The sequence below is a fragment of the Grampus griseus genome, assembly GCF_964374135.1.
Source record: "Grampus griseus genome assembly, chromosome: 14".
Lineage (NCBI taxonomy): Eukaryota > Metazoa > Chordata > Mammalia > Artiodactyla > Delphinidae > Grampus > Grampus griseus.
The window spans coordinates 5,592,278-5,712,878 of record NC_139008.1 but is presented as its reverse complement, the minus strand read 5'-3'; the positions used below and the strand labels follow the sequence as shown (position 1 = coordinate 5,712,878).

The window sequence follows — 120,601 nt, the reverse complement described above, 5'->3', positions numbered from 1 at the left end:
GCTCACAGTGGCTCATAATCCAGTGTTCGTTACCCGTGGTTCTGACCTTCTCCTCTCCCCTCCATCCCAGTTAGCTGGTTCATTAGCCAGAGGTGGCCCAGGTGCCCATCGAAATACTCCCTGGTCCCTCCTGAAGTATCCACCACCTGTGCAGACTGTCTCCTGGTTCGCTCCTGTCTTTTTCCATGTTTCTCAAGTCCCACCTTTTCCTCAAGACCCAACTTACATCTTTTATTCTGTCCCCCCCCCCCCCGTCATGATCCTCTTTTTAAGTGAAGCATTTCAGGGAGCTCTTACTTGGTTCTTATCATTCCTTCAAGAAACTAGACCGGGGCTTCCCTGGTGGCGCAGGGTTGAGAGTCTGCCTGCCGATGCAGGGGTTCGTGCCCCGGTCCGGGAAGATCCCACATGCCACGGAGCGGCTAGGCCCGTGAGCCATGGCCGCTGAGCCTGCGCGTGCGGAGCCTGTGCTCCGCAACGGGCGAGGCCACAACAGTGAGAGGCCCGCGTACCGCAAAAAAAAAAAAAAAAAAAAAAGAAACTAGACTGAAGCTTATCTTTTCATACTTTTTACCACGTTCATCCAACAACTAAAATGGTTTTTTTCCAAAGAAAATTTTTGCCAACACTATTTTAAAATAAATGGTTTTCTTCCTGATTAAAAACAAACCAAAAAACTGCTAACACTAAAAAATGAATTTAGCAAAGTTGCAAGATAGAAAATCAACAAACAAAAACCAACTGTTTCTGTAATGCTAACAATGAACAATCTGAAAAAGAAATTAAGAAAACAATTCCATTGATAGTAGCATCAAAAAGAATAAAATAGGAATAAACTTAACCAAGGAAATAAAAGACTTGTACACTGAAACTATAAAACTATAGGGGCTTCCGTGGTGGCGCAGTGGTTGAGAATCTGCCTGCTAATGCAGGGGACACGGGTTCGAGCCCTGGTGTGGGAGAATCCCACATGCTGCGAAGCAACTAGGCCCGTGAGCCACAACTACTGAGCCTGTGCGTCTGCAGCCTGTGCTCTGCAATAGGAGAGGCCGTGATAGTGAGAGGCCTGCGCACCATGATGAAGAGTGGACCCCGCTTGCCACAACTAGAGAAAACCCTCGCACAGAAACAAAGACCCAACACAGCAAAAATTAAATAAATAAATAATAATAAAATTTTTTTTTAAAAAAAAAACCTATAAAGTGAAAGAAAGGAGACACAAATAAATGGAAAGACACTCTGGGATCATGAGTAAGAAGACTTACTAATGTTAAGACATCATTACCACCCAAAATGATCTACAGATTCAAACACAAACCTATATAAAAATCCCAACAACGCTTTTGCAGAAAGAGAAAAATCCACCCTAAAACTCACATGGAATGACAGCGGTCCCCAACTGGCCAAGACAATCTTAAAAAGAACAATTTGGTGGGTGGTCTCACACTTCCTGATTTCAAAATTTACTGCAAAGCTACAGTAATAAACACGGTATGATGCTGCCAAAAAGGCAGACATACAGACCAATGGAATAGAATAGATAACCCAGAAATAAACCCTCATATGTGGCCAAATGACTTTTGACAAGGGTGCCGAGATTACTCAATGGGAAAGGACAGTCTTTCAACAAATGTTGCTTGGAAAACCAGACATCCACATGCGAAAGAATGAAGCTTACCTCACACCATGTATAAAAATTAACTCAAAATGGATCAAAGACATAAATGTAAGAACTAAAACTATAAAACTCTTAGCAGAAACACTTTGTAAAGCTTCATGACATTGGATTTGGCAATGATTCCTTGGATATGAAAAGAGAAAGCACAGGCAACAAAAGAAAAACTAGATAAATTGAACTTAAGAAACATTTAAAACTTGGGCAAGAAAGGACCCTACCAACAGAATGAAAGGGCAACCCAAAGAGTGGGAGAAAATATCTGTTAAGTCATGTATCTGATAAGAGCTTAATATCCAGAATATATAAAGAACTCCTACAACTTAAAAAAAACAATGAACAATGGATATGAATTTCTCCAAATAAGATACAAATGGTCAACAAGCTCATGAAAATATGCTCAACACCACTAATAATGAGGGAAATGCAAACCAGTCCCACAATGAGACAGATACTGCTTCACACCCATTAGGATGGTTCTTATAAAAAAAAAAAAAAAAGGGTTTTTTTTTTTTAAATCAGAAAACAAGTGTTGGCAAGGATGTGGAGAAATTGGAACGCTTGTGCACTGCTGGTGGGGATGTAAAATGGTGCAGTCACTCTGGAAATCTATATGGAGGTTCTTCAAAAAATTAAAAATACAACTACCTTATGAAATCCAGAAATTCCACTTCTGTATATATTCCCCAAAGAATTGAAAGTTGGGAGCTGAACAGGTATTTCGACTCCCCCCAAAACAGCCACGTTCATTCCAGCATTATTCACAATAGCCGAACGATGAAAGCAATCCAAGTGCCCATCAATGGATGAATGGGTAAAGAAAATGTGATATATATACACAATGCAACATTATTCAGCCTTAAAGAGGAAGGAAATTCTGTCACATGCTACAACATTATGCCAAGTGAAATAAGCCTGTCACCAAAGAACAAATATCCTGTGATTCTTATGTAAGATTACCAGAGTAGTCAAATTCATAGAGACAGAAAGGAGAGGGGTGTTTGCCTGCGGCTGCGGGGAGGAGGGGGAGACAGTGTTTAGTGGGAACAGAGTTTTTGTTTGGGATGATAAAAAAAAGTTCTGGAGAGAGATGGAAGGTGGTGATGGTTGCACGATGATGTGAATGTACTCAATGCCACTGCACCGTACACATAAAAATGGTTAAAATGGTAAATTCTGTTATGTAATATTTTACAGTTAAAAAGAAGTCTAATAATTGTACTAACTTCGAAAGAGTGATTGGAGAATCAGAGGCACCCATGTGTGGTTCCCCACACCACCTCTTTCTCTGACCTTCCTTGGCTCCTGAGGACCCAGGTCCCAGCAGTGCCACATTTGGGGAAGAATGCAGAGGCTCCTGGTCACTGAAGCACTGGCTCAGGACTCCCAACTCCGACTCACAGGCAGCACTCAGGAGATGCTGGGTCTCCAGTGGGGAACTCTCTCCTGCCCTGGCTCTTCAGAGGCTGGTTTTCCTAGGAACCAGGGTCAGTGCCTGGGACAGTGTGGGCGAGCCTGGCATGGGACCCAGGCCCTTCTCACCAGGATACCGACTCCAGACTCCCAACTATCGAGGCTAAGAAACAAATGTTCCCTTCACCCAACTGCCATCCACACATCTACACAACCACCAGGCTCCACGCCAACTCTCCAAGCGCACAAGGGCAACTCAGTGGCTTGTTTCAAATGAGTCCTGACCCCAGCTTGCGAGACCCTGTTACACAGTGAGGACTGTCAGACAGATGGGCGTCTTCCCCGTCCAGCCTGACGGCACGATGACACCTGTCATTTTAGATACAGGCTCCTGTCATTCTGCAATCCAAGATGCTTTCTCACAAAAACAGCCAAGTATTTGTAAAATAACTCATAATTAGCTCCAAAGAAAGAATGGGAGAGGGACTTCCCTGGTGGCGCAGCACTTAAGAATCCGCCTGCCAATGCAGGGGACACGGGTTCGAGCCCTGGTCTGGGAGGATCCCACATGCTGCGGAGCAACTAAGCCCGTGCGCCACAACTACTGAGCCCGCGCTCTAGAGCCTGCGAGCCACAACTACTGAGCCTGCGCTCTAGAGTCCGCGAGCCACAACTACTGAGCCTGTGTGCTGCAACTACTGAAGCCCATGCACCTAGAGCCCGTGCTCCACAAGAGAAGCCACCGCAGTGAGAAGCCCGCGCACCACAACGAAGAGTAGCCCCCACTCGCTGCAACTAGAGAAAGCCCGCGCGTGGCAACGAAGACCCGACACAGACAAAAAAATAAATTTATGAATTAAAAAAAAAAGAAAGAATGGGAGAGTCCAGTCAATTGGGCAAAACCCGGCCCCTCAGCCTCCATCCATGCTCTAGGGTGTAGCCTCGGGGGCCAGAGTCAAGCTGGATGAGGTTTAGGCCGTTCCTCCACGACTGGCTCTGGGACTCTGGACCGTGGAGGAGCTGCTCACCCTGAGCTGCACCTCTCTGTGCAGTGGAGGGGCTGTGGGCCCACCTGTTTCCCAGGACTGGAGACCAGCACGGTGACCTCAAGTTGTAGCCATCGGTCCCACCCACCCCAAATGCGCTGGCACCCCAGTCCTAACCCAGCGCCACCACAGTCTCAAGCTTTCGCTGCTTCTAGCACGTTTGTTTACGCCCCCTGGACTGGACTTGTGGTGAGGTTTGGGTGAACTCAGCTGCAGGCTTCACCCTGTGCTAGCCTGGGACACTGGGGTACAGGGCAGGCCTCGGGGTCGAGGGCCCCGACCCCGAGGGGGCCTTGCTGTCTGGGCCCTGAGCTGTTCAGAGGCTGTCCTCCTCACTGCACATGTGGTACACTTCCCAAAGGGGCGAGTCCTTCTAAATTCAGAATCGTAATTTTAAAGTCACACCCCCTTCCTCCGTTCTGCCTCAGTTTCTCGTCCTGCTGACAGCACGGCCTGTGCTGGGGAACCGTCCCTCCAGTGTTTTCCAGGGCAGGGCTCTGCTGCTTGGTTCACTCCGTACCTGTGGTGCCGGTGGAGGGGCTGAAGGCCAACGAGCTGGTGGAGCTGAGGCGAGGCGTGGGGCTCCAGGCACCGGGAACAGCCCCGCCGGGGACGCAGGTCCAGGATGAGGCCTCTGGGCGTCTCCCCTTCGCACACAGGTTACACAGCAGCAGCCCTGAAACACGTGAACACAGCTGAAGGAACCAGATCCCTGGGCATCCCTGACGCCATCAGTCGGGACCAGCACTTCTGGTCAGCATCACAGCACACGCCGAGTGGTTCAGACCCAAGTCCCAGCCGAGACCCTGCCTGGACGCACGTGACCGTCACCGTGGAGCCACACTGGGGCACAGGCCGCGCTGGCCTGGGGCCCTGAGGGGCAGAGGGAACACCTCACGGAAACAACTCATCCTTTTATAAAATATTTATTCTAAAAAAAATCACACTGTACAAATTCATATAGAACATTCTCAAGGCTCATATTTATAAAAATGTGAACATAACAGACTGGAGTTAACGAACAAAACTTCGTTGTTTCTTTCTAAATTAAGAAGGAAAAAGTGTTCCTTTCTTCCAAGTACAGTGACAGCAAATGTCTAGAAGACATCCAGAGAGCCAGCCTGTAGAGCAAGGTTCTCCGCCAGCTCTGCAGTTCTGCTTCCCCAGAGGAATCCGACTCTGAACGCAGGGGAAGTGGGCGGCCCTTGGGGCCCCGGGCCTCGTCCATCCAGTCGGCTGCTCAGTGAGGCTCCCGAGGCTGGTTACGTACAGCGTAAAAGTTTGTGCTCAGAGAAAATCCAACACAGTTCGTTCGTAATTTCCTGTTCTCCAACTAAGTGGGTTTTCTGTACACTTGTTACGAAGTTCTGTACAAAAGCACGAAGCTCCTGGGAAGTGTAACTTCTGAAAGTTAAAAATGACGACACAGAAGCGTTTTCTACAGTTCAATCTGTACATTCACACGGAGGGAGGAACTCAGTAAAAAAGAATTCATAAATTCTGCACGAGGGAACCCTGGCGTCTTTACTTGAAAAGCTGGGGGTAAGTCTCAGCTCCCCCCTCGAACGGCCTCACCTTCCTGATGCTCGTCCCCCTCCAACTGTCAGGCGAGCAACCGCCCTCCCGGCCAGCCGCAGCCGCGCTCACAGCCAGGGGTGCCAGGCGGGGTCCATGCGGCACAGGTTGTCCAGGCTGTTGGCGGCGGCCACCAGGGTGTTCACTTTGCTCTCCCCGCCCTCGAACTGGGCAAGGTTGTGCAGGCGGGTCATGATGGCCGTGACGGCCTTCTGGACGAGGGAAACCAGCTGCTGGCTGTCCATGTTCTCGGGCTGCCCGGCAGCTGACAGAGGAGATGACGTGTCCTCCTGCGTCTTTTTGTGCCAAGCGATGATCTCGTCCCGAAGCACGGTTTTCAGGATGCCGTCCACCTGGGTGGGGAGAGAACAGAACGGTCCGCGCTTAACCAACAACAGCCCCGAGGGCGGCTCCCCAAGTGAGGGGCTCAGCCATGGCGGCCGACGGGCCATCAGCCTCAGCACCCGGGGCCAGGTGCCACAGGCACGCTGGTGGGGCCACCACAGCCAGACACGCGTGATGTCACCCCGTGGATTCTAAGCTGAAGAAAGAGGGAGGGAGGGGAGGGAGGGAGGGGCCAGCGGCTGCCGCTCCCCCTGGGGTCAGGGTGTGGGAACTGGGTCCACAGGGTGGGGAGGTGGTGGCTGCAGCAGGAAGGTGAGAAGCACCCGGGGGAGGGGACTGGAGAAGGGCCGGGGACCCAGAGGCCAGCGGTGGCACTGACATCACCGACAAGATGGCGTTCCCACGACGGGCACACCGTGCACAGGTCCTCCTGAACCACAACATGGGACCTCAGCCCATCGTCACCATCAAAGGACGCGGGAGCTTCGTGAGGCACCAGGGCTGCTTTAAAGTAACTTCGACTGACATGCTGAGGGTTTTATTCTGTGTTACTTGGCCCCAACAGAAGGTGTTATTAAAGGAGATTCCCACACAGCATGGTCTCTGTATTAGCCGAACGTAAAGGCAGTCACTACATTTGGGCCCAGAGTTTGGAGAAGGCCCAGTTCCCTCCCGTCTACACCAGCTCAGACTGTGCAGAGTAACTCCCAGTGTTTTTCCAAGTCGTAACAGGTCTTTAATATATGGAGGGCCTTCTTCACTCTTTCTAAAGTTTTCAATTAAATGCCACTCTAAGAATTACCCTGATTGCATAGAAACAATTGTTCTGGAAACAAACGAGAAGTTCATATTTGAAGCCGTAAGCCAAAGTGGATAGAAGTGCACTGCTGTTCCCTGCATCAGAGCAGACTCCTTTCTCAAGAAGGAATCGTGGGCTCTTTGTTCTCACTCATGTTCATAACAGCTCATCACTATATCCCACAGCAGCACCCCACACTGATGGGCATGTGCAACCGAAGATTAAAAAGAGCAAAGTTCTGGTTCACAGTTAAGAGATTATTCCATAATGTAAAACCTGTTCTATGTAAGTGTTTTGCAAAAGCAACTGGTGTCTGCAGCCTTCTCTAGACACAAACTGCTTATCTGGGAAAACAATAAACAAACCAATAGTAATACAGCTGGTCTCAGAAATTAAAAGAAAAAATAAATTGTGTTCCGTCCCCAACTGTGGAGAGACAGGATCAGGGTGAGAATGAACTGGATTTGAATCCCTGTCTGTCCTCCCCGAGCACAGTGCCGGGCACAGAGTGTCACAGCCCTGGCATGGCCAAGGGCATCTGCCACGTGGCATCTCATGGGGGTTCACTATTTGCCTCACGTGTCATGTCTGTTTAGGGCCCGTCACCGTAGCCCCAGTAAGACAGGAGCCATCCAACACGGACACACCTGCCCCCTTAAGCAGAAAGGTTTGCAAAATGAGAAACTGAAGGTAGCTATAAAATGGAGTAAACAAAACTGACACACAGAGGTAGTAGCTGGGGAAATTATCCAATAGAGGCTTCTAGATTGCTCTTTGTAAACTGGGTTCAGCATCCTAAACACTCATGGACAGAGAACATTTTAAACCCCTTTTCCCCAGTGAATGTGCTGTGAATGCTCTTCCCTCCTCCTGCCTTGTCTGCAGATCAGGGGCTCCTGTGAGCCCACCACGTGCAGAGTTACCCAGTCTGTGCTCCTCACAAGACGACCCCTTACCTACCTTGAAGTTGGGCTGGGCAAAGCACCGGGCGACGGCGATCATGGATGCGGTCAACGGGCCAGAGACACCGATGGTGGTCAGAAACTCAGATATGTTGGGTGTGAGGCGAAAAGGGACAGGACGGTTGGCATCTAAGTCTCCAGTTGCATCGTTTATATCAAATCGAAAGTAGGCCACGTTCAGTTTGCCGGTGTCCTAAAGTTCAGAAGGAGACGCTTCAGAAACTTAAAACAGTAGGACGCAGATTCTACAGGAGGGCTGGCCGCTCACATCAGGTTACCTGAGCGATCTGCAGCATCTCGGGGTTGAGTCTATTGAGATGCAAGACGAACTCCGCAAAGCCGATGAGTGCAAGCTGGATGGTGAACATCTTCCGGAAGGTCCAGTAGTCGGTGGCGTTGGGGAAGGTGTGCAGAGCCCACTCCTTAAGCATGCTGCGTGGCACCATGTTGCTCTGAACTTCCTTGAGGATGTCTCGAAGGACCTGAAATGACACATCACTCCATGACTCTTCCATCAAATTCACTTACTTTTTTCCTTCAAAAAGAAAACTCTCATACTGTAATTTCTTTCTTGCTTAGCACCACTTGAGTGAACTCTGCTGACAAATGCATACGCAGTGTCATTTGACCAATCATGAGGATGCACAAAATTGGTCAATTTCCCTCCGAGGTTCCATGTCTTATGCCCGAAGCAACAATGGAGCTCCGTGAATAAAAGTCTCAGCTGCATGATGTGTAATGATGTTTCACCAAGAATTTAGGTAATTAGCTGAATACTGTAACTCACCAACCACAGAATATACCAGGCCGATGAACAGAAGATCAAAAGAATAGCTGGATACTTCGTAACCAAGAATATTAAAGACAAAAGTTTTATAAACTGAAGGAGCTAGTCTTAAAACGAGATTAGATGTTACACAACACTTTAAACTGAATTCTACACTGGAAGACTCACGATACTGTTTCAAACATCACATACTTAAGAGATGGTCTCAAAAAAGAGTTTGTTGAGTTAAGCTGGCTCCCGTTAGACCAACTGGTAAAGGTATACAGGTCTCTTCTGGGCTAAGCCACACCCACGTGCTCTGGAAAACCACTAGTATGCAGGCCGTGAGCAACCAAGAACCACGCAGACTTCCAATCACGCGTTGTTTCTGTTCGCTTCATCAGCAAAATGGAAAGAAGCCCTTCTGAGATAGCAGAGTGAGGACTTCCAAAATCTACTGCTCCGTAAATGCAATGAGAACACTGCCAAAACCCATCAAAACAAACTTTTCCACAACTCTGGAAATTAAAGGCTTGCGACAATCTGAGCAACTTTTATTCAAGAAAAAGAAGGCTGAATCTTGGTGAGAACAGTGAGCTTCGTGGCAGTTTAATTGTCCTATTCCCATCCCTTCCTCCCCAGCTCCACAGTGGCCCTGAAAACCAACAGCCTTGTATCCTCGGTAGCTGTAAAAACAAGTAGGCTAACAGCCACTGGAGTGGGCAGAATCGGTGTGGTGACCCCAGAAAGGCCTGATCCCCAGAGGATGGTCACTGGTGACCTGTCGGCAGCCTCTGGAAAAAAAACCCCCATTTACTGGGCTTGTCTGTTTGAACTCAGAGCACACAAGAGGGCGGCCAGACCAGGGACAAGCTGGGGAGTGAGACGACGTGGGGGCTTTGAAAAGCTCCACCACATTCCTGGGAACCCTGAAGGCCAGCCTCATGCTCATGAGAAACCTCAGAAGGCCCACGCTCTCACTTCTGGTTGACGGCGAGATTCTGCACAAGCAGGCGGTGAAGGCTACAGCAGGGTTGTGAGCTACCCCCCATACACACACACAGACACACACACAGGGGCCCTCAAAAAAGGCCGAAAACTTATTGATTCAAGGCATTTAAGAAAATCTCTGTATGTGATTGGTTCAAGATGGCAGAGTAGAAGGACATGCTCTCACTCCCTCTTGTGAGAGCACCAGAATCACAACTAACTGCTGAACGATCACCGACAGGAAGACACTGGAACTCACCAGAAAAGATACCCCACGTCCAAAGACAAAGGAGAAGCCACAATGAGACGGTAGGAGGGGCGCAATCACAGTAAAATCAAATCTCATAACTGCTGGGTGGGTGACTCACAGACTGGAGAACACTTATACCACAGAAGTCCACCCACTGGAGTGAAGGTTCTGAGCCCCACGGCAGGCTTCCCAACCTGGGGGTCTGACAACGGGAGGAAGAATTCCTAGAGAATCAGACTTTGAAGGCTAGCGGGATTTGATTGCAGGACTTCGACACGTCTGGGGGAAACAGAGACTCCACTCTTGGAGGGCACACACAAAGCAATGTGTGCACTGGGACCCAGGGGAAGGAGCAGTGACCCCATAGGAGACTGAACCAGACCTACCTGCTAGTGTTGGAGGGTCTCCTGCAGAGGTGGGGGGTGACTGTGTCTCACCTTGAGGACAAGGACACTGGCAGCAGAAGTTTTGGGAAGTACTCCTTGGCGTGAGCCCTCCCAGAGTCCGCCATTAGCCCCACGAGAAAGAGTCCAGGTAGGCTCCAGTACTGGGTCGCCTCAGGCCAAACAACCAACAGGGAGGGAACACAGCCCCACCCATCAGCAGACAAGGGGATTAAAGTTTTATTGAGCTCAGACCACCAGAGCAACAGCCAGCTCTACCCACCACCAGTCCCTCCCATCAGGAAACTTGCACAAGCCTCTTAGATAGCCTCATCCACCAGAGGGCAGACAGCAGAAGCAAGAAGAACTACAGTCCTGCAGCCTGTGGAACAAAAACCACATTCACAGAAAGATAAACAAGATGAAAAGGCAGAGGGCTATGTACCAGATGAAGGAACAAGATAAAACCCCAGAAAAACAACTAAATGAAGTGGAGATAGGCAACCTTCCAGAAAAAGAATTCAGAATAATGATAGTGAAGATGATCCAGGACCTCGGAAAAAGAATGGAGGCAAAGATCGAGAAGATGCAAGAAATGTATAACAAAGACCTAGAAGAATTTAGAACAAACAAACAGAGAGGAACAATACAATAACTGAAATGAAAACTACACTAGAAGGAATCAATAATAGAATAACTGAGGCAGAAGAACAGATAAGTGACTTGGGAGACAGAATGGTGAAATTCACTGCTGTGGAACAGAATAAAGAAAAAAGAATGAAAAGAAATGAAGACAGCCTAAGACATCTCTGGGACATTAAACCCAACAATATTCGCATTACAGGGGTCCCAGAAGGAGAAGAGAAAGATAAAGGACCCGAGAAAATATTTGAAGAGACTATAGTCGAAAACTTCCCTAGGATGGGAAAGGAAATAGCCACCCAAGTCCAGGAAGGTCAGAGAGTCCCATACAGGATAAACCCAAGGAGAAACACGCCAAGACACCTAGTAATCAAATTGGCAAAAATTAAAGACAATGAAAAATTACTGAAAGCAGCAAGGGAAAAACGACAAATAACATACAGGGGAACTCCCATAAGGTTAACAGCTGATTTCTCAGCAGAAACTCTACAAGCCAGAAGGGAGTGGCATGACATATTTAAAGTGATGAAAGGGAAGAACCTACAACCAAGATTACTCTACCCAGCAAGGATCTCATTCAGATTCGATGGAGACATCAAAAGCTTTACAGACAAGCAAAAGCTAAGAGAATTCAGCACCACCAAACCAGCTCTACAACAAATGCTAAAGGAACTTCTCTAAGTGGGAAACACAAGAGAAGAAAAGGACCTACAAAAGTAACCCAAAACAATTAAGAAAATGGTCATAGGAACATACATATCGATAATTACCTTAAACGTGAATGGATTAAATGCTCCAACCAAAAGACACAGGCTTGCTGAAAGGATACAAAAACAAGACCCATATATGCTGTCTACAAGAGACCCACTTCAGACCTAGGGACACATTCAGACTGAAAGTGAGGGGATGGAAAAAGATATTCCATGCAAATGGAAATCAAAAGAAAGCTGGAGTAGCAATACTCATATCAGATAAAATAGACTTTAAAATAAAGAATGTTACAAGAGACAAGGAAGGACACTACATAATGATCAAGGGATCAATCCAAGAAGAAGATATAACAATTATAAATATATATGCACCCAACATAGGAACACCTCAATACATAAGGCAACTGCTAACAGCTATAAAAGCGGAAATCGACAGTAACACAATAATAGTGGGGGACTTTAACACCTCACTTACACCAAGGGACAGATCATCCAAACAGAAAATAAATAAGGAAACACAAGCTTCAAATGACACAATAAACCAGACAGATTTAATTGATATTTATAGGACATTCCATCCAAAAACAGATTACACTTTCTTCTCAAGTGAACATGGAACATTCTCCAGGATAGATCACATCTTGGGTCACAAATCAAGACTCAGTAAATTTAAGAAAACTGAAATCATATCAAGCATCTTTTCTGACCACAACACTATGAGATTAGAAATGAATCACAAGGAAAAAAACGTAAAAAACACAAACACATGGAGGCTAAACAATACGTTACTAAATAACCAAGAGATCACTGAAGAAATCAAAAAATACCTACAGACAAATGACAATGAAAACACGATGATCCAACACCTATGGGATGCAGCAAAAGCAGCTCTAAGAGCGAAGTTTATAGCTATACAAGTCTACCTCAAGTAACAAGAAAAATCCCAAATAAACAATCTAACCTTACACCTGAAGAACTAGAGAAAGAACAAACAAAACCCAAAGTTAGCAGAAGGCAAGAAATCATAAAGATAAGAGCAGAAATAAATGAAATAGAAACAAAGAAAACATTAGCAAAGATCAATAAAACTAAAAGCTGGTTCTTTGAGAAGATAAACAAAATTGATAAACCATTAGCCAGACTCATCAAGAAAAAGAGGGAGAGGACTCAAATCAATAAAATTAGAAATGAAAAGGAGAAGTTACAACAGACACCACAGAAATACAAAGCATCCTAAGAGACTACTACAAGCAACTCTATGCCAATAAAATGGACAACCTGGAAGAAATGGACAAATTCTTAGAAAGGTACAACCTTCCAAGACTGAACCAGCAAGAAACAGAAAATAGGAACAGACCAATCACAAGTAATGAAATTGAAACTGTGATTAAAAATCTTCCAACAAACAAAAGTCCAGGACCAGATGGCTTCACAGGTGAATTCTATCAAACATTTAGAGAAGAGCTAACACCCATCCTTCTCAAACTCTTCCAAAAAATTGCAGAGGAAGGAACACTCCCAAACTCAGTCTACGAGGCCACCATCCCCCTGATACCAAAACCAGACAAAGATACTACAAAAAAAGAAAATTGCAGACCAGTATCACTGATGAATATAGATGCAAAAATCCTCAACAAAATACTAGCAAACAGAATCCAACAACACATTAAAAGGATCACACACCATGATCAAGTGGGATTTATCCCAGGGATGCAAGGATTCTTCAATTTACGCAAATCAATCAATGTGATACAAACCATATGATCATCTCAATAGATGCAGAAAAAGCTTCTGACAAAATTCAATACCTATTTATGATAAAAACTCTCTAGAAATTGGGCATAGAGGGAACCTACCTCAACATAATAAAGGCCATATATGACAAACCCACAGCAAACATCATTCTCAATGGTGAAAAACAGAAAGCATTTCCTCTAAGATCAGGAACAAGACAAAGATGTCCACTCTCACCACTATTATTCAACATAGTTTTGGAGGTCCTAGCCACAGCAATCAGAGAAGAAAAAGAAATACAAATTGGAAAAGAAGTAAAACTGTCACCGTTTGCAGATGACATGATACTATACGTAGAGAATCCTAAAGATGCCACCAAAAAACTACTAGAGCTAATCAATGAAGTCGGTTAAGTTGCAGGATACAAAATTAATGCACAGAAATCTCTTGCATTCCTGTATACTAATGATGAAAAATCTGAAAGAGAAATTAAGGAAACACTCCCATTTACCACTGCAACAAAAAGAATAAAATACCCAGGAATAAACCTACCCAGGGAGACAAAAGACCTATATGCAGAAAACTGTAAGACACTGATGAAAGAAATTAAAGATGATTCCAACAGATGGAGAGATATACCATGTTCTTGGATTGGAAGAATCAATATTACAAAAATGACTATACTACCCAAAGCAATCTACAGGTTCAAAGCACTCCCTATCAAATTACCAATGGCAGTTTTTACAGAACTAGGACAAAAAATCTTAAAATTTGTATGGAGACACAAAAGACCCTGAATAGCCAAAGCAGTCTTGAAGGAAAAAAGCCGAGCTGGAGGAATTAAGACTCCCTGACTTCAGACTATACTACAAAGCTACAGTAATCAAGACAATATGGAACTGGCACAAAAACAGAAATATAGATCAATGGAACAAGATAGAAAGCCCACGCACCTACGGTCAACTAATCTATGAGAAAGAAGGCAACGATATACAATGGAGAAAAGACATCCTCTTCAATAAGTGGTGCTGGGAAAATTGGACAGCTACATGTAAAAGAATGAAATTAGAACACTCCCTAACGTCACACACAAAAATAAACTCAGAATGGATTACAGACCTAAATGTAATACCGGACACTATAAAACTCTTAGAGGAAAACATAGGACGAACACTCTTTGACATAAATCACAGCAAGATCTTTTTTGATCCACCTCCTAGAGTAATGGAAATAAAACCAAAAATAAACAAGTGGGACCTAATGAAACTTAAAAGCTTTTGCACAGCAAAGGAAACCACAAACAAGACGAAAAGACAACCCTCAGAATGAGAATAGTTGCAAACAAATCAATGGACAAAGGATTAATCTCCAGAATATATAAACAGCTCATGCAACTCAATATTAGAAAAAACAAACAACCCAATCCAAAAATGGGCAGAAGACCTAAATAGACATTTCTCCAAAGAAGACATACAGATGGCCAAGAAGCACATGAAAAGCTGCTCAACATCACTAATTATTAGAGAAATGCAAATCAAAACTACAATAAGTTATCACTTCACACCAGTTAGAATGGGCATCATCAGAAAATCTACAAACAACAAATGTTGGAGAGGGTGTGGAGAAAAGGGAACCCTCTTGCACTGCTGGTGGGAATGTAAATTGATACAGCCACTACGGAGAACAGTATGGATGTTCCTTAAAAAACTAAACATAGAATTACCATATGACCCAGCAATCCCACTACTGGGCATATACCCAGAGAAAACCATAATTCAAAAAGACACATGCACCCCAATGTTCACTGCAGCACTATTTACAATAGCCAGGCCATGGAAGCAACCTAAATGCCCATCGACAGATGAATGGATAAAGAAGATGTGGTACACACATACAATGGAATATTACTCAGCCATAAAAAGGAATGAAATTGGGTCATTTGTAGAGATGTGGATGAATCTAGAGACTGTCATCCAGAGTGAAGAAAGTCAGAAAGAGAAAAACAAATATCGTATATTAACGCATTTATGTGGAACCTAGAAAAATGGTACAGATGAACCGGTTTGCAGGGCAGAAACAGAGACACAGATGCAGAGAACAAATGTATGGACACCGAGGGTGGAAAATGGTGGGGGTGGGGGTGTGATGAATTGGGAGATTGGGATTGACATATATACACTAATATATATATATAATGGATAACTCATAAGAACCTGCTGTATAAAAAAATAAATAAAATTCAAAAATTCAAAAAAAAAAAGAATATCTCTGTAAATCACTGGCTGGCCACTGGGCTAACTGAGGAGACACCTCAGTGGCTGCACTTGTGTGAGGAGTGGTTACGTCCTCTAGGGAGAGTTGATGAGTTTGGTTTTGGATATTCCTCAATGGCATCCTGGAGAGAATCAGCCCAGGAAAGTCACTAAAACAAACAGCAACAACAACGAACCTTGGGGGGAAGGATGTGATTTCTAGAGTTGCCACATTATATTACCCAAAACATCAGTTTTCAATAGAAAGTTATGAGGCATGAAAAGAAGCAGGACAACATGGCCGATACACAGCCAAGAAGGTGATGTCACCTGTACCAAGTCACTTACACCCAGAACATATGAAGAATTCTTAGAATCAACAATAAAAAGACAAATCACCCAATTTAAAAACAAGCAAAGGACCTGAACAGACTTTTCTCCAAAGAAAATACGCAAACAGCCAATTAGCAAATGAAAAAATACTCAGCATCACTGGTTATCAAACCAAAATGAGCTAGTACTTCACACCCACTAGGATGGCTATAATCAAAAAGACAAAAAGACAGACTAAGCACTGTTAAGAATGTGGAGAAATTAGAACCCTCATATATTGCGGTCACTTTGGAAAACAGTTTGGCAGTTCATCAGAATGTTAAACATAAGAGTCACCATATAACCCAGCAATTCTACTCCTAGGTATATCTCCAAGAGAAATGAAAACACAGGCCTGCACAAAAACAGGTACACAAATGTTCACAGCAGCATTAATCATAACAGTATAAACAAGCTAAAGTCTATCAACTCATGAACAGATAAATTAAATGTGTTATATTTATACAAGGGAATAATCAGCAATAAAGAAAACAAACTACTGACACATGCTACAACACAGATAACCTTGAGAACACGCTCAATGAAAGAAGCCACACATTGAAGACCACATGTTGTATTCCGATCCCATGATGCACCCAGAATAAGCAAATTCACAGAGACAGAAAGATCTGTGGTCACCAGGGGTGGGGACAGAGAAGAATAGGGAGTGACTAGGAACAGGTATGAAGTTTTTTTCGGGTGATGCAATGTTTTAAAGATAGATAGTGGTGATGACTAACTCTGTGAATACTGAAAACATTAAATTGTACACTTTTTTTTTTTTTTTTTTTTTTGCGGTACGCCGGCCTGTCACTGTTGTGGCCTCTCCCGTTGCGGAGCACAGGCTCCGGACACGCAGGCCCAGCGGCCATGGCTCACGGGCCCAGCCGCTCCGCGGCATGTGGGATCTTCCTGGACCAGGGCACAAACCCGTGTCCCCTGCATCAGCAGGCAGACTCTCAACCACTGTGCCACCAGGGAAGCCCCTAAATCGTACATCTTAAAGGGGAAATTTTATGGCATGTGAATAATATCCCAATTATAATACCCAAAGGTGTTACAAAAAACTACAAAGGATGAAGCAGCAGAGTTAATAACAAAACAAACTAGGGGACAAAGACTAAGAAGAGGGAACCAAGCTGGGATTATTTGTATTGTCAGCATCTCCAGCTGGCCCAGCAGGACCCTAGCACTGTTTCTACGCTGGACCAGTCATCAGCTCCATCTTTACAAAGCGATAGGGCATTCTGAGGTAGCCATGTATTTGCAGACAGGAGTTGATGGTTTCCACACTGTGAAAGGTACATGCAGCCTGAAGAATCCAATCCATTCATCTCCCACAAACACCCCAAAACTGCCCATGCTCCACAGAGGCCAACCAGAACAGAGGAATCCCACCTGCTTTACCGGCAAGAAGGTGGAGGCTTACACAAGACCCTGTGCCCTGAGCACTGCCGCGGTGGGTGAAACGAGCACCTGTGGGCTCCATCCTCCTAAACCAAGTCCTCTGGGACCCAGATTAATGTAGACCAGTCCCCGGGAGAACAGAGGCAAGTCACAGCTTCCAGCTCTAGGGTGTCTCTCCTAGAAACCGTGAGGCCCTCTCGGGAAACACAGGAAGGACGCCAGAGGCATCCAGAGAATGGCCCAAAGAGATGCCTTTTGGTGACGCAGACAATTCTGGATAAAACTTTCTCATCCAGGGGCCACCCCTGCCCTGCTATCCATCAAGGGCAGGAACCTGCAGGTGGAGAGGGACCTTCGTCCACCTGACAGGTGCAGCCGAGAACCGTCCAGGACTCGGCGGGGGGCACTGTGCTGCCACCCTAGGCGAAAGAAACAGCCAGCCCGACGTGTTTCAGGGTTCCCCACTTTCTGTATTTTAGAATGTACATGTGGTACAGAGACTGTGTGGCACCTTAAGGCCCTGCAGCAAACCAGACAAACGTGAACACTACGTGGGGAGACAGCCTCCCATCACCTAGACCTGGTTTGTTGGCCAAATGAACCTGCCATGAAGTTACTCTTAAAATTCTGATATCTGGGCCTCTCTGCAAGTGCAGGTAAAGGACTATGAGGCTCTGCAAGGTCGAAACGTACCTCTCTGTCCTGTTACAACAAATGGTCTGCAGCAAATGCCCCTTCACCAAGGCCCACGGCCACTTCACCAGTCCAACTGGACCCCCTGCCCGGCCCCGGCCCCCCCGCACCTGGTGGCTGGCCTGTGTCCCGCGCGCCTGCACGGTGGCCAGGCGGTCATAGTAGCGGGAGATGGGGTTGTCGTGCTCGATGCCCTTCTTGGCACAGCGCTGCTTGTAGATCTCCACCAGGGAGAGTGAGGATGGGTTGTCCTCCACCAGGCGCATCTGCGGGGACACGGCCACCACGCGCGGGACTGAGGAGAGAGGGGAGAGACGGGCAGATGAGAGCGGGGCTCACAGGCCAGCGCTGGGGCAGAGGCGCGGGCGAAGCCGGGAGAGCGCGGTCACACGGCGCGGTGGCCTCAGCCCACGGCCTGAGGCTCCGTCTAGCAGGGCCGGAGCCCAAGCCGCCCGTGACCTGCGTTTAAGGCACAGGTGACCAGGAAGGCCTCACTAGGCAACCTCACGAGAAGAACAAGGAGGCTGTGCCGCCAAGTGCTCTGGAGCTGAGCAGCACAGCTCTGAGCCAAGTCTGCCAGGCTGCGGGGCGGGGGGGGGGGGGGGGGGCGGTGGGCACACGACGCCTCTGACTTCTAATCGAGAGTTGATTCAGTCTAACGCCAGTTAAAGCTTGGCTACTGGCCCGTTGCCATGGCTTCAACCCATGAAGAAATTCCTACAGGACTCCAGGGGACATACACGGACCACCACCTGGAGCTAACCAGGAGCTTGTTTCTTTGGAAGCAGCAAAGAACACCAACTAGCACAGCTGGGACCAACACGGTAGATCACGTTACATTCGTGTGAAAATGCACACAGCTTTCTACAGACCTGTTTTTTTTTTTTTTTAAATGTACTTCTTATTTGGGGATGTTGAACTTAAGAGCAAGAGATTTTAGGTCAGAATAGGCTGGATCACAACTTAGCTAGCAGAAGAAAGTTCCGTACAGGACCAGATAATATGCGTTGCAATGGGCTCCTAAACTGGGGATTAACGCTGAAGTTAACAATAGCTCCCTCCTCTGGGTGGGATTACGGGCAGCTCATCTACACCCCTTACTACAGACTCACAATTCACCCACGACAACTCGGTTCTGGGAAGACCTCACTCAACGTTGCTGGTTGCTGCCTGCCTGAGATTTCTGTGGCCTGCCCGGGGCTCCTTGACTCCCAGGCAGCACCTCAGGCGGTGCCCACACACTGCAGGCTGTGTCCCGGAGCAGATCTGAGACTGCACTTAAAAACTGCCACGTGCCGTGAGCACACGCCCAACAAGCCCTCACCTCGGCTGGGCATCACCAGAGCCTGGGACGATTCCTGGGGAAGTGAGGAGGGCCGTGTGCACGGGCCCAGGGCCTCCTTCTCCAGACAAGTCCTCATTGGGCGCCCGTCCTGCGGGGAGGAGCCTCAGGCCCCAGGGGTGGAGGTGTCCCCTCCCTCCAGGAGCAGGGCCCCTGCAGGCACCAGCCCTCAGCCTACCGCCTGCCCCCACCTGGCGGGGCTCAGAGACTCGCAGCTGCTGACACAGACGGCACAGGCTGCCGGTGCCGGGTGTCGCTGTGCAGCCCCTGGGCCGTGCTGGTACCTGTGAAGAATAAGTGCCTCTTGGTGGTTTCCTTCCTCTTTTCCAAGCAGGGGTTGAGCAGGCGGAGCAGCTGCAGCACGCGCTCCTCCCGCCGCGACTCCGTCAGGCAGGCGTCGTTCATGACCAGGTATGGGTAGATCTTTCCGTTGTGCCCGCGGATGTACAGCCTCCTGGCTGCCGTGTTGTGCTTCTGCACAATCTCCACCCGGGGCATAAACCTGCCGGGAGGAGTGGACAATCAGACACCAACGCCCCAAGCCGCAACTTCCAAGCCTTTCCTTTGAGAAGAAAATGGAGCTGTACAGAAGCGGCTGTCAGAACCGCCCTGGAAACAGACTGTACGACAGAGGCGGTTTGTCATTTACACCCCACCTCACTGCGACAAGGTAGTCGTGCCACAGTATCGGAGGGAAAACGAGAGGAGGAAGAGAAGGCGAAGCTGGAAGTTTCAAACAGGCACGCCGAGGGTCCAGCCTCAGCAGCCAGAGACGGGCGCTAACCGGCCCAGAGGAGTCCAGCAGCCACGACGGCACGGGCCCCACTGGCTGGCGCTGGGGCAGAGGACCAGGTGCCCGAGGAGCGAGCGTGGGCCGTGGGCCTGAGCACGCTGACGGCAGGAGGGGGAGGGGGCGGCCAGGACGGGTCAGGTTTGGAGGAAACACCTGACCATTAAGGGTCGCCCCTTCACAGCTCACTTTACATTTTAAATGAGATGCAACTTGCTTCGCTCTGGTAAATTTGACCATTGTCTGATTCTTTTGAATCCTGTGCTTTGAGTTTACAGAAGACTGCGAAACTATACTTTGTCAAGTTCCATGGGGATTCAGAAAGGGTTCTTTTGAGAGCAAACAAAAGCTTGACTCAAACAAGACACTGAACCCAGTGGTTAGACCAGACCCTTTAAAGGTACTCATATCCTAGAGCAACACTGTGTCCTCTCCCGTTTTGGGGGAAGGAGTGCAGAGGGGAGGGAATTACAATGTGACCCGCTGGCCAGGTCTGCCTGGGGGGTCTGTGGGGAAGGTTTTGGTGATCCCGGGCCAGGTCGGGCTCACTCACCGAGCGATCTTGATGTAGTAATGTGTCGGCTTTGGCATCAGAAATTCCCCAGGAATTTCTACCTCAGCTGTCTGTGCTGAGAAATTGCTCAAAAACCGGCACTTTTCTTCTATGAGGAAGAATTTTGGAAGTTGCTTGGTTTTAGCCTCCAGAATTTTGATCCACTTTTTCAGTTTAGAAATAAGATTATGAAGCTTCATGGAACCTGGAACACTGAAGTCAAAATCTGTAAAATAAAATATGATTAGAAACATTTTTAGTCATTTGGGCTATTTCTAATTCACTACAAAAACCACAGCTCAAGCACCTCCCAGGTAGGAAACAGACACATCTCACGTCTAGTCTGCAGCAAAGCACTGTAAGTCACAGGACGGATATAAATAGCATGGACCCTCAAGGATTAAGTTAAACAAGGTAGCACGCATTAAGGCCCTCAGCACAGCACCCGGCTACTCCAGCAGTTCTAATCATCACGCCCACGCGTGACCTCAATTGTGTACAGGGTCATCAGTTTTATGAAAGTCAATGTACTTTAAAAAAAAATTACATTATTTATTTATTTTTGGCTGCGTTGGGTCTTCGTTGCTGCATACAGGCTTTCTCTAGTTGCGGCAAGCGGGGGCTACTCTTCGTCGCAGTGCACGGGTTTCTCATAGTGGTGGCTTCTCTTGTGGTGGAGCATAGGCTCCAGACGCACGGGCTTCAGTACTTGTGGCACACAGGCTCAGTAGTTGTGGCACACGGGCTTAGTTGCTCCGCAGCATGTGGGATCTTCTTGGACCAGGGCTCAAACCCGTGTCCCCTGCATTGGCAGGTGGATTCTTAACCACTGTGCCACCAGGGAAGCCCCTGAAAGTCAATGCACTTTTATTGTGTGGGGTTTTTTTTCACAGCATTTCTCTGGTTTCCCTTTAACTCTAGCATGACTTCACACAAGCGGGTGGCTGGAGAGGTCCCCATGCACCAACACGAGGAGGCAGGTTTCCACCCAGGCTCCCCGGCAGAGCTACGGCAGAGGCCACCCAGCCAGGACGCAGGCAGCTGCACACAGGGGCTGCTCCTTCTCAGCTCTGGATCAGGAAGGTGTTACCAAGCTGACATTCATGTAATGGATTTTTGTTTGTTACTTTTCGTTAACTTTTATTTTGAAATGAATATAGATTCACAGGAGTGAAAAGAAATGTACAGAGAGGGCCACACACCCCTTTCCGAAACCAAGGCATTGGCATAACCCCCAGGGCTGATTCAGATATGTGTCCTGTGTGTGCGCGCGTGCATGTGTGTCTCCGTGAGATGCCATGTAGGGAGCGCCAAACCAGCACCGTGACCAAGATGCTCACCGTCCATCACCAAGGACGCCCAAAGCCTCTCAGAGCCACAGCCACCTCCCCGCCCACATCCCTGACGCCTGGCTCCCACTACTCTGGCCTCCATCTTGATTATTACGCTATCTCACAAGTGTCTCATACTTAAGCAGCGTGCAGCAGGAATCCTTTTGAGGCTGGCTTTCTGCATCCAGCGTAATTTCTTCGAGGTCCACCTAAGCTGCTGTTAACTCCTCTTTATTTGCTTTACATGAGTATGGAAATACCACACGTTGTGTATCCATTCTCCTTAGAGGGGCATTTGGGTGGACTTCAGTTTAGAGCTATTACAAATAAAGCGGCTATCAACACTTGGGTATAAGTTTTTGCTTGTAAATAAGTCTTCTCTGAGATAAATTTAATGTACTGTTTTGAACTCCCTTCTACCTCCTTAAAGACTTGGAGCTAGTACCCAATGCATTCAATGTTGCTGGAGATGGAGGAACAACTCTCCTCCACTTTCTAGACCAGAACACAGTGCTAAAACCCAGAGACGGTCCTCCCTGGGGGCACATGACAAGAGGCGTTGGACAGCTCTTGATTTAAGTATCTGAAACTCGCTACACGTTGTGGCTGGTCAGAGCCTCATAGCTGTCCTCCTTTCAAGTTTCAGTGTTTGTCATTTTTTTCACATCAGAATCTGGATGATTTGTTCCACTTCTAATTCTCTATTTCAGACCACATTTGATTTAATGATCTGGATATTTTAAAATAAAGATACATTAAATATCACTTCTTTCAAGTAATATATGATGGTTTCCATGAAACTTTCATCTCAGACTCTTTCTTTTTCAGAGGATGACAGACCACACAAGCACGAGCTCCAGGGGATGCAGCTGTGCCTGTGTGTACACTGGGGGGACGAGGGTCCCTACGACAGATGAGGGTTTGGGCTGAGGGAGACTGGACCGTTCACCTCAGATCATGCAGAAAGAGGTGGGGCTCCTGTGGGTCTAGGGAAATGCATGAACCTGAACTGGGGACAGGATTAGAAACACAACCTCCTTATCATCTTGCCACCAGAATCCACTACAGGTCTGAACCTTACCTGTCACCTCGGGCCCTGCACTGTTGGGTCTTACTGCCTCACCTTACCCTGTTGCGTTTTCCCATGAAAACCAAGCAGAAGGAGAGACGGGGGAGCAGAAGCAGGTCTGTCCTAAAACCCTGTGTCTAACCTGACAGGGAGCCCGGTGCTCTGGCCCTGAAACCTTGACCTTTCACAGGAGGGAAGGACGTGCAGTCCCAGGCAGGGAATGTCAGTTTCCTTGTGATCCAGTCTGTATTTTAAACACAGTCTAACCAGCTCGCCCGGTACTGTGCTCATGAAAACGAACAGATGTGGTTAACTTAGATGCTAAGATGGAGGAAAAACGTTGAGTGGGAGCTCCCTTGGATCAGGACTCACCGGTTGTGAACTGGCCCTTCAGCTTCTGGAAGACAGGGTCCTGTGCAGTGGCCTGTGCGCGCCGGGCCAAGGACTCGGAGGCCGCGCTGGAGAACATGGTCGAGACGTTGGACACGTTCTCCAGACCCACCCCGAACGTGCTCACCAGCTTCTTGACGAAGTTGAGAGTATGGGGCGTAATCTTGGCATCTGACACTGCTCCGCTTTTCTCAAATGCGACAGAGTAGCACTTCGCCAGGCCCTGCTGGAGCTGCCTGAGAACCTGGGGGAAAGAGACCCGAGGCAGCTTGCACACAGAGCTCTCCATTCAAGCAACCCACCCACCGACCAAAAAGGACCTGCCCCGCCCACCCGGCCCCACCACTGACAAAGCTCTTCTCGGCACCTGGCGCACAGCAGGCGTCAGCACCAGACTGTGCGGAACCAGGGGGCCGCCCGGACACTCATGCCATGAGCTGTGTTCTTAACAATGAGAAGCAACTGTCCTGAACATTTAAAGAAAAAAAAAAAAAAAAAAGACCCAAGACCCCACTTTTTGCATCATACACATACCTTTCTGTTGAGCAACCAAGGAAAAAAACCTATTTTCAGATCACTTCAGTGTACTCTGCACACACACAAAATAACACAGTACTAACGAGGGGGCTTGTGGCCAACCAGACAAATATCTGGGCAACAAAGCCTGATTATTCTATCACCGCCACTAAGGTTGTGGCCTGAGAACCAGCTCCCAGCTCCTGGAGACGAGCGGCCAGTGAGTGAGCCCTGCCCACACCACCGCTGCTCCCTGGTCACTGGTGGCATTTCAGTGATTAAGCTCATACACGCGAACAAAATAAGCATTTTAAGGCCAGAAATGGCTTTCTCAATCTCATCTTCTTTTGAAGTCTTCTGCTTCCAATATTAAGGCAGCGCTAGCGTGCAGACCTGAAGTATTTGCTGTTCCACCGTTCAATCCAACAACAAACATATACACAACCAGGCAGGTAGTCTCAAGAGAACATGGCCATGAAAGCATTCCAAACGATCCATCCCCTCCGCAGGATGCCAGCACCCCCGAGACCACATCACATACCTCCTCGTGCCAGTTTTCCCGGAACCAGACCATCTGATCGACGATGCCTTCCAGGGAAGACAGCAGGGTCGGGTGCAGCTCCCGCTGCATGTGCATGATTCGGCTGCAGCGCCACATGGGGGCCGTGGCTCTTATGGGCCCTGGATCTGATGCAGAATGGGACTGGTTACCCACTGAACTTGGCTGCTGCTGTCCAGAATCTGAGAGCAACACACACAACGCCAATGTCAGCGCCAAACTGACCGATGGGAGAGTCGGTGCTCTAAGGACCCACCGGCCAAAGGAACGCTGGTTCCTGCCGGCGTGGGACACATCCCGGGGCGCTTCCCAGGGGCTGTGCGGGAAGCGCCCTGGCTCTAAGGAGAGGGCGCTGCGGAGAGCGCAGCCCCTACAACTGGGCTTCCAGTGGTTCCAGGAGGCGTATGTGTTGAGAGAGAAAGCAGGTATGGCAGCACGTAACTGGTGGGTCTGGGTGAGGGTGTGCAGGCTTCACTGGACTCTCTAACTTCAGTGGAAGTTTGAACATTTTTTTAAATGTCTGGCAGAACATTTCAAAATTCATTCCTTGTATTAGAGCTCAGAGAATCTAGTAGTTAACAAGTCAGCCTACATGTTTTCATCTAGGTAAACCAAACCACATGTATAAAATGCCATCTTTGAAAAATACAGTCACTCGGGCTTCCCTGGTGGCGCAGTGGTTGAAAGTCCGCCTGCGGATGCAGGGGACACAGGTTCGTGCCCCGGTCCGGGAAGATCCCACATGCCGCGGAGCGGCTGGGCCCGTAAGCCATGGCCGCTGAGCCTGCGCGTCCGGAGCCTGTGCTCCGCAACGGGAGAGGCCACAACAGTGAGAGGCCCGCATACCGCAAAAAAAAAAAAAAAAAAAAAATACAGTCACTCACTATATAAGAAATATGTTGTAGGGACTTCCCTGGTGGTGCAGTGGTTAAGAATCCACCTGCCAATGCAGAGGACACGCGTTTGAGCCCTGGTCCGGGAAGATCCCACATGCCGCGGGAAGATCCCACATGCCACGGAGCCCGTGCGCCACAACTACTGAGCCTGTGCTCTAGAGACCGCGAGCCACAACTACTGAGCCTGTGTGTGCCACAACTACTGAAGCCCACATGCCTAGAGCCCGTGTTCCTCAACAAGAGAAGCACTGCAATGAGAAGACTGCATACTGCAAAGAAGAGTAGCCCCCACTCGCCGCAACTAGAAAAGGCCCGCACGTAGCAATGAAGACCCAAGGCAGCCAAAAATAAATAAATAAATAAATTTTTTGAAAAAGGAAAAAAGAAATATGTTGTAGAACCTCCTTTGCTCATTCTTTTAGCTTCAGCTCTCTTAGCATAAAAAAATCTTAACTTTCAAATGACCAAAACACGAATCTACCCAGGTACCCAGGAGGTTGGAGCTAGCACGCTGTGCAGTCCTCACCCACCCGGCGCAGGACCAGAAGATGCTGCCACTGTCCAGTGGATGGAGTCACCTTCCTAGCCAGACTCTGGCCTCGCAGCATAAATGTCTACATATTAAAAACGTGGTAAAGCAAGTAAACGTGGTGTTTACAAAGCACCATGCTTAGTGGGTAACTGAAACCATTAAATTATTTCTTTATGCACCAGAACTATTCAATATAGATTATAAACCTCTATTTCGAGGACGTTTTTACATTTGGGGAGATTGATTTCTATGCTGATCCCCTGACAGCTGAAGATATTCCTTATAACACCGTAACTGACATTTATAATGTTTACCAGGATGCATTTATAACTAATGAGGCAAGTTCAACTTTATAATTATCTATACCTAAAAATTTCATATATTTTTTTCTACTTAGGGATCGAATCACTCAGGCAGATGAACACCCTCTTACGCTGTGGCGAAGGAGAACCAGAAACTTCACTGGGAGATCAGGTTTTATCTTCCAGACCCACTGTCCTCTCAGGGACTAAACACAAGACCAGCCCACATGCTGGAAAGGAGCTGCAAGCGAGCATGTGTCTGCGGCAGTGGGGACCTGGCCACTGCACCCCCCAGAGACGTACCGCTCTTGTAGCGCTCCCGCTGCTCTATCTTCAGGGTCAGGTACAGGGTCCGGATGGGAAAGTAGACGGCTTGGGGATACACTCGTCCAACCTGCTCTGAGACAGTCAATCATGAGTGGGATGCTGGCCTGCACTTGGCCACACCACCGACCTAATACACACGAGGCCGGATTAAACAGCAAGTCAAACATCTAGTTTAGCTTTAAAATATCCAACAAAGAGCAACATGGTGTACTTCATCAGTTCTGCCCCAGGACTACTGATGACAGAGGGAAACCACACTTTCATTTGATTCAGTTAATATGAGGATGACAAACACTCAAGTCCCTGGATCTCACTCGGGCAAATGACAGGAAAACACAAAATGACACCAGTCTTGATTCACCAGGAACTGTGAGCTGATTCTAACTGACAACAAGGCTCACTAGCGAGTAACTTTACTCTGCGTAACTGCAGGACGGAGGAGACTGAACGTTTTCTCTTTAAGGTAAGACATGCCGGTTTTACCAAATTGGGGTTGTATGGCTCCTTCAAAAGGGCTGAGCAGACATTACCCAGCTCTGCCACAGGGAGGCTGGCTAACGTACAGTAAGAGATATTCAATGAGTGACAACACCAAGTAAAGGGAGTCTGCACCTTGACAGATCAGCTCCAAGCGAAACAACAGTCAGTACCCAGGAACACAGTTGCAAGCGCTCAAGGGAAAAAGAAAACCACTTCTGGGTACCGTGTGGATGATGCACCCCATGTGAAGAACAGACAGAACGATGAACAAGCAGCATGTCCCCAAATGCTCGGTTATGACGCTGTTCACATGTGAAAATTACATATATGACTGTAATTTTATAAGCAGCAGCACAGTCAAAGGCACTCGATCCCAGACCGACTGTATCCAAATCTCTATTGTTCAGGCCCTTCCCCTCTCGGTCTTTTTGCAGGAGAGGGACAATCTGGAGCCACTCTCAAAATAAGGGTAATGAGAGCCCTTCTACAGGACCCCGGGCCCCAGTCTGTCCGACTCCCCAAGCCCACCCAGCGCACACAACTTGCAGCCTCGACAGCTGCGGCTGAACAACTAACTGTACAAAGGGCAATAAATACCACAGCTGGGCTGAGTTTTCTTCCGGAGGGAAGCTCTGAAGAGCAACTAGCACACGATGGGATTTCAGCCATAAAGTATCAACCAGATACACACTCACTGTGAGTAACTGAGTACTCACTAGTGACCTTACATTTTAAGAGAATGTTTATTTTACGTGTATCTTATGTGGCAACACGTTCAAGGAAAGAAATGACCATTTTAACACTGTAACTCTAGCAGATTATTCCACGCCAACCCTGATATATTCTTCAGTCACTTTCAATTGTGCTTTATATCAAGTGATATCTAATTGTGTACGTCTTCCCATCTCTCTTTGAGCATGCGCATTTCCTTTCTGGAAAAAAAAAGGATGTGAAATGAAGACAATTTTTTTGTGATCAAAGATGCCTTGCTATTCCCACCTGGCTAATCAGGTTCAAAAGCAGCTTTCCCTCGGAGCCAACCAGACAGGTGAGCAGCTGTGGGATCCAGGCCAACCACTGGATGGGTGGCACACCGATGCAGTACTTGTCGACAGCATCTGCCAAAGTATTTTTGTCATCATCAAAACTCAAGAGCCACAGCACCTAAGACAGAAGGGAAAATTCTAGAGTTGAATGAAAATTCTAAGGCTCTGATCAAGTGACCTTTCCTCCCACATTAAAATACCATATAGAGTAACTTCACTGGCATTGTGGGAAAATATCTATAAAAGGCCCAACAATATTGCTAAACCTAAACGTAAATCTTATGAATAAAACTGAAAATTTCAATATAGCTTTCATCCAGATTTAGCTTTAATGCCCACTAGTAACTGACCCAGTCGGCTGGCTAGTGGTGGCCAGTGTGACCCCAAGGGGTTTCAGCCTGCTACTCCACACTTGCAATCTCCCCAGAACAAAATGGGCTTCTGCTAAAGATCTCAGGTGACAACCACCCTAGTATCAGGTAGGCCCTGTGTTGGCAGCCTGGTGTCCAGGGACATCTGAAACAATTACATCTAAAAACAAGCAAACCTGGAGTCAAGACAGTGAGGTGGTTTCCTGGTGTGACTACAGTCAGTCTGTTTCTATAGTCGGCTTTAACTACTAGGTGCTGATGTTCAATCCAAATTCTGATGTTAAACCAAGGAATTCTAAAAACTCCTAACCTTTAATGGATAAAACATGAAAGCAGAAAGTATTCTTAAGTTTCTGCAAGAATGGAGTCTGAGTTGTATTGATGTCTTTCCCGGGAGGGCTGAGAAGGCTCAATACTGGGGAGGACACTTGGGCTCAAGCGGCCCCCCACTGGGCCCAGGTCAATACCGGCCTTGTGCCCGGCACTGTACTGGGGGCCCCGCGGATGACAATGCAGGTGACTGAGACCTCACCCTGCAGTGTGTGCAGAAACCAGGGGATTCAACGTCACCTGTGACTAGAGCTGACCGGCTCTGTGACTGTGTGCGTGGTCCCTGCAGGTGAGAGATCAGAATCTAACAGGTGTCTAGCAGGTAAGCTCTCTGGGCAGACCCCTCAGCAGTCTGCAGGAATCTTTGTCCAATGTGAGGTCCCACAGCAAACACTGGACTTGAGTCCTAAGACCCAGACTCTAGGTTCAGTTTTGCTGCTTAGAAGACCTTTGATTCCAAGTATGTCCAGGCCTCCATTTTTCAGCTTGAAGTAGAACTGTGGACTATACTTCAAAAGGTGAAGGGAAATGAGAGGTAAGGCATGAAGAAATGCCTCATGCCCAGCACAGATCAGTAAGTTGCTGAATTTTCATCTAAACTTAAAGGCTACCGGGTGGTCTTCGGTCAAAGCTAATTCTTTCAGTCTCACCTTGGCTAAGTATTTTCTTGATTTGCTCTCATTCTGATGCCGGCACGCATGCAGGTAACAGGTAATGGCAGACACTCCAAGATGCAGCTGCCGCTCCTTCACAAAGATGTTTTCCAGGTAATCGCCCCACATGGCCCAAGCTTTCACCAGCACATCGTGCATCTGCACAGCTGCAGAAAAGGCTTTGTTTGCTTCCTCAGACCTGTGAAGACACAAAATCAAAACAAATTTTTTTAGGTGAACATCATTTAGCATAAAATCAACCATTTTAAAGTAAATAGTTCCATGGCATTTGGTACCTTTAAAATGTTGTGCAACTGCCACCTCTATGTAGGCCACAAACATTTTCATCACCCCAGAAAACCCCGACCCATGAAGCAGTCACTCTCCATTCCCCCAACCTCCAGCCCTGGTGACCACTGACCTGCTTTCTGTCTCTATGGATTTATCTACTCTGCACATTTTTTATTAATGGAATCACACTGTGATTTTTTTGTCTGGATTCTTTCAATCGGCATTGTGTTTCTGAGGTTCATCCACGCTATAGCACATGTTAACACTTCCTTCCTCCTTATGCTGAATAATATTCCAGTGTTTGTATACACCACATCTTGTTTATCCATTCACTTGAGTTGTTTCGATATTCTGACTATAGTAAACAGTGCTGCTGTGAACCTTCACGAACAACTACCCACTTGAGTTCCTGTTTTCAACACTTTTGGGTAAATACCTAGGAGTGGAATTGCTGGGCCATATAATAATTTTTTGTTTAGTTTTCTGAGGACCTGCCATACTGTTTTCCAGTTGACTGACCCCTGCTCTAAAGCAAGAATCATCTCCATAAAAGCAATCAACTCTGGGGGCTTCCCTCGTGGCACAGTGGTTAGGAATCCGCCTGCCCATGCAGGGGACACGGGTTCGAGCCCTGGTCTAGGAGGATCCCACACGCCTGTGCACCTAGAGCCTGTGCTGCGCAACAAGAGGCCACCACAATGAGAAGCCCACGCACCACAATGAAGAGTAGCCCCTGCTTGTCGCAAATAGAGAAAAACCCACACACAGCAACCCAATGCAGACCAAAATAAATGAAATAAAATAAATTTATTTAAAAAAAAAAAAAAAGGAATCAACTCTGTTCCAAAATGGCATGCTGAGAAACTGGGGCAACGAATCCATGTAATCAGCAGTTCTCTGTTCAAGCAATTCATGTTTAAAAAGTTTTTTAAGTACTACACTCAAGCTGGCCCGTCAATTTGCTGCAAATTATTACCTTCCTAGAGGTATAATATTTGAAATATCATCCCTGACAACTGTCACTAAGTCATATCAATTTCTAGCTTGATCTTCACATTGGCTTCAAGTTATAAATAACTATTTAAATAATCTGATGAGTCTTTCTCTTATCCTCCATCTATATAACATACATACTTGTTGATCTGAGCCAAGAACATTCCCTTCAGTGCATAAAATTCAGCCGTCATCTCTTTTGTGAAGTATTTTAAGTTTGTAGATTCAATAACTTCAAGGCCCTGTTTATTAAAAACAGAAAAAAAGTTCTTGAATTTTCTAGACAATAATATAAAAACTTCATTAAAATATTGATCTATGTAGCAACTCCGAAAGGTCATTGACAAATATACTTTAAATTGACAACAGGCTTGCCCACCGTGAATATTTGCTGACTAACAAGTAGTATTTAAACTCAATCACTAAATGCAAATTCAGTTCTAGACACCGTAATGGTATTATTTTCTCCAAAGCTTTACCGTATCTAGTCAGTTTCATTGTTTTTATTAATATTCCTCTGAACATAGCCCAAATCTACCATATACCCTCCTAGTTCTGCAGTTTTTAATTTTCTTTCCTTAACTACATTAACCAAGTAGAATAGAGACCATCACGTATAATTCATTCAAATACTCGAGCGGCTTCCTGTCCCTTTCTTGTTTTGGCAGGACTGTTCCCCAAGACCAGAGCTGTGTTTGTAAAGTTCTAGCCTCTTTCCCTGTTGTCTGAACCAGGCGTTTCCACATGGACCCTTCATTCCTCCCCAGACCTCCTGGGCGTGGGCGGGCAGGCACAGGGTCCGGCTGGCACTCTACCTGCATACACTCGTTCTTCCCCATGACGCCTGCCAGTTGCAGGTAGCATTTGACTTGCTGCCGAATCTTCTGGAAGCAATCCACGATAGGGACGGTTGGAATAGTATGAATACGACTTAATATATCCAGAGCCACATTGACCAGTCCCTGTTTTCGGGCAATTTTTCCATACTGGATGATTGCTGAAGCCGACGCGTGAACCCCAAGCATAGCATTGTTTGAACTTGGATCATGCTGAGAACTATTCTCATAGGCAGTTACAATAGCTAGAGAGCAAAGAAATGAGTTTTCAGTCCATGTCAAACATTTTTCAAAGTGTTCCACAATAAGGCTTAAATAAAAAATGAAAAACAAACACACATGGCTTATGCAATGGGAAGCTCTGTGATAAACCCTCATTACTTTTCCTCGTATTCTGTATCAAAAGGAAGATCTAAGAAGCACTAACTCTTGAGTTGGGTGTTACCGTCTTGGCTAACTAAACCATGAAGGTCGCTCTGAACAAACAGATGCCTGGCAGGTTGAGGGGAAGAGCAGAGGGGACCAGGGCAGGTGAAAGAGGCTACACGCTGCCACCTGAGCGCAGCTCTTCCTCAGGGGGCTTCAAAAAACAGAGGGCCACAACCCAGGCTGTGATCCCACTGGCCTGTGCCCCTGCTGCAACAGTGTCCAGCAGCACGTCTGTTTTAGCTGGAAAAAGGGAACAGGTAGGGGGAAATTCTTCCCATCTTTCACCACCTTCATCTTTACCCTGTCATAACAACCACCATCTACCATGCCAAAAAAAGGAAAATCCGGTAAAAGAAAAAAAAAACAAAACAACAAAACATAACCAAGACATGAAACCAGAACAGTGGGGTGTCTGGAAAATTACATGATGAATGCATGCCGGACCAGGTAGGTTTACCCTGGTAATGATGCTGCCGCCACATGAAGACGCTGCTCCAGTGGGACAAATCGTCAGACACGATGGGCAGCCGGTTCCTCCAGGTCTTCACCACTGTCTTCATGTCATGCAGGCTGTTGTTCCTTCCCAGGTTGGTGGGCTGTAAGCCTGCGTTAATTTGAGCGGCTTCCTGAAGTTCAATGATTTGTTGGGCTGCCTAAAAGGGACCAGCGTAAGAGATTCCACAGTGAGCATTAAGATTGCAGGAGGATAACAAACCAGAGTCAGTCAGGAATCCTCACTGTGAAGAGCTCACGATTCAATTACCAAAGGAAGCGCTGTGCCTCAGATGCCACGTTTAACTTACTCCATACCTCAAACGCTACTCTCGTGGTCCCTGTCCCCATCCCCCATTTTAACGCCTCTGCTCTGTGGCTGCTGTGACACTGGGGCCTGGAGAACACCGACTCCCCCCGCCCCCCCATAACTATCCTTTTTCTGTTCCCTTTGCCACCAGCTAAGTGTGGCTCTTTGTCTACCGACGCCTAAGACCAGAACAGCCTGGTCCCCCTGCCCTCAAGCTTTACTTCCATGAACATTTGAAGCCCGGAGCCACGTCAAGGCATCTCAGAACACGGTTCTAATGATCTCTTTGGGCTGATACATGCATTTGCATCACATCCCTATAAATCTGTCCAGGTCACTACCCTTTAAACCCCAGATGTGTTGCTGGCTCCAAATTTATGGTGCCCTCTCCTTACGGGGAGGCCTTGGCCACAATTCCGAGCCTATTCAAACTCTACCTGTCAAGCTTCACCTGCTCTCCCACAGGGACTTTTCCCTTCTCTAAATCCTTGTATTTATTTTCTGTCCTACCACATGGCACTAAATCATAGACTCCCTCTTAAAATTTTGTTTCTTATGGATATGTCACCTCCCTCCAGCCTAATTCTCTTTTGAGGCAGAAAGTTTTAAATTGTTTGAATCCCCAAACACAGCACCAAGTTCAGTACTCAGTATCCTTCTGTTTCATCTTAATTTTAAAAATTTAGGAATTTATGTTTTCCATCTATACTTCATTACATTTAAGTTTAATTCATTACATTCCAGTTTCTGAAACCTTTATCTCATCCTTCCACCAAAAGCTTACCGAAAATAGAACAATGGGATATTTGTTTTATAAGAGCTTTACTGAGGTATAATTGAAACATCATCGAAATCACCTTTTAAAGTGTACAGTTCAGTAGTTTTTAGGACAGATCTTCCTCAACTTACCATGGGGTTATGTTCCAATAAACTCATCCTAAGTGGAAAATACCTGAAGTTGAGAATGCATTTAACACACCCAACCTACCAGACATCCTAGCTTAGCCCAGCCAACTTGAATGTGCTTTAAAACATTCACACTATCTAACCCAAAGTCTATTTAATAATAAAGTGTTGACCTTCTCTTATAATTTAGTAACAACTGTACTGAAAGTGAAAAACAGAATGGTTGTATGGGTTCAGAATAGCTGTAAGCATGTGCTTGTTGACCCTCGTGACTGCATGGCCGACCAGGAGCTGAAGCTTGGTACCACTACCCAGCACCACGTGAGTATCATACCACATACGCTGGTCTGGTCAAAATTCAGTGTTCAAAGTATGGTTTCTACTGAATATAGATTGTATATATATATTTTTTCACACCATCATAAAGTCAAAAAATTGTTTCACACCATCATAAAGTCAAAAAATTGTAACTCAGCGACCATGTATATTTTTCCTAGAGCTATATGACCATCAACCCTATCTAGTTATAGAAAGAAGCCCACAGGGTAGCCTCTCTCCACTCTTCCTCCCCTAGAAGGTGACAACCACTAATCTACTGTTTATCTCTATGGATTTGTCTATTCTAGACATTTCATGTAAATGGAATCATACAATATGTGGCCTTCTGTGTCTTGCTTCTTCACTTAGCATACTTTCAAGGTTTACCCATGCTGTAACACATACTGGTACTTCATTCCTTTCTACTGCTGAGTAATACTGCATTGCATGAATATACCATTTTAATTTATTCATTCATCAGCTGATGGTCATTTGGAGTATTTCCACATTTTGACTATTATGACTATTAACACTATAGACATTTGTGTGCAGGTTTTTGTGGAAAGTTTTAATTTCTCTTAGATTTACACCTATGGGTGAAATTGTTGAGCCTATGGTAATTCCATGTTTAATATTTTGAGAAACTGTCAGACTGTTTCCAAAGAGCAAGCACTATTTTACCATCCTACAAGCAACATACAAGGATTCCATTTTTCTCCACATCCTCACCAATACTTGCTATTACCTTTTTCATTCTAGCTATGCTAATGTGTATAAAGTGGTATCTCATTGTGGTTATGATTTGCATTTGCCTAATGATGTTGAGCATTTTTTTCATGTGCTTATAGGTCAGATAAAACTTTTTCAAATATTCCTGAACTGGGCTTCCCTGGTGGTGCAGTGGTTGAGAGTCCGCCTGCCGATGCAGGGGACGCAGGTTCGTGCCCCGGTCCGGGAAGATCCCACATGCCGTGGAGCAGCCGGGCCCGTGAGCCATGGCCGCTGAGCCTGCGCGTCCGGAGCCTGTGCTCCGCAACGGGAGAGGCCACAACGGTGAGAGGCCCGCGTACCACACACACAAAAAAATTTTGAACTACTTCTATAAAGTCTGTGGTCTTTGTAGAATGTAACCACTAGAGTCTCTGCTCAGTTAGCTTACTGGTCAGCAAATGATTAGACAGAGATTTCCGTAAAGACCTGAAATGATAAGGCTCTGTGTGCCTTTTGCGGCATGCCCTCATCCCTCAGCCAGGCAATCTTCAATTCTGCCTCAGCCTTTACTTCCCACTTATACAGAGCCCCAAGGTCAGCCAGAGGTGAAAGCTTAGGATCTTCTCAAGTCTCTCCTGAGCATGTGTGCACAGGATGTATGTGTATGTGGTCTTCTACATTCCCAGGAATACGTTAAAGCTTTTCACAATGATATAGACAACTCATTTTCTAATCTTCGCTTTCCTGGGACTGGTGTTGCTACCTCAGGCAGCTGTGATATTAAACAACTGCCAGGGACTATTTCTGACAAACGCTCTCACATACGACTTTCTACTGAGCGAGCTCTGAGTCAGGTCAAATAGAGACAAACCCTGTGAATAGGGTTTTTCTAAGAGCTGTAGTGCTGGTTAAACAGTGCCAGCATTCTGGGGCTGGGTTCTTTTTCGGGGGTCTCTAAATCTGTACTGTCTTCCACTGGTGGCTGCTAGGCTGGTTTTCACAGCTACTATGGTTGGAAGCCGTTGGCTTTCAAGGCAGAGCTGGGGAGAGGGGTAATGGAAATAGGACAATTAAATGCCACAAACCTTGCTATTCTTACTGAAATACAGCCGTTTTTCCTTAAATGCTCCCTGGATTACTGCAAATCTTTAAATTTCAGAGTTGTGAAAGGTTGGTTTTAACAATTTCCCCCGTTGTGCCCATTGCTGCTATGAAGAAGTAAAACTTCAGAGGCCCTTATGCTGCTCTTCTGGACAACATGACAGCAGAGTCACTCCCTCTGCAACAGCGCTCAGACTGTGTTTCTTCCTGACTAGTGGCTGATCCAGGAGCCCAGTACTGATGTTTTCAGTAGGCCAAAGGGGTAGACACGCCATCTAAAATCCCTATCATAAGTCTGGGGTCCTAGAGTCAGTTAGACAGGAATGTTGCTGTGCAAAAGCACCAAAACTTTTCCCCTCAGTGATTTTTTTTGAGGGGTGGTAGTTGAGGAGGAGGGGGGACAGACACAAGCTGTAGTTCGAAATACATTATAACTTATTAAAACATGATAAATATTTCAAAAAATTAGGCATTGTTTTAACGTTTATAGGTTTTGAAAAAAGGTACTTATATTTAATTTTTTTAAAATAAACACTTCTCTGAGCTCATCCTTTCTACCTCCTCAAACTCCTCAGACCCTAAAATTAATAGTTACTGAATGATCAAACTGAATCGTTTCCATAAAATCATTCTTATGTCTTTGTTTTCTATAAGATTTCTCAGCTATGCTGGTTGATAGTGCTACTTGGGGGAGGAAGTCATCTCTCTAAATGCAGTCAGCTTTGTAACCAAACTAATCAACAAATAACTGAGTATCAACTGTGACCACAGCAGTGGAAGAGAAACTGCCTTTAATTTCACTTCCAAAATTCCTGAATCAGGATTGTCTGAAATACTGCATTTTATACTCTGTACTTTGAATATATAACCACACAATAATTTCTATTTATTCACAACTGTGTTATTCATAGCAATACTTAGTCATTCATCCATAATAATACTCAGTCATTCTCAATATTTCTTGCATTGACAACTTTTTCCTATGTTCATGCAATAACTTTTTTCCTAACAGCTACGACATGCAACCCATCTTTGCCCTTTTAGAGGATGTGGAAGAAAAAGTCCACTTTAAATAAAGGCTTTAGAATATCTTAATAAACTAGATTAGAGATGTTATATACCTGCAAAATAACACTACCTTAGTGCACACCTTGAGAAAAAACCAAAAATAATAGATACAAAAAGGAAAAATATCAAAACAAAGCGATTAATTGCTTCAATGAACTTCTGGTTCACTATGACAATGACAAAATAATCTAAGTATATTAATAAATAACTATATCATTTAAAAAATCTATTAAAAACTACACTATAAAAATCAATATAGCAGTTTAAGTCTCAAAACTACTCTTTCAAGAGGAAAAAAGTATGACCATTCTGCCTATAGTTTTACTCATTCAATAACACTGGGAGCTGCTCCATGCCAGGTGCCAGATAAAAGAGGACAAGAGCTGACACAGCCCTTCGTGTGTGTGTGTGTGTGTGTGTGTGTGTGTGTGTGCGTGCGCGCGCGCGCGCGCACGCATTGGGGCTGGGAGGATGGGAAGAGGCATGTTCCATGGAGAAGGGCAGTGTGCACAAGGCGCTGTGGGGAGAGACCCTTTAGATCTGAGCCACTGAATGGTGGCTAGTGTGGCTGAACAAATTGTCAGAAATACTGAAGACGATACACAAAGGAAGAAGCCAAGGCACAGCCTATTTAACTGCAGTCTTAAGAGTCTCAAGAGGAGGAGAGACCTTTTCAGACTGAACAGTGGCATCACACTGATGGTGGTAAAGTGGGCATTAAAGAATATTCCTAAAGCAAAAATGAAAATCATCAAGATCACTCCTGTGGGACGGCTTCTGTCACCTAAATCCCTTGGAAGCACCAAAAATGAGATGCAACATTTTAGTCCTCTCTGTTTTGACTCTGGCCTTCCTTTCACCGAGGGTGAGTTTAAATGGGAAACAACAAGTGGAAGGAGTTTCCTCTCCCGTCCAGCTCAGCTTATGGACCTAAGTCTGGACAGGAGGAGCTCTGCTATGAGGGACCCACCTGAAGAAGAGGTGTGTGCACGTGGGACACCACATGGGGCAGCCGCCGCCACTCGCGGATGGCCAAGCTGCTGGCCATTTCCACCAGGCGCTCGATGAAGCTGAGCTGCTGCTCCTCAGGGTGGCAGATAGCCAGGTATCCACGGTACATGTTGACCTTCCACGCCATCTCCTTTGGACAACTTACTTCTACCTGGTTATGGAAGAATATCACATAGGAAACAATGGGTATACTTCCTCTCAGTGGAAAGAGTCAAAAAGTAAAGTCAATTTTTTGGTAGCCAGTTTGCAAAGCAATAAACAGAAATTAAGCTATAAATAGATACTCATTTTCTTTAGAGATGTCATCATGCTTTAGATTTTTTCTGGACACTCTCCTCTGCCGAATACCAATGAGTGGCCAATCTCTCTAACTATGGAGGTGCCACAGGCTCCTTGCTTTAAGGTCACTAGTAGTTCCAGAAAGGGGAAACTGATCAACACCATTATGACGGACCAGATGAAAAACGTACGAAGTCAGCCAGTGAATTTTCAAAGGATTAAATATGTGCTCATCTCCTCTCTGATAAATATCAGTAAAATTTTGAATTGTTTCCAATTCACACTGTTATCCTGGGAAATTCATCTAACTTGTTCCACATTATGTAAGGAAGCTGAAGGCAGCGATTCAGGTTTATAAGAATATGAGTGAACATTCATAAATTTTACTGTCATTTAAAAGCCGCACTTTATTATCTACTATAAAGTTTCCCCCAGATTTCTCATATCTTGGTTATCAGTTCTGATGAAGTGGACAGAGCCCAGAGCCATCACATTTCCTCCCACTGGCCCTAAGCCCAGGTAGAGGCTCCAGGTGTGCCCGGGAAAGCACCTGTGTTTGCCCACCACTTTCTAAAGAAGGCATTAGAACTCACTGCATTTTATCAGCCTTTTACAGAGCATTTTTAAAAATGTAAATTAAAAAATTAAACTCTTTTCAAAAATAATCTCTGTGTATAAAAAAATGAAAGAACATAGAGATATTCTTAAAAGAATTTTATAGGACTTGCTGTAACAAGATCAATGAGACATTCATTGTGAAGCACCTTTGGGAAATAACAATAGAAATTACACACATCTTAGTCCCATGCTGCTCTCTGCACAAATGATGTAAGAGCAGCGATGGTAATAATAATGCGCTGACATAACACCTGGCCTTGCTTTCTGACATCTGACTTTTTCACAGCAGAGTCACATCGATGGCCCCTCTTAGTTCTCAGTAATCCAGTGATGAAGAAATTCAGGGAGACAGCCTTGTGAACACATCTGCTTCCTACATGATCCTCTAAAATTACACCTAAAATCTTACATTTTCTGGACTTAAACACTATTTAAGACAGACTTTTGTCAATCACACCTGCCCTCTGTAACATTAAGAACAAAGGCCTGTCTTCTAATTTCTCCTCCACTGAAAAAAATTACCCCATTTATTAAGAACTACTACAAGCAGCCCCATCATCGCAAGACCCAGGAGGAAAAAGAAAGGTAATTTGATTTTTTTTCTTTTAAATACTGGTAAATGAGTAAATAAGTTAGTACTATCAAGACCATTTGAAATTAATTTACTGCAGATTACCCAGAGTGCTTATTAATATACTTTGAGCTTTTTCTAACCAGTAAGTGCTTTAAAATTTTGGGAAAGTAATCAAGAATTTGTGAAAGAAGAAGATCATTTGTCAGACCTATGGACAGTATGATACTGCACATATCCTGCTAAGTGAAATCTTGGAAAGGAGAAAAAGAAACCATTAGAGTGAGCTATAAATACTTATTTATAGTATAAATATTTTTACACTGAGATAAAATAAAGGAGAATGTTTATCAGAATAAAGAACAATCAACTGTAAATGCAACCTGTCAGCAAGCTATTCATTTCTGTTTACCTACATAAGTGATTGGTTATTTCTCAGAGTAACACCAGCTCCCTGCATCAGGTGAGCCATCTCCCGGGTCCCACCCTGAAAGCCCAGACCCTGGGCTCTGTGATCACTCTGTAGTTAACAGCTTGTGACTACTTCAGTTCTTCGATCTTTTGCATTTTGTTTAAAAGCAGCAGAAGTAACAAAATAAGCATGGTATCCACAATACAAGTTAAAATTTTAGGTTAATCCTTTCAAACAAAGTGGCCTACAATCTCAATGTGCTTCTGAATCTCCATATTAAGGAAGGAGAATCATTGGTGTGACTGTAAATAAACCCTTACTAGGTAAAGGGGGAAGGTGAGAACAGGACAGTAGTGTAAACCCCTAAACCCCATAACACTGACACCACATAGAAAAGGTCAAAAACTGAGCAGCAGCAGCAAAGAAAAGGGGTCAAGGGAGAAAATCACAGAAGGGTACAGATGCAGGAAAAAATAAAGAGCAACAAGAATAGCTGCTTTCACAGACCACCCAAGGCTTTGATGATGGTGATGATGGTGGTGACAGTGATGATGAGGATGATGATGATGATGATGACGACAACGATGACGACGACGATGACGACGACGACGTGGGGTTCAGACAACACAGCTGCACTGTCTGACACCATAACTTCTGATGCCCTGACACAGGCTTCCCAGTGTGAGAAAGAAAACTGCACCTCTGTGCCTGCTCTCCCATCATGCACTGAATTCCTCTGGATGGAGTTTAATTTTTGAAAATGTAGCGCTCAACCACGTTAATGGCTCAAGTTCACTTACACTGCACAATTACCACTTCTGTAATGCAAGACATGCTTTGAATGTGATACTGTTTTCATGTAACAAACTTACTAACAGCAGCTACTGTGCCAGGCCCTGGGCTTGTACAATTCACCTTTGCTATACTCACTGCTGCAGAGCTTCTGCCAACCAAGTCCACCAGTACAATTGCCTCTGTTTTTCCAAATTTCTCCAGACATTACTGTTTTCTCAGAGAATCCAAGGTCTCCACCTGATACTTTTTACTGTAACTCAATAATGAACTAATACTTAAGTTATAATTTAAGTCAAGCTCAGGAAAGATGTTAGTGATAACCCAAAATAACTCTTGCTTTCCAAGCGCTCTCTTTCATCTGTCAAAATGCCCAGCTTGCTGTGAGTGAAGGGAAATCTCCAGAGACTCACAGCTTTGGCAACAGGGCCCCACTCAGCTGTGGAGACTGTGACCTGAGCATGGATGAGTCACGGGATGGGCAGGGAGGGGTGGGGTCTCACCTGCACCAGCGCCTCCTTCATGGCGGTCCAGTTGGACACCCGCCAAGCACACTCCAGGACCAGGTAAGGGTTAATGTGACCTTTGGACTGGCCGTACTCCGTCAAGGCTTCCCACTGGTTCAGCTCCTTGGAGCACCTAGAGACCAGGGATCCAGGGCCAAAGCTCAGTGACCACACCCACAGATGGGATTTTAAGTCATTTCCATTCCACCGAAAGGAAAAAGTATTTCCCCCCCACAGAGAAGGGTGGGCTTCTGCGGGATGCTGAGGTGCCCCAGGGCAGTAAACTATGCGCGCCCCTGGAGCAGCAAGAACCGCAGCCCCTGCAGCAGAGAGCTCAGAGCTCCGGAGCCTGTGGAGAGCAGGAGTCATTCACTGTTTCTCCAACACACTCTCAATTACTCAAGACTTTAAAAGCTGTTTATAGGTTTTTGTTTGTTCTTTTCTTCACGGGGCCATGAAGAAAGCAGCAAAGTTCCCTCTTAAAAACACTCATTATGAGAAAATTTCAGAGATTCTCACTGGTTTCCTTAACTGATTCTTGAACACGTCACTGTTCAGCTTACCGAATCCAGTGGTCCTCCCAAAGCTGGTATTCTGGGAAAATAGCAGGGGATGCATTACTCCTCTCATGTTCTTTCTTGGCTTTATCCATTGCCTTTTCATATGATTCTTGTGCCTAAAAAAGTTAAACTGCTTTCAAACTGCGGTTTAACTAGAAACTTTTACATGACCATTGCTCAATTATTTAGGGCAAGTTGCATCACAGACCCAGGGGTGTCTCGTTGCTCTTCTCTAAGGTCACCCAACACCCAGAATTCTCCATTCAGAGAATAGAAGAGAGTGGAGGAGAAGGTGCATAATTCCCCACATGCAACGGAAGGAGCGGGAGGGAGACTGCCCAGACCCCGGGTTCATTTTTCCATCCGTCAGAGATGAGAGCAGGGGCCACAGCCCGTGCCTCTGCCTCTGGAGTTTCTGTGGCTCAGTGTCCTACACGCGGCTGCGACCATACCTGCGACCCTGACCCACACTACGGTGAAAGGACGGGCACGAGGATTAAAATCTCACACTGATCACAATCTACCTACTACTTCCAACAGGATCAATGACTGTAGATAAGAAGCATCCACATTAGCAACTAACAGTAAATGAGGCAGGACTGAGCTTTAAAAGTGTTCACGTCCCATACGTATGTTTCTCTGAAATTGAGACTTTAATCTAAGAGTCTTTATGTGGATAAATAAATGCTTCAAAGAAAAACAGTAAATTTCTTATTTAGACACGAACTGACTGGAGGACACACTAAAGAACCACTATAAACGCCTTTCACCACCCATGTGACCTGGACGTCCCGCCCGACGGCACTACCTGCTCGAAGAACCCGTGCTGCTCATAGGCGATGGCCGTCGCTGTCTCCGAGTACTTGCAACGCTTCTGCCACAAGCCCGCCCACATGTCTTCCTCTTGTAACAGAGAGTAAAGCTCAGCGAGGGAATCCAGAATCTCCTGAAACACAGGTCGCAGTTTCTGAGTGCTCATGACAACTGCCTTCCCCCTGCCCCAACAAAGCAACTTCACGGTACCTAATTTAAAATCACTGGGGAGATGTTTGCTGGGACCACGAAGCCACCAGCAAAGCAAGGCGGGGCCTCACCTGCTGAGGCGGAGTGATGCTCTCCTGCTCGTAAAACTCGGCTGTTTGCTTGGGCTTAATCTGCAGGCTCAGCCCTTTCTCAAAGGCCTGGTGCTCGAGCATCAAGGTGGAGCGGAACCAGAGGTTGTGGGTCTTCCCCAGGTACTTGAGCACGCAGGGCCGGATGGGGATGGGAGGGACACACTGGGACATGGCCTCCACAAAGCAGTTGAGAGCGCTGGGCTGGCAGTCCCGCTGCACCTGGTGGCTGCCGCTGCACAGGAATGGGCTGATCTCGCCAGCCAGAGCCTGAAACCCAAGAGCAGGTTGACCTGGGTCTCGTGCAAAAATCAGCCCGTCTTTACCCTCTCACTCAGCATCTGGGATATTTTTGATAATTCACTCTTGGATAATACTAGTTTCCTCAGCCATTGAAACTTAATCAAATACTTATCAAAAGCTAAAACTATATTTTTCAAAAGAGGACTTAAAAAACAGACTCACATGCTGCTGTCTGTCAGACAGGATTTTCCACAACCTGGGGAAAAGCTGGACCCACGTCTTTTCGGCCAGCGTGGTGGAGATGTGGCACAGCTGGACGAAAGCGCTGAGCAGGGCTCCAGTCTGCAGAGAGGAAAGACCGGTGTAGCGGGCAAGGGCTGGTGCTGAAACCCCTGCCACGCGGCTGCCCCACGCGTCCCTCCCTGGTCAGGAAACGTTACTGCCCCACCTTACCACACGCTCCTCCACTTCCAAACTTTCAAAGACCTGAACAAACGTCATGCCACAGTGAAACACAGATTCTGAGCACCACAGACCCCCGGTGTGCTTAGCAGCTGAGCCAGGACCTGGGTAAGGGGCTCACCAGTGACACACCTACATTTTTAACTTTCAAGGGCATTTCGTATTACTGATTCCACCAGGCCCGAGAAGTACGAACTCAATGCTGATGCTGAAAGTGCAAACGAGAGGCACACAGGCACCATCAAAGCAGAGGCTACTGAAGACATGAAGAGGAAACAGGAGAAGCATACACATACTAGCTAAGCTATTTGCCAACAGGTGTAATTCTGAAGAACAAATCAAGAACCATGAAAGTTCAGAGTCTCTGCAATTGACAGCGGGCAAGAGTTGGAGAGGTGCCTGGAATGCACAGGGCTGAACCAGAACACCCCACAAATGGGGTCCGAGTTGGAAACCAGGGGCCCGGAGTGTATATCAAATCCACAGATGCGTTTGATTTTGTCCACAGCTCCGTGGTTTTTGAAGTATGAATTTCTTATAAACAGCCACGTTTCTGGCTGCTTGAAGCCCAGCTCCCCACGTGGCATCAAGAAGCCGGCGCTGAGGGGCTCAGGCACACACTTGCCGTCCCTCCATGGGCCCTGCTGCCCAAGACGGAGACACACACGTCACATCATGTTGTCCTTTTTACCCAACAACAGGGAATTCACTCTCATACCCACATCTCTATTAAAAATGCAAAACCCAAGGATACAAATATTCCAAGGAAAATGGAAGAAAACATTTAAGTGGAAAATACTCCTACTTGCTACTCAGGCTGCCCAGTGAGGAAGGCCATGAGGAAACGAGCCTGGCTGACCTCATGTGGCTGCTCCCCTCACCCCGGTCAGGGCGTCAGGGGCCTCCTTGCTCCAAGTCAGTGGCAGAGGCCAAAGTACTCAATGGCCACGAGTATCCACAGACCTGGCTACAGAAACGCTCACCTCGAGCAGTGAATGGGGGAGTCCATGGGTTCATGGACTGTTCAAAATGTTCAGGGGCAGGGGGAGAACCACAACTATCCCCCCAAATTTGCACAGACCTTCACTTCCCGGAGCGTATCAAGAAATTTGTCGTGTCTGTTGGTTAACATATGCAGCTGGTTTCCAATGTCCTTTTCCGAAAGTTCTTTGGTTTTGGGCGTGCTGGTCTGATCTCCAGGAGCTAGTTCAATATCTATCTCCACATCCTAAAAAACAGAAACAAACATGTAAAACCAAAAGGTCAATTGAAGAAAATCAACAATCACAACTCCTGTAAACTTCTTGTTACACTTTTCGTAAATAAAATTTTAGTTTCTTGGAAGTTTATGATTAAATAATCTTGAATTCTAAAATAAAAAACAAGCAGATTAAACTAGACCTGACCTAGCTCTCTTTCTTACATGACACTATAAAAATGTCACCATTTTGCTTTCATATGTGGATTATGGAAAGCAAAGTTAAAAAGAAATTACAACTTTAGGGATTTCCCTGGTGGCGCAGTGGTTAAGAATCCATCTGCCAATTCAGGGGACATGGGTTCGAGCCCTGGTCCGGGAAGATCCCACATGCCGCGGAGCAACTAAGCCCGTGCGCCACAACTACTGAGCCTGCGCTCTAGAGCCCACGAGCCACAACTACTGAAGCCCACACACCTAGAGCCTGTGCTCCACAGCAAGAGAAGCCACCGCAGTGAGAAGCCTGCGCCCCGCAACAAAGAGTAGCCCCCACTCGCTGCAACTAGAGAAAGCCTGCGCGCAGCAACGAAGACCCAATGCAGCCAAAAATAAATAAATAAAATAAATAAAATGCAACATAGCTGCCTGGCTGTCTTGCTCATTCAGATTAACAATACTGTCAGGCCAATGCACAGAACCTTGCTGGCATGGTGTTTTACACAACTCATCCCCCAAAAAGAAGGAACCTTATTTCTCTCTGAATTTTCTGGGAAGTCACAGTCAAAATCCAATCATCGGACTAGGCTCTAAGTCACGCTAGTGGCCATTTGGTGTGCGCCCTGAAAATGCAGAAGAATCACTTCAAAGCTGGTAATTTATTTCACACGGGAGGACGACAGAAAGAGAAAAAGATTCTATCACCAAATGACCTAGTGCTTAGCAACTAAGTGAAGAAAATTCTTATTTGTAAATAAAATAAGTGGATGTCTCACATACAGAAGAGGGTACCAACTACCCCTTTTAAAGCAAAGAGGGTACCCTCCTCCTTCAACACTGATTGGCTGTCTTCTAACACCCAACACTCCAGGCAGACTGAGCTTCCAAGGGCCAACACCCTAAAGGAAACAGCTTACAGACCAACACCCTGCGTGGTGTCAGCCACTCCACACGGGGTACTGACAGTCAGCAGCACCAAGGCTCTGCCCTGCCGGTCGGGTCTGGGCGCCACAGCCGCCCCTGCCAGGACTGGGTAGAGACACAGGAGGTTCACAGTAGGTGGACCGCGGAGCCAGCTAGAGCCACAGTTCCTTCATGATAGCGTCACTTCCTGGAGCAGTGCTTTGTAATACAACACGGGCTACCCCTGACTTGGGGAGAACAATCACCAAAGAGTAAAATACCCTTTGCTCAGCAGCACAGCCCATGGCAAAGTCATCTCTCTCAAAATTTAACGATGAGACAAGGTGCTTATCGATTCTGCCTTTAAAAACATCTAACTGAATGGAAATAACCCAGTGTCCATCAACAGATGAATGGATATTATTCAGTCATAAAAATGAATGAAACCTTGCCATTTGCGACAACATGGATAGGCCTTGAGGGCATTATGCTAACTGAAATCAATCGTATGATTTCAATTTTATGTGTAGAATCTAAATGCACACACACAAGCTCCTAAATACAGAGAACAGACTGGAGGCTGCCAAAGGCAGAGGGTGGCAGGCAGGTGGAATGGGTCAAGGAGCCAAAAGGTACGAACTTCCAGTTATAAGATAAAGAAGTCCTGGGGATGTAACGTACAGCATGGGGACTGCAGTTAACAATGCTGTACTGCGTATTTGAAAGTTGCCCAGAGAGTAGGTCTTAAAATTCTCCTCACAAGGAAACACTTCTGTAACTACGTGTGGCGATGGATGTTGACCAGACTCACTGTGATGATCGTTTCGCAGTATATACAAATACCAAATCACTACACTGTACACCTGAGACTAACAGGATGTACGTCAATTATACCTCCACATTAAAGAAAGGAAAATATAAGTATTGAACACAGTACCACGTTCAGAGCTTTCAGGCAGAGACAGGTCTTAACACATTGCTCTTGCCCTAAAAATATTCTAAGGCTGATACAAAATTCTCCAACAGAGATGGGAGCCCTGCGGTGGAACGGTGGCACTGTGCGCTGGGTGTTACCTCCTCCTTGGACTCGCTGTTCTCCCGCTCCCGGGGCTCCTGCTTGACGTGTGTGACCATGGCGAAGGCCGCGCGGTCGTGGCTATCGGCCAGGTTGATGACGTTGGTGATGGATGGGAGCATGGCGCCCTGGCAGCTGGTCCCGATGGGCGTGCTCTTCTCACACACGGCCAAGAGGAGCTGGAGGGGGTTTGCGGGAGAGAAGACAAACCTGGGATGCACGCCTGGTGCTCCGGTGTGTGGACCCCATTAACCCCGAGTTGCCTCGACCAGCACATGCTGATGACCCCAGTCCCCAGCTCGCTCTACACCCTCCAGCTTCGAAAGGAGTCTGGCCCTCTCTCCCAGCGGCCCCACTCAGGTACCCCTGACTCCGTGTCGAGGCGTAAACTGGGCATCTCTCTCCCTACCAGACAGGACTCCTCCCCTGTCCTCTCAGAGGCGTCTCCCAGGCAGGAGTGCAGCTGCTGTTGCTCCATCCGCCCATTTTCCCGTCTCTCTCGTCTCCCACTCACCTCACCGGGTCCTGCCGGTATCACCTCCTGAACAGCCAGGCAGCCGTCACCTCCTGCCCAGACACAGCTTCCTAACTCATCTCGACTTACTCTTCTCAAACTCATCTTATTCCACAAGCTGACATCGGCACCCCCTCCCGACACCCCCAGGGGCTTCGCACAGTCCGCAGGGGATGGTGTGAGCTCCCTAGCGGGGCACCCATGAGGTAACAGTCCCCACGTGCACGCGACACCCCCGAGACTATTCCCCGAAGCCCCGACCCGGCTCACACCACCCCCGACCCAGCCACTCTTGCATTCTTACTGAACACCCACTATGTACTGTGTGAGGCCCTGGAGATTCGTTTGTCAACTTCACAGAGACAGTGCCCCCGCCCGGTGAGGCTGGAGTGTCAGAGGGAAGGACAAGACCAACATCAACACATAACACACACACGCTCATCGTGATGATGCAGCCCAGGGAATGGGCAGGCGACAGAGGATACAAGGGTGCCTGCTTCAGTTCAGCGTGGGTGTCAGGAACGTGGCATGTGTGAGAACCCGGGAGGCCAGTGAGGCTGGAGACTAACGAGCGGGGGCAGAGGGGCAGCACAGGGCTGGAGAGGGGCCAGCGAGTCGGTATCCTGGAGGTGGGGTCTTGTGCTGGGTACAAAGGCAAGGAGCGACACAGTCTGCTTTACTCTATCAGAACAAGTTTGCAACAGTAAGAACTGTGGCGGGCAGGAGAGAAGGTGGGTGAACACTAAGGACACCATTCCTGTCATCTTCGTGAGCCAGAGAGGGGAGGGAGAAAAGCGAGTGGCCTTGAACTGGTAACACCTGGCGATGGACCAGACACACAGGACGAAGGAGGCAGGACAGCAGGTTCCTAGCTGCGCCCTTCAGCCTGCCCTGTCCTCTACATGGTCCAATGTCTTTTTCGTCTTTGTCACTTCCTACCCCAGGGCTTGGCACCTAATGGCAATCGGTAAGTCTCATGAAAGAATGAAGAATAAATCAGGGAACTCTGCCCACTGTGTTGCCATTTGTGAAGTTCCAGATACTGCTATTTACAACACTAAGAAAACGTATACTCAGCACCAAAGGAAACATGCCAACAAGCTCTCACTGAAACCCAGTGCCACAATTCCCTTCTTTTCCCTCAAAGAGAATTTCACAACCTTGTCTCACTAGACAAAGTGGTCTGGTAACCTATTTGCACAGCATCGGTAACCTGCTTTGGAAAACCTAGGTGGCCTGATGCAGTATGTTTGTTGGTGATTAATCCAGAGAATGAAGCCAGAAGTTTGACTACAATCCCGTGAACAACATCAGAGACCATCTGAACTGCTGTCCCCTGAAACAGCCTGACCGTTCACACAGGGCCTCATCTCCAGCACCCTGGCCTCTTGCACTAAGGGGTCAGAGCCCATAGCGTTGTCAGGCTGGTCTGGCCTGGCTGCTCTACCCTTCCTGCTTTAAGTCTTTTCCCTTCCTACTAGAGATTAAAGCGGTCTTGTGGTAGAGATGTCTGATCTGTCTTTGCGTGTGTAGACACCCGGCCCCAGGCTCCCCACACGGACCATGAGCTGGGTCCGTCCTACCTCAATGCACTGCTTGATCCAGAAGTGGCTCCCCATGGCCTCCCAGTTCTGGGAGCAGGTCACGTAGAGCAGGCGCTCGTACACGCGACGCTTCATAGAGTTGTCGAAAACCTCGAAAAACTTGGCCCTGATGAGCGGCTGGGCGCAGCGCAGCCCAGAGAGAAAGGCAGGCTCAAGTTTCGCAGTCAGCTCGCTGCCAGAAAGCGTCTCATCCCTGCAATCCAAGGAATGACACCGAGATAGCAGAGCTACGCAGGACGGGGGACCCTCAGGCCGTAAGCAAACGAGCAGTGAACAAGTGGACACCAGCTTTCCGAAAAGCCTCCATGAAGGCCAAGAGTGTGTTCCAAATCGTCCTGGGCTGATGCAGCATTTGAGCAAAAAGGCTCATTAATGATGCCAAAGTATGTTATGTGATTTAAATGAACATTTAAAATTTAGATATAATGAGAAGACTAAAAAGTCACATTACTGGCTAGTCAGAGAGCACGCCAGGGACTGACACGAGCAACATTTGATAAATTGCTGTGATTACCTGTAGACGTAGTTAACAAGGTCTAAAAACTGTGCATTTAGTTCAAGGTCTTCTGGAAAACGCTTTTCGATGTAGGTCATCATTTTCACAAGCAAAATGGACTTCTCCCGGAGTGTAGGTGTCTGTACAAATTTGTTTTTTAAAAGAAAAGGTCAATTATTTCTGTTTGAAAAAAGACATGCTCCCAAGTATTTCAGCCATATGCTCTATCAATTTTTAAGCTCTTACGATCTTGTCAGGTAAAATAAGACAAGGCTGTTTCTAAATGGTTCTTCGGATGCTCAAGATCAAGACAGGTGCCAACATAAAAGCAACTAAACTAAAAAACAAATCAGAAGTTTGAAAGCATCTTACTAAATCAAATAATAACCCCTCATCATTATTATTTTTGGCTTAACTTCACCACCATAGAAGACTAACAAGTAAGGTTCATTTAACGTTTTAACAGAAGTAAAACCTTATAAGATAAGTGACCAGTTATTCCAAATTTCTGTTTAAAATCTGTTAAGCACAGTGAGAAAAATCCACCGTAAGGGAAGATTCGGTGAACGCAAACACTGGAGAAAAAAATGTTTTGTTTGAGAACTTGCAGAAGAGCTTAGAATGCGACGCCTGAATCTCCCTTTACACACACAGGAAGACCACCTGGCCAGAGCACAGCCCCTCTTCGCAGCTCACCTGATTGGCTGCCATCGGGGAATTATTTTTAACCCATTCTTCCACAATTTTAACCACGGCCCGGAGCATTTTGGCATCGGGGGATTTCTCAATGAGGGAGGTCAGGATGGCCTGGATGAAGTTCTTCCTCATCTCCATGCTCATCACAGCTAGGCGCGTCTTCACCAGCTCCAGACTCAGCATCACCAGCTCACTGGTTCCTGCTCAAGCGGAGAAAGAGCCCAACGATCTCTACCAACTTGCCTGAGCAGGCAACCAACCACCCGCACTGCATGGCACTCTGGATTCTGCCCATTGCCTCCCCAAAATATCTTCTCCTGCAACTAGAGCTCTGGGATTTGAAGTGCCTCACGGCTTTCTGACTACTCCGCCTTGCCAGGGGGGCCCTATAAGAGCCTCCTCACAGGGGAAGGGATGATGGAGCTGGTGGGACCACTGCAGGAAACCCCGCATACAGCCAAGCCCTGAAGTCACATGCATGGCACTGGTGCTCCGAGGGGCAACTGGAAGAGTGACAACCGCAGCTCCCTGCCACACACCAACATATCGCCGATTCCTGAAGCTCACAGCTCAGGTCTGGAACCAGTGACTTAATTCTTCTTCAGAAATAATAGTTCTGATAATAGCAACCTCTGTTTTATAGCAAAATTGTTAGATAACTCTCATCTAGTGATGAATGTTGCTCAAATTTCTTCATTCTTACATTCACAATCTTTAAATCAGTTCATTTTAAAAGTGAGTCTTTTTATGGTTGTAAATGAAATGCTCAGAACCTCTTTGTGAAGAGCAAATGATACTGAACTGCATAAAAACAACAGACATTCGTGCTGGCTTTAGAATCTAATCACAGCCGGCACGTTTAGGTGTTGAAGCCTCAGGGAAGAACACGGGGCCGAGCCTGTCACCTGAGGTTGCTTCCGTGCTGCCCGAGGTGGCCTGCGGGCTCAGGTGCTCTCGGACCATCTTCTGCAGGGAGCGCATGAAGACCGAGATCAGCCTGTCGATGTAGCTTGGGTTGTTGCTGCAGGCAGACTTGAGGATCATCAGGGTCCCTGAAAGGTAGAGAGTGACAGGTGTTTTTTGAGAAAGGTCTTAAAAAATTGAGTAATTCACAAAAACGTACTACTTAAAACATTAAAAAATGTGCTAGACAAAAATGTGCCATTTCTGACAGAAGTACAGGTTAATCCCAAATGTCAACATTACAGGTGACCCTTAAACAACACAGGTTTGAACTGCATGAGTCCACTTACGCATAGCTTTTTTTCACTAGTAAATACTACAGTGCTACACGATCCGGGGTCAGCTGAATCTGTGTACAAGGGGCTGCGGACATGAAGGAACCATGTAAAATATACAGAGAGCCGACTGTAACTCATAAGAAGATTTTCGCCTGCAAGGGGCCAGCGCCCCTCGACCCCAGAAGGAAAAGCTTATCCAGTGCACAGCTGGACCACGCTGGGAAAACCACGATGGACACACGCTCACCAAAGAGCTGGGAGGGGTTGGCGCTGGTGGCCTTCTCGTAGTTGGTGAGTCCCTCATAGATGACTTTGCCCACCGCCGCGTAGAGGCACTCCAGCTCCTCGTACTTGGAGGCCACGCTCGAAGTGCCTGAAACAGTAGTGGGAACCTGGGCTCTGGGGTCCGGCTCGCGGGCCCGGCCAGGCTCTGGGACGCTAACTCTCCTCAGGCTAGCATTGAGCTTGGCTGTCTGGGACCTGCTGTGACTGACACAGGCACCTCTCACCGCAGGACGCGTGGTTCCCAGTTTACAGAGCTCAGTAACCACCTTTCATGCCACCAAGCCTCGCCTGAATACCCTAAATACACTTACATATGAGACGCCAAAATTCTACCTTGTAAGCTGTTCAGCAACTGACAACATATTTTAACCTAGCTTCCTTTAAATACCATATGGAAATGGTATGTTCAGCTGATGGAGCAAACTATTTCCAAAGCAGACACAAAACTGCTAATGCAGACTGCTACCATGAAGTTTTTACGTCAACTTCTTCTTCTTTTTTTTTTTTTTTGTGGTATGTGGGCCTCTCACTGTTGCGGCCTCTCCCGCCGCAGAGCACAGGCTCCGGACGCACAGGCTCAGCGGCCATGGCTCACGGGCCCATCCGCTCCGCGGCATGTGGGATCCTCCCGGACCGGGGCACGAACCCGCGTCCCCTGCATCAGCAGGCAGACTCCCAACCACTGCGCCACCAGGGAAGCCCTCAACTTCTTTTAAAGAAAGTTTAAAGGTACAAAGAAAAGCAGAATAATAAAATGCTCACTATAGTAACAGGAGGATGAGCATTCTCAGCTAACAAGCTCTGTGCCCACCCATCCACTCGGAAAGAAAGAAAGGCGCCAACAGCAAAGGTCACATACTTGGCTCCGTTGGGAAAATACTCATGAGGCGTGAAAGAAGGCTGTGGACGGCTCGTAACACTTTGGTGTTTCCGCACGTCATACAGGCTGCGATTCCACGCTGCAGGGGTTTGAAGCTGCTCAGGATGGCTGGGGACTGCAGCACTGTCAGCAAGAAGCTCAGCACTTCCAATCCTGTGCATATGTTTCCATAGTTCACTTGATTGGGCTGCTCCTGGAACGGAGAACACAGGCCACACACAGATGAGATAAACAGTACAGCGAATTACAAACAGAAACCAAGCGAAATTAAAACTACACGTGTCAATAAGTACTTGGAAATGAAATAAACAACCACTGAAGAATAAACACATTAGATACATAAACGACCACCATATTTTAATAACACAGTAGGATTTCGTAATCTTCCTTTTAATAAATTTGCTTTAAATATTTAGTCAAACTTCCCTTAAGCTCATGAAAGATATTAATATTCAATATTTAGTACTAAAATTTTGAAAATCACTAAAATCTGGTTTAAAAAGGCAACTGTTGCAATGAATTTTGCTTTTTTCTCACGTTTTTAGTTAAAATACACATATCCTTCCAAAAGGAAGTATCTTTGAACCTGTGTATCATGAAATCAATCGAAGAGATTGTCAGCATTAAAAAAGAAAGAAAGAAAAAAAAACCAAGAGAATAAAATACAAAATAGAGTACAAGTTTTACAGTAAGGACTTAAGTTTGGCCTCACAACACGTGTCTGTGGCTGACGCACACACATGCCCTGCAGGTGCACCGTGTGTGTGCACTGCTGTGAGGCAGATCATGGGGAAAGGCAGGAAGTCAGTGTGAACAGACCCATCGCCCTCAGAAAACGTCAGCCTGTGAAGGGGCTGAACTTGATTCAATGGTGACTACATTTGATAGGAAAATAATTTGACCTTTCAAAGAGAAAAAGAGGAAAGAAATCTGCAAATAAGTTAAGCAGCAAGCATGTGCCGCAGACTCAGGGGGCCTATTACTCTGTTTCCATAACACAGGTTAACCTGTGTAGCCTTTCAAAAAACTTGAGCAATGATACTAATCTTTGCAGCACAAAATAACAAATGCTTACAGTAGGTATGATCATCCTGAGACCAAAAGCTTTCAAATTTCACCACAGAACTAGATAAACTGAACTGTATCCTGGTAATGAAATGGATAAGGCAAGAGAACAGCTTCTGCAACCTCCAGAAAATTACAGAATCGTGGTTTTTACAGAAACAAAAACCACCAAAAAATCCAACAAATAATCAGCCATCTGGGGCTATCTCTAGTTACCTGACTATACAGTGCTATGTCCATCATTCAATCTATTTTAAAAATTCAACTTTACTTTAAAGGTGGTTGCATAAGTCAACTAAAAATGTTTATTCCATGCCAGCGGGTAGGTGGGTTTAAGAAATTAATCTGTGAAAGGCAAGAGAACTATTCTGTTTTCAAAACTCCCAACTCTCCCTGGGGTGGAGGTGAGAGCTGAAGATTTAGAGCCATTTTCAGCGAATGACACTCCCTCCTCATTAGCCAGCGGCCACAGGAAGAGGCGAAAGGGGCCATGACCAGCCGCGGGCAAGGAGATTGGGGTTGGTGGCCCGCCCGTGCCTGGGCCCTCGCACCTACCACGCTCATTAGCAGCTTGTCGAACCACTGGAGTTTGAGCTCCGACTTGGACCACATGTCTGGTCGCAAGGCTGTCTTCAGGAGAGTGACACACCGGCGGGACAGCACCTCCCCAGGAGACCCCGCAGTGCTGGTGTTGTCGTTAACCTGGAAGTTCACTCACGTTCAAGCCCGAGTTTCCCAGCACACGTGTTCACAGGCCTCTCACCAGCTGCTGCCCCGCGCCCTCCCACCCCAGCGCTCCGCCTCCTCTCCTGTCTGACTCAACCTTGCCTCAACCCAGCTGTCTCTGCTCCCCCTGGGGACACTCCCTCCTCCCTCACAGTGGGTCAGTGGTGATCTGCACTCATTTGTGTGATTAATCCATCAGCTGGGCCTCCCAGGCCGTGCCCAGCACGCTGCAGCACACAGGAAAGGATCGGTTGAAGAGTTTAGAAGACTGTTTTCAGTACTTGGAGATCCTCCATAGTGTTGCAAGATATACTATTTTTTAATAATTATAAAAACTACTTTGTAAGGAAAATTTCAGTTACAAGCTTTTTTGAAATATAAAAATGAAGTTTCAGGAATTGATTCCCAACAACTCCATGAAAATATATTACTGATTTGAATGATAAATGCAAGTTATAAAGCAGCTGAACTACTAATGTTGTCCATAACTTATGTAGGTTGGGTCATCCCAACACCTTTATGACACAGATAACTCGGAAGTCAAGTGATCTGCCCAAGATCACTGAACTGCCATGTTTCCCCAACACCAAGATGCTACTATAAGCTATACCATTACTTCATCACCACTGAAAAAAAAATGTTTTTTTAAATCGTATTATAAAACACAGGCAGATTTCAGATATTAGCAAGTCACAAAATAAACGGAATTTGGTATGAAAGGGACAAAACTAGCTCTCAGACCCTGGTTTGTCTATTTCTTTTTTGACCAAATGATCACAGACAATCAAACTCACTGGAGCCTATCAAGCAGCCTTTGTTCAGAAGGATCCCTAACCTGAGACACACAGATACCACACCTGACAGGCCACGCGGATGAGGAAGTTCACCACGGTGTCCGTGTGCTGCTTGTCAATGGGCTTGGCAAGGAGGGAGTCCGCACCTGGCAGAGACTGGCTCCGCCCAAACACCTGGAGACAGAGGGAAGAGAGTTCTCAACAGCGCAGCCCACTAACTGCACGCGGCCCTCCTCCCCGGGGCAGACCCCATCCTGGACGTCAGGGACACCACTGGCGGGCATGGTCTCCGCAGAAGGACAAGCAAAGTAGCCGTGGAGAAAGTATGGGGTAGCCATGGAGAAAGTATGGGGAGAAAGTATGGTGACCAAGGTCCAGGAAGCCAGCAATGTGGGACATCGTGGGGTTTCTAGCTGTGGGCGCAGCCTTTCCCAGCTGTCCTGCTGGCATGGCGCCAGGCACTCGGCCCACATTCAAAGTTTGTTGGATAAATGAACCATAAAAGGCGGCACTCGCAGCCTGTGCACGTGCTCTTACTGCGCTGATGGCTCCCGTCGCCGTCCTGAAGCGCTTCACTTCCTGTGCAGAGTCCACCGACAGGCCTCTTTTAATGGAAGATGAGACAGAGTTGACTCCTTCTCCACTTGTATTTGGGTCCATGTCTGCATCCGGCTTAAAGAAACACATACACACTTGACCTTCCTGACTGTTGTCCAGGGAGAGGCATAAAGAACAGTCAGGGAAGACTCGAGGGGCTGACGTCCTACCTGCTGGTCCTTGATCCTCTGCAGCTCCCACTTGATGACGACTTCGGACAGGTCCACGGCCAGCCGCCTCTGCTCGATGGTGACGCTGGGTGTGAAGCCCAGCCTTTGCATGGCGCTGACCATGTGCTGCACCAGGTGGTGCCGCACCGGGTAGTACACCTGCGGGCGCGGGCCAGGTCACGCCAGGGACACTGCGTGCCGCCCCGCACGCACGCCCACGTAACCCCCCTCGGCCCCAACACACACAGCCCAACCTCCTGCCCAAGAATTCTGAACCATAACTTTAGCAAAGAAATTCTCATCACCTTTTGTATGTGTGTTTACCACTCCCCCTCCCCCCTACTGAGTCCCAACATAAGAGCGTGTTTCAGCCTTTTAGGACCATCTTTAAAAAATGCTGAACACCGAATTATCTTTAGGTAGGCAAGTCTAGTCACGTGTGTTAAACTTCAGACTTGATGTCATACAAATTAGCCATGCCAAGAGGCAAATTCCCAACTCTAAAAGAGCTGGCTGTAAAAGAATTAGCTTTTAACTCAATCCTTTCTCCTTTACCCAAACATCTACAAGGAATATCTACATATAAATAAATCCAACAAAGGGGGTGATCTGGTTATAGAGAAGGAGGTGCCAGCGACACCTTCAAGCCAAGTTACCAAAATCTAGAGTTAATGACAACTACCTCCCACCTTAGAGCAACAACTCATCTGTATTCGTGGACAACTGAGTACAGCTGACCCTTGAACAACACAGGGGTCAGTGGTGCCCACCCCTGACAGAGTCACAAACGCAAGCATAAACTTTACAGTCGGCCCTCTCCATCCGTAGTCCCACATCTACAGATTCAACCAAGCACAGAACATGTAATACCGTAGTACGTTTATTGAAAAATATCTGCATGTAAGTAGACCCACACAGTTCAAACCCTTGTTGTTCAAAGGTCAACTGTACTTACGAGAAAAATGCCATCTTAGCAAAAAGCTTGTACCAAGGACACATTCTCTAAACTACAGCAATTTCCATGTTGATAAGGCCATACACATACCCATACTAACCAATGGATCAGAATTACCTTTACTGAAAGATGTATGACCACCTTATTATTGCAGAAAACGAAGACAGGTGAAACTTCAAAGCAAATGCCTGACAGGGTATTTGCTCTGAAGCAATCGACATCAATCTACAGTATTTCCTACACACCTTGAAGTGCTGCACTATCAAATGCAAAATATGAACCAGCTGGGGGACAGTGTGCCCCTCCTCCACGATGATCTTCCTCGTCCAGTGGGTCAGCATCTGGTGCCCGTCCTCCATTCGGGCAGGCACCGCTGGAGTCAAAATAGCCATCGCCTGCCTGACAATTGCTCGGGCTTCCATTGCATGGGCCTTGAGAAGACTGTGAAAAACCTAAGACAGGACAGAAATACTGATAGAATGAAGGTTTTAAAAAACAAGATAAAAACAATCACTTAGAACTAAGGCATGATATTTCTGCAAAACACTTTAAAGAAATTCCTTAGGGCTCTCTTATTAGGAAAGACCGCAGTAGTTACGTTCTCTTTTCATTCGGTTTTGATGAACATGCTTGCTCTAACATTTTCTGAGCACCTACTATGTGCCCGTGCTGAACTAGGGTGGAGCATACAAAGACGAGCAGGACCCAGCTCCTCTGGCGTAACCAGTGGGAAGTCGGTTGAGGGATACAGATCATTTTACTCCAGCCCCAGGGTAGAAAATGGAGTGAAAGGGGCCACTCTCAGACAGTGCTGAATGAGTTCACGTGAAGGTCTGATGGAAGTGAGGTCATGGGAACACAGACCAGCCGACTGGCACTGTGGGTGGAGGGGACAGGATGGGGGCTGGAAACAACAGAACTTGCTGAGCCTGCATGCCTGGGAGAATGACAGGGTGTCACAGATGCCCCTGGGGTCTCTGGTCCAGAGAAGTTCCCAAGAGGGAGTGGTCAGAGGAAACAATCAAGAGTGACTCACAGGACAGGACGAGAGCCAGCACTTACCAGGTGCTTAATGGGACAGACAGGCTGAGTGCTCAAGTGCATGATTACATTTAACTCTTACACAGGGACAGTGACGAACTCAGTCAGAGTCACGGAACTCAGGAGTGGAAGAAACAAAACTCAAACTCAGCCTGCCTGACATCAAAGCCTAACCCACTGAGCAATGCAAGGAACAAGTGCTTCAGGTCGTCAACCCGAAGAGGGGTTAGGAGACAAGGGTTCAAGAGTGCCTACTGTCTGTCTTTAGCTAAGGCATGGGCCGGGGCCCTTGACTGACACATTTTCACGGAACAGGTAGAGAAGCATGAGGCGGACAAGGCAGACACTGTCTTATTTCAAAAGCAAGGCTGCAGAGGAAGGAGCGGGCAGAGCAAGAACAGGGAGGAAGGGTGAGAATGAATCGTCGTGGACGTTTCACAGTCACAAAAAGACGGCAGAGAGGAGCTTTCTTTTTTTTTTTTTTTTTTTTTTTTTGCGGTACGCGGGCCTCTCACTGCTGTGGCCTCTCCCGTTGCGGAGCACAGGCTCCGGACGTGCAGGCTCAGCGGCCATGGCTCACGGGCCCAGCCGCTCCGCGGCATGTGGGATCTTCCCGGACCGGGGCACGAACCCGCGTCCCCTGCATCGGCAGGCGGACTCTCAACCACTGTGCCACCAGGGAAGCCCAGAGAGGAGCATTTTTAAATGTACTGGGAAGGACAATAAATAGGGAAGCAGGCTGCGCTTGCGCTCGTCCGCGGAAGCAGCATGTGCGCGTGGTGTCGGGTGGACGGCAGGGAGCCCGCTGAGTACCTGCAGGACTATCTTCTTGTGTATCGCAAATTTGGCGATAATGTGGGCCAGCAGCAAGTGGCCGCTGTACTTGCAGGCGGGGTCCACGCAGGCCTTGGAGAGCAGGCAGGGCCACGCGAAGGTCATGAGGCGGCGCAGCTTGCTGTTGCGGTTCTTGTTGTTGTCGTGGACGTGGTGGGGTGCGTGCTCCACCAGCAGCGTGGCAAACTGCAGCAGGTAGATGCGCAGCGAGTCCAGCATGTCCGCCTGCTTCTCCGGGTCCAGGACCTGCGAGAGCACGAGCACAGGATGCACTTCTGGTCTGCTACCTCTGAAAGGTCACTCGACAAGTCTAAGCCTTGAAACACACAAACTCTCTCTCTCTCTCTCTCTCTCTCTCTCTCTCTGTCTCTCCCCCCGCACAAAATATTAAGCTCCACCGTGATGGACTCAACGACGTCACATCAATTTTCCCTTATTACATACAGATGACAAACTCGATACATTTATTTTAATGCTGAAAAAAGGGGCAGGCTTAGAAGTCAGAATGCAGTGGGCAAAGGGGCTTGAGGTAGAAAAGGAATACTAGCTCTTCAATGTAAGGTGATTCAGGACTGAGTTTCTTAATTTCCAAGTAATTGAGAATCTTTTTCGAGTCAACCATTAATTACCTTGTCCTTACTTTTTAGTATTATCAGAAAATGTTACCTACCAAAAAATCTGTTTTTTAAAAAACTGTTATGCTTTCCTATGCAATCAAGTATGTGACAGATTTTTCCATGTGTTTCATGAATATAAGAAGAAAATGCGCACTCTGAGGAACATGTTACACGTCCCTAGTGAGTCAAGCATACTGACTGCACCATCCAGTAAGTACCCTAACCACCTTCCGCCTCTCAGAGGACCTGCCAGAATAAAGTCTTCCACAATAACTGTGTTTTCACCAGGGCCCCCTCTCCCCTGGATGTGCTGCCTCACGGCGGCCCCTCCCAGGGCGCCAGCCTGCCCCGCACCATTTATCCCCATCGACGCTTGAGATCCCAGCTCCTCACTTGTGCCGAGTCGGTAGCGTCTGGCCCCAAGGACACAGCCTAGAGAAGGCAGTAAACAGGAGGGGCCGAGTCCAGGTCACCATCTCCCCACAGCTGCCCAGAACAAGGCAAATATCAGTATGTGGACCAAAGATAATTCCTTGGGCTCAGCTCTCACTTCCACAGGAGGGTGGGCGTGGGGTCAAAACTGCAGGAAGGAGGGCCGTCCTAAGGGCCAAAGACTACAGGAGGCCCAGCGACCTGTCCATGTGAACAGCACTCCCTCTGCCTGGACCCCAGGACGGAGCAGTGAGGAAACCACTGTGTCCTCTCCGAGGGCAGTGACTCACCGGTGGCACACTACAGGCGGGAATGCCCACGGCTCACAGCACTCCACCACCAACCGTGCACAAACACTCAGTGCAACAACCTCAAGGCACACTCGGCATCTGCCGGTGAAGTTCAATAGCCTAATGGCAGAGGACAGCCGAGGCACCATGGGAAACACAGCACAGGCATTCCTCAAGCAGACACTTGATTCCAAAAGCCTCACTAGTGCAAACTGGAAACACTATTGTAAAAGTGCTGAGACCCAAGCTAACTTCAGACACCCTAGTGCCACAACGACGTTCATGAACTTGGCAGCAAAGGGGTACAGCGGCAACTGGATCCAGTCTAATATTCTCACTGGCTTCTAGGGGATTCTTTTGCAAAGCTAAAGATGTAAACAGATCTTGAAAACTCTACTGACCAGCAATAGAGGTTTCTACAAAACAAATGTGACATCTGAATTTTTCACTGAGATATATGCCGTTTCTCACTGCAATCTATTAATGTGGAAAAGATAATTCATTCCAAATGGAGGCTGCCTTAATAAATTCACTAGTAAGAATTATAATGTTCTGCTATAAATTAACGCAATCATGAAAAATAAAAGCCTTAGGGAAATAAGCTTATTTCCTTGAACCTGTCACATCTCCCAAGTTACTTTTCAGGCCAATGCATGGTTAGTGATGTCACCTTGGTTATAAACACACTGGTGATGCTCTCCGGGTTATCGCCTTCTGGATTGGGAGGTCCTAAGAGCTGCTCTCCTTCCCCCTTCTCAAAGCTGTATAAGAAAGCAGGATTCAAGATATGCTGCAGAACCTACAAAAAAATTTTACAATGAAGGAGAAGGAAAACAAAGCCATGCTCTCTATCTCTTTCACTAGGTGGCAGGACCACCAGCTTGGTTATGCTGCACCATCAAGTTAGACTTCAATCAAGGGTGCAGCTAATAATCCTGTCTTTTATTACAATGGCAACTGTAAAGGTAGGTTAAAAACTTGAGGGAAAGAGACATTGGCCTGGTTCACTCTTCTCACCTCAAACAAGTTGTTTTATAAAAACAAGGGAACTAACAAACTACTCGTCAACACTGGTTCACGGGTGGACCTGCCTTATGTTTCCCAACAATGAAATTTTCCTCATAAACGGCCCAGACGAGGAAAGGCACAGCAGAACACAAGTAGTGCCCTTGGCTCCCTAGAAAACGAGCTCAAACGCCGTGGCTTCTCCCGCAGTAACAGTGGGACCCACCTTGGCTTTCAGTTCATCTCCGAAGTTGGGGTCGTTGAAGTCCACAAAGCGAAAAAACAGGGCACGTTTTTGAGCAATGCTGTAATTTTTGGGAATCTCCTCCTCCGTATACTCTTTTAAGAACGTCATGTTGCAGAGGAAACGACCAGTGAAGGCCCGGAGCAGCTGGAACAGCAATTCTATGTCTCCGTAATTCCTTCTGAAGGGTCAAAATAAGAAGGCAGGTTAAATTATGGCAAATTTCATAACTATGTTTGATGCCCGACTTGCTTTTGAGCAGCTCAAAGTTACAGCCCGTCCTCTACAACAAATGCGATGACACACATGCAGTGAGCCAGCTATGCAGAGCTCAGGGAGGAGCAGCTCAGGGAGGAGGCTTATCGGGGAGAGCAGGCCACTTGGTGCAGAGCGCCCAGGTGCACCCACTTGCAGTAATTCAGTAGACAGTAGGCCAGCAGCTTGGGCTCCTTCCAGTTGGTGGCAGCCATGTTCTCCTTCCGGTGTCTTTCTTGGAAGGTTTCGCTGACCCACACACGTCTCAGCTGGCTCACCAGAGAGTGCTGATTGGCCAGCCAGGAGTCATCGTTTTTAACTATAATACTAATGATCTGTCAAAGAAAAGACAATGAGGATGCTGACAGGGTTCTCCCTGAGTCTTGACTAAACGTCTAAGACGTCGGGTGCCTGAGAGAGAGCCGTGCTACCTTGATGGCCTGGAACTGCAGGTCCAGGCGCAGGGTGCTGGTACTGGGTGAGCCAGGGCGCACGGCAGTCTGGGTGCCGCCGGGCAGCAGCAGCGTGATGAACCGGTTGGGGTTAGCTGCCAGCACGTCTCGAAGAGGTCTGGCATCTTTGTGCTTTAAAAAACTCTGAAAACAAAGCAAAATAAACAGCTGTTTTAAGTTAATCAAAACCCACAAAATGTTGAAATGATATAAACTCTAAGGTTCTTCCTAAATCTCTCAAGGCAGGCACAAAAAAAATAAAATCACTGTAAGCACCCTCTTTAAAAAGTGCTTTTTAGACAATAATCACACCCTGAGTTTCATAATCCTAGCAGCTCATTCGTTCATTACCACCACCAAAATCCTACAGAGAGGGATTCCTGGACTTGAGCTTTTCACATACACAACAATGTTTCTAATACTCAAATACATTAGGGAAAAATAAAGCCAGGACACTGAACAGCGATGTATAAATTCCAGACTGTCGAGCATGGTGGCAGGGACCCCGACCCCAGCCCCGGGCTCCCACCATGAACATCCTGCTCCACTGGGGGTCGTTCAGCGTGGCTTCCATCATGAACAGCTCCACCGTCTGCGAGGGATGGCGGGTCAGGAACTTGATCAGAGGCTCTCTGAACGGACTGCCGGCCTAGAAAACATGTGGTGAAAACTGGACCTTCTGGGGGTTTGAGGCTCTTCTGTTCTAGCAACCTCACACGGTTCCAATGTGCATTTCTCCCCCTTGTAACTGGAGTGCACCCACCGTAAGCAAATATTAACACCCAGTATCTTTATACTGTTAGATTAACCCATCTAAAATATGACAGTGAAAACATTACAAGCAACAGATGGAGGAAGAATTAGAATTAGCCCGCGTTTGACCATTACCTCGATCAACATAGCACGTTCTGTTTTCATTACGACCTCTAACAAAGGCTTGACCAGAGTTTGAGGTGCAGCTGGGATCAGATGAAAAAGGTTTATGATTGCCGAACAAATTTTCATTTCCTAATGAAGAAGACCAGAAATTATAAAATAGGCCAATTAATTTTGCCAGCGAGAGATACCAACATCACTACAGACCCTGCTAGGCTCTAGCTACATTTGCAAGGTTAGCCAACAGAAGCAGAGTTAACATGTATCAACAGAAAGCCACAACTCACCAATCTCAGATTACAGCTGTGGCCTAAGGAAACTACCTGCCCTTGGCCTTCAGATTTCATCTGTCAGTGGAGGGGAGAGGGAGCTGACTGTGCACCTCGGTGATGGTGCTGTCTTTGCTTTCACGCACACTGACGAGTGCTGAAGTGACCTTTCGGGCTGCCGAGGTGAGCCCAGCAGGGGCGGGGGGTCATGCCCATGGCCATGAGCATTAGGATTCCCTCACGTTGCCATGACATCACGGGGTCTTCCCAATGCACTAAGTTCTGAGGGCACAGACTTCTTTTACCCTCAAAACTTAGCACAAAGTCCTCAAAAAAAATACTTGAAGTATTTACCCTGGAAATGAATTATCAGCGTAAATAAATGACTGACTGTGGTTCTAAAAATTTATCAACCAGGCCTGAAAATAAAGCTGACAAACTGCTTTACGGAATCATATGCAAAACGTGGAATGCCAAGAATTTTGCATTTTTTAACGTGCTAACAGCTCAGCGGCCAATTACTGAGTGTCATTCCGACTTTCCATTCACAGTGTCAGTTCCCACGGTTTTGTGTCCGCCATTCAGGCCACGGGGAAGGGAAGACTCCCTGATGTCCCATCCTGGGTGGCGGGTAATAGGATACCCGTGACTCTAAACCAGTAAAATGGGGATGATAAACGCCAGTCAGGAGGGACCACGTCCCGGCAGCACTGGAGATACTTCTCAAAATGTCTCTTTAAGCCAAAAGGCAAAACAGTGCGACGGGTAAGAAATGAGAAAAATCAGCTCAGCGTTGCTCCCATGCCTCCTCTAGAGTTCCCTTCTACAGTGTTTCCAAGTTTTCAGGCAGATTAAGTTCTACACTGAAATTAGAATAACCTTCTAACAATGGTACTTTCATCTTAAGGGTTTTCGTTTTCAAAGCACTGTCGTGAAATCACTTCTGGCCTTCACGTCACCACCGGAAGGCAGGAATGACAGGTATTACCATCCCCATTTTACAGAAGAGGGAACGCTCAGGGCTAGGCTGTTCAAAGTCAGTGTCGTGACCACCACAGTGTGGTATGCGTGAGAGACATACACAGGGGCCTGGGTGCAGGGGGAGCAAGGAGGTTTCAGTTTGAGGCAGCTGGCCAGTCAGAGGAAATAGAACTCCTCCCTATTTCTAGCAGGTCTAATGTATTCTTTGTGGCATTTCCTCTCAAGAGGTTGTTAGATGCATGAGTTCATACAAACATTATGAGAGCAAAACCCGGCTGGATCAGAAATATTGAGATATTGCAATTCTAGCACGCAGAAAACCAGAGAACTTAGAATCTTGCTTAAAGACGTCCTAATAGAAAACATGCGTGGCACCCGGACAGTTCACGGCAATGGTACTAATACAACTCTGCCACAGACAGACAGTACAGCTCACTGCACTCAAAGGCACGACACACTCTGTCCACCACAGAACCACAAGTCACAGCAAAACCAAGTACAACAACGACCCCTCCTGCACTTCCACTGAGATTCTCACCTCTACCCCTTCCACGGCAGGCTGAACCAAAACAAAAATTACAGCATGAAAAAAGGCAACGGAAAGGTAAAAAGAAAAGAAAAGAAAAGAAAAGAAAATATAAACTGTTCTTCACATTGCAAGTCATAAACTGACTTTTAATAGGTTGTTCTCACCTCAAACTGACAGAATGGAGACAAGGAACATCTCCCGCACTCTGAAATGCTTTCCTGAGGATGGGGAGGAAAATCATCTTTTTTTCTATTTATGTTATTTACACAGAACTTCCCATATACTCAATACACAGTAAGGATTATTGGGGTAAACAAGACAGTAAAGACACAATTATCAGAAAGCACATAATAATTAACAAATGCTCAACAGCAAAAAATACACCTTCCACCCTTCAGATGTCAAAACAGCCCTTCTGATGGTGTCACATGGAGTGTATTCTTCCCTAAATCAAATTTTTAAACAAGGAGTTTTGGAATTCTTGTCTAGGGGGAGAAACTGTAAGACCCTGTTGTATGCAAATACATTAAAAAAAACTGTTTTGTTTAGAGTGAGTAATTCAAGATTATACGTGAAGTGCTGATATTTAAAAAAACCTCTTTCCCAGCTGGAGTTGGAAGAGGACCGGGGGTTTAATCCCCATCAATTAGGCATGTTTGAGGCCAGAAGAACCCAGAGGCCGTGATGCCACTCACTGGATACTTAGGCTATCCTGAGAAGGGTGTGTGTGTGTGTGTCTGTACACATAGTGTAACAGGTGGTCATGAGTTTTCCCCTGTAAGTTCAATGCCAAACAGGTAAACCTTCCTAAACGTGATGACAATGCAAAACCCTGATCATCAGGGGTACCCGATGTTATGGGGAGCTTTTATTTATTTTTATTCAACTTTTAACATGTCATTGGTTATAGTTTCTCAACTGGGCAATGTTATTTGGGGATCTGACCAAATAAACTACTTTCCAAGACCCATTCCTAATCTGTGGAGCATTCATAAAAACTATCAGAGCTCAAGGGCAGAAAGGAGGCTTGGCCCTGAGCTGAGGTCATGAAGCTGTGGCCACACTGCCTTGGACCCCAAACACCATAGCCCCTGAGCTGAGAGCCGCGGCCTTCCTCAGCAGTGGGACGTTCCCAGGCTCTCGGGGTCATGCTCATATGTTGATCGACAGGCTTCAGCAGGAAGGGGCTCAGGGACCTCCCAGTGCCCACGGCCCCACCCCCTATGCAACTGACCCCCCATCCCACATGAGCTGCAGTAAAAGTTTATCTTTTTGATCGAATGGAAGTCATTCATCTACCCACTAGGGTTTAAATGTTTATTCTAGAACTGGCTATATGTTTCAGAGAATTAACAACTAACTGTAAAAACAAATAATAAATTTAGAGCAAAAATACCTAACAGATGAGAGATGGGGAGGGAAAGTACAGAGGCACTTGCACCTACGCCCAGGAGCTCAGGCTTTTAAAATACACTCTGCTGTCCCCCATGAAGATTTCCTGATTTTTTTCCCTATATATATAAAAATAACAAACCTTCAGAGAGGTCATGGATGGTTTAACACGCCTAAAAAAAGTTCAAGATCCTGTTTTAGTTTTGCTTGTTGGCTGTTTAGAAGCAGCAGGAAACAAGACTCACATAAACAAAACACCTTGACATAGAATGGTCAAAACAAAGCATAATAAAGCCAAAATAAATAAATAAAATACAAGACGGGATGAAACACAGCATCCAACAAATAGGCACAGGAGGACAAAAAGCCACATTAATTATGCCTCTGAAGAGCTCAAGGAATCCCCTCATTAGGTACTGCTGTACAATTCACTGGGCGTAACAGGAGCTTGTGGAAAACACAATCCCACTGAGAGGACAGTCATCAAGTTTAAAAACATCTTAAAAGAATATTAACATATACAAATAAGATTAAAAACAGCAAGAACCATTCATTTTTAAGAGACAAAGTCTTTAGTGACCAACGTCGGATACTTAAAAAGATTTAACTAAAGCGGTTTTCCCTCAAAACCGTAAAAAAAATGTGTTTTGAAGTACTGGCCATTTGGACTTTCAGCAAACAACTGGGGTGGGGGATTTGGACCCAGAAAACATACATGCCAATATTTATGCGATGCTTTATTACATCCTCCTTAATGCTTTTATGAAGTCCTAAAACCTCTACTTGGTTTATGAGGCAATGATGACGGAAAGCAATGTAAAACAGCAGCTGAGGACTGTAGCCTGTGCAAACAAGAGCTGCCAGAACAGTCTAGAAAGTACACTTTACTCACTTTCAAGAAAAACTAATAAAACTGAAATACATTTCAAGCTTCCCAGAATTCTCATCAACAAAAACATCATGTTAAAGTGAACAAAAGGGCGATTTTAAAGAAACATAAAAAGGAATGTTCAACAATTAAGAGAAATAAAAGCAAAATGTAAGCTAACAAAATAGTCACATAAAACTAGATTTCTGACCGGAATTTTAATTAAAAGCACCGCTCCGACATTAGCATTGGTAACGGCAGTGCACAGTGGGGCTGCCCTCCCAGAAACACACAAGTCACTCACGTTTCCGTCGCTCCTCTGGCCCCCTTTGTGGGTGAGGACCACCACCTCCATCCACTTTCGCAGATGTTGCTGTGAAAAAATACATCCTTAGCCATTTTTTCTTGACAACAGGAGCATCTCAACTTCAAAATGCAGCTCTTAGGTGAAAACTCATATGTAATCATTACTTTCCATGCTATTTAACGTGAGAATGGCAGTGATTCTATTACTGAAATAGCGCAGCCACCGAACCAGTGATGCGAGTAACTGGCATTTGTTTATGTTCTATAAATAGAAATTTACCCTGAATTTACCCTGATACAACAACAGAAAATGTCCTGCAACCCGGCCATTCCAATACCAGGACTTTTACTCCTGTTACTCTGTGCTGCAGCTGTTCCGGGAGTGCTGCCCTGAGCCAGCATCAAGCTAGCTGTCGGGGCAGAGACGTGAACAAGCAGACATCATCCCTGTCCCTGTGGTGCTCCAGTGACAGCGGGGGAACAAGGTAAAACACAGGTGCCTGCTGTGTAACAGAAGAGCAGGAACCAGCTACAGATGAGGGCCGAGGAGTCCGGGAGGGCCCTGCAGAGGCAGACAGGCCAGAAGCACAAGGAAGGGCACTCCAGGCAGAGAAAAGGAGGGAGGCCAGAAATGGAAAGGGTGGCCACTGTGGCCGAGGGTGAGTGGGCACAGGGGGAACCCTGGGGGAGGGACTGGTGAAATGAGCACGGACCCCACAGTGCATGCGGGTAGCAATTCCCTTCCACGCGAATGAGGGCGCTCGTTCTGTGAAAAGACTGTGCTGCTGCAGGAGCAGAAGAGCGACCCCCAGGCCACAGCAACTCAGGCTGACCCAGCCTGTGGCAGCCAGGCTCCCGCCCTCAACGGGGTCCAGCAAAACCCAGCAACAAGTGCTCAGAGCCCAAGCTAAACCACACAGGGGCATCCAAACAACAGCTTCATGATTCTACACTGTCCAAACCTGTTCTTCAAAATACTGCCCTGCAGGAAGTTAACAAGCTACTTTAAATCGGACTCCTCAGTCACAAACAGGCTCAGGGACAGATGGTTCAAATACATCCACTTTTCTCTGAGCCTTTAATGTCCACAGACCTTGTAAAACTTCAAGAGGGGAACACAGTTAAGTGGTGCTTCCCAAACTTACTTAGTTACTTACTGTTTTTCACAGAAACCCTATATCTTCTAAAGCCAGTGTTCCAAGGAACGCACATTGAGAAACATTAAAATAATATACATTTCTTCAAAGAAACTAAATACACTCACAAGATTTTACCAGTAAAATTCCTTGAAGGATACCATCAGAATATATATTCATAAAACCTCTATTTTACTAGAATAGCTATTTATGCCAAAGATATGAGAGTAACAAAATTAAAGGTACAGAAAACGGCCAGCTGCTTTCGGATTTCCCAAAGGAAAAAAATAACACTGATTGGTATATAAAGCTCACTTTTAGTTCAATAAGGAGATTTCCAAAACAACTAACCATATAAGAAACTTCAAGATCAAATGTCAAGCAGTTGAAATTATAAGAAAGGAAAATGTTCAGGGGTGTCTTTACGAATGCCCACCCTAGACAGTAAGGTGTCCTATCTCTTAAACTTATGCTGAAGGCTTGAGCTGTTCACCCCAAAAGTGTATCAAATGAGGGAAAACAGAGGTTGATGACTGAGCCCAGTTCTGAAGAACACGGCTCAGTAAGGACGAACGTGGCAGACCACAGGGTCCATGCGCAAGGCCAGCACCACAAACGCAGAAGCACCATAGCACAGGACCTGGCTGGACTTGGGCGAGATGGCTGGACAAACAGAAGCCTCAGTTATTCTGTATCCAAGTACATCAGCACTCTCTGCTTTCAGAGGCATTCAACCACTCAGAACGTGGCTAGAATGTCAGAGAAGGAAAAAAAAAATCCCCTCAACAAACCAGAAACAAAAAACCCATGTACTTTAAGGAAGAAGACTCTTGGCCTTAGTCAGAAACTACAGATGTGATACAGTTCTGTTCTTTTTTTTTTTTTTTGGCCGTGCTGCACGTCTTGCAGGATCTTAGTTCCCCGACCAGGGATTGAATCCGCACCCCCGGCAGTGAAAGTTCAGAGTCCTAACCACTGGACCACCAGGGAATTCCCTGTTTACTCCGTTCTAAAAAAATCTGGAGAACAATGTTTACTGAATGAATTCCCAGCTCACAGATCTAACGGGTTAGACTGGAGTGGAAAAAAAAAAAAAAAAAAACACACAAAAAGAAAGTTGTTTCAGGCAGGCATGCAAAGGCAGCAAGAAATGACAGCCAACAGAGGGTAGAGAGAGACCAGTTTTAAAGGGAGACAAACATAAAAACACTAGGAGATTAGAACACATGCACAGATCTCATACATGAAAGAACCAAAGGTCATAAGATGAGGTAAGATGTGTGTATTTGATGTGCTCTGACTGGGAAGTGATATAATTTCATTTATAACCATGATTATGAATGTTTGTATGCATGTAAATTGATAGGTATGTATGTGTATTACACATGGAAGCTTAAAGGGAAAGAGCCTTTCAATTTGGAAAATTACACTCTACTACTAGGGCATCACTTAAAAGTTTTAGGACCAATCATAATACTGTCAATTCCCACTTAGGTATTTGGGCCATTGTTCATTTCTTAGGCGTCTGTAGATACGAAGAAACCAGCATGTGAGGTTAAAAAGCTGCATAAAAAACACATGCATGTTTGTAGTAACGTACCATGAAATTAAGTTAATAAATTACTTACAAATGTTTATTTACAGAATGCAAAATAAAGTTAATACTTGAAACCCTCTTTCATCTGTTTACACCTCTCGTTTAAACAGTCAGATCTTTTTTTGCGTAATTATTTCCTTGATAACTGTAAAAACTCAAAGGACTTCTAATGCTCTTACAAGTTTTTCACTGCATCACTGTCTATAAAGGCCAAAGACTGGGAAAAAGCTAGATGTTCACCAAGTGGGGAATGATTCAGTACATTCTGGCATGTTCCCATCATGAAATATCATGTAGTCATAAGACAGAATGAAGAAACGCTTTATGTACTGATATGAAATGATGGGATGGTAAATGGAAAAAGTAAGATGTATGTATATATTATACTTCCCTTTGTGGGAACTAAGAGGCATATGTCCCAGTACAAATGGGAAACATCTCTAGAAGGACACACAGGAAACTTAACACTGGTGGTCCCCCAGAAGAGGAACTGGGTGGCTGGAGGATGGGGGTGGGAGGGAGGCTTTTCACAGACACCCTTTTACACCTTCTGAGTTTTAAATCATGTAAATGCATTACTCATTTTAAAAAAATAATTTAATTTTTCAGGTTTATCATAGAATTTGTATGCATTTGGCTTACCATCATCTGATCACAAAATTTATCATTGAAAGAGTTTGGGAAGAGCCTGGTCACCGAGGTCAGACGATTCACGACGTTCAGTGTCAAGCTCCGATAATCTCCCAGCATCATCAACAAAGGTCTCATATGAGTATGGATTTGATCTACTTCTATGGTAGCACCTTCTAAAAACTATTTTAAAAAAAGGTTACAAAGGAAAACAGATATCAGAGTATACTTCATAACAGAATGGAACTCATATTCAACTCTAGCAGCAAGTTTTTGCTTTGCTTGGGAAAATGGAGTATTAAACCGTATATATTCCAGAAGTTTATGATGAAATGAGGAAGACCAGTCATTACTGTTTACTTTTTAAAGGGCTCAGGATGACTATGAAACAGATAGAGACACTACTACAATCTGGTATGTTATTAACCACAGGCCGACTCCCAGGATACAGACAAGGTCAACAGGAAGAACTCAATGCAGAACTCACACCCGCCCAGCCCTCGCTCACCTTTCTCATGCAGGCTTCCCCAGCCTCCTGGAGCTCACTGTTGGTTGAATTAAGGGCTTTGAAGAGGGCAGCAATGATCTTCTCTCTGGACTGAGGAAGGTAATTGCAGGCAGCAAGCGCATCTTTAGGGAGAGAAATCAATATAATTTTCATCGTTAGCCTGAAAAACATACAATTTCCTAGTCTAAAGGCTCTTACCAACCAACAAATACATGAGTCACTAAACGTCTTTCCTAGTATCTGGCCTCTTGAAAGACAAAAGAATGCACGGCCTTCTACTCACACGCTCACTATTATCTAAGAGTGAACATTATTACCTAAGAAGGCAACAGCCTGCCAGAAAGTCCATGATAAATCTTACTGCCCAGATAAGATGAAGAAGGGCTGAAGGAGAGAAACAATGGGAAAACAAGGGTGGAAGGCGGTCCCCAATGCACCCATGCCCCCAAGACATCCTCACAGGTGAGAGCACGGCTGAGCTGTGGGTGGACGCATGCTGAATTAGCCGAGGGTAGAGCCTCAGACTCTGGTGATGAAGGAAATAGACACACACAGCCCAGCGTCTCTCCACTATCCAAGTCTAATCAGGTGGTCTCCTCCCAACTTGGGGGGTTAAAGGCTTTGAAAATGCAAATATCCTTAGGCAACACGACATGCCTCCAGCCTCTATGTTAAAGGTTAGTTAAGGGGTAACACTGTAGCAAGAGCAATGCCCATCCCGGCTGACAGGAACGCCTGAGAGGCACCCACCAGGAAACGTGCGAAGCTCCCAACGCCACACCCACCCCAACTCTGGCTAGCTTGTCTTGAGCCCCATCCTCAAGCCCAAGTACTATGGTCTGCCTCTCAGCTCCTCTACCTCTAATTCAAGCAGGATTCTGGTAATATTTTATTAAGTGTATAAAAGTCAACAAGAGACAAAGTCAACTAAGCAACTCGTATTGGGTATTTATCAAAAAAGGGGGAAATGACTGTTTCTAAGCATGAGGGTGAGTACTGATCTAGTATACGTTCCTAAACTATGTACAATTCCTGTGCTAAACAACGATAACACATTCTTAATGAAAGCCTAGAGACAGCAGGAGTCTCAAATGCTTCTGAATCATTAAAAAGTTTAAAAAGGTCTAAATACTCCGATTCAGATGAAAATGGCAAGATAGGAATGGTATGACAACTCTCTTAAACCAGAATATTAGAGAGATACATACTTTAGAGATATATATAGTTCCCATAAGACAGCTATAAAGAGCTTACTATAGAGTAAAATCCAGTTTATTAGAGTAAAAACAATTATTTAAATTCTAGCAATCTATATAATCCATTGACATCTCACTATGTAGTTTGATAAATATACAAACATAATTTTTTTTTCCACCTTAAAAAGACCACAAAAAGTCAGAAAAATTAGACAACAAAAAAACGCCACTGTCTCCCTTCACTTTTTTTTTTTTTTTTTTTTTTTTTTGCAGTACGCGGCCTCTCACTGTCGTGGCCTCTCCCGTTGCGGAGCACAGGCTCCGGACGCGCAGGCTCAGTGGCCATGGCTCACGGGCCCAGCCACTCCGCGGCATGTGGGATCCTCCCGGACCAGGGCACGAACCCACGTCCCCTGCATCGGCAGGGGGACTCTCAACCACTGCCCCACCAGGGAAGCCCTCCCTTCACTTCTGTATCCCGTAACTTGTCTCATATTTACATGAACTTACTTAAGGCTGCAATTCGTAGAGGTACGAGTGACGGAAGGCTTTTATAACAGGGCAGTTTTGTTAAAGCTGAATCTTCAGCCTCGCACAAATTCAAGAGCTGCAAAAGATAGAACTTAATTTAGCCTGCTCTCACTGTGAAGACACAATAACCTTGCAAGTAACAGAACACAGCGATCTGCCACACACAACATGATTAACAAACTAAACCCAAATCCCAAACCATTTAAGTATAGAAATGTGCTTGAGCTTCCTTATTCTAAAGCAAAACTCAGTCAACCTCTGTGACACTTTCTGACCCACTCTGATACCATAATGCTTTTTCTTTACATAGAGGATCACTTCATCTAAATGCAAATTCCAAGATGGCGGGTACAACTCCTCCTCGTTCAGAGCTGCTTCCCAATGCCTTGGGCCAGTGCCCAAGAAACATACATGTTATAATTCCAGAGTTTGAGCAGTAATCCTTTTTTTTTTTCTTTCTTTTCAAGTACAGAGTGGCATAAGCAGGAAGTGTTTCGCTGGAAATACCATAACGCAGATACTCCAGTGGCTAGCCTTCCAGACACTTTAACAGACCAGTACACATTTATATATCTAATATCTAAAATACTATATATGGTGTTCTATTACTACTTTCCCCTTCTGTTGACATCCTGGAAAATCGTACCGTTTTTTCCCTTAAAGATTCCTACCTAGTACAATATTTAAAACAGTAGAGGAGGATGTATAGAGAAAAGCATTTCAACCACCCACCCTATTTCACTCCCCAGAGGAAACCTCCAGTAACACTCTCCTCACATATAACATATTTGTATACACACACATATATAGATCCCTCTATCTGTATCTAGAGAGAGAGAGCATCAGAAACTAAATTAGAAAGCCAGACTTCCAAACGTGGCCACGCCAGAATCACCTGGGAAGTTTTTAGGCAGTAGATTCCCAGGTCTGACCCCAAATCTACTGAACCTAAATCTTCAGGAAGAGGACTCAAGAGTTTCTATTTTCCGAAAGATCCTCACATGTTTTGATGCAGCTGGTATCCTGATAAACACTTTCAAAACCAGTTTAGATTCCCGAAATTTAAACACTCACTACCAGTTTCTGGTCTCCAGCTCCATGAGGAATTTTCCCCATAGGTTACAACACATCTGCCTCTGAAGCCCCTGAAGGAAGCTCCCCTCCCATTCTCCAGGGGCTCTCCTGGACCCTCCATCAAATCTTATGAGTGATGTTATACAAGGGATATAACAAGGTATACATGATTTCAGCTAGAACACATGACCAATGACCTTATGTCCAAGCAAAAACATAGGACTTTAAGAATCAAGAGGTAAATTTTTCATAATTGGAAATTCAGACTTAGCGTGGATCAGGAAGAATTTGCTTCCTTACGACTTTTGCCTCAGTTCTCTGACAATGCCTCCAGAAGTATGATTCATGTCTCATAAAAATTTCAGATTGGGACTAATCAACAGCCCATTACAGAGTCTAAGAATTAATGCTTATAATTTGACTGTATTTATAGTTTAATTTCTATTTATCACTGTCTAATTTCATCCCACACTGTAATATTTACGGTGACAAACACTTATAAAGTGCCACCCACCACCGCCTGTTACCTTGGGTCAAGGGGCAAGTCAAGTCCACTAAACAACAGCCCAGCAGGACAGCGGAATGATTAGAAACCAGGCTCTAAAACAACTGTGGTGGTTCCACCCTAAGCTCTCCAGCTCACCTGCTCTGTAGTTCTAGGTGTCTAACAAACCCTAAGGCTCAGATTCTGCATCTTCAAAATGAGAATCATCAGTATCTGTACTTCATGGGGTGCTGCCAGAACTAGGTAAGGGCACTCACGTGAAGTGAGTTCTCAACTGCAAACGGCACATTCAAGTGATTGATAAATTCAGTAACCTGGGCACCTATTGATACGAGAGTGATTAAGGTAGATGCTACAGTCTTATCTCTAGAATACAAGTTCAAGGTCCTGAAGAGCAAGGCTCCCTGTGGAGGGCTAAGAGAGCTCGACAGACTCAGAAACCCCCCACATTCTACCGGACATCTCTAGTCACCATGCCTACCTCCTCGCCAATCCCGGACATAACATACCTGTGCCAGGGCCTGAGCCAGGCGATGGCCGGTTACTATGGTCACCACCCATGCCTTCTGAGTGCTGCCTGACCAGTCTTCGTGCACAAAGACAGGTTACCAGACACACGTCATCATCATCCACACCACGCCGTACCACCACCCCCCTACCTCTGTGTAGAACACCTTATGCTCCACCACGTTAAGGTCCATTGTGAAGAGCCTGGGCTGCAACGTGGTACAGAACGTGTTCCCCTCCATCAGGCCAATCTGCGCGTTGGCAGGCTGGTGTCGGAGCAAATGCTTCTTAGGTGGGACCATATCCTGGAGAACCTGGGAGAGGCAGGGAGGAAGCATCACTGACCAGCCGCTCCTCAGAAAGCAAACACCTCTCATCACAATGTTCTAAGCCAATTAGCAATTTGAAAACCATAAATGAGATCAAAAGTTATCACAGACGTCCTTTAGTTAGGAAAGGGAGGCTCTGTTTCATATGCTGACACTGGGTCATGAAAAGATGCACGTCAGATACGTTTAATTCCTACGGGTCCAGAGTAACCTCTCTCACAACCACCACCACCAAAACAAGAACAGGACCATCAGGTTGTGCTCTACAGGCCCAGGAAACCAGCACTCTACTCCCTTGACACTCACAATTACTGATACAGACATAAACATAAGCACGTTGCTGTCTGCATGCTCTCAAAAAGAGCATATGTAATAGCACTCTGTACTGGACACAAAATTACAAATTCCATATCATCTACAAGTCAAATTTGAAGGAAAAAAAAAAAGTCTTCAAAGGTTTCAAACTAGGTTTCAAACTTCAAACTAGGTTCCAATAACACTAGTTTGGTGACAGACGTCTCACCTCCTTATGGGGTTCCATTATCACGGTCACGCTTTTCCCGGTGACCTGGGCCAGCACCTGCAGGGAGTGCATAGCCTGCTTCCTCACGGTTGAGTTTGGAGACGTGACTTCCCGAACCAGGTCATGGGTCACGTGGTGGAAGGACTTCTCCTGGGCCGCCATGATCTCCTCAGCCCTCTCCTCGTCCTTCAGGGGCGTCGCACACCTCATCAGAAGCTGCTCCAGGGTGGTCTTGGCCATGGCGACTGCCCCATTGGAAACCTGCAGGCCAGGGACTCCTTAGCACGAAAGGGGGCGATGCTGCCCACAGCACCCACGTCTCCTGCACACACTACCCCCAACAAACGCTGTCACTGGGGGCGCACGGCCCTCACGCCAGCTAATGTATCAAGTCTGCTTCATTAACGTCTGCAAGGTATTCCGGTAGCTAACTCTCCTGCTCATAGGTAATTTCTGTCTGTCATTCAGAAAAGAAAATGCGGATCTAGACTTGATCCTTGTGTTTACCGAATGGATTTAAGCAGGCAATGCCCACCATCTTCTATTTGTTTGTATCTGCACAGAGGTTCATAAAGAACGCGACTCCTATAGAAACTTCTGGCCAGTTAAGTACTCTGGCCAGGGGCTGTTCATCAAGACAGACAAGTATTTAGATCCTCAAAGAAAGAGAACCTGAGGGCTCTGATCTGTCCTTTCATTAAAGATGCTGTAATGTTTTCTAAGCTTCTAGGAGAGCATATTTGCAGAACTGTCTGAAACCAACTGTGCTCCAGGCAAAGCAGCATCTTGAACCAGGATGGTTAGGTCTGGGGTCACCCATCACCTACCTCTCCAGTCAAGTCCATCATAACAAAGAGAAGAGCTTTGAGGAAGGTTTGCTGGTTCTGCAGAACCCAAGTGAGAGGCAGCCGCTCCATGAGGAACTTAATGGACACCACACCCCCCAGCTTTGCGTACCAGGCCTGCTCGTAGCAGCACGCGCACAAGCGTTCCACGATATAAGAGAAGAGGGGCAGCTGGCATGCCTGGAGAAAAACGCACACAACCCGTACGGTGTTACTCAGTTCTTACACTGTGAGTGATTTCCAGAACGACCACCCTCAAGCACAAACACGCCCACACAGACCTCAGTCCTTCCTTACCCTCTCCTTTGAGCCCAGGATGATACTCGCAACATCAAATATCACAGCAAGGGCCACCTCCCCGATCTTGCAAAGTTCCTTTTCTTCATACGCCATACAAATAGCTATCGCATCAATGAGGACCAAGGGGTCCATTCCTTTCGACCCGTTCTCTTCACTGTGAAACATGGCGGTGCTGGGCTGGCTGCCCACCTGGTAGCAGGGGAGCAAGAAGGGACCTGAAAGGAGATGCAGAGGGCACGAGGGAAAGCCGGGTTTAGCTCCACATTCTTGTCCCTCAAATTGCAAAACTACCTCGTGTTTTTCCTTGAGGTTAGGAATTTAATAAAAGCCCAACCCTGGTACTCCAGGCCAACTGCTGGTAAACTGCAGTTATTTATAAACTAAGTGATCTGACTTGCACTAAGGCTATTTTTCTGAATGCTTTCCATTACACACTGATATCTTCACCCTTTCTCAATCCCAATTCAAAGATGTATTAGTTTAAAATGAGAACCACAATCGGGTATCTTTAGAAAAATCATTAGCGAGGCCAAGAGGTACAATATGGGAATGACCATGGGGTATGCTCTGGACACTCCTGACATACAAGTAACAGTAAACAGCAACAACATCCACCTGCAAAACCTAACCACACAGAGAACAGTCTGCCAGCAACCGTTCATTCATACCTGGCAGGCACCCAGCATGAGGCAAGATGGGAGTTACTGAGAAGCGTACAGGTCTGCTGGAAACACTGAGAAACAACCTAAGTGTTAAACTGTACAGCACTGACTGTCCAGGCAGGAAGAGTTAAAAAAAAGGAGGGGAAGTTCTGTGTTCTGCAGTGTCTGGAGAAAACTACTTGTCGATCGAGGGTGAGGGGCTCCAAGGACCCAAAGTGCTACTCAAGTGTGCGTGCCCACTGACCAGCACTGAGATTAAGTGAGATCAAGTGTTCAGAAACTTAGCAATTGGCGGTGTGGTGACATTTTTACTGTCTTTTCCAAAATCACCAGTCTGCAGAGACAAACAAAATGGGTCCTTCACCACCCAGAGCCTGAGAACCCGGAGCAGAGGTGAGGCGTGCCCAGGCAGGACGACGCCAGGGGCCCCAGGAGCAGAGCCTGGAGACCGAGGAGCGGCCAGCGGGTGATGCGGCAGAGCGGAGGTTGAGCCTTGGAAACACCGCCAAGGACGGGGACCAGCAAGGGGTGCGATCACGAACTGTCCCTGTTCTATACACAGAGGGTCCAAAAGTACTCAGCCCCCAGGATGAAAAACAAAGGGCCAAAATGTTAAACTCGGTGTATTTTATAGGTAAAACTTGGTGACAATTTTCAAGTGAATACAGCACCCACCGCTGATATACCAACTATCTGTCAATAGAATGAGTGGAAAACTGTGAAACAAAAGCCAAAAACCAATCAGCCAAACTCAGCTTCTCTGAAACACAGCGTCTGACCGAGTTTTTGAAGCTCCCTGAAGGCCTCAACCCACCACTTCTCTGTCCCACTCACCGCACTGCTGGGCAACTGCCACCATTGTGTAGTGGCGAATCAAGCTGGCTACAAAGGGCAGGGCACTGGGCCGGAGGTCTTTAATGACAGCGGACATGAACGCCCCGGTCAGAGCCTGCTCAAACGTCTTCCGAGCTGGAGTGTCTTGAGCTTTGTAGCGATGTGATATGATGACATTGGGTATGGTCTTTTCTGTAAAGCTGCAAGACAACAATTAAATCCATCATCACGACACTCAAGTCCTGAGCCAATGATTCCACTACAACTTTCTTATTTTCAACCTGCCCACTTTCCTCTTGTGCAGATAGGCCTGAGTGAATTAATTTCTCTGCTTTAATTTCAGCAACACTTTGGAATCAAACATGATGAATTTCATGATGAATGTTTATAGCCAATGGTTCAAGAGACACCAAATACGTTCTACCTAATATGAGCACAGGTAATGAATCAGAGGTAAATTACAAAAGGACAGCACATTCAATATTTTTGTAATTATTTTCTATTTTAAGAAATTTGATGTTTGATGTTAATCTTTTACAATTAAATAAGCCAAATTGTAAGAAGTATCAATGATCAAAGAGAGATGGAAAAAAGCTATTACTTAAAGGCAATTATATACCTTTTATATGTTGAAAAGTCACACCACTAGGTACAGAATCAAATGGGGCTATGGGTCTAAATGGATAAAGGATTTACTGCCAATTATATGAGATTAACTAAAACCCAAGAAAGCAGAGTCAGGGAAGCACACATTAAACACAAGGATAAGAAATGGTCATCAATATTTTAAAAATTTTTAGTTTCTTCCAACCATGAACTGGTCCAAGTAACAGATTTCTTTCTGTGACCAGAGTCTGCCTCTAATATTTGCCCACTCACTCTCTGGTTCTTCCCCCAAAACTAATAAAATCCACAGGCCCTTCATTTCCACGTGCAACATCTTCAAACAGAGGGAAGAGTGGTGGTCACACTCCCCACCCCACACCTGAACATCTCCTCAGCTCTTTTCCAGATTGTAATCATGCTCTTTAAAAGGCCACTGGGTCCAACTAACCCAAACAGACATCTGAGTCCCACCATCCCCCCGGCCTGCTCTTCCACACTGTTCCTGACACCCCAGTACATGCTCCTCTGGCTTAAGCCAAGACAACCTGCGGTCAGCCAGAGTAAGTCATAGCCTTTCACCCACTTCCTGTGAAACATAGGGCGAAACCTAAAGTCTTCTTGGTGTTCCCCTGAGGCCCTAACTCAGCCCCATCCCACCCCACACTCCCTCCCACCCAGCGCACTACTTAGCCTGCGATGCATAGTAGCACTTATCACTAGCTGAAATACTATGCATTTGTTTCTTTCTGCTGTTGTCCGTCTACCCCACTAGAATATAAATTCCTTGAAGGCAAGAATGCAGTCTTACACACAAACCTTGAACAGAGCCTGGTTCTAGAAGGTACTCAATCTGTGAATGCAGAGATGGAGAACAAACAGTCTTTATAAATAAGTGGGTCCTGAACATCTAAAGGGCAAAATATAAACATGGACCCCTACTCCACTCCATTCACAAAAGTTAATTCTAGAGGATAAAGATCAAACCGCAAAGGACAGAACTACAGAGCTTTTAGAAGATAATACAAGAGTATCTTCACGATGAGGATGCAGAAAGTGATTTCTTACAAACAATATAATAAAAAGCATAAAACAAAAGGAAAAATTTATCACCTTGACCACAGTAATATCATAAACTTCTGCTTATCAAAAAATTAGGCGGAAAGGCTTAGAAACAATGAGCACACCTAGCAGAGAGACCTTGGTCTGTGTCCATTTCTTCAGGAGCCCTCATTCCTTTGAAAGGGAATGGTGACTCCAGGGCTGGGGGAGAGAGGGCACGAGGTGAGCCAGAAACATCCTGCTGAGCTACAAAGGATGCTCAGAAACTGATGGGGACACGACACAGGAATACAGAAGCCAGCCAGCAGGGGCTCTCAGTGACTGAATCTAGACAATCTGGTCACCAAATTAATGGACTGTCACCCTTTAAATAAATTAAGAATCCATGAGTCCATACTACTATAAACAAATATGAAAGGAGACAGAAAAAGCTCTTCCTTTGTAAAAAAAGAGCACATGGAGGTAGAAAATCACCATTTTATATCCATACAAGAGAATATGATTCGGCAATGAAAAGGAGCAAACTACAAATTTTGCATCATGGATGAGTTTCAAAAGCATTATGCTGGGACTTCCCTGGTGGCGCAGTGGTTAAGAATCCACAGGGGACACAGGTTCAATCCCTGGGCCGGGAATATTCCACATGCCGCAGAGAAACTAAGCCCATGTGCCACAACTACTGAGCCTGTGCTCTAGAGCCCATGAGTCTCAACTACTGAGCCTGCGTGCTGCAACTACTGAAGCTTGTGCGCCTAGAGCCGGTGCTCTGCAACAAGAGAAGCCACTTCAACGAGAAGCCCGCACACCGCAATGAAGAGTAGCCCCTGCTCACCGCAACTAGAGAGAAAAGCCCGCACGCAGCAACAAAGACCCAACGCAGCCAAAAAATAAAAATTTTTTTTTTCAAAATTATATTAAAATAAAGGAACCGTACAATATGCAGCCCTGGGTTTGGCTTCTTTCCCTTAGCCTGGTGTTGGAAATGATCTATTCATCTTGGAACACAAGTCAGTAGTTAATTCCTTGTTACTGCTGAGATTTCGTTGTATCCACGCACCACGGATGACAGACATCTGGACTGTTTCCAGTCTATTATGATTCTTAAAGCTACAAGTTTCCCTCAAAATATAGCCTTAGCTGTACCCCAATTACATCTGACCACATATTGCCCTTTTCTTTGCTGTTCATTCCTGTGGGACTTCAAGCAACTATGCCACTTCACACTATTCTACATGTCTCTTAAATCTTTTTAAAATTTTTCATCTTTTTCTCTCTCTGCACACATTCTGGATAATTTCTTTTGACTTATCTCTTATCTAAAGATTCTCTTTCTCCTTTCTTTTCTTTAATCTGCTTGGGCAATTTTTATAAGGTTTGTATTTCTTGGAATGTTTTCAAGTTTGTCTTTCATTTATTTTAAACACAGCAGAAGCATAGTTATAACCTAGCTGTGGAGATCCTCATATCTTCAGTCTGAGCAGATCTCTTTCTGCTGATTCTGTGGGCTCTTATTCATGCTGCCTTATTTCCTTGTGCACTTGGCTATTGCTCACTGCTCTCTCTCCAATGCTCTTTCGACAACTGAGCACCTACTATATATCTGGCACTATCTTTGACGCCGTGAGAAACGTAAAAATACAAAGGAAAAACCTCTTCCCTGAAACCTATAACACAGAAAGATGACAAACATACATCACCACAAAAGATCATTATATAAAGGTCACAGCCTTAAGTGATATGAGCGAAATAAAAATGTCACACAAAAGGATCACTCTGGATTGGAACACCAAAAGATCCCCTGAACACCTATCATGTGCAGGTGCTGCAAATGTAACGGTGAGCCGAAGGGAGAGAGGACTGACCCTTGATTCCTGAAGCTTGCGCCCTAGTGGAGGAGGCAATACTAAAGGAGGATTACGACTGAGAGAAATTCTAACTCGCAAGTGCCCAAGGTTCTTCCCATTTTCTCTAAAAAGCAAGAGAAGCATTGCTGAGCAAACAACATGGCATTTTCCTGAACTGAAGGAACATACTTAAAACACTAAGAGACCTGGGAGGTCCTTCCATCCCTAATTTTCTGAAACAAATTATGTCCCAGCACAGAGAATTAAATCATCAGCATACTTAGGGTGTGCCAGGAGCTGGTAGAGTGCGTGTTTATTGTCCTCCAGACTCATCATTGCCACCAGGAAGCACCTGATCACTTCCCACGCCTGTCTCCGGTAGTAGGGCTCCGTGTTGGCGCTCTTCAGGCAGTCCAGAGCCGTTTCAATGGCCTACAGCAAAGAAACGCAAAAACTGTAGTCTGTGCTGAAATGACGTGACTCTGAAAAGCTTGCACGGAAAGCACGTGCACCACGCAGAAGAACCTGAATGCATGCTTGCTCCTGAAGAGAGCACAGGGGGCCTGCAGACAGGCCAGCAGGTGTTCTCCAAATGAAACCTCCAGAGAAGGTGACAGAAGTATTATGACATCAAGAGCTGCCATGGTTCAAACTGAAATGGGACGTGGAGTTCACTAATTTCATGCTTAAGTAGCCAATGGGAGATTCCAGAAATTAAGTGAGCTCAGAAGGCCTCTTGTGGTAGATTTGCTGGATTAAACTACCATCTGAGTCGTCTCAGTTCAAAACTAAAAGATGGCTTTCCTAAGCTTTTACTAAATTCTCTCTTTAAAAGAGGGTTTACTTCATTTTTGCAGAAAACCTACATAGCTACATACACATTTTAGCCTTTTCATTAGGTTGACCAGGAAGGCAGGGAAGGAACGATCACACACAAAAAAACACTTGGAGTCTTTAACAGCTAAGATATTAATGCTAAAGATACTTATATACCTAGAAATCAAAGCCCCAATCTGTGTTGAAGTTTAAAGATTTATCCTGGCCACGTGTGAGGAACCAGAGCTGACACGGACAGGGGCCCCACCCTCCAGACGCAGCCAGGCGACACAGCACAGAGGGTGACAAGGGCCCCTCACTGCATCACTCCCAGCTTGCGTGTCCGAGCTCTTCTGGGGCACCACAGAAGTGCCCTTTCTCCTGCTGCCTCTGACCTACTCAGGGTTATGTAATAAATCATGCAAGGACAGTCTGAGAAGTGTTATTTTTAAGAATCAACATAACCTATGAGCCAATTACCTGTCCCTTCCCTGCCAAAAAAGGGATTATAAAGTATGCCAAAAGCAGAACTTCTGTCATGTAAATGCACTGGCACTTGCCCTGCTGGTCATCCCCTTCCCTGCTGGTTCCTTCAGCCCTGCAGGGTGTGCCATGGCCCTCAGGATGCTACCTGCTGGGAAAAGGGCTCCCAGAGCACCACAGAGTCCCTGGGAGGGTCCAGGAGGGCCATGGAAGCTTGTCTTCAAAACCTGGTTTCTTCCATGCTTTAGATGCTTTGGGGAAGAACTACTTCTACAGGGATTTTCTTGCTCTGCTTAATCTATGCAGAGATCAAGTAAAAGTCAGATGTCTTAGTTTTCATTCTAATACCAACCCTGCCACTGATGGGGCTAAAGCAAATAGAATCCTAACTTAAGGAAACGACCTAAAATGTGGCAACGGGCTAGATTCACAGTATGTTCACTGTGGTAATCTTCAAGGTAAAGACAGAATTTTAGTTGTATTTTCTTACAGGGAAACTAGTGTTTATTTTGGCAAGTATTTAGATAAAGGTTTGGATGAGAAGCTAAGACTGGAAAGCGACACCGTTCTATGGGGTGGGGCTGGGAGAGGGGTGGACACAATTTGTGTGCTTGAGAAACTTGGGAGGAAAAGGTGTGTGTGTGTAGGGGGGACAGGTGGACTGAGAGACGACGACAGGAAACGACTCCAGACTGACATTACCCATGATGGGTACCCTTCCTCACAAATGTTCAGTAAAGTCTGGCTTAAAAAAAAGAATTACAGAAATCACTACTGTGTGTAAACTCCTTATACAGAAAGGTAAACAAGCTGAGTTCTACAATACAATGCATCAGGACAGAATAGAGTGCGCCTGAGCAAAAGGAGGGCTTTGAGTGGTTCCAGGCCACAGGATGCTGTTAAGACCAGGCCTGCAAGGAGTTCAAGAATCCCAGCCAGCATCTGGCTCACTGAAATGGCTGAGTCACTCAGATACACGTGAAAGGCTTCTATAAAACCCTTTCCAAAAATGCACATTATATTAACGGCTAGATAAGTGTTCTGAAAAGACACGGTAACAATAGCTGTAATGCAGGCGGGAAGGCTGGTCATATGATAAAAAGGGGAAAGTCGAATGTGACAACGTAGATTGTAATAAATACAACCTTAGCTGTGTGACAAAGGACCAGGAGGGGTCAGTAAGGTGAAGGGGCGGTGTTCAGTAAGGATCATGCAGAAGCGGCTGAGTGCTCTACAACACGCTGGGGACAGTCTGCTGATTTTTATACAAGGGCAGAGGCGTTCTAAAGGACACACAGAGAGAAACCAAAGAGCTGTCCGTGGTGGGCTAAGGAGCCATGTCTGGATAGAGACTGGGAGAGAAGCAGGTACTCAGGAGTGACGGGAATGAGACAGGAACGGGACTAACCTAGGTTCTAAATGACACAATGTAAAACCTATTGGACATCAAAACAGACTAAGTGCAAGGGTGGGGTGGGCTGGGCGACACCTCCTGGTCCATCAAGAAGGACAGTCCTGCCCAAGGGTCCAACGTCCTCAGGGGCAACACCACCCACTGGCCTCCTGGAATGATGGAAGCTCCAACCGACCAAGCTGGGCCCCAATAAATCTTCATCTCCTTTGAGTTAGAAATTCCCACCCCAAAAGTATATGCTCTATTTCCATGTTTTCAAATAGAAATTAAACGTCTTAAAATGAAACTTACAGTATCTTTAAGAAACTCCCAGAGACTCCTAAATTTACCTTCTCCATCGGGAGCTGAAGAGATGCTTTACAGTCAGAAAACTCCACTGTGATACTGGGGCCTTGAACTTCAGTCACGACGTAGTGCAGCTTCTGGGACTCCTTCAACATCTTTCTGTTACTGCCACCAAATTTACCAAGGACACGATAGGCCACGTGCGAAATGCTGTCTGCAGGGTTGCGTAAAGTGCGCCACAAAGCCTGAAAGTCAGTACGCTTTCATTAACCCTCCGAGGCGATGCAGTCCCACGGTCCCCCAATCTCAACTCAAAAGTTATGAAAGACTACACGGCAAAAACTCCTCCTCCCACCTCCGTCCCCCAAACACACAGTTCCCTTCTGGAAACTAACGATGTTAGTCAGGTGTGTCCTTCCAGAGAAATCGTATGACTTTACAGAAAATGCACATATAAATATAAATGTTCTTCCATGCTCCTACAGTACAAATGGTAGCATGTCATAAACAGTGCAGAGCTCAAAGGCAAGAAAACTGAACAACATATTGTTTGGGCAGATATACAAAATGGGATAGGGGAGCAGAGAGGAAAACACAACTTGCTGCCACAGTTCTTGACCTTGGGTTAGATGGTGCCTTCTCAGGTTTTTACTTCTATTATTAGGCTTTATAACTTACAAACATGATATATAAACTACCTTTTACATTTCAAATCTGATATTACAAAGGACAGCGAAGAGGGAAAACAGTGATCATAAAGGGACCTGCATTACGGGAAAAATGAGTTACTGTGTACCTTGTACTCACAATTAGTATAAGGAACAGAGACGTACTCAATTGTTCCCAAACACTCTTGTCAGTTTTCCCATACCTTTTCACCTAAATTATCATAAGCCCTGAAAATCACCATAGCTCACTATTTAAACCTATTTTCTTAGACCACCTTCTGTAACAATGCCAGGTATTAGTGTCCAACGACAGTCAACATAAAATCTTGGAACTCTTCTTAAAAGCAAAATTCGAATTTCTCTTACATTCCTGTAGGTCCAAAGAGGCTTCCCTTCATGACTGTCGAGAGATGTAGTCTAAGACTCCTTACCCTCCACCTGGCCCACCCAAAGCTCAGGTATCCTCAGGAGAGGGGTCTTCTGCTTACCTCCCCAGGAGGGGGTGGCACTGGGAACGGGAGGGTTCAATCTCCCAGCACTCGCACAGGTTCGTAGCAGGTTGACGGTACTCTGCCAGTTGTCCAGCAGGTAGGGTAACGGTGCCTCCGAAAGCAAGAAGCCCTTACCCAATTCTCCCTGGGGCTGTCTGCCTCACATAAGGGCAAGAGGCCCAAGAACCCATCCTTGCCTCCTCTTCCCACAGGAAGCTCACCCAGGCTTGGGTCGGGCCCACGGTCTGCCTTCCAGAACCAACGGTCCTGTTCTCCGCTCAGGCTCGAGAGTCAGTCAAGCCTCCAAATGACTGGACTTGGACCTGGAGGCTCCAACCCAACCTCTAGGCCATGCTCTCCTGCCTAGATGGAGCCCAAGATCTAAATTTCAGGACTGACAGGCGAGTCCTGGTTGCACCTCCAACCTACTGTCCAGAGACTCCTGTACTTGAGTTACTGCCCATCACAGAAAGCTGGCATTTGGACTACCTACTTGGGGCCAAATACTCTACACCAAAGGGGCAGGTGAGTAACCAACAGGCAGCCTGAATCTCGAACAATTACCAACCACATTACAAATCATTACCATCAGCAAAACATGAAGGAATAACCTGATATTTGACACTGAGCTCTAATGACCAAAAATATAAAATGCCTTCAAAACTGCCTCCTTTCTTATCTGCTGTTTCCTTTGGGGGTGGCCAGACAGCTCTACTTCCTTTACAAGTTTGCGTCTCTACTGTGTAACTCAACATCTCTCCTGGATAAAGAGAGGATCTCCCTGGAAGAAACAGCAGCCATTTAACACCTGCCTTCCCAAGTCATCAACTTCACAAGAACATGACACTGTGAAAGCCCTCTGAAAGGGGAGCAATACTGCAAAACAAATATTCACTCAATACCTGCAATATTTCTTGACATCGTTTCGTAAGCCAGAAGACTCACACAGCAAGTTGACGCCTACACCAGTAGCCCACCAGAGAGCAGGGAGCCCACCACTCCGCACGGCGACCTCAACAGTGGCCAGTCACTTCTGAAACTGACAGCCTAAAATCCTCAGTGAGAACTAGATACGTAAGTCCTGTCGCCCTCTGCTGGCGGCACAGAAACGCAGACTTACCTGCATGAGCTCTGCGCGCACCGGCTGGATGTGGTCATAGAGGAAGTCGGGCTGCAGGTTGTCCACACACAACTCCAGAGTCCTCAGGCCTTGGCTGACCAACGTCTGCGACCCGTTGAGAGCCGACACCAAGGGGTCCATCAACATGGGCAGATAGGGCAGGAGCGAGCTCAGCCGCACGGGCACCGTGAGACACAACTCCACGAAGAGGTCCTTCATGTGCTGCTTGTGCAGGCCACTCTGCAGCATGTTCAGCCCTAAACACAGGGTGTGAGGCCGTTGGGGGAAGTTACTTCCCAGACACATGCCCAAGTTAACTGTACAGAGTAAGTGACCCGCCTTTTCACATAAACATCAACCCGATAATAGGAAGGCTTTTTACGCCTTATAATTTCTGTGTTAGCTAAATCTATTCTGTAACTGTACCCTGTGACCTCTTCCATCTACCTTATTCGTGGTGACAACAGCAGGCTGCACATAGTTTCAGTTACAATTAATACTATTTAATATTGATTAAGTTAATATTAAGGACTAATATTATACATCAAACTTTTAAAAATCATGTCATGCTATGAATAAGCCCAGTCTAAAGAAACAGACTCCAATATGACGTGTCCATATCAAGCTTGATGTTTATAACCTTACGTGTTTTTTCAGATTTCCAGTAAACCACAGTTGATGTCTATGCTCTAAAATAAACATTAAAAAAAAATCCACTTTCGGTTTTTATAAATGGGAGGAGCTTCCTGCTCATAAACACAACCCCCCAACTTTTCACGAGGGTAACCAAGTATTTACTGAGCCCCTTCCTAAGACATGTCAGATCAGCACCTGCCCACAGAACCTTAAAGACAAGTGGAAAGAGAAAAGCAAGTAACGGTGGCCGCAAAGGCACGTCCCAGGCAGCTGAGGCTGAAGAAAGAGGAGCTATCAGGGAAGGCCAAGGCATCACACAGCAGCCACACCAGATTCAGAATCCAAAGGAGAAGGTGGGTGAGGAGAGGGCACAGCTAAGTTCCCAAGGAGGGGATGTACTTGAACAAAACCAGGTGGGGAGAAGTAAGGCTGGGAAGAGCGCAGGAGGGAAAATCAGACTGATCAGAGCAGAGGGCGCAGGCTGGGGAAGACTGGGGACGGGGTCAAACACGGACGACAGAGCCTGACTATGGGCCTCTTTAAGCACCTGGCCTGGGGGACATAGGGCCATGTTACATTCATCATTTTCAAGGATTTCCCAGTTGTGAAGATTCAATCCCTTGCCAAGCGCTCACCCTTACAAAAAAAAAAAAAATTCCTAGGATAGTGTTTCTAGTCAGTTCATACCTGTAAACATTCACTGGACCCAATATCCCTTTTAGTTATATATACCTTGAAAGCATTCCTAACACACAGGAATAAAAGAATTCTGTCTATGCAAGTTAGCAACTAGATAAAAATATAAACATATTTTTATGTATTTTATATAAAGCTTATATCAGCTTTGTAACTTGTTTTTTTCCCTTCTTGTTCTGATTCTCTTGCAATCTAGGGATCCCTGATCTTACTAAATCACTTTCTAGAACTGCTTATCAAACGCTACAAAAATGTAACAAAGTCCTAACCGGGGTAACTAAGACCTTCCAACTCCCATTCAACTCTGAGCAGGGAGAAAAACCCATCCCTTTAAAGATGCACTGCCTTTAAAGAGAGGACACAGGGATGGACACACACATACACACACTGCAGGGGACATGTACATACATCCCCTCACCATGACCTTCACCAGGTGCAGAGCAGGAACCCCAGCAAGCAAGGGAAGCAAGACCCACGCACGCGCACAAGACTAAAAGGCAACCAACATCACTGCGCTGACCTTGCAGTAGGTTTGGAAGGAGAGGCAAAAATTCCTGATACAGGAGATCATGGCTACCTCCCCCGATGGAGCGGAACAAGGCTCGAAGCAGCAGGAAATAGTTATAGGGTTCTTTGGCAGTCTGGGCGAGCTCCATTGAGCTGTTCACAATCTTGTGCAGGTGAGGCTGCAGGATGGAGAAAAGGCAGGTTAACAAGCTCTAAATGAGGAGGGTTCACTGCAAAAAGATAGGAACGGAAGGTAATTTTGATGAATTTATTCTAAAAGGAAAAACAAAATAAAAATTTTCCAACTTTTATTTGACTCAAATTAATTTCTTCTAAAACATATGTAGGCTTCCACCAGTTTGGCTGTGAAAGCAGCATTTACTAGGTTCCCATCTTACTATGTAGGTACATGATGCTGAGCAGACACTTTGCAACAGGAACTGGAGGGCCTGTGAGCTCTACTGTTCTTGTGAACAGTCCTTCATGAGACCAAATAATCAAACAAGATGAGGGACTTCCCTGGTAGCACAGTAGTTAAGAATCCGCCTGCCAATGCAGGTGACACGGGTTCAATCCCTGGTCCGGGAAGATCCCACATGCTACAGAGCAACTAAGCCCGTGAGCCACAACTACTGAGCCTGAGCTCTAGAGCCCACGAGCCACAACTACTGAGCCCGTGTGCCACAACTGCTGAAGCCCGTGCACCTAGAGCCCACGCTCTGCAACAAGAGAAGCCACCGCAATGAGAAGCCCACACACCACAATGAAGACTAGCCCCTGCTCGCCGCAACTAGAGTAAGCCCACATGTTGCAATGAAGACCTAATGCCGCCAAAAATAAATAAATAAATAAATTTATAAAATAAAATAAACTTTAAAAAAAAATCAAACAAAATGAAAGAAGCCTGTTCCTTAACTATCAGAATGCAAAATGCAACCTAAAGGAACTGAAACTTCACTACCAAATACCATACATGCAAAGTTTGGAAGAACCTCAAAAGACATATGAGATGGTAACATTTTAGAAGACTTAATCGAAAAATGTGTTCATGAGCATTTTATTAGCTTATAGTAAGTTTAATCAACATTTTAAGACAGATTAGTTTTTTATCTTGTACTTCAAATCCTAGTTTTGACATGTGACAGGTTAAGTTTGATGTGAATTTTTTTGCAGGTGTATTTAAAGTGAACTGTGACCTGTAAACTACCTGTATAGTCAGTGATACAATTACAAGTCTGTTACTGTATATGGCAAGATATATTTCTTTTATGGATAAATCACATATATTAGTCTCATGACAAAACGTTCTATGAAATTATTCTTTGAACATCTTTCTTGAACAATATTCCAAAACCCCATCATTAGACTTGTCTAATCTATTAGGTTTTATTCTCTTTTTATTTTATTTTTTTTTAATTCTCTTTTTTGTTGGTTTTTGTTCTACATATTGTCCCAGATATCGGCAAAAATGGAATTATTTGAAGATACCAAATTATGTGGACAAAGACTATTAAATATTTTATATCTTTCTAAAAATTTGAATATTTTCTTTTTATACTAACACAGAAGTAATGTCAAGGTTGTTGACAACTGATTACTATATAACTGAAAAAATGGAGGAAACTGTCACATAAAAGCACAAATTACTGGTGCTTTATATCACCACCTATATATTTACTTCAGAAAAAAATAGATCTTTTCCCCTATGGGAAAACATCTCTCTTCAGACAGAACTGATGATAATATTCAACCTTCTACAGAAATTAAGTGGAAGAGAATTTTGATAAGGTTTTTGTTCCATCTGCTGCCTTTAGTGGATGATGTAACCATGCATTGGTTTCTGCCATTTGCTAGAGTCAAATAACTGATGAGATAAAATTACACGTATAGGATTAGTCATCTATAAAAATGTGTTATGAGACACATCCCTCCCAGATGGTCTTAATAAAGGACACAAATTGGCTAGAGCTCTTGATTCAGAGGGGAAAAATGAACAAATAGCCCTGAAATGGGATGTTTATGTGCTGCCACAGAAAATATGAACACAGAGATGTGCTGTGGAAGACGGGTATGTGATGAGAACTGTTACACAGCCAACCATTTCCCATTGGATCTGAGAGGTAAGATGTTTTTTCCTCTTATATTCTTCTGCGTCACTCAATTTAAAAAAAAAAAAAAAAAGCACAGTGTGCTCCTACACTACTTGTGTGGTCCACACAAGAAATGAGTTTAAAAAAGAAAATCAGGGTGCCAAGACTAATGACAACCCCTGCCTACCACGAGAGCTCTGAAGTGTTCATTTTGGATTAGGAGACAAATAGATTAAGCTCTGCTTTAGAAACACATGAAATGTTTTCTACACTTGGCCCTGATTCGTTGTAAACATTTATTAATTCAATATTACAATATTTATAAATATAAAGAGCAAAGCCAGTTTCTGTTCAAAATGAAGAAAATTAAAAAGCAACAACAAAAAAACCCAAACACAATGCACAGCTTGGATCTGAGTTTACCTTCAGCATTTGTTCGTTTTCAGCTGCGAAGAGGGAGACGGAGCCAAAGACCAACTTGAACAGTTTGAGGTACAGGTTGGAGAGCTCCACATTGGAGCCCATTTCTGGCAGGCGGTCCAGGAGATATTCCACCAGAATTGTAGCAAACAGAGCAGAGGTAGTAGGATTTGCCAAGAAGGAATTGGCAACAATCTGTCAAAACAAGAAACACATGTGACAAAAATCATTACTTCCAAAAAAAAAATCCCACAAGGACTCAGGGGCAAAAAATATACACATCAATTTTCACTGCAAAGTAAAGGAGCTGTTACAGTGGAGGATTCCTGGACTGAATGTCAATATTATGACATAGTGTGAGTGTGTTTCATGTTTGGTAACTGCAACATTGTTGCTTTTGTTGTGGTCATCCATTTACAATGCTTGGTGTCAGTTTATTTATCTCTTGTAAAATAGAATACAGTGTGTGTGTGTGAGTTGTGAAAAAAAAAAAAGAAAAGAAAACTACCATATGGCAATTGTATCAGTTACCTATTACTTTGTAACAAATTACCCTAAAGTGCAATGGCTTAAAACAACACACATTATTTCAGTTAAAAAATAAAAAAAATCATTACTTCCCCAAAGCGGATTCAAGAAAAAATAATGAACTTTCCAAAATTACAAAATCAAATCTGTATCAGACACTTCAAGAAATGAATTATCCACCAAAAGAAAAAAAACAAAACCGATTTGAGCACTGAGTGGAGTTCACTTAAGTACTTAATCTGTCATTTTATTGTCACCATCAAGGACCAAGAGCCTACATCTAACACGTATTTAATTTCTACTATGAAAGGAAGTGGTCCAAAGCATCTTAAACTTTTGAAATTTTTCTTTTACTACAGCCTAATAGTTCTCTAAATTTTGCTCTACAGCACTATCCTTAGGCACATCACTTACAAAATAAAAGGAACACCAAGTATTCGACACATGTTGAAAGAACATGAGTGTCATACCTGAAGAGCATAATTTTTTGAGATTCTTTCCACCATATAAGGGACTGTAGTCTGAAAGATTTCTTTAAACGTTAATGGGTTCATCATCGTGAAGACGCCGGCAAAGTGCTCCAATACCTCCTTCTCTTCCTTCATTCTAACAGTTTGGCAGTTTGCTACTCGAATGTATGTCTGTCCATTTCCTGCTATCTGGACCTAGCACAGGAAAAAAAAAACACGGGAATTAAAACTGAATATCTCTGAATATATTCCAATACACGATCAGATCAACTGAATACTTAAAACAGAGTATTTGAATTAGATAACATATCTCCGCCACCTCCCCCCTCCCAAATCTTTTAAATTCTCTATTTTCACCTTAAATTTGCGGGGGGGGGGGAGAAGACCTCAGAAAACAAAAACCTTCATTAGGTGTTTAAAACAGTAAGAAATTTAGTAAAATTAAATATCGTTTCTATTGCATTCCCTTTACACCATCTGCCCCTCAAAATACACTGACACAGGAATTCTCACCATAAATGCAACCCTATGCTACAGAACAAAAGCAAACCTCGGTATATGAATACTCTAGACCATCCAAATAGTAACAGATTTCTGAGACCCCTTCCATCACTAGCACCTCTAATTCTAAGAGGCATTTTCCACACTCAGGAGCCTGGTTTGAGGGCACTCACTGCCTTACCTGATAAATATCTAAAGCCTGCATTGCATATTTCACAAGTTTTATGTAAATCTGAGTCTCTTTGGGCTGCAACTGCTTGTTGGGAATGAACTGAGCTTCTGGAAAAGAGAGCACAATAAGTTAATGTGAATAAAACCCACTCTATGAAAAACATCATTTGTCGAAATGATTCAAGAGCACAATTACCACCAGGCGCTTTGCACGACGTTATGCCCCACGTGATTGTCTTGACGCCACAGACCAAGGTTTTTACCAAACTCCGGCAATCCGTAACTTGGAATGTCTGCTTGTCTTCCTTGTCCTTTTCTCCTTGCTTCTCAAAGGGAGGCACGGGGGCTGGTGTCACAGGGGTGGCAGGGGTGGGGGGTGGGGGTGGGGCCGGGGCTGGGGCGGGAACGGGGGCTGGGGAAGGGGCAGGGCCGGGAGCTGCAGGGGCCGCAGGCACCCCCGGCAGAGCTGCTTCCACGGCTCCGAGTTCCGACTGAGGCTTGCACTTCTTAAAAATGGCAGAGAGCTGGTACCTCGCAATGGTGTGGAATTTGAGAACAAAAACCTGTCAGGAAGAGAAAGTGGAGGGGAGACAAAAATCATTCCTCTTCAATAGGCCAACAACCCTTCCAGAAGACAGAAAAAAACTCTCTCTGAAACCACCTGCTGAAGTTGGTGCTCTTCCCCCACAGGTACTACAGCAAGTGTCACCATCTCCACTTCATCCGTGGAGAAGCAGCTCAGGAGAGCTGGGTGACTGGCCTGATGAGCAGGGCCTGGATGCGACCGGGGACTGCTCCGGGATCCACACTATCTACCCCTGACCCAGGCACCCTGGGTATCTCTCCAGAGAAGTTCACAGATAAGGTAGCACTTGGCTAGGCAGTGTCCCAGAAAACACCTCTCCTGATTACTCGCCAGGAACTGTGCTAAGAGCTCACGTGCTGCCCTACTCATCTCAAACAATCCTAGGAAGCAGACACTGTGACTGTCCCTGGTTAGAAGACAGGCAGACCAGCATCTGGCAGGTCAAGCATCTCGCCCAAGGATCCTTGGCTAGTTGATGGGGTAGTGGGGGTTTGAACCCAGGTGGTCTAAACACCCAGGACCAAGCTGGCAACTGGGCGGCCCGTGAACTGCCAGCAAAGCGCTCATGTGAGTGGAGCGCCGTGCGGTGAAGACGCGGAGGGAACCGGTACCTCCAGCATCCGCATCAGCACGTCCCGCCCATTGCCGCTCTCCTGCTCGCTCTTGGAGCGGATGCAGTCCACCAGGTTGAGCAGGAGCTTGCAGGACATGGTCTGGATGCTGCTGGGCAGGGACTCATCATCAATATTCTTGGCGAAGAGCTGGACGGCGAGGGAGAGGTCACTGAGGGGCAGGTGCTGACGGACGTGGTGCACAAGGTCGGCCAGCGTGCTGTAGGCGAGGGGCCTGCGGGCAGAGACCTCTGCTAGTTTGCATCTCAGCGGCCCCACCCGCCTCGGCTGTGGGCCACCATCTCCACCACTACCTGCGCCCCAGGAACACCCCCAGTGGGATGGCTCATCTGGGGCACGCTTTATAGGGCCCCAGTTTCCCCCCTGTTATTTCCTCCCAGCTACATGATTAGAAGGCTCAGGCCTTGTCTTTTTGCTTAAATCTTTACTTTCTAAATTAAAAAGGTTAACTTTGTGCGCATCATGTTTATACCAGCACATCTAGTTAATCTGAGCAGAAGTAACTACCAGCTTGATTGTGCACTAAATGGGTTCTGCTGCTCAAAGCTGAACAGCCTCTGTCAAATAACACCTTATATACCATATATTTTATTGAGCCGCAACAGTAGTGTTCAGGCCACCCAGCACTTTCACTCACTGAACGTCTGGACACCTGCCATGTGCCAGACACTGCGCCCAGCACCAGGGATGCCAGTGACCCCAGTAAATAGAGCTCCTGTTCTCAGGAAGCTTATTTCCGGGGCGGGGGGGAACACACGAGTAAAGAAATCAACTGTGCAAGTTGCTAAGTGCTGCAGGAGATGTGAAAAGGCACCAGGAGAAAAACTGGTGGGGGCCAGAGAAAGCCCCTCCGAGGTGACATCGGCTCTGTGACCTCAGCCAGGGACATTTCCATCTGGAGGAAACTGGCAGGTCAAGGCCCTGATTGGGAACTGCCTGGGGGAGTCGAGGAGCCGCAGAGGCCCGCATGGCCGCAGCAGGTCAGGCAGAGAGAGCAGAGTCAAACCCCGCGGGGGCCACATGCCATGGTCAAGAGTCTGGGTTTTGTCTAAGGGCGACCGACAGAAACCACTGGAGGGTTTCAATCTAACATCCATTCAGGCGGGTTCAACCCCAAGTTATAAAGAATGTCTTACTCGATATTTTACAACAGTGTTTTATATAGAAAACACAGTGAACCGTCTACACCATATTCAGAATATTCTGCATACTTTTCATACGATCAATCACACCTCCCTTGTTAGAACCAAAAAATGACTAATGTTGATCCATTTTACATTGTGAAAGATGATTAAATGTTAATTCTTTCCTTTAGAAATAATAAGCATGATCACAACTATATTTATTTTATAAAATGCATGAGAAATAAAGACTAGGAGGAAACAGTTCAAAATATTACCCACGTTAGTTGATCTCCTTATGGAGAACCAAAGTTTTCTCTCCTTTCTTCTTAGTAGGTTATCAAATACTTTTTTTAATAAAAAGGTGCATTTACTACTTAGAAAGCAAAACAACTAACACTAGTCAGATAGTTCTACCTACAGTTTAAATCAAGACAACTACTCTGATTAAGCCAAGGCACTAGAAGCAAACTAAGGCGTTTCCGAAACTTCCCGCAATTCTAAATCCAATGGGAGAGGAAAAGGCCCAACAGTCCACGCTCATTGAAATGCTAAGGAAGTGTCAGGATCCACGGTCCCTGGCACTGAATAGACCAGATATCACGGGTTCAACATCATACCTGAGAGTCTCTCGAGCAGTATATCCTGAGCCAATTAGTATGGATTCATCAAACAGCTTGTCCATGCAAGGAATGAACTCTGGAACACAAACATCCATTGCATACATCACCAACCAAACCGGGTGTGTGTAAGTCACTTAATAGTACTTTCACAGGAGCCAGCCTGTACCAACGAGCAATCCAGATGTGGGGCGGCGTGGGGAACACGAAGGCACACGAGCTACTTTAGTCTAAGACGCTGGCTGTGCTGGGCCACACCAGCCACGTGTCACAGAGACGCGGTCAGGATCACATTCAGTGTCAGAGAATAAAACCGTGAGCCTCGTATCGCTGGAGGGGAACTCGCCCCCAATGCTTCAAGGGAGGTGCTGTCCACTGTCCTTAAAAGCTGGCATGATCCACCCAAGGGGACAGTATTCCCTAAAGGCCCCTTTATTCACTGCCCTGAAGTCGTCCTTCTTCAAGACTGTAAGGTTAGTCATTATGGAGAAATAAGGATACTTCTCCATAGGAATTACAAAGGTCTAGGACATCCTAGTGTTCTCACAGGCATGGGTCCCAAGTTAGGGGTCCCAGGCAGAGCCACCACCAAACCTCCCCCCGCTCCTCTGCAGGCTGAGGCCCTCTCGGGGTGGAACAGCTGGTCCCCACTCAGGGACAACTGGCGTTTCTGAGGTTGCGCACACAGGGTGGCAAACAGTAGAGCAAACAGTACATTCTTTGCCAGCAAATAGCTACTGAGGATCAAAGATACAAGACACATGCACACTGGAGAGATGCCTCCTACAGCCAGGCAGCACAGGAAGAAAAACGAGAGAAGCCACAAGTAGTCCCTGAGGTCGGAGGAGGGGACATGCCCCGCTACCCATGGCGAGGTGGCCAGGAGGAAGGAGGCACAAAGGAAACATGCAAAGGGCTGAGACCCCACATGCCGGAGGGCCGGCTGCGGGGATGAGTGATGTGTGCAGAGAAGAAATTAAGTTGCACGGCACTGGCTTCCAGATCACATTCAAGACCCAGAATCAGGGGCTTCCTTGGTGGCGCAGTGGTTGAGGGTCCGCCTGCCGATGCAGGGGACGCGGGTTTGTGACCCGGTCCGGGGGGATCCCACATGCCGCGGAGCGGCTGGGCCCGTGAGCCATGGCCGCTGAGCCTGCACGTCCAGAGCCTGTGCTCCGCAACAGGAGAGGCCACAACAGTGAGGGGCCCGCGCAAAAAAAAAAAAAAAAAAAGACCCAGAATCAGATTTTCTAGGGAAACAGATAAATCTGTTAAACAGTCAGGTTTTTCCAAACTACTGCTCCTCAGGATTAGCACAAATGGGTGACCGTCTGATATCATTTTGGATGCCAACCAAGGAATGTTTTCACTAACATTTGGTAGTGGATGTGTAAATTTTAAATATATGCATGCATGTTTTGTATTTATAATATGGCTAACATTTAACATGATTCTTTATAGGTTTCTTTCAATGAAAATTTGAGATGTCATGATGTTACCTGTTTAAGTCTGGGAACCACTACGGGCTTCAAAATAAAGTATCTTGTTTAGAAAAAAAAAAAAAGCAACAGCAGCCTTTAAAAGCTGAATTCAACCAGCCTAACACGATCTAACCTTGGAGAGTAGCATCTTGGATATCTGTCAATCTTTGTAGCGTTAACAAGACTGAAACCAAGCTTTATGGTCTCAAAAGAGGGCCTGGTCGTGTGTGACGGATCAGAGGTTATCTGATAACCATGAGAAGGGTTTTTAATCTGTCAGCACTTCAACAAGGAGAAACCTCCTGCTCCGTGGCTCCCCAAGGCACCTCCAAAGTTCTTATTATTCCAATGGCAGGAATACCGAAAATTAATCTGACAATGGTGCTCCAGACACAACTCAGTCACTTCAGTAAATAGATTTTAAAACATCCCATTTAAAACTCTTCCATCATTTTCACAACATGGAGAAAGAAAACACTGTTTTCTTCTCACCTTTTAAAGATTGCTGGCTGTGAGTCAGAAAGCAAATGGCTATTTGCAATGTCAAAAGACAGGCAGTCAGAAGGCAGAGAAGTACTAAGAGATACCCAGACCATAAACTGTGCTAAGGAAATTATCACATTAATTATGAAACTGTTGAGAAGACAAAGGGAGAACCCTGGTGGCAGGCAAAAAAGATGGGCAGAGAGAAAGAGAGAGAGAGAAGGAAGGAGGGATGGGCAGGCAGAGAGAGCGGGAGGTAGAGAGGCAGATAAAGGAGAAAAAATACACCTAAAATAGCAATAAAGAAAGGACACACAGAGCCAAAATACTGAGCGAGCTGCAGGCTCAGCACACAATGGACCGCCAGCAGCAGGCCCACATTCACAGACAGGCGAGTGGCCAGAGGCAAGACAGACGTACGGTTTCGCAGCTCGGTAGTGAGGATGTGCTTCGCGGCAATCAGAAGCTCCTTTCTGAGGTGCGCAGTTTCTGCTGGACAATTTGAAAGTAGCTGTAACATTCCTTTTACCATTTGCTGAGAGTACTTAGTCACCAACTCCTGTTAAAAAAAAAAAAAAGGAAAACAACACAGTTATACTGATAGGCAGTTGTTAAGAAAAACCCAAGTTTTATAAACTTTTAAAAAATTCAGTAAGAGTAAGCTTGGCTCAAAGGACCCTCAGAAAGTAATAGGCCTAACACACAAGTACTATCCGAAAAGTCTTAGCAGTTTGTGTGCACAATGCCACCCCGGAAGGAGGGGCAGCCACATGGAGCAGTTTCTTTTACATCATGGGATCATGGAGGCCTTCCTGTATTTTCTGTATTTTCCCAACTTTCAACAGTGAATATGTATTGCTTCCCTGTTAGAGGGAAGGAGGAAGAAATAAATATTGAAGTTAAAAAACAAAACTATTTACTGAGTCGTCCCATTGATGTAAGTTGTGAATGACACCAAAGACACCTTTAATCAGCTCAGAATGCGCTCCAGTCACAACTGCTTTTTGAGGTGTTTCAGGAAGCTATTCACAATAACTCAAGCTGACTAAAATATCAAGGGGTATCTAATCCAGATTTTTCTTTTTTTTTTTACAAATGTTCCATTTTCTTAGTGTAAGTTATCATTATCGAGTTAAACACATTAAAAAGGGAGGGGGGAGAAGGCTACAAATGTTTTCAAAGGTAGTTTAGAATAAAAACAATTTGACACACACATTTTCATTTTTACTTTCCTGAAATAAAATCTTTAAAAAAATGATCAATTATAATACAATTCCATTGCTCTAGAACAGATCAGGACTAAATTTATTCCATACTTTAGAATAACCACCTCTATACAAGAGTTTTATTCAAAAAAACTGTAAGACTAATGAGAGATAAGGTATCAATTTTTTCCTTCAAGTTCTTATGATTTAAGTAAGAAGAGACCACAGCTCCAAGTGGGAAAAACAAAAATAAAACTACTCTACAGGTTCCTCAAAAAAGCCTCCAAAACCTCTTTATCAGTTTTACTTGATAATGCCATTTTTTGAAGTTCCAATCTCTCCCACATAATTTGCTATAACACACAACTTCCAATAACAGCAAAAGTCAATAAACCTCATACATCCACATAAAAATCTGTGTGCAAATATTTATATGGCTTTATTAAGCCAAAAATGAAACAGGCAAGTCTATAAAGACAGGAAATACTTTAGTGGTTGCCAGGGGCTGGTGGGTCAGAGAAGAATGGAAGTCACTGCTCATTGGTACGGATTTCTTTTTCGGGAGAAAAAATTGTTCTAAAATTGAATGGTGATTATGGTTGTACAAATCTGTGAATAAACTAAAAACCATTGAACTGTACACTTTAAAAGGGTGAATTTTATGGTATATGAATTATATCTTGATAAAATGCTTTAAAAAAATTGGAAATGATCCAAATGTTCATCATCAGAATGGATAAACACCATGATTACACCCATACAACAGAATACACCACTATGGCCTGAACTGTGTATCCCCCCCAAATTTCATATGTTGAAGCCCTAACCCCCATTGTGACTGTATCTGGAGATAAGAGTCTTTAGGAGGTAATTCAGGTTGAATGAGATCATAGGTGGGGCTCTCGTCCAGTAGGACTGTGGCCTTATAAAAGAAGAGAAGGAGATCTCTCTGTCTGCCTCACCACCATGGGAGGACACAGCAAGCAGGTGGCCACCTTCAACCCAGGAAGAAAGGCCTCCCCAGAAACCAAACCCTGCTGGAACCTTGATCTTGGATTTTCCAGGCTCCAGAACTGTGAGAAAATAAATTCTGGCTGTTTACACCCAGTCTATGGTATTTTGTTATGGCAGCCTGAGCAGACTAAGACAACTAACCACGAATAAAAAGTAACAAGTCACCAATAAAATAACAAGGATGAATCTCAGCATTACTGCTAAGTGAAAGAAGCCAGACTCAAAAGGTTACAAATACTGTCCACCAAGTGATTAATCTCTATGACATTCTGGAAAAGGCAAAACTATGGAGACAGAAAACAAACCAGTGCTTGCCAGGGACTGGAGGCGGGAGGAGGAAATTGACTACAAACATATAAAAGGAATTTTTTGGACGATGGAAATGTTCTGTATTTTGATGTACTGGTGGTTAGGTATGCATTTGTACTGTACACGTTTGTCAATCAGCGAACTGTACACCTACAAAAGGTGAATTTTACTGCATGTAAATTATATCTCAGTAAACCTGACTTAAAACAAAAGTCAATGAACTTACCTGGTAAATTCTGATGATATAAGCTAAAAATGACAACGTTTTGATCTGAGCAGCAATGAAATCAGCATATAACTCCTTGTTGTAAAGCTTATGTTGCCTAATGAGATATGAACAAAATTAACAATATTAGCTCTCAACTTTTTCGGTCATGTTACTATTAATTAAAAGCCTATAGTAATTACTAACCCCAAAAGGTTGATTTCCACACAGCAGCAACAGTAAACACGCCTACACTTTTATGCAGTTCCGACTAACTTAAAGGCCTTAAAGGCATGAAGCAGGCAGATCTCCAGGCCGCTGGGCAGCAGCCACAATCTGAATCCCCACAGCAAAGGCGAGACTGACCTGCTTCCCCAGAAGACAGCACGAGGGCACCTGTCTGACCAGTGGAAGACCCCTGCTGTGGCCACAGAGGCTGTTAGGGCTGATTCACCCTCAGCTCTTGCTCTCAAGTGACTTAGAGCCAGATAGGCCGCAAGTCAAGAGAGCAAGTGACAAAGATCTTAGGAGGAATGCTGTGAGGCTGGAGAAAAAGCTTCACTGGGAGGCTTCAAGGATGAACGAGTCAGTGATTAAGGGTGATGGGTGAGGAAGAACGAAGCGGGTAAAGAGCTTCCTAGCCCTCGTGCTGAGAGGAACAGCAAGAACAAAGTCTTGAAGGTGAGAGAGCCTGGAATATCCCAAAGCTGTAATTGAGGACAGTAATGCCTAATGATAGTTCTAAATTTACAAGACACCAAAGACTGAGACATGTCACCCATCATCGAAATACAACTTCAGAAAGCCAAAAATACATATAAGTTTAACCAAAATTTTATCACTCAAAATTTTCTTGTCTTACAAATGACGACAGCAAGTACATTTTTACTTGGATTAAAGAACTATGGTAATCAGCTACATCACTGACCAAAGACATCTCACCTGGCTTGTGCAGATACCTGAATTGCAATGGTATTCATGATCAAGGGCACAAATTCAGCAACAACATTGTGGATATTCAGTTTGTAGAGCTAAAAGCAAACATATCAGATTGTCATGCTTTGACACTCTGCTTATAGCAAAGAAACTGTGATGAGATTCATTAGTTAGCACATGTGTATCATACACATCTATTTGCCACAGAAAATTAGGTGTAAACTTTGTTGTAAAATAGGAAGCCCAAAACCCAAGAAGCTACTAAGCAATATGCATACCTGATACATTAAAACAACAATAATGGGCAATTCCGCCAACACTTTCAAAGAAAGAGATCCTCTTGGAATGATGGAATGCTGCAAGAGAGGAACAGGAGGACTGAGGTTATCCCCGTGGCACTTAGAATAGCCCTAATCAGTGTGCCACTACTGCACATCACCCCACTGAAATAAAGGCAAGGGAAAATACTGACACGTCTTCATAATTATCTGTGGTGAAATAAACTATTTTGAAAACAAAGTACATAGAACTGTTATTTAATATAAAGGTTTTCATATTTTACAATGTCACACCTGTAGTAAAAACCTCAGGAAAATTTGTCAAAACTTAAGAGATTCAAATCACAGGAGAAATTAAAAAAAATTTTTTAATCTATTATCTTGCTTACTTGCAAGAACAACAGCAAGAAGTACAAGTTTACCTAGTTTTATTCATAGGTATTTATAAACAGGAAAAATGCTTACAATAAATATAAGAAAAAAATAGTCTTAATATATAAAAACTCAAGTAAGGAAAATGTCAGACTCAAAATAAAAATGGGTGATAAATGGATAGGAACAGACAAGCAAAAAAAGAAACACAAAGACTGATAAACAGAAAACAAGTTTCTAATTCAGGAAGAACAAAGGAATGAAAGCTTCATTCAAAATGTAATTTCCTGTTTATCCTAGCTCAAAGTGAAACATTCTGCAAAACCATTTCAGTAAAACAAATACAGATGATAGTCTTGATTCAATCATAAAAATACAGTCATGGTAAATGCTCATACATGTTCCCTACGTGGCAAATACTACAAATCTAACGCATCAGCTGCAGACAGTACCAGCGTTACCTTCACAAAACTCCACGAGACTGATTTTTCAGATGAGAGGGAAAATAAGGTCAGAACAACGGTTCGTGAACTTTCCTACAGTCAAAAAATGCAAGTGGTAGAGCTGTAACATCATCCCAGAACTTCTGTCCGCAGAGCCCACACCGTCAGGCACTGAACTACAAATTTATATGTAGCTTAAAGGGACTTCACTAATGTTGAAGCTAAGGACAGAACGGAGGCCCCCTTGCCGGGTCAGCTGCTCTTTCTGGTTCTGGATTCCACCACGATGTTATCTTTGTACATTTGGTGAGCAACAGCTCACATGCATACCTGCAGAGCACAATCAACAACACTCTCTCGCACACGCACACACGTTTGTTTGCTTATTCTAAATCCCTCCATGTGTTTAAGAAAAAAACAAAAAACTTAAGTGGTCTAAAAAGTCAATACCTCATTTTTCCTCTACCAAGGGCAGGAGATGTGGATAAAAGCAAAGCAAAAAGCAAAACAACGGAAACGCTTACTGTTCTCGTCTCACTGTCCTCACGCTCAGGATTGACTTTCACAGCAATCGTTGTGATCATTCCAACCATTTCTGGGGGGGGGACTGTGTTCTCGGGGATCACCTGAGGGTTCTCAAAGTAGCGGTTCTACAGAAAAAAAAAAAAAACAGAAGTCATTTACAGCTGACGTGTGGTGAAGAAATCGAATGTCCTACCCTTTTATACTGCACCAACCCCACAGTACTTGGTGTTCTTTTTTTCCAGGACTATGAAGATAACATGACAGACACACACGCCACCTCCAACAACAGAAAACAAACTTGCCTGCTGTATTTTCTATTTTTTCCTGGCTGATAAAAGATGAAATGTATGTCATGTTATATTACCACCTCAGTGAGGCGGGGAGGATGTAACCCATCTCTCCAGTGATAAGAAACTAGGAGCTGAACCCTACTGAATTAACTTTCCACACAGTCTCCTAAATAGAGGTCAAGTATGGAACAGAAACAAAGTACAGAAAACATTTTAAAAGGCCAGGACCTCACTGGCATCCTTAGTTCTCAATGAAATTTGGGCTTCATGTTAAAAAAGACAGCTTCATATGAAAAGCAGCTCTTCTTTGATCAAAATGGTAGTTGACACGATGATAACTCGATAACTCAGAACGCAACTTAAGTTTTATACACTATTAGCAGGTTAAAATCCTTAAAAAACCAAAAAGTCAATTTTACCATGTGTGAATTTAAAAAAAAATTTAAGCTTAAAAAAAAACTGAAAATAGAAACTCTGAAACATAAACACATTTATGCACAATGATTTTTACTGAAGCATTATTTGTGACAGTAATGAATTGAAAATGGGGGAAACCAGCAATAGGGAGATGGTCAAGGTACATGCATATGACAGAAAATTATCGGTCGCTAAAAATTATGACTGCCACAGAAGAGTCTGTAACAGTGATTCCTTCCAGTAAATGAGAGCATGGTAGGGAGGAGCCTTTCCTCCTCCACTCCACACACTTTTATATGGGTGGCACTGCTTGGAAACAGTTTTTTCAATACAGGAAAAAATTTTCAAGATACAGAAAAATGCTGAAAGTATACACCACTCCCCCAAAAAGCTTCAAGAATATGAGGGTAACCATCTCTACAAAGCACAAAGTTAAACTCGAAACAAAACTCCAACGTCAATGGTTGCTTATAAGTGAAAGAATAATTATGGATGATTTTCCTTTTTTGCAAAATTTCTACAATAAGAATATATTGCTTTTACGTCAAAAATACAGTATCTAAACAATGAAACGAAAAGAACTCTTTTTCTAAGGGCTAATTTATGAACCTAGATTTTAACCATCACTAAATATTCCCCATTGTAAAATTAGCATCCCTCCAATTATTCCTTCAACCGTTTGGAATGAGGAAGTAATAAATAAATATAAACAGTAAATTCAAATAATATTAAAAACAGCATACCACTACTTTTGGAAGCTCCTTGTAAATCTGTTTCACAAAATCCAAAAAATGATGAATCTAAAAAAGAAACAGACAGTATTAGGAAGATATTTATAAACAGAAAATGCTTACAATAAATAAGAAAAACATCAATAGTTTCCATATGTAAGAACTCACAAAACAGGTAAGAAAAATGTCAGACTCAAGATACCAATAGGCAATGAATGTGAACACACACACACAAAAAGACTGATAAACAGAAAACAAGTGTTCTAATTCAGGAAGAGCAATGGAATGAAAATGATAATAAATGTCACTTTTTGCCTTTCAAAAAGTAATAGCACACCATGCTGGAGGGAGTGCAAATAAGGAGACACCCCTCCCCAACCATACTATACTATACTACTAAGGGAAGCTTAAACTGCTGAAGCCTTTCTGGAAACCAATGTAACAATATGTATCAGAAGCATTAAACATTAACACCTTTGATCTGGTAATTCTACTTCTATAAACCCAGTCTACAAAATAATTTGAATTGTAAACAGATATTCAGTTTTAGTCATGAAATAAAAATTTTGAAATACCCTAAATATCCAAGAATATGAAAGAATATTATATATCCATTAAAAATTAACTTTACAAAACATTTTTTATCATTGGGAAAACGCTTACATATAATGTGAAGGGAAACAATCAGGATATAAAATGTCATCCACAGTAGTATTGTGATTATGTAAACATACAAATACATAAGGTGGGAAAAAGGAAAAGAAATCACCAAGACATTAAATATTGTTTTCCAGATGGAAGGAATTCTATTTCGTCTTTCAATTTCCAAATAATCTACAACAGGCATTTACCAAGGTTATCATCAGAAAAGATAGTATCTTAATTATGGCTAACAGACTGTTTAATGCTGACTCTGCAGATGCCAATCACTGTGCTAAGAACTTTTTTTTTTTCTTTTTTTTGCAGTACGCAGGCCTCTCACTGCTGTGGCCTCTCCCATTGCAGAGCACAGGCTCCGGACTTGCAGGCTCAGCGGCCATGGCTCACGGGCCCAGCTGCTCCGCGGCATGTGGGATCGTCCCGGACCGGGGCACGAACCCATGTCCCCTGCATCGGCAGGCAGACTCTCAACCACTGAGCCACCAGGGAAGCCCAAGAACTTTAACTTTTATATTTAATTATCTAAGCAATCTTTGAGGATATACTGTGATTGTCCCCATTTTACAGAAAAGGCTCCAAAAGGCTCAGAGCTTACCCACTGTCACACAGCTACTCAACTGCACACTGAGATTCAAACCCAGCTCTGACTTCAGAACCCACATCTGAACCCTTGTATAAAAGCCATTGGAGCCTTGGGGCATCTCAGACTTGTAAGTACCAGAACCACCCAAAGAGCCCTGCCAGTTTGGTTGGTTAACACATTTCAAATACTGAACAAATTCAGCAAAATATTCATGTACACATTCAGAAGAAAGTCACTGTTTAACCCACAAAGAATTTCCCCCAACTTAGGCGATATTTTTTATGACTGAAAGCAGCATATGTTCTGTCAACTCTAAAAGAGGGTAAAAAATTCACACAGAAGCAATTTGTCAGCACAGTTTATAAATGCTATCAAGATAAACACTTACTTCTTGGGTGATGGGTGGCCTGAACTGTTTGTGTAGTTCAATAATTATTCTTAGACAAATAAGAACATTCTCTTCATTTTCCGTCTTAAAAAAAAAGCATTTAAAAAGAGTTATACTTCTGAAAACTTATTTTAATCTAAAGACTATTTTCTAAGCATTTTCTGCATATACACCCTCCATCAACCAACTTAGATTTGGTTTGTAGAAAATTCATAAACCCACAGAACACAGCTGTCCCAGAGAGGAAGCTTTTGCAGTCTTTGGTGGACTGTCTGAAGTATAGCCCGCCAGTAGGTCCTGTGAGAGTAACACTCAGACAAATGAGTAACTGGCAATTAAGGCAAGTCACACTACGAAGCAAGGTCTTAATGGCCCAGCAGACACGTTTCATTGTTTGAAAATATTGCCAAAAGAGCAATGAGTGAGCAGCCACCATGCACTGGGCCCTGTGCTAACACTTTACACTGTCTGCATGGGGGTGCCTTCCACATCTTACTACGAGGAAGCGAAGGCTTGGGGCAGGAAAGAATGGGGCTGACATGACAGAGCTAATACATGGCAGAGCCAGGATCTGAACTCAACTCAGTCCCCCTACAGAGCTCATCTTTCCAAGGGGCCCAGAAACATGACAGAATTCTAAACACACCAAGACTAAGGACAACAAGAAAACAATTTCAGAGGTTAGCTTAACAGGTACCAAATGGATTAACCCCAAGAATTTGAGGAACTCTTTGACTACTATGCATCTACTGCGCCTGACACACAAACAGAGGCACAAAGCCAATGACCCCTGTACTTGGAGTCTGTTGACCACCACCCACTTTCAGATTCCCACTATGTCTAGTCAATCCCTCAGTGACTCAAAAAAAAAGATTTTCATTTAATAATCTTTCTTAGTAATCTGGTTGGCAAAGTGGAAGAAAATGGACATTAAAAAAATTTCTACTCATGTGAATCAGAACTTTAGTGAAAAAGTTGTATAATGCAGGATTTTACAGTAAGAAAATCATTAAAAGTTTTGAATGCGGCTAGATAAAAATTCTCAAAAGTTACCTCCAGAAAGCGAAACATAACAGACAAAACATTTTTTGTATGAGGACGAAGATGTTCATTGGTTGGTATTCTATGAATTATTTCAAGAACGAGCTTCCGCAGTTGCTGTTGAAGAGAAACAAAAATGTAAATATGAAATCCTTCCAAGAGTTCCAAGGTAATTATTTGGCATCCTAGAAGTGTCACACAGCTGTACCCAGCACTGGTAACCACCATACAATAAGATGGAGCCCATTTTAGAAATGGTTCTGTAAATTATTTAAATGTAATCCAAAGCATGTATTGCAAACCAGTATTTTCAGTATTTCTAAAATTGTGTACCAAATCAAGTAAGCCAGATTTTCCTCTTTTACACCTTATCAGTATTCCCAGGAGGAGGACACTAATGTGTGCATGTGGGGTGAATTTAAGATGAAAAGAGCAAAACTCCAAGTGAACTTCATTTGCAGTCTCCCTTCATAAGCTCTGTTTAGCTCCTCTGACGTGCTCTCCAATTACCTTGGGCCTAAGGACTAATTACATCATAAGCTGTGCTAAGCTTTCACGATTTTGTCTATAGAACTGACAACTTAAAAAGTAGGTCAAACAGGTAGATCTTGAACTGGTACCACATAAAAGTGCTTTGTTTAGCAATTAACTTTCACTAGTACTATGGTAATTTTTAAAGTTATTTTTAAGGGATACATGCTGAAATATTTATGGAAAAAAAGTTATGATGGGACTGTTTTAAAATAATCAAGGCGAAGAGGGGGGAGGCGAAGAGTGGGTAGGGGTATAGATAAAACAAAACTGGCCAGAGTTACAAGAACTGAAAATAGTAAGACCAGAGCTGGGCAACAGGTATGGGAAGGGTCATGAAACTGTTGCTCCCTCCTATACATACACATGAATTTGGCTATAATACATAGCATATGCACACGTCACTGGTCAGCAAATGTGAAGAATTTAAATTGTGAAAGAGATGGCTATGAGGAAATAAAACCAAGATATTTAGCTGAGGAGGCAATGGCCTTGGACAAAGTTATCCTTATATGACAAAATTTCTTTTGTTTTTAAGGGGAACCATAAGTTTTTTGAGTTGTTTTCATTCTTAAGTGCTTGCACTCCTACAGCAGGACATTTTTTTCTCATTATATTTTTGAACAGGTTACCTGGGCTGGTTTCTCCTGAAGGAACTGAACTTCTCCATCTTGAAGAAATGTAAGAAATCGAGGGATGATGTGCTCCAGGAACGTAGAATATTGAGGAGATGAAGTGACATTCTAATTATGCAAAAATAAAAGAAAACCCCATAAAGGTTTGTGTACATATTCAAATTCACATATTATAATAACCTCAAAAGGAAAAAATTGTAGCAGAGCTGATAGTAATTTTTAATACCTTCAGATGCTTTAGTGATAACATAGTTTTAAAGAAGTTAAGATGATTGCTGCTTCTGATATCCAATTAGAGAGAACTAAACACTAAAATTTACTGGTAAACCTAGAAATACTCGCACTGTGGAGAATGTTCACCTAACTAAGGGAACTGAACAATGGGGCATGACTGACTGGATGGAACCAATAGCAGAGACCACCTTCCCGAAGAAGTGATGCTGACACTAAAACCTAAAAGGCCAGCAGGAGTTAACCACGGGAGAAAGTGGGAAAGGTTCTAAGGAAAGCACATGCAAAGGCACAAAATGACGAGAAAGGCTGAGTGTAAAAGGTACATATTGAACTTTTTCTAGTTCAATATGAACTAGAAACTTTTTCTGGTTCAATATGGCAGGGATGGGAGTATAAGAGGAAGGAATTTAAACTTTTATTATCTTGAGTCTGAGAAGCTGGTGAGTCAAGGCATCTGGGCAGCTAAATGTGTCTGGAGCTCCAGACACTGATCTGGGAGGAAGATAAAGACATGGGGTTGTCTATTACCTGAGGAGTCTATAAAGAAGGAAATACAGGCAAAAACCAGAAAAGAGTGCGCTGCCACAGGGGCAAAGAAAGAACCGCCATTCTTGGGATGCGCACCTGAGCACTGGTCTCCCACGGCCGACCCGGAGCTCAATTCCAGGGGCCCCGTGCCCACAGCACGCTGTGTGTCAAGAGGCACCCCTAGGAGCCAGACAGCACCTCACCAGCCCCTCCCCAAGCCGACTGCGAATCCACTGGGGACAAGAACTGTATTTGTCACCTTTCAACCCCAAAGTGTAAGACTTTTTACGAAACACCCACATTCAAGGATTGAAGGAAAAGAGGGATAAGAGTCATGATGGAACATTATCAAGGTTATCAAGAAATCAAGCTCATCTGCACGTCAGCCCATACCATCCAGATTCCACAGACTTCAAACATCTAAGTTTCAAATTTCTCCCATAGGAAAGATTCAACAAGGTGCCCAGTTATTCTGCCAGTATTTCAACTTAGCCCCTGGCTTTTTGATCCATACGAATGCTTCCTGTGACTTCTAACTTCAACATTTCTTTATTTTCTGCCCTGAGAAATGGCCCATGTGACATTTACTTAGCCTGGAATCTTATCCCAAAGTGGTTAATGAAATGAATTTCTAAGATTCCTTAAACCACTGGGAATTCTTAATTTCACTTAAATATTTTGTTCTGGGATAACAGTGGTGGTAATTTAGAATTACCTACTGGTGGTCATTCTAGTATTTCATTCGTCGAAGGACTCAGTCATCTGAATTTCATTTAAGGTAAATACCTATCAGATTTCAAAAGGCACTATTTGGAAAAGCCCCAAGTGTTATTACTTTGCTAACTTTTAATTCTGTTAATTTAATCAATGCATCTGAGACCAAAGCCAGGAACTAACCTGCTAACTGCCAGACCCTAAACAGGAGAGAAAGGGTTGAGACACTTAATTGAAAGAGCCCCACGCCCACACTCAGAGGATCACAGGCAGTGCCACAATTTCAGCCTCTCAAATAAACTTTAAGGGCTGTGGCTCTCTCCTAGCAGTTCTTCCAATAAAATGCAGAATGCAGGCCTTTCCTGTTCTACCGCCCACCTCTTTTTTTTAGCTTTATTTATTTATTTTTCAACAATTTGCACTAACAGCTTGGGTGGAAGAGAAAGCTCTTTAGCTCAATCTCTAAATATCTCAGGATTTTTTTCCACCTCAGTTCAAGGCAACAAATCCTGGAAAACATCTATTTAAATCAAAACAAAAAAAAACAAAAAATTCCCTCAGCAAACAAAAATACCATCCATTACTATAGAGAGTAGGGTATCTAATTCGATCCCACGAACATTTATTTAATGTTTAGTGATTCAAATGACCATGACAGAGGCTAGGAAACATTTTATCTATTGTTCTTAATCATATTAACTCTGAGAAAGGTTTTATCATAGCCACATTAAAAGAAAAGCGAGTTTCTCTTCAGCCTTTGAGACTAACTGGCACCAGACTAACCATAAAGTAGGACAAAATATGAGAGAACAGTTTCAGGTGCTGGACCAGAGGCAGTGCAAGACCATGATCTCTAGAAGAAGGGGAACTCACCAACTGTGCCCCACCTCGGCTCTCTGCCTGGGAACGGTTTCCCAACCAGGCTCAGCAGGCTGGAGCCCAAGGAAAGCATGATGGTCCTGCTGAGCTGAGGCGCAAATACCAGAGTTTGCAACAGCTGAAGTGGCCGGAATCTGCAGGGCAAAGCCCCAGAGAAAAAGGAACTACAGAAGGGGGTGTGGATGGTCTCCTGTGAGTCCTTGACTGAGGACTGGGCTGTACTTATAGGTAAGGGAAGGTAAGACTACCTGAGGCTTACCAGGGAGTGGGCACTTGAGGACTGAGAAATGAAGAAAGACATCAGAGGTTTAGCAATGTCAGAGGATGTTGGGGGTCCAGCCTCGACACAGTGCAAAGACCTTAACACCTTGATAGCACCTCATACATTCAGCTGAGGAAGGACCATGCCCCAGAGTAAGGCTTAGTTTAGCCCCATCCCAAAAAAATCTAAAATCAACCTCTGATGAGATCCACAGAAAGATGGGGTTTGGAGGTTGAATCCTACAAAGTCAGAGGGACTTGGGAAACCCCTTGGGATTCCCAGAGATCCTCTCTACCATGGCATAAAACCAAGCCTACACAAGTTCAGTGAGATCAGCCAGCACCTCAACTGCTGACTATAGTGAAAATATCAACACTCTTCCAAGGGAGATAACAGAATCTAGGGTCCTTACATTTCACACACAATGTCTGGTGTACAATCAAAAACTACCAGACATGCAAGGAAGCCAGATAACGTGACCTGTAGTCAATAAAAATCCACCTTTATAGAGGATTGTATTTAGCAAAGACTTCAAAGCAGTTATTATAAATACGTTCAAAGAATAAAAGGAAAACGTGGTCTCAATAAATGAAGATGGGGAATCTCTACAGAAGTGGCATCTAAAGAAGAACCAAATGGAAATTCTAGAACTGAAAGACAATAACCAAAATTTTAAAACAAAAATACAAATAAACTGAAATTTAAAAATAACATCCCAGCAGATGCGGAGATGACAGAAAAACAGTGAATCTGAAGGCAGATCAGAGAACAAAGAGAAAAAAGACTGAAGAAAAATGAACAGAATCTGAGGGACCTATGGGTCAATATAAAATCGTAGAATGTAAGAGCCAGAAGAGAGAAACTGTTTGATCAAAGTTGCAGAAGTTATAAACAGGAGAGCCAAAACTGCCACCCAGCTCTCATTCCCATACCATCCATTACCTAGCATAACAAATCCACAACAACAGTTTGAGTGTATCCTGAAAGCATATGCCTAAAAGGGTTACCATAGTTGAAAATGAAAAAAACGTCAAGGGGATCCCCTGGTGGCGCAGTGGTTAAGGATCCACCTGCCAATGCAGGGGACATGGGTTCGAGCCCTGGTCCGGGAAGATCCCACATGTCACAGAGCAGCTAAGCCCACACGTCACAACTCCTGAGCCTGCGCTCTAGAGCCCGCGAGCCACAGCTACTGAAGCCCGCGCACCTAGAGCCCATGCTCCGCAACGAGAAGCCACTGCAACGAGAAGCCTGCGCACCGCAATAAAGAGTAGCCCCTGCTCGCCACAACTAGAGAAAGCCCGCATGCAGCAACGAAGACCCAACGCAGCCAAAAATAAATAAATTAAAAAAGAAAAGAAAAAAAGGTCAAATAACCAAAACAAAAGCAATATTCCTCAACACTGTTCAGGAGTCACTATCACCAGTGTGAAGAAACTGGACAACACTGTACAAATTTCAATTTTGAAATACAACAAATTACATTAACAAAGATAATTTTTAAGTTACTAGTAAAAAGACTGACAGGGAAGCTGTAGGAAAGCACATGTGAATACTTATCACAAAATGAAAAGCTCATACCTCAAAATTTAAAGCTTTATAAAATATAATATAAAATAAAATATAAAGCTCATACCTCAAAATTTTCACTAACTTCTTGCATCATTTTTAACTTTGTTTCATCAGCTGTAAATGGCAAAACAAACCATTAGATTAATTGAGAAATTATGTTAAGAATGTTCCTAAAATTACTGGATTTAATAATTTAAGAGAAGCAATCAGATCTTATCAGTTTGACTGTCATGGTCTAAAAGCAGGCACGTAACTAGTTCCCTACAACCAGTCACACTCACTCGTACTCCCAAACATACACGTGCATCCACAGACAAGGACACAGATACACACACACGCGCACCCACACGCGTGCCTCTTTGGGGCTCCAGCCAGAAATGCTCATCACTTTGCTTCTCCACGAGGTAGAGAAAGGGGAAATTAAGATAAAAGTTAATGTGACTACTCATCTCAACGTGCACATCATTTGAACTGAGATGAAGGAGTCACATCAACACATTTCTTAATGACGAAAAGCATCAACTCACGTGTATTTACATCCGTGAGAGCTGCCACAAACTGAAGGTATTTTTTCATCAGAGTGGTTTGGTCAACCACCGTGGCCCCTTGTGTTGCAACAAACGCCATTTTTCTTTTGAGCTAGTTTGTTTCTCAAGAGAAAAGTATTATAACCATGAGTTTGCCCAGCCTACAAAAAGAAGCATATGATTAACCAACTTACTGAGGGCACAGGTTCATGATCGCTAGGAAAATCTTACCTAAATGCCTCTGTTAATCTAAATAGTTTTCCATTAATTCAGAAAACAACACTGCTCCCTCTGCTTTTTTGAAAATAAAAGTTACTTAAGTCCATACTGTCTATTAATTTCTAAACAAGATTTTTATACACAGATGCTTTTCTTTCCTATGCTATGTCCGTCTTTCCCTAGGCTAGGGGCCAGCAAACTCTCTGTAAAGAGCCAGAGAGTAAATATTTCAGGCTCTGTGGTCTGTCCCAACTCCTGAGCTCTGCTGGAGGCACAAAATAGCCACAGACAACTTGTAAGCGAACGACCATAGCTGTAATCCATAAATCTTTATTTACAGACACTGAAATTTGAATTTCATTTGAGTTGTATCATGAAACATTATTCCTCTTTTGATTTTTTTCCCCCAACCGTTAAAAAAATGTAAAAACCATTCTTAGTTTTCGTGCTGTATAAAAACAGCCACCTGGCTGGATTTGGTCTGCTGACTGTAGTTGAACCACCTGTGCATTAGGTGAGGGGTTCTCAAACTTCACTGTGCACTAAAATCAGGTGCCAAAGGTAGACTCCCAAGGACCATCCAGAGACCTCGGTTCAGGGAGGCGTCCAGGAAGCTGTAAATTTTGCTTGCATCTGACATACAATAGGCTAAATGCTTCAAAAAGCACCTCAGTGAGTTGGAAACAGGTGTGGATGACCATAATTTGAGAACTGCAGCTCCAGGCTGAAAAACAGGAGACTTGGTCTCTATTTTAAGAGCCCTCTTAAGAGAACCTAGTGAAATTGCTCTTACCCATCCTCCCCGCGAATGTAACAGTCACGTTTCACTCTACATTAAGGAGCAGTTTCATGACTTGCTTTTCTTCTTTCTTCAACAAACACACCATTAACTCTTCTGCAGGCCTTTCAACGGCCCTGCCTACCAGATACGCTCCCTTGCAGCTCACACTCCTGCCCCAAGCAATGGGGACACCCTGACGCCACAGATCCTCTTCCGCCCGCCCTCTCGAGACACCAAAAGCAGAGAGGGTGCCTGCCGCTGTTCCCGCGCAGCCCGCCGGCTCCGGGGGCAGGAAAAGTCACTAACGAAACCAACCGGAGGGATTCTATCAGCCCCGCTGGATGACCCGACTTCTGCTTCCTCTTCACCTCCCATCACCGAGACCCAAGACTCAGGGTCACGGCCACTCCCTACCTAAGAAACTTCGGGTGGGTCGTGCCCAAACTTTTTAAAGGCTTGGATCCACTTCTTCACCGAAGGCGTCAACCCCCCATTTCCCGAGACCCCGAGAGGCCAGGCTCCGCTATCCGCTGGGCCGGGGGGTTGGGGGCCCCAAGGGAAGACGTCCCATCCAGCCTCCAAGCTGGAGAGAAGCTCCAAGACCCCAGAAGCCAAGGGCCCGGGCCTGGCTTCTGTCCAGCCCCCGCGTCCCGGCCCAGGTTGTGGGGGCCGGAGCCGGTGCCCCGCCCGCTCCCGGCAAACGGCGCCGCCGCGCCGCGCCAGGCCTGAGGCGGCGGCGCCGGGCCAGAGGGGGCGCTGTCGACGCCGGTACCTTCGCTCTGCGCGCCGGGCCAGGCGAGCCAGGTGCCTGCGTGGAGGCCGAGAGGGGCCAGGGCAACAGGAGGGCCTCCGGGGGGACGGGGCCCCAACCCCACACTCTATCTCCCCGGCCTCAAACAGCCGTCGGCTTCCCTCCTTTTGTCACCCTCTCCGGACACCCAACGCCCGCCTCCTGGGCCGGGCTACGGCGGGCGCCGAGGGTCAATTCCCGCGCCACTAGCCTTCCGCCTCCCGGCGATCCCCGGCCAGCCCAGACAGCAGCGGCGGCGGTTTGAGAGCCGCCGCCGGGCCCCGCCACACGGACTGGGCCCCGATGGGGGACGGAGGGACCCCGGGTTGCTCGGAGCCTCTCTCCATCGCTATGCGCTTCCCTCCATCGCTCCGCTGACCGCGGCGCCGCAGAGGCCTCCCCACGCCCGGGCCCCGCCGCACCCGTTGGGGCCGCCGCGCGCACCTCCCGAGGCCGTTCCGCCGCCGTACCGCCGCCGTACCGCGCCTGCCCACACTTACCCCGACATCGGCGGCCGGCTTCCTGCAGCCCCAGCCCGCGACCCCACCTAAGCCCTCTCAGCCGCCGCCGCTGTCGCGCCGCAGCACGCAGTCCCGCCCCCGCTTAAAGCGGCCGCGCCCGCCGCCGGAGGAATAGGCCCCGGCGCGCCGCCTCCAAGTGGGTGCGGCCTGGGCGGGCGGCGGGAGTGGGGAGAGGCGTCACGCCCGGGTGCGCCTGCCTGGCCCTTTAAACCTCTGTCCGCGTGGGCGGGGCCGCAGGCCGGGAGGGAGGGGCAGGCAGTGACAAGCGTCTTTGGTTCGGCTCTTTCTGCCCTAAGTATCCTCGCAGAAGCCAGGAGGCTGGAGAGGGACGCTTGGGGGCTGCTGCGGGGCGGTGGGCACCCGCGGGGCTTCCTTAGCAGACGGCGGACGGGCCCGGGAAGAGGCCACCGCTGAGCTGAACGTGGCATGCTGGGCGGGGTTTTCTCCCCAGCTTGAGCCCTGGGGTCCTTCTTAGCCCGGGGAGGGGGAGGAGGTAAGGAGGGTCTTTGGGAAGGCGAAGGCTGCAGACAGACGGAGACCCTGTAAGCAAAGGAGAGCTCAGGTGTTCTGCCTGGAAGAGGCCGGCCTGGTCATTTGTTGCAGCTACATCACTCCGAGGCTAGACCTCAGCGGACCGCTTTTCAGTGCCTACGCGACGGGGCAGGTGCCTTGGCTCAGAGCAATGATGAGAGGGAGGGGAAAGTGGGGCCCGGATGCCCAAATGAGGCTTACCCAACAGAAATTTATTTCTCATAGTTCTGGAGACTGGGAAGTTCAAGATCAAGGTGCCACCAAGGTAGGTTTCATTCTGAGGCCTCTCCTCTTGGCTTATAGGTGGCATCATCTCACTATGTGCTCACATGACCTCTCTGTGCTCTCTCAAGAGAGAGCTGGACCAGGAGGCCCTGTCAGGCCTCACCTGCAGACTCTATCTATGAGACTGGTTGAATGATGAGCTGTTCCTGGAAACACGTGGTAACCATGGTAAATGGACAGAGCATGAAAGTGATAACCTGACCTACCTCCAGCCCCTCCAGGACCTGGCTCCACCTCCTGCCCCTTCCTGACAGTACTTCCCCATTGCTCACCCCGCACCGCCCCACTGCCACACCATCATCACTAACTCACCAGAACCTTTGTTTTCCCTTCTCAGACAGATATATTTCACACCTGGTAATAAATAGAGCTTGCAATTCCTACAAGATACGTTCAGAGACATGCTCCTTGCTTTTGTTTAATGTTGCCATTCAAGAACAAGCCTCAGCTGAAGCGCTGAGATTGTAAGTGGATATATATAGTGCCACTTATTTCTGCCGCAGGAGAAATATAGTGGGTCAGAACACTCCTTCCCCCATGGAAGAAGTTGCCCACCTGCAAGCAAAATCCTCTTTGCTCCTACCACCGCCAACCCCAAAATTTAGGAGGTCCAAAATTGGGTAAAGTTGAAAAATCTAAGGGCTGGAACCAATGTGCCATCCGAGGTTATTTAATATTGTTGGGGGAGGGGTCGAGAAAGAAAAGCAACAGTACACAAATCCTTTGATAAGTTTCCGTTTAATTGCATGTGATAAAGACCTACAGTTGGGGGGGCGGGGAGGTTAACATTGGTGAAATTCACATGCTTTCCCATGGCCTTAGCTTCTCCTACGAAAGTACCCATCATGCTGCTATGATTTTTGCCTGTTTTCTTGTCTATCTCCTGAATTAGATGTTGGGGACAGTGTCAACTTCATCTCTATCAGATAAATGAGATCATGCACCTCCTCTGCTTAAAACCCTCCAAAGACTTTTCAACTTATCCTCAATCCCTGGGCCTGTGCACCTCCCAGCCTCATTTTTCATGTTCCAGCCACAATGGCCTTGATGTGCCTCCTGCCCACCTAGGACCTTTGTAGCTAATTCTCCTGTCTGGAATGTTCTTCCCTGAGAGGTACAAAGCTGGCTCCTTGTCATCCTTGATGAGCTCAAATGTCACCTCCTCAGAGAGGCCTTTTTTAAGGCCCAATATAAGAAAACCATTAAAAAAAAAAAAAAAAAAAAAGAAAACCATTGCCTGCCACCCCCCCCCCACTAGCTCTCATAATACTGGAATTTTCCTTAGAATCAGAAATTATATTTACTCATTTATCATCTTTTTCCCTCCTAGACAGAAAGCTCCTTTTCTTTCTTTTTTTTTTTTTTAATATTTATTTATTTGGCTGTGCCGGGTCTTAGTTGCAGCACGCTGTATCTTCGTTGCCGCGTGCGGGATCTTTAGTTGCAGCATGCAGGATCTAGTTCCCTGACCAGGGATTGAACCCGGGCCCCCTGCATTGGGAATGCAGAGTCTTAACCACTGGACCACCAGGGCAGTCCCTCTGTCTTTCTTTACCAATGTATTCCTTTTGCCCATTGGGTGTTGTCTTAGTCTGCTCAGGCTGCCATTATAAAGTACCACAGCCTGGGTGGCTTACCCAACAGAAATTTATTTCTCATAGTTCTGGAGACTGGGAAGTTCAAGATCAAGGTGCCACCAAGGTAGGTTTCATTCTGAGGCCTCTCCTCTTGGCTTATAGGTGGCATCATCTCACTATGTGCTCACATGACCTCTCTGTGCTCTCTCAAGAGAGAGATCTCTGGTGTCTGTTCCTCTTCTTATAAGGACACCAGTCCTATTGGATTCGGGCCCCACCCTTATGACCTCATTTAGCCTTAATTACCCCTTTAGAGGTGCTGTCTCCAAATACAGTCACTTTGGGGATTATGCCTTAACATATGGATTTCTCAAGGGACACAATTCAGCCCATAAACAAATGTTTGGAATAATACTGTATGAACCCATAGGCTAGGAACAGCTGGAACACTAAAAAGAATACAGGGAGCCTCAAAATATTCACTCTGGTGGGCATGAGCAGTCTGCACAAGTGGTCTCTGCATGGAGTGGTTCAGGGCATGAGGCCTCAGTCTGACCTTCTGAGAGCCACCAAGAGGCCATCCTCCCTCCCCTGTCCCCTGGTGTGCTGGAGTCCCTGCTTACCTTTGCCTCACCTGTTGGGCTTCTTGGAGGCTGGCCCTAAGGGCTCCACCCCTATGAAGAACCTTTCCCCCGTGATGAATTAACAAATCCTCCCTAGGTCTCTTGTGGGTTTCAACAGGGTGACTGGGTGTCCTGTGGTTGAAAAATTCCAGCAGAAAATCCGGTAAAGCTGAGATCTAGGCCTGGAGCCATGGTAAATTCAACAAAGAGATCACCCTGAACTCCCTTTTGCCTACTTCAAACTACCATAGAATTTAACCCCCAAAGCCTCTCCAGAGCTGATCGGGGGTGACTGTTATCAGCTCAGTGGCCCCCACTTCCCACAGTTACATTTCCAATGCAAGATAATGAGGATTTGTGGTAGGAATATTAACACTAGGGCTGCTGCCCTTCTGTTACCAAAGGGAAATCAATTATACCATTTTGCCAGGGCCAACAGACCGACTAACCTGCTTTAGAAAGATTTTCAGTGACAAGAATGGACATCAAGACAGGTGCTGTGAGAGCCCAGAAGAAGGAAGGTTTCTGGGGGAGGTGATACCTGTGGGGAATTAGACAAAGAAGGGTCACATCAACATCGGCTTCAGGGTGGCCTTGCAGGTGGCTTCTGTGACATAGATGTGACCATCTATGGCTACTGTATAATAATGTAATAATGTAATAATGTTACACATGAAAAATTCAATGTAATAATGTTACACTGTAATATTCAATGTAATAATGTTATACATGAAAAAAACGTAATAAATGTTATTATTCTATTTATGCATTTAGTACATGACAAAAACCACTAACAACCAGACCTTTGAAAAATGTGAAATAGTCAAATATTTGAAACTCAATTTATAATCTTAATATACTATTTTCTTCTCAAGCACAATTTTCTTCTCAATTCCTGATGGACAAGTGAAACTCTCCCAAGTCCTTAAGCAGTTCTAAGGATGGCAGCCAACACTGATTGAGTACTTACTATGTCCAAGCACTCTTCTATGTGTCAAGTCGTTTTATCCTTACCACAGTCTCATGGGGCATTATTATTATTTTAAAGAAAAGTGAACTGAGGCACCAGGAGAGTTACGTGACTTTCTCAAGGTCACATAACTCTCAGAATCCAAAGTCCCCTGGTTCCTAGGCCTGGTATTTGTCCCCACAATGGTGACTGATGCCACCAGGGAGTGGCTAGCACTTTTAACTTTCCTAAGGGGACTCACTCAAATCTGTTCTCCCCCCCATCACAGTGAGATGGCAATGGGGCCAGTGGGGCCCGTTCTCAGGGGACCCCACAGCTGTCCCAGAAGTTCTTTCACTCCCATGCAGCCCATCCTGCAATTGTGGTCCCATCAGTGCCAGCCAGGTGAGACCAGCCATCCAACACCCCCTCTGGGTGGGCTCCCTTGCCAAGGATAAAGTAGAGGCAGAGCTGGGACCAGGATCCAGGCTGCCGGTGTCCAGTCTTTAAGATCAGCCAGGCCGGCCACCTTCTAGGAGAAAAGACATGCTCTGTTCCGTTATGGCAGATGGACGCGCCTGCTTAGGCCAGGGAGTGTCCAAGGAGCAGCCTGGTCACTCCTTATCTTGGTTGTCTGAGTGTCCCAAGGCCCTCAGTGACAGCGTTGTCACTGTGGGGCCAGGTATGACCACAAACCCCATTTTACAGCAGGTGCAGAGAGGGTAAACTGAGGAATGGCATCAGTCCCAGCGCCTGCACCTGGGCACGTGCACCCAAGCCCTTCCCTCCGGAGGGACACAAGACGTTCCTAGG

The 120,601-nt window shown here is 45.4% G+C and overlaps 1 protein-coding gene across 1 annotated transcript; it reads right to left on the bottom strand.

Moving 5' to 3' along the window:
• Positions 1 to 5,050: 5,050 nt before the first annotated feature.
• Positions 5,051 to 115,896, bottom strand: TRRAP (transformation/transcription domain associated protein). Its single transcript, XM_082669519.1, has 73 exons — positions 115,803 to 115,896; positions 113,513 to 113,673; positions 113,050 to 113,099; positions 108,794 to 108,904; positions 107,643 to 107,747; positions 106,590 to 106,673; positions 104,971 to 105,027; positions 103,520 to 103,645; positions 102,181 to 102,258; positions 101,909 to 101,997; positions 100,988 to 101,084; positions 98,654 to 98,792; positions 96,270 to 96,348; positions 94,508 to 94,742; positions 93,507 to 93,873; positions 93,321 to 93,418; positions 92,639 to 92,833; positions 91,644 to 91,835; positions 89,144 to 89,309; positions 87,292 to 87,548; positions 85,057 to 85,257; positions 82,295 to 82,446; positions 78,506 to 78,705; positions 77,007 to 77,224; positions 76,692 to 76,889; positions 75,865 to 76,125; positions 75,165 to 75,326; positions 72,906 to 73,002; positions 71,200 to 71,321; positions 70,704 to 70,874; positions 67,327 to 67,395; positions 64,927 to 64,980; positions 64,772 to 64,792; positions 62,996 to 63,115; positions 62,637 to 62,756; positions 62,087 to 62,251; positions 61,809 to 61,990; positions 61,383 to 61,581; positions 60,822 to 60,950; positions 58,792 to 59,058; positions 57,183 to 57,389; positions 55,983 to 56,141; positions 55,753 to 55,887; positions 55,279 to 55,389; positions 54,251 to 54,397; positions 52,610 to 52,823; positions 51,713 to 51,838; positions 51,130 to 51,276; positions 50,225 to 50,424; positions 49,547 to 49,668; positions 49,012 to 49,225; positions 46,914 to 47,093; positions 44,604 to 44,750; positions 43,283 to 43,402; positions 42,800 to 43,087; positions 42,514 to 42,651; positions 41,709 to 41,821; positions 41,143 to 41,278; positions 37,927 to 38,118; positions 32,508 to 32,703; positions 31,601 to 31,866; positions 30,927 to 31,027; positions 29,499 to 29,700; positions 28,101 to 28,265; positions 26,598 to 26,688; positions 24,547 to 24,746; positions 23,472 to 23,733; positions 20,700 to 20,925; positions 19,641 to 19,858; positions 18,125 to 18,309; positions 8,094 to 8,297; positions 7,814 to 8,008; positions 5,051 to 6,062 (listed from the first exon to the last, which is right to left on the bottom strand). The coding sequence occupies exons 2-73, from the start codon at positions 113,610 to 113,612 to the stop codon at positions 5,778 to 5,780; spliced, it is 11,625 nt and encodes a 3,874-aa protein (XP_082525645.1). The 5' UTR covers positions 113,613 to 113,673; positions 115,803 to 115,896; the 3' UTR covers positions 5,051 to 5,777.
• Positions 115,897 to 120,601: the final 4,705 nt, after the last annotated feature.

Bases quoted from the DNA above. Each gene is read 5' to 3' on its own strand.
- TRRAP (XM_082669519.1), bottom strand. From the start codon at position 113,612: ATGGCGTTTGTTGCAACACAAGGGGCCACGGTGGTTGACCAAACCACT. The intron at 108,905-113,049 runs GTATGAGCTTTA...TTGCATAATTAG, and splicing joins AAGTTAGTGAAAATTTTGAG to AATGTCACTTCATCTCCTCA. The intron at 106,674-107,642 runs GTAACTTTTGAG...TTTTTTTTTAAG, and splicing joins TTATGTTTCGCTTTCTGGAG to ACGGAAAATGAAGAGAATGT.